This window comes from Stegostoma tigrinum, chromosome 36 (genome assembly GCF_030684315.1).
Source record: "Stegostoma tigrinum isolate sSteTig4 chromosome 36, sSteTig4.hap1, whole genome shotgun sequence".
In the NCBI taxonomy this organism is placed as follows: domain Eukaryota; kingdom Metazoa; phylum Chordata; class Chondrichthyes; order Orectolobiformes; family Stegostomatidae; genus Stegostoma; species Stegostoma tigrinum.
In genome coordinates this window covers 25,289,273-25,433,451 of record NC_081389.1, presented here as the reverse complement: position 1 = coordinate 25,433,451, position 144,179 = coordinate 25,289,273, and the positions used below count along the sequence as shown (strand labels likewise).

The 144,179-nt window shown below is 40.9% G+C and overlaps 2 protein-coding genes across 2 annotated transcripts in view; one reads left to right on the top strand and one right to left on the bottom strand.

Annotated features, from left to right (window-relative positions):
- Window positions 1–22,759, bottom strand: part of LOC125446916 (E3 ubiquitin-protein ligase ARIH1) — a 94,147-nt gene extending 71,388 nt beyond the window's left edge. The window contains exons 1-3 of the mRNA XM_048520922.2: window positions 22,335–22,759; window positions 10,494–10,561; window positions 1,351–1,495 (exon numbers count right to left, since the gene is read on the bottom strand). Coding sequence (XP_048376879.1) covers window positions 1,351–1,495; window positions 10,494–10,561; window positions 22,335–22,622 — 501 coding nt within the window. The 5' untranslated portion in view covers window positions 22,623–22,759. The remainder of the gene's footprint in view (window positions 1–1,350; window positions 1,496–10,493; window positions 10,562–22,334) is intronic.
- Window positions 22,760–47,990: 25,231 nt separating this feature from the next.
- LOC125446760 (chondroitin sulfate proteoglycan 4-like) lies at window positions 47,991–140,139 on the top strand. The gene is made up of 10 exons (XM_059640159.1): window positions 47,991–48,256; window positions 97,755–97,918; window positions 100,786–104,343; window positions 112,955–113,416; window positions 114,597–114,773; window positions 119,729–119,927; window positions 122,197–122,328; window positions 122,717–122,889; window positions 129,785–129,968; window positions 136,416–140,139. The coding sequence occupies exons 1-10, from the start codon at window positions 48,163–48,165 to the stop codon at window positions 138,338–138,340; spliced, it is 7,068 nt and encodes a 2,355-aa protein (XP_059496142.1). The 5' UTR covers window positions 47,991–48,162; the 3' UTR covers window positions 138,341–140,139.
- The last annotated feature ends 4,040 nt before the right edge of the window (window positions 140,140–144,179 follow it).

Here is a 144,179-nt window from a genome sequence, read left to right as displayed (position 1 = left end):
TCCCCATGTCTGCGTGGGTTACCTCCAGGTGCTCAAGTTTCCTCCCACAGTTCAAAAGGTGTGCAGATAAGATGGATTGGCCATGACTGCCCAGAGTGTCCAGGGATGCGTTGGTTAAGTGGATTAGCCATGGAAAATGCAGGGTTACAGGGATACAGAGGGTGGGTGAGTCTGGGTAGGATGCTCTTTGGAGAGTCAGCATGGAACAGCTGGACTGAGTGGCCTGTTTCCACACTGTCAGGATTCTATATGGCTTAGCAGTAACACCTTACACAATCCTCACATATACACACTCCAACTTAATCAAAAAGTTGTTTCTGGTGACCACAATAATCAAGAGATTCTCTGTTATACATTCTATCAAGTATTTATCAAGGCAGCCTGTAACATATTTTCAGGATCTGTAGAGTGACACAAACTTCTCAAAACAGTTCACTCACTGGTGTCTGGCAAAAAGAAATTGGCGCAAGCTAATCTTTGCTGTTTTGGACAAGCATTAGAATCAATTGCCAATCTCAAGCTTGTGAAAAACTGGGATTTTCTCAAACTAAAGACAACTCAACTCTGTTATTGAAAATATTCCTGCAACTCAGGCCCTTTTTATAATGAATATATCACTTGGCACAGCACTGTAGAGTTGGGAATATGACTAGCATGATTACTATACCACCTCTAAAAATGTCACAGTCTCCCCATGCATAAACAAAAGGTCTTTGATCCACCAAATAATTTCAATGACTGCCATGATTCACCAGAGCGCACAATCAGAACAAAACCTTCAACAAAAGCTAGTTCTTTAGTTTTTGCCAATACAAAGAGAACTCCATTCCAATTCTTCACATAGCATCTGTACCAGAACTTTAAGTTCAAAAGTGGCACAAGTTGTATTTCTACTTTTGCTGAGCTGTTGCCGACAAGCAAAACGAAAACATTACTAAACTTCTGTGGGATTGGTCTGATCAATGAAGTATCCAAAACAGTAGTGCTCAGTAGCTCACTTCTCATTTGCTACAGTGAGCAACAATTGAGTTACACATCTTGGGTCACCCCAAACGGTCAAGGACACTGAAGCATTGAGCAAGGAGCAAGATGACTTACTTTACAGGTGACTCACTACCTAACCGATCTGTTGAGCTCAAGTGCTGTTCAGGAATTTTCCCCGGGCTTTTATACACTTAAGATGTTCCAATCACAGGAATTAGAGTGATTATTTCTGTTCTAAAAAAAAATTTCAGAGCCCAACTGGCACAAATGAAAAATCTTATTAGTTATGAGACAAAGTTTGTGGCTCACTAAACTCTGGCTACTTGTGAAACTTGCACAGCGGGCTCTTTAGTCTGACAGACTCACCGAGTTAGGATAATTCAGGTAGCAGATCGCACAAACCATATCTTGTGAGGATGATCGTGTGTTCATCTGACGTGTTCGAGACTTTTTATAAGGGTTTACTACATGACATTCTGCAAAAAGTTTCTCCAAGTTTCCATCAAAGTATCTGTAAGAAGCAACGTAGCTATTACAAAAATGAATCAAAAGAATTTGTTCAGTTTTCATATACTTCATGTTGAATTTTTTTTAAAATCACAGATGTGTTAATATACAGAAGGATATCCAGGCAAACTCTTGTGCTTGTATGCACTTAATGAGTAATGCTTTTCATTATAATTTCCTCTGTCTATTTTTAGACTAGGAACTGCTTGTGAAAATCTGTCACACTGCAATCACACACACATTGGTGAGGCATCACAACTTCACCACTAAAAAGAGATGGAATCAAGTTTACATTAACAATTCCCATTATAAACATGGAGTATAGGAATTTATAATGAAAACAAAAATATAAAGTATAAACTATACAATTTGGTAAAACAGTGCTACATGACTTCTGTTTAACCTGCTCCAATTATACCCTTCCTTAATTCTACTTAACATGCTGGCTAAAACTGAACATAAGCCTGCAGAACTCCAAAGAAGATTATAAAAGCAGTCAATGTAATTTCCTGTTTTTTTCTAACATTTGCTTTTTAACAATGCAAATCTGGCAAAGACAAAATTTCTAGTTGTTCCATGTATGTTGGGATTATCCATGGTCATGTTCATCGTTAGCAGCAATTCCACAGAGGTGGAAGGGGAGAACACACCTAGAAAGCTGTGACCTTGAAATGGACAGCAATTTGGAAAAAGACGACAATTTAGAAGACTCTTGCTGCAGTCTCAGTTATGCTAGTGTAAGGTAGTGGCAAGAAAATTAATTTCAAAAGTTTAATTGAGGTAAAGAGACAACGATTTTGCTAAGGCCATTCTGAATAATTCCTCCAAATTGTATATCATTAATATTTTTGACATCCGTAATTCCCATTCCCAATATACTAATTTCAATTTCAAATGCAATTGATCTAATTTTCTTACAGAAAAAAATGAGATCAATAAACTATGGACAATTTTGATGATTTATTTTTCTTCACCTATGTGTATCTGGGAAGGTACAGAAATGCATGATACATGGCTAGACAACTCATTGTCCATTACCATTAATGGCTCAGGAAACACAAAGTTCCCATTATAATGATCCACAGATTTCAAAGGTCGTGTCTCTGCACTTGCATTTGGGACTATTGAAGAGTAGGACAGAAAACTTGATAAGTCTTGATTTCTGAGACTTGAATAGTCCTATGATTCAAGTAATACTCTCAGTTATCTGACAGTTATCAAATGAATCTGATAGCATACAATACTGTCTTACAACTTGCCCTGAAAATTATCAGGGCTCTCCCCGTGTTTCCCATTTCCAAGAATAAGTAAAAAGATATCTAAAAATAATGTCCTGGGAAGATAGCTAATAAAATAATTTCCAAAAGGGGCAGCGGCGGTGGTCCAAACTTTACACAACAGATATCATCAGTAATGAAACTCTTCCTGATCTTCTATGTCCAAATAAACACAATGGAGAGTTAATCAGTGCACTGCAGATTGCCTCTTGAATGGATGTAGCTTACGGGCAGGTAAATAGGCAACACCATCAAACCACAATCAAAAGCAGCAATCTTGAAACACAGGATAAAAATCATAATTTAAGATTACTCATTGTGGCAGAATTAAACTATTCTATCCAGGCAAATTTCAGGTAAATAACAAGGATAAAAAAAACAACAGATATGGCTCAAGATCCCATACCACTATAATTCCACAGAATCAAAGAGATTGTTAACATCTTTCACATAGTAGGAAAATTGAATTGGCACCACTGAGGCAGATGGAACCATGACGGTTCAAGTCTATCAACCAAGACACTTCCATCTGCTACTGCGTAATCTCATTACAAAGTTTGACACTCGTAGCAAAGCCAAAGCTGCGCACCTAATAACTGCCACCCACTGCTAGTGCAAGTAGGAGGGGCACATCATAGTGGCGCTCATTTTGCAGAAGCTCTGTGGTTTGTTTTTGCTTGGTTTCCAGTTTACCAAGTCTAAAATTCATCTTGCCAATGTGGGATGGACAACTATTGTTTAATGCAGCCAAAGACCTCAATGGTATTCTGGTGATGTCCATTAAGTATTTAGAACATTGAACCTGGAACTCTGCAGCATAAAAACAGGCCCTTCGACCCATAATGTTGCATCGAACATGATGCCAAATTAAACAAATCCCTTCTGTCTGCCCTTAGCCCGTATCCCCCCCATCCTTGCATATTCATGTGCTTATGTAAAACACCTATTTCCCTTATTGTACCTGCCTCCACTACCACCCCTTGGCAGTGTGTTCCACACTCCTACCACTCTGGGTTTTAAAAAGAAAGCCTTCACATCTCCTTTGAATCCCCCCCCACTTTAAATGCATACCCCCTAGTATTAGGCATTTAACTCTGGGAAAAAGATAGTGAATGTCATCTCTATGCATTTCATAATTTTATAGACTTCTATCAAGTCTCCCCACAGCCTCTGCCAGTCCAGAAACAACAACCCGAGTTATTGCAGTCTCTGCTTATAGCACATATTTTAATCCAGGCAGCATCCTGATAAACCTCTTCCGCATCTTCTCCAAAGCTATTTCTAGATTGAGACATCAATGTCTGGACTAAAACCTCACCAATAAAGCTCCATGGTCAAGAACAAATTAAAGTCAGAGTCAAAGAGCCATACAGCATGGAAACAAACACTTCAGCCCGACTCACCCATGCCAACGACGTTTCCTAAACTGAACTCGTCCCACCTGCATGCATCTGGCCCATTTCCCTCTTAAACCTTTCTTATCCATGCACCTACCCAAATGTCTTTTAAATATTGTAATTGTACCCATGTCTACCATGTCCTCTGGCAGCTTGTTCCATTACCACCACCCTGCAAGAAAAAACTGCCCCTCAGGTCCCTGTTAAACTTTTTCCCTGTCACCGTAAACCAATGTGCTCTAGTTTGCACCTACCTCTACATCCCTCTGTGGTAAGAAAATTCCACAAATTCATTACCATCAAAAATATTCCTCCTCATCTTTGCCTTGAATGGGTGTCACCCCTACTTCAAGATGACGTCCCCGCACCCACCATTCCTAGACTCTCCCACAGAAAGAAGTAACCGCTGTCTTGAACCTGCTATACCCGACAAGAATCCTGTATGCTTTAACAAGGTCTCTCATTCCTCCAAACTCTTATCAGCAGACACCCAAGCTACTCAACCTATCCTGATTAAAAAAAAAGTTGCTTCAATTAATCACTTTTACCAGTCATTTACAAAGAAAATGAGACTTATTCCTCTGTAATAAGAGAGCCTACAGTGCAACAGCTGCTGGATACAGTAAATTAGGACATTGAAGCATCTGTTATCCCCTCTCTCTCCAACTTAGAAAATTGAGTGTACATCCTTCTGGCAATTCATCATTACTGCCAGTTAGTCCATGGAATTGCAGATTCCTAGCCACTCCCCACTCTTTTCTCCCAGAGCACACCAAAACCTTACAGGAAGGTACTGCTGCTTCTTACTAGTGGTGAAGACCATCCTGGTTAAACAAAAAGCACTCAGCGCTTAAAATCCCACTGTACACTCCGCATCTTTTACTGTAAAATCCAGTATATGCTCAACATTGCTGAAAAAGTAGTAGGACAGACATTCAAGACTTTTACAAACAAAAAACTAGTTAAATAAAATTGATGCAAAGGATAAAATAGGAGTGAACTGGCCAGAAGTAGAAAAACACAATATGTCCTACAGGAGGGTAAAAAGGAACAAAATAAAACTGAACTTTAGTCCTATATAGTCTGAGACAGAAGTAATAAAACAGAAAATTAGTCACTTCAAAGGCTTGAAGTAAACGGTGTGCCTGCTTTAACAGTACATATGAACATACAAATTAGGAGAAAGGGTAGGCCATTTAGTCTCTTAAGCCTGCTCCTCCAGTCAATAAGATCAAGGCCTCAACTCCACCTTCTTACCTATGTCTGAAATCCAATGATGTTGTCGTTTGTTAAGCATCTATTACTGCCTTTACCTTAGCTTCCATGGCTCTCTGGGAAAACAGTTCTACAGATTCATAATCCTCAGTGGAAATTCTTTTCGAAGTGTCTTAGAGACCCCTTATTTTTAGCCTATCTTCACTAGTACTCATCCCTCCCTCAAGGGAGAATGTCCTTTCAGCAGCCATCCAGTCAATTTCTCTCAGAATCTCGTGACTCAATGAGACCACATCACATTCTTCCAAATTCCAATGAATATCAATCTTAACTTCTTTTTAATACAATAATCGCCTCCTCTCAGAAATCAGTAACCCATTCTTGGAGTTGCTTCTAATGCAATTTTGTCCTTTCTTAAATAAAGGAGACCAAAACTCTAGACAGTACTCCACATGGCCTTCATAACACTGTAGACCTACAGCAAAACATCCCTACTTTTCTATTACATTCCTCTTGCAACAAAGTTGTTTTCCATTTGTTTTTCTAATCACTTGCTGTACCTGCATACTCACCCTTTTGCAATCACATACCAGAACAGTAAGATGCCCTCTGGATAAGTTCACAATTTTCTGTATTACATCCAATATGTCATGTTTTCACCATTCATCTACATCTCTTCTGAAGAGAGAGAAAAAAAAAAGAAAGCTACAAACTAATTTTCCTACCTATCTGTGGATCATCAACAAATTTAGCAACTATACCCACGACTCTTCAGTCAAGTCATTGGTACAAATTATAAATAGTAGAGGTTCTGGCATTGATCCATGATAAACCATTTGTTACATCTTACCAACACAAAAATAACCATTTGTGCCTACACTCGGATTCCTGTTAGTTAAATGATCTTTTATCCATGTTTATATAGTTTAATGCAGTATCTTGACAAATGTCCTCTGGACATGTAAATGCACAACATTTACAGGTTTCCCTTTATCCATATTGCTTATTACTTGAACAAAGAACTCAAATTAGTCAAAGTTTCACTTTCATAAGAAAACCTTGATACTACCTGACTATATTGCGACTTTTGAACTGCTCTGCTATCATCTGCTAAATAAAAGATTCATTCATTTGATATAGGGAAAATGTTAATTGCCCTGTAGTTTTCTGCTTTCTGCCCCTTTCATTGCTTGAATAGGGTAGTGAAACTCAATACTTTCCAAAATGTTCTCATGGTACCTTTCTAGAACCTAGGTAACTGGAAAACTCAAACGAATATACCTATTTCAGCAATCTCTTCTTTTAAGACCCCATGATAGAGTTCTTCACAACCTGGGAATTTGCCAGATTTTATTTCTAATCATTTTTCACTACGTCTTCCCTGGTGACTCTAATTGATTCAAGATCCTCCCTCCTATTCACCTCCTGGCTTACAACTATCTCTGAGATAATAGCTGTATCTTCTACAGGGAAGACAAAGTGTCTGCTCATTCATGTGTCAGTTTGTTCCACCGACTGCCCAGACTTTCTCTAAATGACCAACACTTCATTTCTTTCTTTTTAAATATCTGTTGCAAGAGTTGTGTTTTTTCTTTCCAGTTAGCTTTCTCTCGTACTCAATTTCTTCCGCGTTAAAAGTCATCCATTGCATTTTATATTCTATCAACTCTTCTGTCCTGCTATTAATCTTTGCAAAATTGTTCACCGTTTCTTTCAATTTGATACTTGAAGATGATAAACTGTACCAGAAATAGAATGAAGGCACAAAACAGTGAAATAAGTAATCAGTACTACTGAGACAAAAATACTGGAGAAATTAATGGGATTAATAGCTGACAAAACCCCTAGAATTGAAGGCCTACATTTCAGGGTTTTGAGAGAGATAACTGCAGATACAGTGGATACACAGATGACAATATGTTAGAACTCCTAGATTCTGGAATAGTTCCAGTATGTTGAAAGCTGGCAAGTGCTATCATGTTATTGAAAAAGGCAGGGAGATAGGGAAAAAAAGGGAACTAAAGCCCAAATAGTCTCACATGTGGGAACACACTGGAATTTATCATTAAGGAACTTGTAACAAATCACCTATAAAAACAGTATGATAAAAGCAGAGTTATCAGTGTTTTATGAAAAAAAATGAAGTTTCATAAACTTTTAAAATTAAAATTTTTGAAAATAATTAGCAGGGTACATGAAAGGGAGTCCATACAACCGAGTATGCCTAGATTTTCAAAGTGCATGTGGCAAAATGGCACATGAAAAGGTTGTTGCTCAAGGTAGGGGCAACATATTAACAGATACAGGATTGGTTTAAGGACAGGAAAAAAAACAAATAGGAATGAACTGGCCATTTTCAGGTTGGCAGGTGATTAGCAGAATGCCACAAGGATCAGCGTGAGGCCTCATCTATTTTAAGCCTACATTAATTATCTGGAAGCAGAGATCAAGGGTAGTGTTTCCACATTTTCTGATACTATAAAGTTAAAAAGCTTGGGGAAGCAAGTTTACAAAGGCTTATAGTTGGATGAACTGACTGGATGAGACAGTGGCAAATAAGGGTGGGGATTGTGAAGAGACTATCCACTTTGACATATCTGGTATATTGTGTACAGTTTGTACCCTAGAAAGGAGACACATGCCTTAGCCAGTACAATGACAATTCACAGATCGATTCCCATGAAGAAATATTGACCATCATGGAGTTTTATTTCTGGAGTTTAAAGGAATGAGAGGTGATTGCATTGAATCTAATATTTGCAATTCCGCCAGGCAGATGATACAGAAGCCTGAACACACATGATAAAAGGTTTGAGAACAGCTTCAGCTTTTCTTCAACTTTTATTAGACTGATGAATGGACCCTCTAACTTCAAATAATGTTGATCTTGCTTTGCACATCTCCAGCAGGGTATAATCTGCATGCCTCACTGTCTAAGCACCATGATGAGTTCCATGTCCTTGCTTGCTATGATCTGCCTGTACTGCTCACAAACATAGCTTCTCACTGTCCTTAGGTACACGTGACCAGAATACAAAATCAAAAAGATTGCTCAATCATAGAATATGCATCATCATAGCACAGAAACAGACCCTTTGACCCATGGCATCCAAGCCAAACATAATGCTATTCTAAACTAACTCCATCTGCCTGCATATAATCTATAAATTTCTCTTCTCTACCTGCTCACGTACCTTGTCTGAATTCCTCTAAAACATTGTGATTGTAACTGTTTCTACCATCTCCCAAGTTGCACATTCCAGTCATCTATAACTGAAAAAAACTTGTCCCCCTCACCTTAAAACTATACCCCTTTAGTATTTGACATTTTCACCCGGAGGAAGACATGCCAACTTTGCACAGTCTCCATGTCTCTTGTATACACTTTCATCCGGTCACCCCTCAACCTCCAATGTTCTCGCAAAAATAATCCCAAATTATCCAACCTCCCCCTTATAGCTAATTCATTCCAATCCAGGTAACAGATGAACCTCTTCTGCACCCTCTACAAAGCCTCCACATCCTTCCTTTAGTGCAATGACCAGAACTTGACAGTACTCCAAATGTGGCCTGACGAAAAAACGTTACATTTACACCATGTCTTTCCAATTTTTATACTCAATGTCCTGACTGATGAAGGCAAGCATGCCACATGCCTTCTTGACCATCTTATCCACTTGCATTGACAGTTTCAGGAAGCCTTGAGCTTGAACCCCAAGATGCCTATTTATCAATGCTAAAGGTCTTGCCATTTACCATATCCTTTCCTTGGCCTCCCAAAATACATCACCTCAATCAGATTAAACTCTAATTGCCATCTCTCCACTTAACTTTCTAGATAATCTATATTCTGCTGCAACCTTTGATATCCTTTCTGACTATCCAGAGTTCCACCAGTTTTTGGTGTCATCTGCAAACTTTTTAAACAGACCACCAACATTTTCATCCAAATCACTTATACACAATGCAAACAGAGGTCCTAGAACAGATGTCTGCGGAACAACACTAGTCACAGGCCTCCAGTCAGGAAAACACCTCTCTAACTGTCTGTCTTTTGTGGCCAAGCCAATTTTGTATCCAACTTGCCAAATCAGTATGGATTCCATACAATTTGACCTTCTGGAACAGTGTACCATGAGGGACCTTGCAGACAACACAACAGTTGTGGAACACTGCCTCACTCTCAATCATCTTCGTCATTTCCTCAAAAAACTCAATCAAGTTTGAGACAAGACCTTTGTTGCTTAGAGCCAAACTGACTATCCCTAATAAGTTTATTCTCCAATACTGCTCTTATTTTTCTAATGCTTCTTAGTGGAGTACTTAAAACAATTGAATTCAGTGTTCTCAAAGCCAGTTTCAGATAGTAGACCATCTGCTTTCTTGGGTTTTTGAATTAATAACAGAAATTCACTTTCTAATCTCTTAATCGACCCTGAACAAAGAGGTACCTCAGATGGTTATGACAATATTACACTGAATGTGACTGTTCTTTCAAACTTAGAAAGCAGAGGTCTTCATGGCAGATCCCTGGATTCACATTTCTAAAAATGTCTCCCTGATATTGACACCATGTTTGTAGAATAGCTCTATTAGGATTCGGCATTATAAACACATGAAATTCATCTAGGAACCAATTGCTGACCAAGCAAACTATAGAAGAGCTACTAAAAAATGTCACTTTGATAATGCTATCAAGTCATTCCACTGAAAATGTTACATTGTCAAGCACTACGATTTTAGCTTCACCCTGGCTATCAAGAATTTCTCTTTCAATGAGCATGACAGCATCACAGATTGCACCAATTCATGCAGGTGTCGGTTAACAGGGAACAGGCAGCTGCAGCCAGAAAGGATTTCCATGACTTTGCAGACTGGATCTGTGGCCATCAGGGTCTAATTTAATTCTTTTCTTGTAGAAATGCATTGTGTTTATTGTTTTCCTTTTAAATTTCTCAACCTAGCCATCAAGCAGATGATGTTTCTAGACATGAAGACACACTTATTTCCAGCATGTGAAATAACATTGACATAGCCCTCTTCAGCTCTGGAAGTGACTCCCATCCAGCATGCACAGGTCGATTACTTTCCCCATAATAGAAAAATAAATTACCTTTCCATTAGTTTCTCCTTATCCCAGTTGAAGTGGCTGAGAAGTATCCTTGTGATTGTGGCTGGATTCTGGGGGTACAAGGTAAAATCAAATTACACAATTTAATAACTTTATTATACTTCCTGAGATTGAGATCCTTAAACACATATAGAAGTTTGTGCTAAGTGTTCTCTGGGTTGTCTCCACACTAATGTTTCTATACGGGCAGACAACTGAGATATGAATTACATACAGAATTGTCATATCGGTGCTACAGCCCTACAGTATATTCTCTTTCAAGTACTATTTACTTCTGTGAGTCAAAGGATTCAACCCACTATTAGTAAACATATAATCTAGACCAACAATAGGACAAGGCTGTTCTGCACTTGCAGAGCAGTTGTCAAGTTACAGCCCATTCTGCCTGTTTAAATTGGTACATGCAACTGAAGATTGAATCGCACTGACAGAGACAGGAGATTCCCACCTGTGTCCCGGTCAACATGACTCACTCGATAACCACAATATAGTTCAGGCACAAAATGGCTGCTGTAAACAACAGTGCAATTTAATGAGATTTACTTTATATAAAGTGCTGAGCCATTTCAGAGACATGACAATGTTGAGTGCCTGCATTTCTTATTCCCAATGCTGTGATCAGGAACAAATTTGGAGCCGCTCTAATTGGGCTTTACCTGCCTACTTAGCAATGAGGTAACAATCTCACCCCACCTAGCACCATAAGTATAGGAATCCTTCAAACACAATCGTGCATTATAAAGGTAGCTAATATTATGAGTTTCAGATTGCTGTGTAATAAGACACTAGTGTCTTATATCAAGACCAAATGACATGGAATTTTTTAAAAACACAATGGTCTTCAGGAAATCTCCCAACAATCTGGTTATCGACGTATGTTATGAAAATCCACACAAAGTTTTTTCTTCAATATTATTTATTCAGTTAATGTCATTACTATATCTACTACCTCACAGAAACTTAGGAACATTGTGTGTGACTCTTGAATCATACAATCTGGAGTTGCCAAAGCTGAGTGTGCATCATTAAATAAAAATACCCTAACGAAGTAATTCTTAGCATATATAACATATGGCTAATATACAGTTCATGCGATTGTGGACAATGCCAGTATTTTTTGCCCTCACCTGCCCTCAAGAAGTGGTGATCCACCTTCAAGAAACATTGCAGTATCTGCTGGAGGCATCCCTATTGATGAGAGAATACCACGATTTTGTCTAAATGATAATGAAGCAATGATGATTACGTTTCAGGTCAGGTTGGTGTTGGTTGGGGTGGGGTAGAGATCTTGTAGGTGGAGGACTGCCCTATGCTTCTGGTGTCCAAGGGTTTCTAGGTGGTGGAGATCATCGGAGTCTAGCGAGTTTTGAGAAGATTTGTAGCTCAGGTTGAGGCTCTGGATGTGAGTTTGCTCGCTGAGCTGGAAGGTTCGTTTTCAGACGTTTCGTCACCATTCTAGGTAACATCATCAGTGAGCCTCCGACGAAGCGCTGATGTTATGTCCCGCTTTCTATTTATCAGGTTAGGTTTCCTTGGGTTGGTGATGTCATTTCCTGTTCTTTTTCTCAGGGGGTGGTAGATTGATTTGGAGCCAATGCGTTTGTGGATGGAGTTCCGGTTGGAAAGCCATGCTTCTAGGAATTCTCGTGCGTGTCTCTGTTTGGCTTGTCCTAGGATGGATGTGTTGTCCCAGTCAAAGTGGTGTCCTTCCTCATCTGTATGTAAGGATACGAGTGATAGTGGGTCATGTCGTTTTGTGGCTAGTTGATGTTCATGTATCCTGGTGGCTACATTGGACAAACTGGCAGAAAGCTAGTGTGTGTCACAGTTCTTGCAAGGTATTTTGTAGATGACGTTCGTTTTATTTGTTGTCTGTATAGGGTCTTTTTAAGTTCATTAGCTGCTGTTTTAGTGTGTTGGTGGGTTTGTGGGCTACCCTGATGCCAAGGGGTCCGAGTAGTCTGGCAGTCATTTCAGAAATGTCTTTGATGTAGGGGAGAGTGGTTATGGTTTCTGAGCCCGTTTTGTCTGTTTGTTTGGGTTTATTGCTGAGAAATCGGCGGACTGTGTTCATAGGGTACCCATTCTTTTTGAATACGCTGTATAGGTGATTTTCCTCTGCTCTGCGTAGCTCCTTTGTGCTGCAGTGTGTGGTGGCTCGTTGGAATAATGTTCTATGCAGCTTCGTTTGTGGGTGTTGGGATGGTTGCTCCTGTAGTTCAGTATTTGGTCCGTATGTGTTGTTTTTCTGTAGACGCTGGTTTGAAGTTCCCCACTGGCTGTTCGCTCCACTGTGACAATTAGGAATGGCAGTTTGCTGTTGTTTTGCTCCTCTTTTGTGAATGTTAAGCCAAAGGACACCTTTGTCATCACTAAACAAAACAAACTAGAGGAAACCTTCAAGACCATCAATAATACCCTCACTGGCATAACATTCACAAAAGAGGAGGAAAACAACAGCAAACTGCCATTCCTAGATGTCACAGTAGAGCGAACAGCCAGCGGGGAACTTCAAACCAGCGTCTACAGAAAAACAGCACATACGGACCAAATACTGAACTACAGGAGCAACCATCCCAACACCCACAAACGAAGCTGCATAGAACATTATTCCAACGAGCCACCACACACTGCAGCACAAAGGAGCTACGCAGAGCAGAGGAAAATCACCTATACAGCGTATTCAAAAAGAATGGGTACCCTATGAACACAGTCCGCCAATTTCTCAGCAACAAACCCAAACAAACAGACAAAACGGGCTCAGAAACCATAACCGCTCTCCCCTACATCAAAGACATTTCCGAAATGACTGCCAGACTACTCGGACCTCTTGGCATCAGGGTAGCCCACAAACCCACCAACACACTAAAACAACAGCTAATGAACTTAAAAAGACCCTATACAGACAACAAATAAAACGAACGTCATCTACAAAATACCTTGCAAGAACTGTGACACACACTAGCTTTCTGCCAGTTTGTCCAATGTAGCCACCAGGATACATGAACATCAACTAGCCACAAAACGACATGCCCCACTATCACTCGTATCCTTACATACAGATAAGGAAGGACACCACTTTGACTGGGACAACACATCCATCCTAGGACAAGCCAAACAGAGACATGCACGAGAATTCCTAGAAGCATGGCATTCCAACCGGAACTCCATCCACAAACACATTGACTTGGAGCCAATCTACCACCCCCTGAGAAAAAGAACAGGAAATGACATCACTAATGCAGGAAATGACATCATCAACCCAAGGAAACGAAACCTAAACAGATAAACAGAAAGCGGGACATAACACCAGCGCTTCGTCGGAGGCTCACTGATGATGTTACCTACAATGGTGACAAAACGTCTGAAAACTAACCTTCCAGCTCAGTGAGCAAACTCACATCCATCATCAGAGTCTGAAAAGCCTTGGGGAGTTGTTGGAGTGCACCTTGTAGGTGGTACAAACTACTGCTATTGTCCTGGACTGTCTTGAGCTTTTGGAATGTTTTCACAGCTCCATTCATCAAGGACGTTCCATCAGACCCCTGATTTGTTCCTTAGAGACGGTGGAAAAGTTTTGGAACATTACCTGGTCCAGTGCTGTGGTTAGAATACTAATGCAGCCAGTCGAACCGAATTCCATTCTGGTGATGAGAAGACATGCTGTTTGTTCACGCTGCACATTTTGGATGACATTATGAAGGTAGTAGCAAGAACAAATAACAAGCCATACTGCAAAGGAACAGACCCCTCAGCCCACCAAGCCTGCTCTTACACAACAGCCTTCTAAATTTAGAAGGCTTCTGCATCTTCTCAGTCCTTATTTCTCTACTCCCTGCTTATTCAAAAATTTCCAAGTGAAGAAATGAAATGCCTCACATGCAGCATGCGCAAGAGAGAACTTGGGGCAAGGTTGGGATACAGTTTACATTATGTTTAAAAATAAAAAAAGAGTCGTCCAACGAAAACAGGTCCAATTATAGAGTCATACAGCACAGAAACAGACCCTTTAGACCAATTTGTCCATGTTGACCAGACATCCCAATCTGACATAGTCCCATTTGCCAACATTGAGCTCATATCCCTCTAAACCCTTCTTATTCCCATACCTAGCCTGATGCCTTTTAAAAGTCATCAGCACCATGACTTCTTCTGGCAGCTTGTTCTATACATGCACCACCCTGTGGGAAACTGTTACCTCTCAGGCGCTTTTTAAATCTTTCCTACCTCACCTTAAACCATTACCCTGTAGTTTTCGACACCACTATTCATACCCCTCATTATTCTATAATGATCTTATAAGATCACCCCTGTGCCTCCAACGCTTCAAGCAAAAAAAAAGTCCCACCCTATTCAGCCCCTTTCAATCCTTGTCAATCTCTCCTGCACTTTTTCAAGTTTAACAACATCTTTCCCATAGAAAGGCAACCGGAATTGTACGCAATATTCTAAAAGTTGCCTCACCAATGTACTGTAAAATCCCAACTTCTATACTGAATGTCCTGATCAACGAAGGCAAGCATGGCAGATGCCTTCTTCACCACCTTGTCTACTTGCAGCTCCACTTTAATGGAACATGAATGCACCTGCACCACTAGGTCTCTGTTTGGCAACACTCCCCAGGGCCCTACCATTAACAGTATAAATCCTGGCATGGTTTGCCCTACCAAAATGTGATAGCTCACTATTATCTAAATTAAACTCCCCCTGCCATTATGTGGCACACCACTGGTCACAGGTCTCCAATCCAAAAAGCGAACTTTTTCCACCACTCTGTCTCCTACCTTCAAGCCAATTTTGTATCCATTTAGCTAGTTCCTCCTGCGACTGACATGATCCAATCTTACTAATGAATCGACCATGCCGAACCCTGTTGAGCACTTTGCTGAAGTCTATATAGACAACAGCGACTGCCTTCACCTGTTTTCTTCTTCATCACCTCTTTTTCCCTTTGTATTACCAGGCATGCTTTGAAATGCTTAATTGAGAAAGGGTGTACTGGCACTGGAGGGGCTGCAGAGAAAGATCACTAGGTTGATTCCGAAGTAGAGGGGGTCGACTTATGAGGAGACACTGAGTAGATTGGGATTATATTCATTGGAATTCAGAAGATTGAGGGGGGAATCTTATAGAGACATAAAATTATGAAGGGAATAGAGAAGATAGAAGTAGAGAGGATGTTCCCACCGGCAGGTGAAGCTAGGACAAGAGGGCATAGCCTCAAGATTACAGGGAGCAGATTTAGGACTGAATGGAGAAGGAACTTCTTCACCTAGAGCATTGTTAATCTATGGAATTCCTTGCCCAGTGAAGTAGTTGATGCTACTCCAGTAAATGTTTTTGAAGCTAAGGTATATTTTTTTCGAACAATAAAGGAATGAAGGGATACAGTCAGAGCCCGGGTAAGTGGATCCGAGTCCACGAAAAGATCACGGATGATCTTATTGAATGGCGGAGCAGGCTCGAAGGGTCGGGCAACCTACTCCTGCTCCTAGTTCTTATGCTTTGTGTATTACAATGTAGCTGCACTTCACAAGTACTTCACTGCTTGTAACACACTTTGGGATATGCCAAGGTCATAAACACTCTATAGAAATAGAAGTGCCTTTCTTTGCAACCAACTTAATCAATGTCTGTGAAACAATGAACCAGCTTAACGAACCAACCAATTACAACAACTTAATCTTCTGACCCTGTAACGAATAGGGATGTAGGCGTGGGAGGTTATAGCACAAGAACCTTGAAAATGTCCTCATTTAGTGAGAAACAAATGACCATGAATAGAGAAATAAATGAAGAAAGCTTTCCCATAATCTTTTAATCATGAGGCTTTCAGTTAAAATGGCTGATTAAGCTGAATGCATTTTTTGTGAAGGTGTTCAGAATGTGCCACTTTTGTTTTTCACCAAGAAACAAGAAAGTGGCCCACTCTTCTCCAAACAGTGTTATTGAATTTTCCAGTTATCTCAAGAGCTCGGGAGGTACTTCCATTTGATACCTGAAAGATGGCACTTCCATCAGGGTCACCCAAGGTTATCTGTTCAAGTTCAGTAGTAGGATATGATTCAAAGGCAAGTGTGTTACCACTGAGTCAAGTGCCTGATATCTGATACAGAAACCAAAGCACACCAGTAAGCAGGTCACAAAGAAAAAATAATTTAGCATTTCAAAGCTGCTGGAAAATTCTCTAGGCACCCTCATGAGCTACAAAGCTTGGCTTATGTGGCAAGAAAACTCATGCAATGATGCAGATAAGCACCATCACCACCCTTTACTGCAGAGCAACCCCTATCCTACAATTAAATTTGGTCTTTGCAACTGCATTCTGCCTGAAAGTTTAGAAGTGAACTCAAGCACAAATGTTTTCTAACCCAGATAATATACATCACACAGGGAATAAATGAGTAGGTGGGAATCAAAAACATCACACCAGGAGGTTTAGAATATCTTGTAAGCTTTCACTACAAACCTGTAAGTAATTCCTAACAGAGGCTTTTCCTCTACTGTAGTGTGGTCCAATTCACCAGACAAGATAGAACATTAGAGTAACTGAGATAATGAAATGTGAGGCTGGATGAACACAGCAGGCCCAGCAGCATCTCAGGAGCACAAAAGCTGACGTTTCGGGCCTAGACCCTTCTAGCTTTTGTGCTCCCGAGATGCTGCTGGGCCTGCTGTGTTCATCCAGCCTCACATTTCATTATCTTGGATTCTCCAGCATCTGCAGTTCCCATTGTCACATTAGAGTAACTGATGTTTTCTAATGTGGAGTAGCATATGCATTCATAGACATATAACCAATCTTCAATTCAAATGTCCTGGCCTTTCCTGCATCTTTCTCTAATTATCCTTTTCAGTCGGCACCTCACCGGGCACAGCTGAAGTTTGGAAGGATAGAACGTGTACTTGATATCTACAGTTCGCCAGTGTAGGAAGAATCTCCATAGAGTACATAATGCAAAGTGAAGGGTCTAGGCCCGAAACGTCAGCTTTTGTGCTCCTGAGATGCTGCTTGGCCTGCTGTGTTCATCCAGCCTCACATTTTATTATCTTGGAATCTCCAGCATCTGCAGTTCCCATTATCTCTGATACTTTTTACAGCATAGTGTTTATGAATAGCAAGTGAAAAAGTGGTTTCTGAAGCCAGCAACTGTGGTTCTACTATATTCTTGTACATATATCCAATCTAGTCCCTGATGCACTAACTGCACCAGCAAATAAACAATTAAAAATCTGTTTAAACAGTGTACTTTGGCTAAATGAGATGAAAGCAAAGAGCAACATGTTACTCTATAGATTTAAATGTACACTTAAACAGGCACTTTCCACAATTTTAATGATTGTTTGATAGCAGTGGCAAAAATGTTGAACTCAATAAACCTTAAACATATTGTAGGAAGCTTGGCTGCTGCGAATAGTGGCTATTAACATGATTCAGATGCAAGCAGCCCCACCCGGCACACATTTCAGACCGTTGGGCAGAACAAGTTGCTGCCACTATGGCTACCCCTGGCACAGGGCAAGACAGGGAACTGTGAACAGTCAAGGATTGGGCCACAGCCAGCAATCTGGCTACACATGCACCATAGTTACAAGATGAAAAGTCATGATGGACAGGCTTAGCATCATCTCACCCAAACAAAGGAAAAATCATCCGTTCTGATCCCGGTCAGCACAACATTCAGCCTGGACAGAACGCAGCCATTCACCCTGCACAGAACCTATGTCGTACCTCCAATGTTGTTTAAGGTTGATCCCAATGTGCTCCAGCCAGAAAGGTTTATTTTGACTAACTGCTGATTTTGAAATGGAAAATCCAAGATTCCATCCCTCTAAAGTTCTGCATGACAAGTGAGAAGACTAAGCTTGAGCTTGTTATAGAAGGAGACTCAATCCTTTACAAAAGGGCACAAATTACTCAAGGAAATAAATACGTATGAAGCATTCAAATTCATAATGTTTAACTCCCTTATTCAAAATGCTCCTCAACCAATAGCCTAAAACCTAATGCTTTATATCAAAATCCTCCTTATGAATAAAAATCAAGTTTACAATTACAGAATCTGAAGATTAAAAGAGAATTCTCAACAGGCCGTGTGCAAACTCTGGTCCATCAAGCCAAGCTATTGCTGGCTGTGGCCTATAATATGGGGATGCCCAGCCACATGTGCACTAAAAGGAGTGGGTTAAATGAATTGGAAGTTTTTAAAGAGGGACTTGGGCCAAGTGCTGGCAAACAGGGCTGGATCAGATCAGGATATGGACAAGTTGTATCAAATGGTCTGATTCCCTGCTGAATGACTATGTGACTATGACAATGAGAAAGTACTGCCTTTTTCTAAAAGGAACAGTTCTCTAAACTCAGAGTTCCCAAAGAGTCACCAGGTTAGACTCAGGGGTCACAAACTCCAAAGCAATAATGGCTTTCTGAGAGCTCTGACTAAGTTCTAACAATCCCTGCCTTTAGTAAGCCCTGTGCTGCAACATTCAGTAAAAACAGAGGTGGTGTGGGGGTGAGAGGTGCAATAATTTTCAAGTTTCAAAATGGGATCACGATGGGAAGCACTGCTCTGAACTTTCCAGAGCCTGACAAATATTTAGAAATAAAGAACTTGATGAGTCAATTTTAATCCACAAGTTACCTGCCCCAGAAAACTTCTCAAAAATGCCATTACTTGATACAATAGCCACAGGTTGAGGCAGAATTAAGCCATAAGCGACTGAAATTAGATGAAAGCCATTCAGAAAGATCCCTTCGCCTACTAGTCATGTAAATCAATTTATAAATTTATCACAGTTAAATTGGCTAGTGCATAAAGTATCAGATCCAAAGAAAATTCCAGCTTTCTGGAAAAGCAGAGGCCAGTCAGAAATTTGATACTTTGACAGATTGCAGAGTAATGTAATCAGCTAAAGTTTCAATGCTTGATCAATGAAAAGTATTTCCACACAAATAATATGGCTCTTCTCCTTCCATGGCTAAATACTCCCTCTGCTGATGTTAAAGGGGTAAGAATGGCCAGTTGGATCCTGTATCGACATACAACCGATCCATGTGAAACTAACAAGTGCTGGCATTTCATAAATGAGAAGTAATTTGAAGTAAATTGGAAAATGAGAAATCAACCCACACTGAAGTGGAGACTGTGCACAAAATCCAGGGGTAGTCATTTATGCCTCGGCTCAAAATTGCAATTACATTTTTAAAGGATTTAAGGAATTTTATCACCCTAGAGGTTACTGGATTTACTTTGAATGGTATGGTATTGTCAACCAAAATTCTCACCGCTTCATTCCCCAGCCTCAACCATGTGCTGGGATCTTGCCTAAAGAAAGCAGCAAAATATAATTTTCCAATAGAACCCTGAATCTTTGATACTTCAAATATCACGTTCCAGTAACAACTAGATATTAGGTGAAAATACTTTGTGTATTCACTGGATTTCCAAAGGTTGTCATGGTCAGCACTGATAAAATCACAAACTTTTTAACAGCTGATTGAACAGTAAGCCCAATGTCCATGGGTCTCAGGTAAGAATTGGTTACGGCTCAACTTTTACATCTCAGTGAATAACACACCCACACTGGTTAATTTCAAAACCCTAAGCAGCTGGTTCTTCAAGACAGATCACTGGGCCAGAATATCTAATGCTGTCACTGTACACATTTAGCAAATCGATGTTTCACATTACCAAAACCTAATGATGACCTCAAACACAGATCTTCTAATAGAACAGTGAAACATAAGGTAATAATGTAATAAACATGGTAAATCCTTGAGTGTCGATAACCTTTCAATGCTGGCATTTAATCCAGATTCTGCTGCCGAACACAAATGAGTAACAACTAAAATGTGAAGTCTGTCCAGAATGAATGGTCTGATTATTGAAATCTGACTAGTTTTTATTAGGTCACCTGAATCTTTAAAGAAGAGGAATGTAGTACCTTACTCTGCTTTGCCTTGGAGAGTGCTGAGCTTCCTTTCTGTTGCTGGAATTGATTCACCTAGGCAAGTGAAAAGTATCCCATTTGTGCCTTGTACAAGGTTTACAGGCTTTGAGAAGGCAGGGGACTAAGCACTTAGTACAGAATATCCAGTCTCTAACCTGTTCACTTAGACTCAATATTTATGTGCTGCTTCAGCTAAGTCTTTTGTTGTTAATTCAAATGCCCCAAGATTCAAACATAGCTGCTATTACTAGCGTTTCACATACAGACAGATACTATAACTTTGCAGGAAATATATTTCCATCTTCTCTAAATACGTTGTGATGTGGATTTCCAGTGTTAAGAATCACAATGAGATCTTCATGAGGTCCAATCACTTTTCAAAAAAAACACCTGGATTCAAGAAACAGCAGCTTTTAATATACAGGACTAACTTCAGCCCTCTACCTATTAATTCCTACTATTACCCACTTTGATTTTCTCTCCCAGATTCTATTTTACTATGATGAACACAGGATTTTTTTTTGTTTTAAAGACAAAAATTGGTAGATTCCATAGAATATCCAAAGCTGGCCTAAATGAAACAGTAGAGACCAGGATTTTTCTCCACTTTACAAAATGTAAGCATCTTTTTAGACTGAGTATTTTACCAACTTCTAGACAATGATCGATTCAATGTGGGTGGAAGTCTATTGGAATGAACAATATTAAATAATAAAACCAAAAAATGCTGGATATAATTAATGCATCAGGGAGTATATGTGGAGAAAAAGTTAATGTTTCAGCTTGACAACCATTTATCAGATCCAGAATCCAAAATCATTGAGGCCTGAGGTTAGAGTAAACAGGTTTAAAATGCATCAAATAAAACCAGTTCAAAAGTGTGAAAATTAACAAACTTCACGTATTGCAGCAACTTTGCAAAAATAAAAATGTGCATTATTACCGTTATTTTGGGTAGTGTCTTATTTGAACCTCTTCCTAAATTTTACAGGCCAAATCCCATGTAAAAATGCCACCTTCCAGCTGAATATTTCATACTCTAATCCAATTCTAAATATTATACAGTAAGATCTATATGTTGGCTCGTGACAAGATTACATCTTTGCCAAGAGTTACATGTGACATTTAGAAATAACAAAAAACACACCCGTGTTTACTCGCACATTTTGATTTTCTTTTGTTGTGATGTCTGAATGAAAATGGCAATGATAACACCACCTCAAAAGGCAAACTGTTAGCATGACAAGATTACTGAGTAAGTAGGAGCCAACTTGGTTATTACTAGTTACTCAAGATAAATGATCCAAATATGAATTTTGATCTATACAGCAGAAATCAATGGGTAAAAATCCTTAATACCCTGGTGATAAATTCAAAACTACACTGTTCAGAGAATTTTCCCAACCAGAAATATTCAGCTTTAAAAAGGCAACTGATTCTGTCCAAAACACATTAAATAACGAATCACTCGTGAAGATTGTACCATATGTCCTCAATATCATAATGAACACACAGAAACTTATGGCAATATAGTAGACAAAAGGCGAGATTACAAACACAACAGGCCAGGAAAAGAAAACTGGTGCCCTGCTGGCACATGTTCACCCATCCAGTGCAACCTGGAATCCTGCTTAAAACTAGTCAGTCACACAGGTGGTGGTGGTAGGAGGAAGGGGGAGAGAAAAGAAAAAAAGAAAGACAATCACTTATTCACTTCCCTCGTTCTCACTTTGGTTTCATCTCCTTCCTCATTTTGCAGCTTACACCAACAGGGCCCTCACCACCCAGCAGGGGGGCTCTCCCGCCTCTAGGGCCTGCTTGTTCGGGCTTTCGGCGACTTTTCCTGCGGTAGGCCGGCCAGCACTGCCTTACCTCGATGACCTCGTTGACCTCGCGGATACACTCCACCATGTGCTGGACGATCTGCTCGGCGCTCAGCACCTCGTAGCGGTAATCCTCTTCCTCCTGCTCGGCGCCGAGGCCGCCCAGCCCGCCTAGGCCTCCAAGGCCGCCGCCTCCACCGCCGACCCCGTCGCCGTCCTGGCCGGGCTCCAGGCCAGGCTCCTGCATCTCCACCTCACCGATCTCGAAGTTATCCTCGGGCTCGCTCTCCTCGCTGTACTCATCCTCGTCGTACATGTAGCCCTCGTCCGAGTCCATGTTATTGTGGGTGCGGGCTGGGCTGATGTGACTGTTTGTGGGGGTGTCCCTGCCTCAGGCTGGGCTTGGCTCGCCTCAAGCTCAGGCTGGGCTCGGCTCCACTCTCCCCCCGCCCCCCCCCCCCCGGGCAGCGTTACCGCAACAAAGGGACTGGGCCGCGCTCTCTCTCCCGGCGGCACCCGCGCCGCAACCTGCACCCACCCGCCCTCCTACCGGCCGGCAGGGCCCTTCAGCGTCATTTCCGCCCCGCAACCGAGCCTCTTCCGCTGCACCACTGCTGCCCCTCTGTGATGTCACCCGTTCGCGAACTTCGCGCCGACGTCCCTATCACGGTCAACTCAGGGACCAGCCGCCCTACCTCCCGCTCCAAGCGGAGCAGATGCCCGTAAGACCCCATCCTAACCCCGCCTTTCCTTTAAGCCCCACCCTCTTCTTGGACGTCCCCGCCAAAATCCTGGCCGCTCCAGCGGGCGCGCGCAATCGCTGTCCCCACCACCCACCGTCCGGAGCGCGCGCTGTCGCTCCCTCCTTCTCCCCGCCCACCGCTGGGTGCGCGCTTGCAGAGTCCGTTGTTTCTGTTGTTCGCTCCGGAATTCAAGGCGTTAGCATCGCTCTACCTGAGGAGGTATATCCCGTCTACAAAAAAAATCAGGGTCAAAATAACCCGAACAACTGCTTCAAATCCACTGTCTCTCTTCAACACTGTGATGGAAAGCGCCGTTTTATAAAGCTATGAAGCAGCATTTTGCACAGCATTAACCTACCTGCCGATATGTACTTTGGGTGTCTGCTGGTGCACTCCTAGTCTGGTAGCGTATTTAAAATTTTCGTTCTTTTCAAAACCTTTCTTGGTATCATCCCTCATTTTGTCTAATTTCTCCAGCTTCATCCCCCAAGGTCCCTCGGCACCTCCGATTATGGTCTCTTGAGCATCCTCAATTGTTATCACAGGCACAAGAATAGGCCATTCACCCTGCCATATTATAAATAATAGCTGATCATCTACCTCAATGTTACTTCATCCACACTTTCCAAATCAAATCCTTTCATGTAATTAATGTTTGGAGATCTATGGATTTACCTCTTCAACACGGTGGGGAATTGCTGTACCACAGCCCTTAGAGTTAGAGAATCACTTCATTAGTGGCAGAGATAATAGGAACTGTAGATGCTGGAGAATCTGAGATAACAAGGTCTGGAGCTGGATGAACACAGCAGAAGGGCCTAGGCCCGAAACATCAGCTTTCCAGCTCCTCTGATGGGGCTTGGCCTGCAGTGTTCATCCAGCTCTACACCTTGTTATCTCTATTGGTGGCCACGTCTTCCCCTAACAGGGCCAAAACTTAGGAGTTCACTTTCCGAACCCCTCTGCCTCTCTACTTCCCTCCCCTCCCTTAAAATGCACCTTAAAATCTACTTCTTCAATTAATCTTCAATTAATCAAAATGCATAGATATGGGCAATGAAGAAAGAAAAAAGAACTAGAACCAGCATGGCAAAGGATACTGAGAAAGGAAGTGATATAACAGTAATAGAATTTTATAACACAGAAATAGCCTTTTGTGCAACATATTTGTTCTAGCTTTCAAAACAAGTTATATATGTTTTGCTTGTTCATTCACCCACCTTTTCTTCAACACCTTTGGAAATTTTATAGCATTACTAACCAACTTTCTTTTTTACTGTAGATACTGCTTGTAGAAAAATAAAAGTATGGCTCTATAGGTCAACCGTAGACTGATTTATAAAATTATCACCTTTGGGGTAGTGCACTGGAAATCGAACCCTGAGATTTCCCGAGTCATCACAAAAGTTAAAACTTGTATCAAAGTATGCAAATTTCTCAAGTTACCTGTCAGATAGCCCCAGGATAACAGAAAACACAGTCCAGGTTTCTGTACTTAACAAGAATGATTATTTATTATGAATAAATATATTCTAATGACAGGTAAACAACTATGAACTCTCAACATATAACTTTTCAAGTGAAAACTTTAAACTCTTTCTAAAATCCACTACACACATGTACAGACAGACAAAAACATTGGTGTTTTGGCTGGAAGGTAAAAGAAACACTATAGAAACTGCTCAAAAGGCTAGTCCACAGGATAATCTTTTTGCTCACTGGGGCTATCTATTCTTCAGTCTCAGGATTGGAGAGAATCAAGAAAAGGAAATTGTGCTTGATGAATCCACTAGAATTTTTCAAGGGTGGAACTAGCTGAGTTGAGGAAGAACAGTGCATGTGGTTTATTTAGATTTTCAGAAACCTTTTGACAAAGTCCCACATAAGAGATTACCGTGTAAAATTAAAGTAGTGGGATTGGGAATAGTATATTAAGTTGGATAGAAAATTTGTTAGCAAACAGGAAACAAAGAGGAGGAATAAATTAGTTTTTTTCTGAATGGCTATTAATGAGGTGGTGCAGGAATTAGTGCTACGACCCCAGCTATTCCCAATATTTATTAATGATTTGGATGAGGGACTAAATGTAGTGTCTTCAAATTTGCAGATGACACAAAGCTGGGTGGAAGGGTGAGGTGTGAGGAGGATGCAGCAATACTTCAGTGTGATTTGTACATACCAATTGAGATGATAAATGCATGGTTAAATGTTAGACTATCCACTTTGGAATCAAAAACAGGACAGCGAATAATTATCTAAATGGCCATAAATTGAAAGAAGGGAATGAACAATGAGACCCGGGGTCTCCTTTTACACTGGTCACTGAAGGTAAGCATGCTGGAGCAGCAACTATGGTAAAGAAGCCAAATGGTATACTGGCCTTCATTGCAAGTTCAAAAGCAGGGACATTTTGCTGCTCCTTATCTGAGGAAGCATATCCTTTCTATAAAGGAAGTGCTGCAAAGCTTAATTAGACAGATTCTTGGGGTGCCAAGATTTGTGAATGAGGAAAGGTTGAATTGGTTAGAATGATATTAGCTGAAATCCAAAAGAAAGAGGGGATATGTCATAGAAGCTTTTAAAATTCTAAACAGATAGGACAGAAGCGATAAAGGAAAGATGTTCCTGATAGCCGTGGTGTCCAGAACCATGGGTCACTGTCTAAGGATACAAGATAAACCATTTTGTACTGAAATGAAAAGAAATTTCATCCAGAGGGTGACAAACCTATGGATTTCACTAACACAGAAAACAGTCGAGGTCAAAACATTATATGATTTCAAAAAGGAGTTGTATATAGCATTTGGGGCTGAAGGAATTAAAGAATACAGCAGAAAAGCAGGAACAGGCTATTGAGTTGGATGATTAAATATGGTCATAATGAATGACTGAGCAGACTCAAAGGGCAAAATGTCCTACTCCTGCTCTTATTTCCTATGTTTCTGTCTTATTTCTTGCATTGCTTCGCAGGAGACCTTGCTGATTGGTACTTGAACTGCAGAGTCTGTTGCTGGTTAAAGGCCACAGCTTACTGCAACTAGTGAGGGAAAATAAACTGGTTTTCTGCAGGCTTTAGGTATTTTACTGGCGAGAAAGACATATGCCCTTTTGTCAGTCAATAGACAATAGGTGCGGGAGTAGGCCATTTGGTCCTTCAAGCCAGCACCACCATTCATTATGATCATGGCTGATCATCCACCATCTGTGTCCTGTTCCTGCCTTATCCCCATAACCCTTGATTCCACTATCTTTAAGAGCTCTATCCATCTCTTTCTTGAAAGTATCCAGAGAGTTGGCCTCCACTGCCTTCTGGGGCAAAGCATTCCATATATCCACCACTCTCTGGGTGAAGAAGTTTTTCCTCAACTCTGTTCTAAATGGCCTACTCTTTATTTTTAAACTGTGTCGTCTGGTTCTGGACTCACCCATCAGCGGAAACATGCTTCCTGCCTCTAGAGTGTCCAATCCCTTAATAATCTTATACATTCTGGATGTAAGTTTGCTCGCTGAGCTGGAAGGTTCGTTTTTCAGCTCAGCGAGCAAACTTACATCCAGAACCTCAACCTGAGCTACAAATCTTCTCAAAACCCGCTAATCTTATACATCTCAATCAGATCCCCTCTCATCCTTCTAAACTCCAGTGTATACAAGCCCAGTCGCTCCAATCTTTCAACATATGATAGTCCTGCTATTCTCGGAATTGACCTTGTGAACCTACGCTGCACTCCCTCAATAGTAAGAATGTCCTTCCTCAAATTTGAGACCAAAACTGCACACAATACTCCAGGTGCGGTCTCACCAGGGCCCTGTACAACTGCAGAAGAACCTCTTTGTTCCTATACTCAATTCCTCTTGTTATGAAGACCAGCATGCCGTTAGCTTTCTTCACTGCCTGCTGTACCTGCATGCTTGCTTTCATTGACGGTCCAAAGGCTTCTGCTAGTATCATTCACAACCACAAACTATTCATCTATCCAGAAACTAATCAGGTAGCTATCAGTCTGATGGCCTTTGGCATCCACAACTGGTCACAGTTCCATGAACCAATCAGCATCCTGTGATACAGTCACAGAGTCATTCAACATGGAAATAGACCCTTCTATGCCAACCAAGTTTCCAAAATTGAACTAGTCTCATCTACTTGCCTTTGGTCCATATCCCCCTAAACCTTTCCTGTCTAGATGCCTGTCAAAATGTCTTTTAAATGTTATAATTGTACCCACCTCTACCATTTTCTCTGGCAGCTGTTATATGCACCACCCTCTGTGAAAAAGTTGCCCCTCAGGTCCTGTTTAAAGCTTTCCCCTTTCACTTCAAACCTAAGCCTGGTAGTTTTGGACTCCCCTACCCTAGGGGACAAAAACCTTGGCTATTCACCTTACCAATGCCCGTCAGAATTTTAGGAACCTCTTTAAAGTCACCTTCAGCATCCTGCACTCCAGGGAAGAAAGCCCCAGCAGATCCAGCCACTCCTTACAACTCAAACCTTCCAGTCATTTTTGCACTCTTTCCAGTTTAATAACGTCCTTCCTATAGCAGGGCAACCAGAATTGTATGCAGTTCTCCGAATGTGACCTCACCAATATCTTGTTTGGCTGTCCTAACACATCGTCCTAACTTCTGTACTCATTGCTCTGAACGATGGAGGCAAGTGCACCACGTGTCTTCTTCACCACCCTATCTATCTGTGACACCACTTTCAAGAACTATATACCTATACCCCTATGTCTCTTTATTCAACAACACTCCCCAAGGCCCTACATGAACTGGGTAAGACCTGCCCTGGTCTGTCTTATCAACATGCAACACCTTGCATTATTCATAGAGATGTACAGCACAAAAACAGACCTTTCAGTCCAACTCATCCATACTGATCAGATATTCTAGATGAATCTGGACCTATTTGCCATAATTTGGCCCATACCCCTCTAAATCTACTAATATATCCATCCAGATGACTTTTAAGTGTTGTAGTTGTACCAGTCTCCACTATTTCCTCTGGCAGCTCATCCCGTGCGCACACCATCCTTTGTGTGAAAAAGTTGCCCTTTAGGCCCCTTTTAAATCTTTGCTTTCTCACCTTAGACCTATGCTGTCTAGTTTTTCACTCCCCCACCTGAAGGAAAAGACTTTGTCTGTTTACCCTATCCATGCCCCTCATGATTTTATAAACCTCTATAAAGTCACCCCTCAGCCTCTGTGTTCCGGAGAAAATAGTGTCAGCTTATTCAGTCTCTCCCTATCGTTAAACCCTCTAACCCTGGCAACATTCTTCTAAATCTTTTCTGAGCCCTTTCAATTTTCACAACATCCTTCCTATTACCAGGAGTCCAGAATTGCACACAGTATTCCAAAAGATCCACAGATTCATACATTGTAGGAAAGGCCTTTCAGCCCATTGAGTGCACTGACATAATACCACTAAAGGCGTGCCAATCCCAATTTCACGCATTTGTCCTATATCCTTTAACATTATGATATTTGATGTATTCATCCAAATGTGTTTTCTTAAAAGTTGCAATGTTTCCAGCCTCCATACCTTCCCAGGCAGTGCATTTCAGATTCCCACCATCAGTTGACTGAAATGTTTTTTTCCCCAAAAGCCCTGTAAACTCCTGCCCCTTACCCTAAAACTATGCCTTTCGTGACTAAACCCTCAACCAAAGGGATCAGCTGCCCTTTACCCTATCCGTAGACCTCAATCTTGTACACCTCAGTCATGTCCCCCCTTAGTCTTCTCTGCTCTGAAGAAAACAATCAAGCCTTTCTAGTCTGTCCTTTTAGATCAGTTTCTCCATGCCAGGCAACTTTGAACCAACCTTGTACCCCATCTAGCGCTATCACATTCTTCTTACAGTGACGTGACCAGGACTGCACACAGTACTCCAGCTGTGGCCTCACCAATGTTCTGTACAACTTCTCTTTGCTCTTATACTCTATGCCATGACTGATGAAAGCAAGTGCCCCATTTGCTTTCTTAACTATCTTAATCATGTTCTCTGCCGACTTCAGGCATCTATGAATAATTACCCCAAGACCCCTCTTCTCTAAGTGACCCAGTGTCCTGCCATTCATTAAATATTCCTTTATCTTGTTCCTTCTTCAAAAGTGCATTACCTCACACTTTCAGGGTTAAAAACCATCTGCCCCTGGTTTGCCCATCTGACCAACCCATTTATATCTTCCTGTAACCTACAAACATATACGCCATTAATCACTCTACCAATCTTGGGGTCATCTGAAAATTTGCTTAACATTCCATCCATATCGAGTTTTGAGAAGATTTGTAGCTCAGGTTGAGATTCTGGGTGTGAGTTTGCTCGCTGAGCTGGAAGGTTCGTTTTCAGACGTTTCGTCACCATTCTAGGTAACATCATCAGTGAGCCTCCAACGAAGCGCTGGTGTTATGTCCCGCTTTCTATTTATCTGGTTAGGTTTCCTTGGGTTGGTGATGTCATTTCCTGTGTTGGTGATGTCATTTCCTGTAAACCAAGCGGAGGCTTGGGGACCGCTTTGCAGAGCACCTCCGCTCGGTTCGCAACAAACAACTGCGCCTCCCAGTCGCAAACCATTTCAACTCCCCCTCCCATTCTTTAGATGACATGTCCATCATGGGCCTCCTGCAGTGCCACAATGATGCCACCCGAAGGTTGCAGGAACAGCAACTCATATTCCGCTTGGGAACCCTGCAGCCTAATGGTATCAATGCGGACTTCTCGAGCTTCAAAATCTTCCCTTCCCCCACCGCATCCCTAAACCAGCCTGGTTCATCCCCTCCCCCACTGCACCACACAACCAGCCCAGCTCTTCCCCTCCACCCACTGCATCCCCAAACCAGTCCAACCTGTCTCTGCCTCCCTAACCTGTTCTTCCTCCCACCCATCCCTTCCTCCCACCCCAAGCCGCACCCCCATCTCCTACCTACTAACCTCATCCCACCCCCTTGACCTGTCCGTCTTCCCTGGACTGACCTATCCCCTCCCTACCTCCCCACCTATACTCTCCTCTCCACCTATCTTCTTTTCTCTCCATCTTCGGTCCGCCTCCCCCTCTCTCCCTATTTATTCTAGAACCCTCACCCCATCCCCCTCTCTGATGAACGGTCTAGGCCTGAAACGTCAGCTTTTGTGCTCCTGAGATGCTGCTTGGCCTGCTGTGTTCATCCAGCCTCACATTCTATTACCTTGGATACTGTATCTGTTATTGGAAGGGTCAAATACCAGAGATTGCCAATTTAAGGTGATTGGCAAAAAATGTAACAGCAAAGTGAGGAAAAACATTTTATTAAACTGTGAGTGATAAGAACCTGGAACACTCTGCTTGAGAGTGTAGTGGATGGAGATTCAACTGTAGCTTTCTGAAGAACTTGAAGAGAAACAATTTTCCGTGCCACTGACACAGGGCTGGAATGGGATTGGTTGAGTTGCTCTTGAAGAAAGATTCATGGACACAATGTGCAAAAAGCCTCCTGTGCTATATCCTTTCTGTGACACTCTTGCGCTCGCTGTCCTTTACTGGCTTTCTCTTAAGCAGTGCTTTGATTTTAAAATTCTCATCCTTGTTTTCAAATTTTTCCAGAGCTTACCCCCAATCTCTGTAAACCCTTCCAACTTCACAATCTTCTGAGATACATACATGGAATAGTGTAGGTTAGATGGGCTTGAGATGGGTATGACAGGTCGGCACAACATTGAGGGCCGAAGGGCCTGTACTGTGCTGTAATGTTCTATGTTCTATATCTGACTCTAATTCAGGCCTCCTGAGCTTCCTTGATTTTCAATGCTCTACCATTGTTTACTGATCTCTCAGCAGCTCAAATCCTAATCTCCAGAATTAGTTTTCTAATCCTTTTTGTCCCTCTAACTCTGTCTATTAGTTACTACTGAAAATTAACCTGTTTAACCACAATGTTGTCATAATAACTGATGTGGATCAATGACAATTTCTGTTTGATAATATTCCCATTAGGTACCTGTAGTAGTTTAATTATCTTATAGGTGCCATTCAATAGAAATTAATTACGTATTGCTTAATCTGTAACTAATCCAGAAAGAAGTAGTTTTTGAAAATACAGCCCACAAATATTTTAGAATTAAAAATAGAGTCCTGGAAATATGCAGCACCGTGGAGAGAGAAAATCAGGGCTAATGTTTCACGTCAATGGTTTTTTTTCAGAACAGTCTGACAAGGTGTCACTAATCTAAATTGTTAACTCTATGTTCACTTCAGCACAGGTACTGCATGATTTGCTGCATGTTTCCAGCATTTTAAGGGTTTTATTTCAGATTTCTAGCATCCGCTGCTTAAACATTTGAATTTGAGATCTGTGTCTTAGTAATTTAGTTGAACTTGCTTAGGTATAAAGAAAGAAATGATAGTATTGCACACACGGGAAGTGAGGCCATCATTCTCTCAGCTTGAAACTAAAGCAGCATTAACTCAAAACAATAATATGCAAGTTCGTTCATAAATCGTGCACATGTTCCACTTAATTAAAATCCAAAAGTGGCCATTTTTATGAGGGGAAAAAAGGCCAGTTCATTATAGCGATTTTAAAAAAAAGTTGTGTAATCCAGGCATGCGTTACATAAGTTTTTTTAACAACTCATCGGCAATACCAGAACATACAGTGTCATCGAGCTGTACTATTTAAGTTGAGATGAGTCATGAGTGCTCGCTTACACAAAATAGGCAGGTCAAATATGTGTTTTACATCAGAGCACTATCTTCAGAAGCAGAGATAATGGGAACTGCAGATACTGGAGAATCCAAGATAACACAGTGTGGGGCTGGATGAACACAGCAGGCCAAGCAGCATTTTAGGAGCACAAAAGCTGACGTTTCAGACCTAGACCCTTCATCCAGCTCCACACTTTGTTACCTTCAGGAGCAAATCAGCTTTTGAAGACAGAACTGTGAGGTAGTGAGGCAACGTTTATGAATTCGAGAAGCAAGAAGCTTCAGTTTCCATAGGATCCTTGGAAGCAGTGTGGCATTTTTCACTTCCTACTTTCCACAATCTACTTTCCTGCCCTTTCCTGTAACCCTTGATTCCGGAAATGATCAAGAACTTATCAATCTCACTTTAATGATATGCAAGGATCCTGCCTCCTTAGCTCTCTGTGGCAAGGAGTTCCGAAGAAATTCCTCCTTATCTCAGTCTGAAATTGGCACCCCTTTATTCTGAGACTATACCCTGGTCCTAGACTCTACCTTGAAGTGAAACATCCTCTCAGCATTTACTTTGTCAAGCCCCTTAAGAATCCTAAGGATTTCCAAGGATTCTTAAGAATGTTTCAATGAAATTACTTCTCATTCTTCTGAATTCCAGTGAGTAGAGTCTCAACCTGTTTAGCCTTTGCCCATAAGACAAGCCCTCTATACCAGGCATCATTATAATGAACCTTCTCTGAACTGTCTCCAATGGCTTTCCTTAAATAAGAAGACCAAAACTGTGGTCTGACCAGTATCTTGTACAGTTGAGTAACAATTCCCTACTATGATATACTTAAACACGCTTGAAATGTCGGCCAACAATGCTTTAGCCTTCCTGATTACCTGCTGCATCTATGTGCAGGATTTCCATGTTTTATGACAAGTACCCCAGGTGTCTTCGTGTTGGAGCTTTCTGCAGATTTTCTCCATTTAAATTCTATTTTGATTTTTTGCCCTTCCTTCCAAAATGAACAACTTCACATTTTCCCACATTATGCTCCTTTTGCCAACTTTTTGCCCACTTATTGAATCTATCAATATCTCTCTGTAAACTGTTTCTTTCCTTCTTGCAAACAACCTAATTCTGTGTTGTCTGCAAATTTGGCTACAGCACATTTGCTTCCTCCCTCCACATCATTAATATATATTGTAAACAGTTGTGGTCCCTGTGGAACTCCACTGGTTAAAGTCCACCAACCTGAAAAAGAACCCCTTATCTCACTTGCTATTTCCTGCCTGTGAGCTAATTCCCTATCCATGCCAATATATTATCTCCAACATTGTTGACTTTTATCTTGTGACTTAACATTTTGTGAAGTACCTTGTCGAACACCTTCTCTAATTCCATATACACTCTAGTTGAAACTTCTTCGAAAGACTCTAATAAATTAGTCAGCCATGATTTCACTTTCATGAAACCAATCTATCTGCTTGATTATATTATGATTTTCCAAATGTTCTGCTCGTACTTCCTTATTAATTGAGGCCTATTGCCTAACTTACTCGGACTTTCGGTTTCTTTGGGATCAAACGAACACTGACACATGTAATTCTCAGGTGGGAATCCTGTTCTGTAAATGTTGTTGCTGATGTCCGTCCGTATCTCAATGAACATCATTTGCGACTTTCAGGCATCCTGCCAGTATCTCATTGATTCCAGGTGCTTTCCATATTTCATTTTTTTGATCCCAGCTCAGACTTCCACTTCTATAAGCTCTGATCCTTCTCTTTCCTTTGATAGTACCAATTCACTTATGTATCCATCATCATACAGCTCTCTGAAATACTCCACTCCTTGTTTTACTGTATTCTTTTTTCAAACGAAATACACCATCTTTGTTACGTACACAGCCATTCTTTGTAATTATTCTCTTTTTCCTGTTTGTCAGGGCTTTAACTTTCTCATGATGTGCTCTTGTGCCTTTTCTCTAGTTTTTCTGTGTTTCTGCAACAGTCTTTATATTGCTTCTTTTTCTCGCCACTTTACATGTTTTTTATGCTTCTTATCTTCATTTCTATTTCATCCTATTATTAATTGGATGATAGCCTTTCTTCCAAATTTGGGCTGCACTCATCGTTCACATGGCTATTCCTACTTCCTAGTAAGTCCCCTTTATCTCTTCCTATTTACAGTAGAGGTCTCCACAGGGGACCCAGCTCAGCCGACATCACTACTACTACTTTTTATTAAATTCCATAGCTGATTATGGATGATATTTGGTGAGTTTCCCTACACTTCTCAGGTGATTGGCCATAAGGGGGATGACTTTGCCCTGGTTGTGTCCCACATTTTGCTGAGATATCAACTCTGTATAGTGAGATGTTCTATTTCAACTACTGCTCCAGCCTTTATACAAGGTAATATCCCCTATTTTAGTGTCCTGTGATGTTGCTTTCCCCCTCATTTGGTCTATACACAAGCCAAGCTGAGGTCCCAGGGATTACACAGCATACTTCCAGCTCATTGGAGGTACAAGCAAGGGGAACATAGCAGTACAGACCAGATATCCTGGTCCACTGCTGTACTGACAGGGTGTAAAGGGATTGGTCCTCATACTACACACTAAAATTGGACATATACTGGAAGATGAATTTACAGGATAATTAGGAAAAATATAGACTAAATTCGACTGATCTATCAAAAGCCAGTGTGGCAGACAGTAGGAATGAGTTTCCATGTACTGTACAGTTTTAATTCCGAAGTTAGGTGAGAAAGAAAATAGTTCTTAGGGATTGTCACTAGGGGGCAATGTCAATCTGCAGGTCGTCACATATCTTTTTTTAATCTCCTTAAAAACGCTGGTGCAGAAGAAATATTTAAATGACTGGATACAGCTTCTGTTCCATCTTATGTGTCTTTCCAGTGGGAAAACCAGAGTGTTTGAATAAGATGAGTAACAGTGTGAGCAGAGGCAAGAAATATCGTTTTGAAGATTTGTAATAAACAAAGGTTTGTCATAAACAAAAGAATTGTAGTCATGCACACGAATCCAAATGAATTCCTCTGGAAACTCAGTGAAATGCAGACCCTCTTCAATCAAATGGAAGTGTTGCTGCGACCACCAAAGATCACTTTGATAAGCTACTGCCCTCTAGTGGATGGTGTGGAGCTGGAGGAACACAGCAGGCCCGGCAGCATGAGAGGAGCCGGAAAGCAGTTGTTTCGGCTCAGGACCTTTCGGTATTATCTAAGACTCCAGCATCAGCAGTTCTTACTATCTCTGACCCCCCAGTGGAATTGCTTGAGAATGTTTCAAACAAGGTCTGATTTCCACTCCACACAGACTAAATTAATACAAGAATTACAACTCCTTTGGAAAGAATAATCATTTGAATCTAAACCAAATTGAATAAGCAGCCAATACATGATACCCATTTACAAGATGCACTGCAAAAATTCACCAATGCTCCTTGGACAGCACCTTCCAAACCCATGAGCACTACCACTTAGAAGGACAAGGGCAGCTGATACATGGGAACACTTACAAGTCCCCCTCTAAGCCACTCATCATCCTGACTTGGAAACATATCACTGTTCCCTCAGCGTTGCCAGATCATAATCCAGGAACTCCCTCTGAAATAATTACACAGGGACCAGTGTCCGATCATCAAGTCACCCCTTACCTACACGTGGAGAGTCTTTGACACTGCTCCAGCTCCCTCAGCCAACTCTCAGAGAGTGAACAGGATGTTTGAGATAACAAAGTGTGGAGCTGGATGAACACAACAGGCCAAGCAGCATCTTAGGAGTACAAAAACTGACTGGTCACACTGGCTCTTGATAGATCAGATGAATTTAGTCTATATTTTTCCCAATTATCCTGCAAATTCATCTTCCAGTATATTGGTGTGTAGTATGAGGACCAATCCCCCAGCGATCCGAGTTCGAATCAGGTTCCAGGATGTTTGAGATGCCTATACTTATCTGTCAGCCAGGGCTCCCTGATTAGACAAGAAAAACAGACCCAATCAGGAAACTCATATTCTATAGGTCCACCTAGCTGATCTCATTACAGTCGCTTCTTGTCTCCCTCCCTGAGTACGAGGACATAGGCCTTTTCTTTTGTTGCAACTCCTCCTGAGGTGTTTTAACACTGGATCAGGTTCCTCAACTCTACCTCTGATATGGGCAGCAGAGCTTCTCAGAAGAAATTCATTCGGTTCTTCAGGTAGCAAAAGTGTCAAGGTAGCAATATCCACTGTGTCAATCTCAGATTCCAAGGCATCTTCAATGCTTGATGGAGAGGGAACACCCATGGGTTCTGGAACAATCAGAAAGGCTGATGCGGAGCTGGGCATGTTTTGTTCTTGCATCATTTGTGAATTTGCAGCTTTCATATGGTCCACATGCTTGTTCAGGACTGTCCCATCTACCTGAACTGTATATATCACTGGACCTGACCTTGTGTCGACCATGCTTCTTACTCATGCAGGGTCATTCCTGCAGTTTTCACACCGAAGTTCATCCCCTGCAGTAAACTGTCTCTCTCGCTTAGTGGAGTCTAGTGTATGGCATCAGCCTTCCTAATGCCGTTTCACATACACTCACCCCTCCACCCCAAACACACCCCGACCCCCACCCCCACCCAGGTTGGGGAAGATCAGGTTCAACCTTTTGTGGAGTCTTCTTCCCATTATCAGCTCTGCTGGAGGTTTCCCTATTGTTGCATGAGTGGTGGTCCTACAATGAAATAGGAACAGGGACCAAATCAGAAATTGCTGGAAAAGCTCAGCAACTCTGGGAAGAGAAATCAGTTTATGTTTTGGGTCAAGCAACACTTTTCAGTACCCAGTTCTTTCAGTTTTTAGACAGGAACCGGGACAGTTTGAGTGAAGTTGTAGTCTGTTTATTTAAGCCTACCTTCAAAGTTTGCACTGATCTTCCTGTCACGTCATTGGATGATGGACGGTATGGAACTGTTCTGAAATACTATTCAACTTTAGGATATACTCAAATTCCCCATTGGTAAACGATGGCCCATTATCTGTGACCAACACTTCTGGGAGTCATTGCAAGAGATGTGTGCAATTTTTCTATCACCATCCCCATGTTTGACAAATGAACTCCAGCATGACATGCATGTCCAGCCATCTTGAGTGGGTGTCCACAGTGATCAAGAACATTGAGTGCATGGAAGGCCTAGCATAGTCAATGTGTAACTGGGTCTAGGGTTTACACAGCCATGAATGTGCGGGAGTTGTTGGCAGTAACTGTTGTCTTTGTTGACACTCTGGGCACTGCTCCAATCTTGGTTACCAGACAAAGCTTATCACCGACTTCTTCATTTTGGAAACACTTCATGACCCTGGTGGAATTCGGTCAGTATCTGGTGGTGACCTTTGCTTGGGACAATCACTCTTGCTCCCCATAATATCACAGAATCCCTACAGTGTGGAAGCAGGCCATTCAGCCCAAGTCCGACTGACTCTCTGAAGATCATCCCACGCATACCCAGCCCCTCTATCCCTGTAACTCTGCATTCCCCATGGCTAATCCAATTAACCTACCCATCCCTGGACAATTTTGCATTGCTAATTCACCTAACCTGCACACTTTGGACTGTGGGAGGAAACCAGAACACCCAGAGGAAACACACAGACATAGGCAGAATGTGCAAACTCCACACAGATAGTCGACAAAGAGTGAAATTGAACCTGAGTCCCTGGTGCTGTGAGCCACCGTGTTGCTCTTGCTGTCCTGTACTGTGATCCGATCTCTCCGAATCCAAAACTGTTTCAATTCTGGTTGTGATGGTGCTTTGGTTTCCTCCAGCTGTTTCAGTTTTGTCAGGACCAGATCTTTCTGTGTCTAAAGTCTGGTGTTATCAGCTGTGACTGGAAATGTGTCCAGAAAATTTAAAACTATTACAACTCTTCCAGTGGTGGTGACACTGGCGGTGTATCTGCCAGCGGGAAGCAACTCAATGCATCCACATTTGCTACTTGGCCTCCCAGACAGTATTCCAACTTGTAATCATATGCACTTCATATTAGACCCCACCATTGAATTCAGGCTGAAGCTATGGACAGCACTGCTTCGACCTCTTTAAGTAGACTTAGCAGGGGTTTGTTGTCTATTATTATTACAAATTTATATCTGTAAAGATATTGGTTGAACTTCCTGACGCCAAATATGACTGCCAAACCTTCCTTCTCTATTTGTGTGTATTTACACTCTGCATTGGCCAAAATCCTGGAAGTTATTGGGCATTCCTCTCCATCCCCACAAAGGTTATCGACCCTTCGAACTTCACAATCAGTACAACCAGTGCTGTCCATTCTGCAAACCGGACTAGTTTGATGATTCCTTCACTTTCCAGCCACCTGATTCCTGCCTCTGCTTCTGTGGCAAATGACATTGGGCAGGCCTTCCAGATCTGGAATTGCTTCCTGGTCAATATGCAAGATGGCATCCTCTGATAGTCCCTAGACCTTCCTGAAAACCTTCCAGGTATTTAATTAGGACTTCACTCAAGCAGCCATGTTCTAATCAAAAATGTTGAGCCAATCTAAGTGAATCTTTCTCAGCCAATTTCACTTCAAAAACCTAGGGCCTGAGCCTTTTACTACACTCGGTGGTAACTGAACTAGCTGCTTTTCATAAGAGACCAAAACCAAAGTTGTTCCCTTAATCTGTAAAGGTTCCCCAGTATGGGTTCTTGGCCTAGCTGAGGTTTAGCACAAACCTCAGTGAACTTTATTGAAGATTAATGGTTGTGCCATCACTGAAATGGCAGCACCAGTATCAACCTCCATTAGAACCCCCTGACAATGTGACCAGGCATTTATTTTGATTGGCTCTGATTTGGATGTTGCTAAGGAATTTAACTGCTCCAAGCCAGATGCAGGTGGACTTTCTAGGGTGTACAGTCTCCTGGATACCCGCCTATGAATTCTCTTGCTCAGTTTAGGTCCAGTCAGACTGTTTTGCCGTCTCGGGTCTGCATACCAGCAGCAACTACAATGGCTTGCTGAGCCGGATCCTGAATAAAATTTTAACTGTTTGGCGGAGGCTTGGCTTTGTTTTGGGGTTTTGCTGTTGACTGACCTACAGTCTCTCCATTCAGGATTTGTCCCCCTTTCTACAATTGTTTTAGTCACTTTCTGATTCTGTTCTTTCTCAGTTGTGTCATGGAACACTCAAGTGGTGTTCCCCAAGCCCTGTCAGACTGGTAAGGGTGTCCGCTTCCGTCAGAATACACTGCAACTCATATGGTCAACTTGCTGCATTTTCCAATGATAAAACCAGCTGTGTTGCCTGTTTGAAGTCCAGTTGGGCTTCAGCTAGTAGGCACTTTTGCATGGTCACATCACTAATCCGCACACCAAACGGTGTCTCAGCATTTCACTTAAGGTCTCTGCCAGTCATCATAACCTAGTCAAAAATCCCAATATAGACTCCCCAAGTACTCAAATTGTCGAGTAAAACTGATAGTGTTTCAGAATTTGAGGAAGATTGAGGCCATAATATTCCTGAACTACATCCACCAACTATTGAAAGGTTTTAGTACTTGCTGCCTCAGGGAAAGTTAGGTTCCTAGTAACTGAAAAAGCTGCGGTCAGTAAGATGTTGGGAGAATTACTTATTGCTTTTCATCTGCCCAATGTTGGTTGCCCAGAAAAAATGAACGCATCCGTTCCACATAGTGGGCCTAGTTTTCAATGGCCAGATTGAATGAGTCAAGCTTCGCAAATGGCAGCATGATGCTAGAAGTACTTACTGCAACTCAAAGGCGACTGTTGCGAGTAAATATTGAGCTCTCTCAGAGCCAGCTGTCAGGGAGCGAGCAGGATGTCTGACACTGCTGCTCCTAAATGTCAACCAGGTCTCCTGGACTGGATCAGATTAAGAATCCAAATCAGGGAACTCAAATTCAACAGGGTCATCTGGCTGATGTTGTTACAATCGCTACACACTTCCTTACAGCATTTGTGAATCTATCTATGGCAAATGAATGGCAGCAGCTGAAGAAGATAGCTCATTATCAACTTCTTAGAGGCATCTAGGATAGGCAATAAATGCTTGTCTAGCTGATGGTGCCCACACTCTATGAATGAATATTTTTAAAACTGTTCCTTCAATGTATTAAGTTAATAAATTAGTGAATCACTTGTTGCAGTGTTAGTGAGAAAATGGCTGGATGGAGATGCAGATAATGAAGAGGCAGATAATCTCCCTGCATTCATATTCATAGTTGTATTCATATCCTTATTCAACTCACGTTCCATGACACAATTGAGAAAGAACAGAGTCAGAAAGTGACTAAAGTAACTGTAGAAAGGAGGAAAACATATTTAGCTAACAAGTAGAATGAATTCAATTTAGACAGATTCAATTCATTAGCCACAATGTGGACAGCAGTTGTAAATATATATGCACAGAAACATTATCATAAAATATTCACTTATTGTAACATTTGTATTATCTCAGTGCAACGAAAATAAGTGATCTTTTTCATACACCCAGTCCTAATGAAAGGTTATTAATCGGAAGTATTAACTTCGTTGTGTTTTCCACAGATGTTAGTAGAACAGTTACCATTCTGAGAATTTTCTGTTTTCATTTCAGTATCAATTATGTTTTGCTTTTGCGCACATATCCTGCAAGAAGAAATTAGAATGATCTGTTTGAATGGTGTACTCCTATTGTATTACTACCACAATGTTATTATACTGGGAGATAATCTAATGACAGTGAAGGAACAGAGTTAAGTATACAAGTCAGTTTGGTGAGTGAATTTGAGGCGATGATGCTCCATATTGTATTGATGCTCTTGCCTTTTTAAGTAATGAGGGTCATTTATGAATGGCGATGCTATCAAAGCAACCTTAATTACTGTGGGCAGAGAAACAGAGTTGATGCTTTTGAGACTCTTGAAGTTCTTAAGAAGTCATATTGGACTTGAATTGCTAACTCTGATTCTCTCTTCACAGATACTGCTAGATCTGCTGGGTTTCTCCAGCACTTTCTATTTTTATTTTTGATTTATTTCAGTACTTTGCTTTTATAACTTTAATGATTTATTGCATTGTGCCATAACCCACAGTGTGCAGCTGGTGGCGATGAACCAAGTGCAAACGTTCGTCAGGTAAGAAAGTGTCTAAATTTTTAATTTCTGCAGACCCAATTTAGCCTAACTTAGTTTGTAATTTGTAGTTGGTGAAATCTGCAGTTTAAAATTCTGTAATTGCGAGCTTTAAGCAGGTTTATTTTAAAATGCATTGACAGAACAGCCTAAGTATGAAATGGCTGAAATTGGATCGTTATTCATGAACCAGATAGGCCGTTTGAGCTGGGAGCATATACAACTAATCAACTTCGTGTTATTTGTCATTGGTGTGTGTGACTTTACGAGAGAATCTCAAGGAGTTCAACAGAGGAAGGCAAAGAGGTAATTTTTGAGTACAATTGGTGAATATCTCTAGTCTTTAAAGTAATAATAAGGTCTTCAGTTTCTGTTTGGGTCTTTAGTTTTTTTTTAAATCTTTTTTCTTAAAGATAGCTTGTTAGTTATAAAATGGTACAGTATGTAAAATCAAAAGAAAAATTCAATAAAATGGGAAGAGGGATGTACAAGAGTGATTTGATTAATGAACAAAATATGATAGAGATGGCAGGTCAGGTGATGTTTTACAGCTGTAGCATATGGGAGCTGCTTGACATTAAGGAGATTGACCGTGAATACAGCTGTTTGCAGCTCAAGCAATTCTGAGTCTGAGTTGAGCTGGACTCTGAGGTACAGATATTGAGCCACATCATGGAGAAGGAAAGTTACCTGGACACTGATCCAGGAGGCAGTCACACTCCTTAGCTTAAGTAATTCAAACTTGGTCTGTGATTAAGGACAGGAAGTATGATTATAAATAAAGTAGGTGTGGCGACTCATGGCAGCTCTCAAGGACTCTCAGTACCTTCAGTTGTCAATTGCTCAAGCTGTGTGAAAGTAATAGAAACTGCAGGAGGGATGAGGGAACTGACTGCAACATCATGTAAGAGGGAGCCATTCAATTGGGGAACATTGTCATGATAAGCGACATTATAATTAGGAGAATAGATACTGTTCAGTTGTGAGCTTGAGTCTCAAAGGCCATGTTGGCTGTCCAGTGTCAGGGTTAAAGCAGTCTCCTTGAGCCTGGAGAAAAGGGAGGGGAGGGATTCAGTTGCCGATGTCTATACTGGTACTAATGACAGGACTAGAAAGGAGGTTTCACTGACACATTTTGAATAGTTAGGAGCTAAATTATATAACAAATTATATCCATGCCATTAATCTCTGGATTATGACACAAGCCATGGGCAAATAGGCATGGAGTAAATAAAGACAAAGGAGTTAAATGCATGGCCTAAATTTTGGCATCGGAGGAACGGATTTCAGTTCACAGAGCACTGACTCTAGTAATGGGGTCAAAGAGAACTGTTCAAGTCAAGACATCACTTGAATCATGCTAGTACCAGTGTCCCAATGAATCGAATATTGAGTGCAATTGGAAAGTTTTCAAACTAATTAGGGGGAGACGGTGTAAGAGATGGTTTATGTAGCTTATATAGCAAAACGATACAGTGGTATTGCTATTTTTGTAATGATACCCAGAGAGGGAGAGATAGAGTATACAACCATATGAAATGCAACAAGGCTCAAAGGTAGAAGTCAGAGGCTGGTGAAAGGTTTGGGTTAGGGTTGAGGTTAGCCTTTTCAGACTGGAGGCCTAAGACCACGGATGTGCCACAGTGGTCGGTGCTGGGTCTACTGCTTTTTGTCATTTATATAAATGATTTGGATGTGAACACAGGTGGTGTCGTTAGTAAGTTTGCAGATTACACCAAAATTGGTAGTGAACTGGATAGCCAAGAAGGTTACCTCAAAATACAATGGGTCTTTGCTCAAATGTGCTGATGAGCTGAGTAGAGACAGATTGTACTAGCCTCAACTTTTTCCTCTGGCAGCTCCAATGAATTTAATATTGAGGGCTATTGGGAGGCTCTGAGACTAGTTTGGGGGAGAGGGTGTAAGAAAGGGTTTATGTAGACTTATAAAGCAAGAAGATATGGTGATACTGCAAAGCAACTATTTTCATAATGATACCCAGAGTGGAACAAGAAAAGGTAGAGTATACAGCCATACAAAATGCATCAAGGCTCAAAGGTGGAGTCAGAGGGTTGTGAGGGCTGCTTTTCAGGCTGGAGGCCTGAGACTAGCAGTGTGCCACAGGGATCAGTGCTGGGTCCACTGCTTTTTATCATTTATATAAATGATTTTCATGTGAACATAGGGAGTATGGTCAGTAAGTTTGCAAATTACACCAAAATTGGAGGTGTAGTGGACAGTGAATTAGGTTACCTCAGAGTACAATGAGATCTTGATCAAGTGGCATGAAGGGCTGAGTAGTGACAGATGAGGTTTAATTTAGATACACGTGTGGTGGTGCATTTTAGAGCCAAAGAGATATACAGCATGGAAGCAGACCCTTTGGTCCGCTCGTCCATGCTGACCAGATATCCTAAATTAATCGAGTCCCATTTACCAGCATTTGGCCTGTATCCCTCTAAACCCTTCCTATTCATATACATATCCAAATGCCTGTCAAATGTTGTAATTGTACTAATCTGAACCATTTCTTCTGCCAGCTTAATCCACACATGCACCATCCTCTGCATGAAAAAGTTGTCCTATAGGACCCTTATAAACCTTTCCCCTCTCTCCTTAAACCTATGCCCTCGAGTTTTAGACTCTGCTAGCCTGGGGAAAAGACCTTGTCTATTCTCCCTATCCCTGCCTCTCATGATTTTATAAACTTCTATCAGGTCACCCCTCAGCCTCCAAGGGTTCAGAAATAATTTAAAAGGACATTGTCAGTGTTGGAGGGTTTGAGCTACAGGGAGAGGCTGAATAGGCTGGGGCCATTTTCCCTGGATCATCAGAGGCTGCAAAGTGACCTTATAATGGTTTATAAAATCATGAGGGCATGGATAGGGTGAATGGCCAAGGTCTTTTCCTGGGGTACGGAAAAACTAGAGGGCCTAGGTTTACGGTAAGAGGAGAAAGATTTAAAAGGCACTTCAGGGGCAACTCTTTCACACTGTGTGATGCGTGTATGGAATGAGCTGCCAGAAGAGGTGATGGAGGCTGGTACAATTACAGCTTTTAAAAGGCATCTAAATGGATATATGAATAGGAAGGATTTAGAGGGATATAGGCCAAATGCTGGAAAATGGTACTAGATTAATTTAGGATATCTAGTCGACATGGACAAGTTAGTCCAAAGGGTCTACTTCCATGCTGTATAGCTATATGACTCTATAATAAGGTCAAAGGGATTTGAGATGGTAAAAAAGCAAAATTAATGGTGCTTTACTTAAATACGTGTTGCATTTGGAACAACATAAATGAACTAATAGCGCAAATAGAAGATAATGGATATGACCTTCTAGCCATTACAAAGACATGGTTACAAGGAGATTAAATCTGGGAACCAAATATTCAATGGTATGTGACATTTTCAAAAATAGATGCAGGTTTGGAAAGGCGGTTAAGTAGCTTTTGTTAGTATGAGATGGAATGAGAGTAATAGCAAGAAACAATCTTGGATCGAAAGATGTAAAATCCATCTGGGTGGAGTTAAGAAATAACAAGGAGAAGAAGACAGTGGTGGGAGTCATCAACAGACCCCCTAACTGTAGCTATTCTAGCAAGTTTTGCGAAGATTTGTAGCTCAGGTTGAGGTTCAGGATGTGAGTTTGCTCGCTGAGGTGGAAGGTTAGTTCTCAGACGTTTCGTCACCATTCTAGGTAACATCATCAGTGAGCCTCCAACGAAGCGCTGGTGTTATGTCCCGCTTTCTATTTATCTGTTTAGGTTTCCTTGGGTTGGTGATGTCATTTCCTGCATTGGTGATGTCATTTCCTGTTCTTTTTCTCAGGGGGTGGTAGATTGGCTCCAAACCAATGTGTTTGTTGATGGCGTTCCGGTTGGAATGCCATGCTTCTAGAAATTCTCGTGCATGTCTCTGTTTGGCTTGTCCTAGGATGGATGTGTTGTCCCAATCAAAGTGGTGTCCTTCCTCATCTGTATTTAAGGATATGAGTGATAGTGGGTCATGTTTCCCCCACCCCCCCCATACCTATTCTGTTGGACAGAGAATCAGTCAGGAGATAATGACTCTAAGTAAATTAAAAGTCATTGATATTGGGTGAATTTAATTTTCATGTAGGTTGGGTCAGCCAGATTAGCTGAGGGACCCATAAGGAATACTTTATACAGTATATTTGGGACAGTTTCCTGGAATAATATTTTGTGATCCAACAAGGGATCAGGTTATTTTGAATCTGGTAAGTGTAATAAGACAGGTTTAATAGACAATCTCAGTGAAATATCCCCTTGGGAACAATGACCAAAACATGGCTGAATTTAGCATTCAGTTTGAGAGTGAGAAACTTGGTTCAGAGACAGGTGTGCTAAATGTAAGTAAGCGTAATTACATAGGGATAGGGACAATATTGACTAGAGTAGATTGGGAAAAGAATTTAGCAGAATTGACAGTTGAGGAACATTGCTAGACATTTAAGAAGATAGTTCATGACTCACAACAAAGACAATTCCAGGAAGTGGTTAAATTGACCATGATTAACCAAGGAAATTAAAGGTAGTATAAAATTGAAAGATTAGTGTTACACCAGAACATTGGGACCTTTTAAAACACAACAATAGATGACCAAAATGAAAGGATAGAGAAAATAACCCATGAGTGCAAACTAGTAAGTATTGTAAAAATAGACAGTAAGAGCTTCTTTAAGTGTATAAAAAGGAAGAGAGAAGCCAAAGTGAACATGTCCCTTAGAGAATCAGGTCGGGATATAAAAATGGGGAACCAGGAACCAGCAGTGGAGTTGAGTTAAATACTTTGCAGTATTTGTTATGGTCGAGGATACTAATAGAACTTTTAAAATACTAAATGATCAGTGAGGATAATGGTGGGGATAATGGTATGCAGGTGGAGACAAAATAGACATAATACCTATCTCTCAAGAAAAACTACTTGGGAACATAATGGGGCTAAAAGCTGATGAGTTGCCTGGACTTGGAGAGTTGAAACCCATAATTTTAAAGGAAGTAGCAACAGAGATAGTAGATGGACTGGTGGTAATCCTGCAAGAATCTTACAATTGCAGAAAAGTCTTAGAGGATTGGAAAACTGCCAATGTAACATCCTTCTTCAAGAAGTAAACAAAAGGCCAATTAGCTTAACATCTGTCATTGGTAAAATGTTAAAGTCTGTTATAAAATGTGCAATAGTAGAGCATTTAGATGTACATAATACAATTAAGCACAGTCAGAATGGCCTCACAGAAGGGAAATCATGCCTGACAAATTTATTAGAGTTGTTTGAGGACGTAACAAGAAGATAAAGAGGAACAAGTCAATGTATATATTTGGATTTCCAAAGGCATTTAGTAAGTTACTACACATAACACTACTTAACAATATGAGGCCCAGGATGTTAAGGGAAATATATTGGCATAGATAAGATGGCAAATAATTAATAGAAGATGAAGACTTGGGATGATGGGACCATTTTCATTTGGCAACCTATGGGGAGCCACAGGCATTAGTGTCAGGATGACTTGGATAACGGAAATAAATTTAATATTGCCAAGTGTGCAGGCGACACAAAAACAGGTAGACAGTCAAGTAGTGATGCTAATGCAAAGAGTCTGCAGAGGGATACAGATAAGTTAAGCAAGTGAGTAAAATCTTGGAAGATGGAATATAGTCTGAGAATATCTAAGGTTATACACTTTGACAGGAAGAATAGAAGACCTAAGTATTATTTAAATAGGAAAGACTGCTGAAAAGCACAGCGCAGAAGAATTTGAGAGTCAACATACAGAATCACAAAAAGCTAACGTCCAAGTTCAGTGGGTCATATGAAAGGCAAATGAGCTTTAATATCAAAGAGAACGGAATCTAAAAATAGGGAGATCCTGCTAAAACTATACAAGGCATTGGCCAGACTGCACCTGGAATACTGTGAACAATTTTGGTCTCCTTATCTAAGAACAGATATACAGGCACCGGAGGCAATCCAGGTATAGGTGGACTGTCCTATGAGGAGGGGTTGTGTACGTTGTGCTTGTACTCATTGGAGTTGAGAAAAATAAGAGGATACCTTACTGACAGTCAAGATATTTAGGATGCTAGCAGGGACTTGTTTCCTCTTGGGAGAGAATCTCATTTAAGACAGAGATGAGGAGGAATTTCTTCTCTCAGAGGGTCCTGAATCTGTGGAATTTACCATACATGGCTATCACAGCTGTATCATTGAGTTTGTTTGAGGGAGAGTAGTGGAGAGTCATTAATCAGTAAGGAAATCAAGGTTTGTGAGGAAAAAGCGGAAATGTGGAGTTTAGCATTATCAGATCAATTGTGGTTTAATTGAACACAGAGCAGACTCAGTGGATCGAATGACCTACTTCTGCTCCTACTCTGTTATGATCCTAGGTGCAGAAATTGAGTACAATTGTCAGGGGAAATTAGCCAGTGAACGAGTGCTCCGTCCCGAAGGATGTGAAGCTCGACTGTTACGCTATATCCATCCAGGCGAGTATTGCTTTCAGTTAGATAGGAACTATATGACATGGTTACTGTACATACATAAAGATACATGTAAACCTGATCTCATTAAGCAGAGCAGTGAAGCCTGTACTTGCCCCAGCGCATTTCAACTGTTGAGCAGGAAACATGGTTCCCGCAGCTATTAAGATCCAATGAGCCCGCGTGTATTTTTGTGGACCGAATCCAGTAAGTAGCCTGTCACGCATTTCAGTGATAAAGCCTTCTCATATATGAGAAGGGTGGGCGAGGCAGTGACTGTGGAACCGTGTTCCAGAAATAAGGCAGCAATTTTAGGAAAGGAATGTTAAAACTTGGAGGGAAGATGTGGAAAATTGTCCTTCGGTTCAATTTAGTCAGATCTGCATCTTATTTCTTGTTTTAGTCATTCTACACCGTTTGGCAATTGCACCGACATTGATGCAAAGTGGAAAATGTGAATTTTAGGGGTAATCACATCAAAAGCGGGATTTCCACCAAAACAAACACTACGGGTAACCAAGGCAGTAACTCCACCCCAGGTTGTGGCTCGAGAGCTCGTTATCTCCACATACTTTGAATGTGGAATTCAACCACCCAGAGAACGGTTGGATTGACTCATCTCTAGATGAATGAAGCTGTGTTGAGCCCTCGTAGATGCAGCGCTTTTTTAAAAAAAATCCTGGGACTGTAATGTGAGAGAGCCTCTGTGTGAAAGGTTGGTCTCTGAAACAGCGAGTTAGTCACTCCCACTATATACATACAGACTGCCGAAGGGGGAAAAAACTTTTCTGACTGTGTTGGAAAGTGCATGAGTGCATAAGAGAGACAGATGGCTTCGAAGAGAGAATCCGTTTTGGTTGCTACATCTCCAATTCTGCATTTTTTAACTGTTCTACTTTCAGATATTGCATTAACTTCTGGAGGTGGGTGTTGAAATTCATAATTTTTGCAGCTCTTTGTGACGCTGGGGTTATTTTTAGAACAAATTTTAGAGATGAAATTGGTCACGTTGCAGTAGTGAAGCCTGAAGTTCGGTTGCTGACACTTAGTTGCAATGTATATTTCTCCTCTTGGGCCCTGGTGCCTGATTTTACTTGTTAAAATGGCTCGCATTTCCAATAAGATCAAGTCTGTCTGATATCTGAGACTTTACTTACAATTTGCACTAGCAGTTCCGGTTAAATGATAACAATTCAGAGTAACGGCGTTCGTCTGTCACTCGCCAGCAGTATTCGTTACTTATCTGAAAAGGATCATGCTTTTTTGGGATAGAGCACAACCTATTGAAGTTAAATATATTCGCAGGTCCTTTTAATATGTTGTAAACAAAGTTAATTTAGTTTAACTCCATAAAGATTTTGAGAAAGACGGTCATCTGGACTTAATTCATATAACGCTTCCAGAAACTGATGTACACTGGAGTTGCAATTGTATATGTACTGCCTGTATGTATTTAGTATTGTTCACTCAAGAGCTAAAAAACAAATAAAGCCCTGATGTTTGGAGAGTAGAAAGAAACCATTGCATCCAAAGAATTTGGCATTGTTGTTACAGAGGTTACTGGTACAAATTTAGTGGATATATTACAACATTGAAGGTCTTGAAATCATTTGAGCTAAGCTAGATACCCTGTTAGAAAGGCTAGATTCTCTGACGTGGTTTTGATAATGTGGTTTGAGTAGACGAGGAGGATGGTGCACTTTTACTTGAATTCACTTCATCTGCATAATTGGAATTTAAGCATTGTCATTGAGTGTAGACCTAGGTTACTGTAGCCTACACAGTACCACAGCAGTTATATTGCTGGACTAGTAATCCACAGGTAATATCAGAAAATGCTGGAAATGCTCAGCAGGTCAGCTAACATCTGTGGAGAGAGAAACAGAGTAAACATTTCCGATTAATTACCCTTTCTAGTCCAAATGGCTTGACTAGAGATCTGAGACATTCAAATTTCTCATTTCTCAGCTGTTGTGGAATTCATATTAAATTAGTGAAGTCAATCAGTTTGAAAAGTTAGTACCCCTGATGGTGACTGTGTGAGTACTGGATTTTCACAATAATCCTTCTGATTGATACATGTCCTTTAGTGAAGGAACTGTGCTGTCCTTACCTAGTCTGGCTTATAGTTTGACTCTTAGCTCACCTCTGAAATGGTGCATTAAGCCATAGGGCTGTGAAGAGAGATCTCCAATTGCACCATGAGCAATTGGGAACAGTGATTACTAATCTCGTCTGCCCCCATTCTATAGATGGATAAAAACAAAAATATTGTTGAGGAAATTTTCTTCACTACAGTGGTATAATTGATCACTATTACAAATCATAGCAAATGAGAACTTTATACTACTCAGAAAATCAACTAACCACGACTGGAATGAAGAAATCAGTTCATTAAGAATTGCAGATAGTAAGGATGAATCCAGGCATGGTAGCTTAGCGAGACATTGGAATTACTCATGTATGTTGGGTGTGCATGATCCACGGGTGGTGTGACTCACGAATGCTGCTGGTGTGATTCTGAGATACATTGATCCAACATGTGATTCAGAATCAGAGATCCATTAAGAATATGATGTGATGTTATTAAATTACTGAGAGAAAGCACTAACTTAATTTTACAAGTTACAGTTCAATATACTTAGGATACTAGGATATGAATTTCAAATCCAACCCCAGGATAAGATCTGAAATGAACTAGTCATCCAGTAAATAAACCACAGAGAGAAAGTATATTGAACTGTAACTTGTAAAATTAAGTTAGTGCTTTCTCTCAGTAATTTAATAACATCACATCATATTCTTAATGGATCTCTGATTCTGAATCACATGTTGGATCAATGTATCTCAGAATCACACCAGCAGCATTCGTGAGTCACACCACCCGTGGATCATGCACACCCAACATACATGAGTAATTCAAATGTCTCGCTAAGCTACCATGCCTGGATTCATCCTTACTATCTGCAATTCTTAATGAGCTGATTTCTTCATTCCAGTCGTGGTTAGTTTAATATACTTTCTCTCTGTGGTTTATTTACTGGATGACCGGTTCATTTCAGATCTTATCCTGGGGTTGGATTTGAAATTCATATCCTAGGTGTTTTGTCTAAAGTGGCATATTGTTGAGACTAAGCACAATTGCTCATTACTTTTGACTTTGAGTACTCCTGTTAACTGCCTTTCCATAAATAGCTGAATCTGTGAGCGTGCAAAAATCCAAACCACTCAGAGTTGTTGCTATTAACTGACATCAGAAATAATGTTTAATATAACTGAAGTAATTGCATGTAAATGGATGTACAATAACATGCCTAGATATTAAGCAGTGGAGCCACTAGGCAGTCTTCAAGCTCTTCACTTCTTCATTCTTTATGGCTTTCAAACCATATAAAGTAGAAAGTCAACTCAAATGTTGGCTCTAGCTTTAGCAATAATAACTTTAATGGAGGCAAACATTTAGAGAAATTGGCAGTTAACCAAGAGAAACACCAGTCTATTTACCATTCTAACTGAAATTACAAAATCTCTAAAAATACTGTACAAACTGTTAATAAGGACATGGACTTATTTGTGCTTTCTTTAAAAAAAAGACCAGGAATGTGTAGACTGGGTACACACCCAAAGGGTAGTCTGTAAAGATAGGAAATAAGTGTATATTCATGTGGAATACATCTGCAACAGAGGAATAAACAACAGGGACACCTGGGGAATCATAGCCTAAACATTAGATAGCATAGCACCTGTTTATGATACAATCAAGACAAGCACTGAAGGAACCAGTGTGGCAATCTCACATACATTGTAAGAGCTTCAAGTATTTCTTTTTGGAAATGCCAATTAGAAAGTAGAAGTTTTGATTATTAATTTTGTCTTACAACTCAAAGGTAAAACGGAACTGTGTAGTTAGTTATTGGTTAGTCAAGAGCATGTAACTGTTGGGAGAAGCGAGATTTAATACTTTAGTGAGTCACATTGACATCAGGTGTCTTTGGTTTGGAATAAAAGAAACTGCCCAGCATCAGCTTTTTAGATTTGTTTTAACTCCTAGTCACAGATCAGGGAGGAAAGAGATTAATTTAGCTATGAGACCTCCAGAAGTTTGCAACAAACCAGTTTGTTCTCCCTTTCCTCCTCTGAGTGGAAAAGAAGTAACATTCAAAGACTCTGCAAAGAAAGATAGCTTCTAACTCCAGCAAAGACCAAGGTTCAGCTGACTGGCTGCAGAATTGAGGATTGCTGTGGTTAGCAACAACATGATATCATTGCAAAAACCATGACATTTGAGACAAATTCACTGAATTCACTGAGTTTGGACTCTCAGCCCACAAACTTTGTTTCTTTTTGCCCATTTTTCTACCCATAATATTCCAGAAAATTTGTTTGTCATATTAGTCCTGTCTTGCCTGCCCTATATGTGAATGGATGTGAGCGTGTTTGGATTTAGTTCGCATTTCCATATTAGTCATTAATAATCCATTTGCCACATATTAGAGCATACATTTATTGTAATAAATGCTTTTGTTTGCTTGTTTATTAATAAAATATGATGTGAGACTTTATGTTCAATGGTGATCACCATCAGGCAATACATATCTTACTGTTTAAATTAGTCATTTAATACTGACTCATGGAGCAGAGGGGCTTGATTTCCAGTGCACTCTTCACATAATGGTAGTGACACACTTTGTGCCAATGGATGCAACATGCTATGTTGTTCAGGCTACCTTTAGTTGCCAGTTGTGTGTGCCTGAAATAGCTGTTGGGCTCAGTGACTATCTGGGGTAATGTATTCTTTGATGACATGTGGGAGTCACTGGTAAGGTGACCATCCCAAATTTCTCTTCAACTTGCTAGACCATTTCAGAAGGCAGTTAACAGTCAACCACATTGTTGTCACATGGAGGCGAGACTTGGTAAGACTTCTTGTTCCCTGAAAAACATCAGTAAAGCAGATGGGTTTTTATAACTATCAATGGTAACATTATGGTCATCATTATTGATTCCACTGTCATAATTTTAGGTTTACTAATTGAATTAAATTCCATCTGCCATGATAGAATTTAATTCCATCTGCCATGATAGAATTTAATCCTGTGTCCTCAGGACATTAATTTGGGTCTCTGAATTACTCCTCTATCACCATCTCCAACCATGTCCCTTCCTGCCCATTTTGAAGTTGTTTCACATGTGATCACAGAGTGGGCTTTTATGCTGTGCTCTGTTTTGTTAGATCCACAGCAAACAAGCCAAAGATTTTTAAAAATTGTTTGAGTTCTAAGTGAAACCAGAAGTCACAATGTTCCCTCTGGCTTCAGGTTAAGACTTCATATGGTCTTTGCTCATTCTGCTCTGCCACCACCTCCAACTCCCCTCTCCCACATCCATGCTTGCTGTAGTACAAGCATCCCTATCGGCTATCTTTCATTTTCTTTGTTATCACACCAGGGAATTCAACTGAGTCATTTAAGAGAAATAAATTTTTCTCCAATGGGTCTGCTTCCCTCATTGTTTCCCCACTCCTTCAGTCAACTTGATTCTGCCTTATAGAAATGCCTCCCAAACTTTAAATCCTCCTTCCTGCTTTCATTTTTTTTCAACATTCTTCTGTTATGTTTTTTTCAGGTCTAATCCCAATTCTATAATCTTCCTCCCTGCCTGGTAATTTACTATAAGCATTTTGTACAGTTGATGAGTTTTATTTTAGGCTTAGGGCCTTGGATCTCTATATACCCCAGGCAACTTTATGTAGATTGTACTGTCAGCTTTGTGCCCAGCTGTTAGTTTCTGAATCATTACTTTAGCAGACAGCTATGCACACAGTCAACAGAGGTTACAGCGACTGAGCTGAGAACAGGAAAACTTTATTTCACAAAATGTATTCTAACAGCTTGTTCAAAGTAAATACCATAAAAACATAAGTGATGGTTGATCTAGCCCATACTTCGATCCCTGATCTTTGAACAAAAAATAATTAATTTTTCATATCCCTTGACTTTAGGCCATAAAATACAAACTCTTTGTACTTACCACTTACTGCTCAAATCAATCTTGCCTTGCTGCAAATCTGTCTAATAGTATCATAGAATAGCACATCATTAAATGCAAGTGTTCAGCTCCTCATTTCTGCACCCATCATCGAGCAATGTCATGGCGACCACCTTGCTGGTGCATGCTTTGTTTCTCTCAATCCCACCCATTAATATGGCAACACGGTGTCAAGAAATGACATAGAGGCAGCCCTGTTCAAATTTAAAGTCATTAAGATTGCAACAGCTGCATACTCAAGATGTTAAAAAAGTATGTTTGAGATTGGAGGAAGCTGTTTATGCAGCTTAGACAAATGCCTAAGAATAGCTGCACATAAGGATAAATACATGAATAGGAAAGGTTTGGAGGGATATGGGACCAGTTTATTTGGGGACATGGTCTGTGTGGAATAGCTGGACTGAAATATCTGTTTCCATGCTGTATGAGTCTATAGAGAAGAAAGCTTAGCATGTGGTAAAAGTTGGAAAATGAATTTGTAAAGTAAATCATTGAAAATCACCAGAGTGCACTGTGTATTTCTGAAGCATCAATCCGAATCCTTGCCCTCAAACAAACCACTGCAGATTACACTGACATCCCTGGATGAAGTATAGAATTAATAAAGAGAAACAACTTATCATGCAATAAAAGACCAGGATTTCACAACATCTTTTATCTGTGATGAAATCAGAAAGAAGAGCGTTGTCAAATCATTGATGATATTCAAGATATCCAATGCACTTGACAAAAAAAATTACTTGTGCAGTTATATAGTCGATGATAAATGCTGATGAAGATGATGTTAAACCATTGAAGAGGCAGATTGGGATAAGTTAACTGGTTCTGAAGACAAGGAGGAGGATGATGTTTTAAAATCAAGTTGTCCCTCAGTAATCCGGTAGTTTTGGGGCCAGGCTTTTGTTGGACCAGAGGATTTGCTGAACCACAGAAAGTCATATGCCCAATATCAGACTCCTGGTCTGTACCACGCCCTCAAGCTAAGACCAAAACCCAGCATGTGGGCTGCTCTCTTTGCTGCCTTCACCACCAACTTCGCCAAGGCACTTTAGGTGTTGGTGTTGGAAGAAAGACAACTTTGAGGAGATGCTTCAGAATGCCAAGGCCACCTGGTAGAGCTCTGTAAGTGACGGGGACAGGAGATCTAACCAGGACATAAACTAGCAAACCCAACTAAAGCATGGAGTAAACTAGTCTGTAACTAGGAACTGTTTCCTCTATAACTAGTAATAAACCATATTTTACTAAGTGCTGACTTTTCAGAATGAACTTCAAAGTTGTATAGGAAATGAGATGAGAAGGGGTGGCTCTGGGTGGTGAAGGGAGGGTGGCTGGTGTCTTCTAGCACAAGTACCGTAGATGCTGCACTACAGAGTTTGCTGGACTGGAGAGTGCAGGATAATGGAGGTACAACTTCTGTAAGCTCAGTGCATGCACTGCTTTTGAGTAATATTCCTTCCTGTGCCATGAAAAACTGAATACAATTTTTTATATATCTAAGTTTTACATATGTCATTTTTTATGAATTTGGTAATTTTAACATGCAGAAATTATGGCCTACCTCCTTGGAGATTATTATTTATTTGTGAATAAAAAAAAAGTCATAAAGATACTTTTGGCTCCATTTGCAGTACTTTTGAGTGTGGGGCTTGCTACAACAGTTTCTGATATAATATCTATTACAGGGAAGCAGTGGGAGGGGAGGATTTTAACACTCCAGAAATATCATTTGAATAAAAGTTGACCCCAATTTTTGACTAAAAGTTTCATCTTAGAAACTCAACCTTGTCAAGACAGGACAGGATGAACTTGGAAAATAATAAATGTGAAAAACCTAAAATGAATTTCATATCATTGAAGACTAATTTTTAATTAAAATTCCATATATACATGAATATTTTCCAAATTCCTCCTATCCTGTTGCAACAATGTTCATATAATCCTAGGTTGAATATATCAGGAAACAGAGGTAATGGTACCCCACTTGCTGTTCTTTTTATATATGATCGCAGTCCACAGCCTCCATAGAAATAATTGAATCAGTAATTATTTTTGTTGAAATTAATCTGTTATGCAAGGATTTCCAGAGATTGCTTGTGTTAAAATGTATTTTTGAAAAATCTTTGTGTGTTTTATGAAGAACAGATTGAAAACATGAGGTACTTTTTATAAGATCCATTTATTGGATTTGGTCCCACTCAGTGTGCTATTAGCCACAATATACTTCAAGTTCAACTCAATTCCCATAACTAGATTGATTCAAGTCTGTCAAAAACTGCACAAATTTTTATGATCTTCCTCTCATCTGCAATAGTCAAATATATGTGAGATTGGTAGGATTAGCATTGCATTAGTGACAATATATAACTAATGAAATTGATACATGAGTTTGGCATCATTGTTTTGGCAATGTGTCTAGCACAACATGTTCTAAGCTTCGATAGTTTCTCCAACTCACTTCTTAAAATTCTGAAGAAAAACTCTTGTGAAGGGCCTTCACTTGACAGGATGAGAATTTCAAATGATGGTTTATTTTGAATCATTGGCTATTGTAGGTGAAAGAAGAGGAAATTAACTTAAGTTTGAAAGCAAAAGGGTCCAATGTTTAAATTCTCCAAGTATAATGGTTTAATTTAATATGGTCAATATTTGATTGACAATCTGAACTGAGTAGAACAGGATGATTTCTAAGCTACTGAATCCATGATGCTGCCAAGTTGAGAATGAATAATATAGGATTTCTGAGTTTAACTGTATTTGACCCCCAAAGAGAGAGAGCAGCAATGAGGAATTTTGCCAATTTTTTCTTTGGTAGATTGATGGTTTATGCTCTGTGTAGGAAGTGTAAGAAATCTGATTATAAAAGATCTGTTGAAGAAAGAGGTTTAATTGAAAAGCAGATTGACACTCCATGCCATCTTATATCCTTGGAGCACCAAGACCATGAAAACACATCCTGTTACAAAAAATTAAGGTTTTCTTAAATGTTGAATGATAGAATTTTGACCATCATACTCTTAGGACTGGAGATTGGATTATTTTCTGTTTCTGATTTCTCCAGATGAAAACAGTTGTCTTGTTATGTATAAAATGGCATGCAGTGGCAATTTCTTTTCAACTTGAGTCAAATATCAACATTTCTGCATTTGGAATTCTGCCTTCAATTTGAATCCTGCTCTGCCAGATTGGCTGTGTATTCTTAATACACATTTTGGCTTCAGCTGTACCCAATTATGTCAAATGTTAACTCCTTGTGATCATTGTTCCAGCCCTCCATCTTCATAGTGCAGCTTTATTTAGATTCTAAAACACCTCATTTCTTTAGTCTCATACGTACTCCTTCATTCTATTTTAAATTGAATGAGTCAAATGTAGGCTCATCTCCATTTTTTTGTGGTTTTCCTGACAGCAGGACAGAAATGTTTAGACTGGGTGAAGAGTTCAGCTCTAAATTGAACCTTTTGCTGTGCTTTACTGTCAGTAATTATTGAACATTGGGTTTTACTGATGAATGCTACTGTTTCTGTTCTTCACTACTTGCAGAACATGAATAGATAAGGAAAGAAAAGGTAGTCATTTCTCTCCCTCTTTACACAAATGTTCATGAGATGTAGGTGTCGCTAGCTAATAAATGCACATGCCCAGCAAGCAGTTGAGGGTCAACCACATTGCTATAGGTCTGGAGTCACATGTAGGCCAGATTAGGTAAGGATGGCATGTTTACTTTTCTACAGATCATTTGTGAACTTAATGGATTTTTACAATAATCAGTCGTTGTTACATGGTTGCCATTAGACCAGCTTTTAATTTCAGAATTTTATTGAATTCAAATTTCACCATTTGTCATAGTGCCATGGTGGGATTTAGGTTTGCCTGGTGATACTCTCAGCATGCCTTCCTACACTCTTCATTCAGTAGGGTTGATCTCCCATTAGCCTGGTGTTCTGGATTACTAATCTAATGACATTACCATAATCCCCCTCATGTCCTTTTGTTTTATACAATCAAATTTGCAAAGTTCTCATGATTTTTGCCAAAATTGGAGAGTTATCCCACAGACTGGTCAAATAACAGCCCTACATAATGCTGATTATCTGCCCCTCCTTGACTGCTAAATTAGTATTTCTCCATGTTGAGCGGCATGTAGAGGAAGAACCAAAGATGACAAAGACACAGATGTACTCTGGGTGGGGTCTTCAAAATACATCATCAAGAGGTGCTCAGTAGTGCAACTACTGACCCAACTGCTGAATTTCTAAAGGATCGAGCTGCTAGACTGTGTGTGTGGCAGATAGCTAGTGAACCGACAAGAAGGAAATATCTATTTGATCTCATGCTCGTCAGCCTACACATTGCAGATGCATTTGTATGTGACAGTATCAGTAGGACTAATTTATGGACATTCTTGTGGAGACAAAGCCCTGTCTTTGCATTGAGGATACCATTCATCATGTTGTGTCACATTACCTCCACCTTAAATGGAATTGACTTCAAATAGATCAAGCAACTCAAAACTATCCATGAAAGTGTGGGCCATCAGCAGCTGTAATATTGTATTCAACCACAATGCGTAACCTCATGACCTGGCATATGCAATGCTACATTAATATTATCATCATGTTGGGAGATCAACCCTATTGAATGAAGAGTGTAGGAAGGCATGCTGAGAGTGTCACCAGGCAAACCTAAAAATGAGTGTCAACCTGGTGAAGCTACGATACAGAACTCCTTGCATTCTAAACAGCTGAAGCAGAATGCAATTGGCAGAGCTATATAATCTTACACTAGTTCAAGTATAAGGTCTACCGTCCTAACACATCCAGTTGTGAAAGACGAATACTGAAGTCACACGGCACCAGGCTATGGTCCAACAGTTTATTTGAAATCTCAAGCTTTCAGAGCACTGCTCCTTCTTCAGGTGAAGTGACTTCAATTAAACAACTCCAAAAAATAGGGTCTACAAATATCCCCATCCTCATTAATGGTTAAGCCCAGCACATAAGCAAAAGACAAGGCTGGAATATTTGCATCCATCTTCAGCCAGAAGTGTCAAGATGATCCATCTCGGCATCTTCCTGAGGTCCCCAGTTTCACAGATTCTAGTCTTTAAGAAGCCACTAACGGCACTGGATACTGCGAAGGCTATGGGCCCTGACAACATTCTGACAATAGTACTGAAGACCTGAGCTCCATAACTAGCCACATCAATTTGTCAAGCAGTCTCAGTATTGTTACAACACTGGCATCTAAGTGGAAAATTGCCAAGGTATGTACTGTACACAAAAGGCAACGCAAATCAAACCTGGACAATTACTGCCCCATAGTTCTACTCTTCATAATCAACATGACAATGGAAAAGATGACCAACAATGCTATCAAGTGGCAATTGCAAATTAATAACCTGCTCACTTATACTCAGTTTGGGTTCTGCCAAGGTCATTCAGCCCCTGGCTCCATTACAGTCTTGATCCAAACATAGAAAAAAAGGGCTAAATTCCACAAGAATGGTGAAAGTGACTGCCTTTGATATCAAAGGCGTATTTGACAAAATGTGTCATTAAGCATCCCTTAAAAATAGTTGGAGGCAATGTGAATCATGGGGAAAACTGCATTCCGGTTGGAATTGTACCTGAAACAAAGGAATAGTTTTAATTTTTGGATGTCAGTCATTTCAGTCCCAGGACATCACTGCAGGAATTCATTAAGATTATGTCCTAGGCCAACTCATCTTCAGGTTCTTCAAAGATCTTCCCTTCATCATAAGGTGAGAAGTTGAAATGTTTGTTCAGGATTGCACAATGTTCAGCAACACTTATGACTTCTCGGATGCTGAAGCAGCCTGTGGCCATATGCAGCAAGACCTATACAACATCCAGATTTGGGTTCAGAAGTAGCAAGTAACATTCTTACCACACGTGTCAGGCAGTCACTATCTGCAACAAGAATGAGTTTAATCATCACCCCTTGATATCCAATGGTCCTACTATGAATCCCTGCTAGCAACATCCTGAGGGTTACCGTTGACCAGAAGTTGAACTGGACCAGCCATGTAAATATTATGACTACAAGAACAGGTCAGAGGCTAGACATTCTAGAACGAAGAGCATAGAACAGTACAGCACAGTACAGGCCCTTCAGCCCATGATGTTGTGCTGACCTATTATCCTACTGAGATCAATCTATCCTGCGTACCCTACATTTTACAATCCTCCATGTGCCTATCCAAGAGTTGCTTAAAAGTGTCTAAAATATCTGACCCCACTACCACAGCCGGCAGCGCATTCCACACGCCCACCACTCTCTGTGTGAAGAACCTACCTCTGAATCTCCCCTATACTTTCCAATCACCTTAAAATTATGCCCCCTTGTAATAGTAATTTCCACTCTGGGAAAAAGTCCCTGACTATCAACTCTATCGATGACTGTCATCATCTTGTACACCAGTATCAAGTCACCTCTCATGCTTCTTCACTCCAATGAAAAAAGACCTAGCTCCCTCAACCTTTCCTCATAAGACCTGCCCTCCAATCAGGGAATGTATCTTGGTAAATCTCTTCTGCACCTCTCCAAAGCTTCCACATCTTTCCTGTAATGAGGTGACCAGAACTGAACACAATATTCCAAGTGTGGTCTAACCAGAGTTTTATACAGCTGCAGCATAATCTCACAGCTCTTAAATTCAATTCCCTTGCCAATGAAAGCGAACACACTATACGCCTTCTTTACAACCCTATCAACTTGGGTAGCAACTTTGAGGAATCTATGTACATGGACCCCAAGATCCCTCTGTTCCTCCGCACTGCCAATAACCCTGCTATTAACCCTGTGTATTCTGCATTCAAATTCAACCTTCCAAAATGAATCACTTCACACTTTTATGGGTTGAATTCCATCTGCTACTTCTTTGCCCAGCTCTGCATCCTGTCAATGTGCCTTTACAATCTACAACAGCCCTCCACGCTGACTACAACTCCACCAGCCTTCGTGTCATCGGCAAACTTACTAACTTGCCCTTCCACTTCCTCATCCAAGTCATTTAAAAAAATCACAAAGAGCAGAAGTCCCAGAACAGGTCCCTATGGAACACCACTTGTCACCGAGCTCCAGGCTGAATACTTTCCATCTACTACCACCCTCTGTCTTCTATTGGACAGCCAGCTCAGTATCCAGACAGCCAAATTCCCCTGAATCCCATGCCACCTTACTATCTGAGTGAGACTACCGTTTGGGACCTTATCAAATGTCTTGCTAAAATCCACATATACCTCATCTACTGCTCTACCTTCATCAATGTGTATTATCATATCCTCATAATTAGGCTTGTGAGGAATGACCTGCCCCTCACAAAGCCATGCTAACTATTTCTAATCAAACTGTGCCTTTCCAACTAATCATAAATACTATCTCTCAGAATCCTCTCCAATAATTTGCCCACCACAAAAGTAAGACTAACAGGTCTGTAATTCCCAAGATTATCCCTATTCCCTTTCTTGAACAAGGGAATGACATGTTCCACCCTCCAATCATCTGGTACTACTCCAGTGGAAAGCGAGGATGCAAAGATCCTTGCAAAAGGGGCAGTGATCTCTTCCCTTGCTTCCCGTAGTACCCGTGAGTATGTCCCGTCTGGCCCAGGGGACTTATCTATCCTCATGTTTTTTCAAAATTTCTAGCACATCCTCCTTCTTAACATCAACCTATTTAAGCATATCTGCCTGTTTCATGCTGTCCTCATAAACACCAAGGTGTCTCTCACTGGTGAATACTGAAGCAAAGTATTCATTAAAGACGTCCCCTACCTTCTCTGACTCCGTGAATAAGTGCCATCCACTATCCCTGATCGGCCCTACCATCACTCTAGCCACTCTCTTGTTCCTCACATAAGAGTAGACTGCCATGGGGTTTTCCTTGATCCTACCCACCAAGGTTTTCTCATACCCCCTTCTAGCTCTCCTAAGTCCATTCTTCAGTTCCTTTCTGGCTACCTTGCAGACCTCTACAGCCCTGTTTGATTCTTGGTTCCTCAACCTTAAGTAAATTTCCTTCTTCCTCTTGACTAGGTGTCCCACATGTCTTGTCATCCAAGATTCCTTCACCTTACTACCCCTTCCTTGCCTTAGTGGGACAAACCTATCCAGCACTCTCAGCAAAGGCTCCCTCAACAATGTCCACATTTCTGTCATGCATTTTCCTGTGAACATCTGATCCCAATTTATGTTCCATTCTTCTTGCCTAATAGCATTGTAATTCCCCCTCCCACAATTAAATACTTTCAACTTAAATACTACACCATCTGCTCCTATCCCTCTCCATGACTATAGTAAAGGTCAGGGAGTTGTGATCACTATCACCGAAATGCTGTCCCACTGAGAGTTCTGACACCTGGTCTGGTTCGTTGCCAAGCACCAAATCCAACATGGTGTCCCCTCTTGTCAGCCTACCTACATACTGAGTCAGAAATCCTTCCTGGATACACCTGACAAAATCTGCTCCATCCAAACTATTTGCACTTAGGAGGTTCTATCTATATTAGGGAACTTGAAGTCACTCATAACAACAACCATATTACTTCTGCATCTTACCAAAATTTGTCTCCCAATCTGTTCCTCATTGGGGGGGTCTACAGACAACTCCCAATAAAGTGACTGCTCCTTTCCTGTTTCTGACTTCCACCCATTCTGACTCAGTGGACATACCCTCCTCCACGGCCTCCCTTTCTGCAGCTGTTAATACCAGATTCTATGGTGTTCATCTCATCTCATGTCCACCATTTACAAATCAGTAGTGCAATGCAATACTCTCTACTATCCTGGATAACTGCGGCTCCAGCAACAGTGTAGAAGCTCAATACCATCCAGGACAAAATTACCTGTTTGATTATCATGCCATCTATACTTCAACATTCATTTCTTCACTGTTGATGCGCTATGGCGACAGTGTGTAATGTCTACAAGATGCACTGCAACACCTTTCAAACCCTTGTCTCTGCCACTGAGAAGGACAAGTGCAGCAGAACTACCACCTACAAGTTCCCTTCTAAGTCACAGATCATCCTGACTTGGGAATATATCACCATTTCTTTAGTGTTGCTGGTTTAAATTGCTGGAACTCGCTCCTTAACAGCATTGTGGTTATTCCTACAAGCCAAAGAAGGCAGTTGACCACCACTTCCTCCAATGCATTTAGGATGGGCAAAAAATGCCAGCAATGCCCACATTTTCTTGAGTGAATAAGAAATGAAGTTGCAACCTGTTGACGTCTCTCCTGATTTTATTGACTTCAAAATGGGGTGTTGACGAATTGCACAGACAACACCCGTCTCTTATTTCTTTCCAAATAAGATTTCATAAAATGAACTTTGTGTATCCCCTGCAGAAGAATGACCACAATATAACTAAATTCATAATTGTGGAAAGCTTCACTCCATTTCTAGGGTAATTATTTCTGTTCATTGATGCTGAAATATGAGTCATGTTGCAGTAAAAGTGTATCTTTTTTTCTGTTTTTCTCCCATCTGTTCTGAAAATGATATATTTAGCTTGAGCACAGTTTCACAGCATTCAGTGCCTGTCCAGTAAGCATTATTCACATCTGAAAATACATTGACCATCTTTGGTTAGTCTGTTTGCCAAACCAGAAGTGGTGTGAATTGTTTCAAAGGAAAAAATTAATACCAGTATTTAGGATTGGGAATTTAATATGAATAAAGTTACAGAATTAATAACCTGCTAACGTGAATCATGACAAGGCTAGCAATTGGTACTTGTGAACTCTTCACCCACCATTTATCCACTCTTGCCAACAAAAAGACGGAAGTGATAAACAATAGCAAGTAATATTAAGCTTGTGTACATGAAAGGAATACACAAACTGCAGATTTTTCCAAGTCAAAGTACATGTTAATATTGATGAATAGTTTACATTCGTCTTGGATGTTAATTCAATCCCTTGTTTTCTAGTGCACTTTAATCTATGGTAAATGCGCAGCATCTATAAAATAAAGAAAGGGTAATTTATGTCCTTGAAACATCGCAAAGTACTTCACAATCAGTTTACAGAATTACTACAGGCAGTAAGTGGAATGAATGACCAACTATCCAATGTTTTGGTGATGTTAGTTGAACAGGAGAATGCTCTGCTCCTCTTTCAGTATTGTAATATGATGGAACTTATGTTCACTTGAACCACCTGAACACCTTGCCTCATCCAAAAGCTATAACCACTTATACCTTCCTCAATGGACATTTATCATCAAACCAATAACGTCAAAGAAATAATTTATTTGTTTATTATCAGATTTATGTCTTTTGGAGCTTACTACGCACAGCAGTGACTGCACTTTCAAAACTATTTTATCATCGTAAAGCACTCTGGGGATGATCTGAGGATGTGAAATATACTTTTCAAATACCTTAAAACTATGCCTTCTAGTTTTGGACTCTCCCACCCCAGGAAAAGACCTTGTCTATTCACCCTATCCATGCCCCTCATGATTTTATAAACCTATATAACGTCATCCCTTCCCCTCCAGGGAAGATAGCCCCAGCCTATTCAGCCTCTCTCTTTAGCTTAACCCTCCAACCCTGGCAAAATCCTTGTAAATCTTTTCTGAAACCTTCCAAGTTTCACAGCATCCTTCCTATTGCAGGGAGACCAGAATTGCATGCAGTATTCCAAAAATGGCCCAACCAATGTTCTGTATAGCCACAATGTGACCTCCCAATTTCTATACTCAATACACTGACCAATAAAGGCAAGCATTCCAAACGCCTTCTTCACTATCCTATCTACTTGCAAATGCACTTTCAAAGAACTATGAACCTGCACTCCGAGGTTTCTTTGTTCAACAACACTCCCCAGGACCTTACCATTAAGTATTTAAGTCCTGCCCTGATTTGCCTTTCTAACACTTGACTTTAGTTTTAACTCCAAACACAAAGCTGAAATATCAGATAATTACTTGAAATGAAATATCTTTACAATAATGTAAATTATAAATCTACCCGCAGAGAAATCAATTTGATTCTTAAGGGAAGCAACTGAATGTCTTTCAGTATGAATTGAAGATGGTCTTTTAATAGCAGGGGGTGGTGGTGAAGAGAGAGAGAGAGGAGCTCCATGATCTGTTAAGACTATGGTAACTTCATTAAAAAATACTCACTGTATTGAGAGGGCTATATCATGATGTGGCTAAGTTCATCCATAGACAAGCTTTCCATTCCATTAGTGTGCTCACCAGTGCTGCTACTTTGAGGTTGTGCCCAATACCCTGGGATGGCTTCATGTTTGAGACTTCTCATGTTCCTGTTGTGTTTGAGGGGCCAGATATGTTATGAAGATGGTTACTCAGGGTTGAAGGCTACCCAGGGACCATGGCTGATGACTTGGTTATGCAAACCCCTTACTGAGGCCAAGCATAAGTACAGTGCAGCCCATTCTTCAACCTAAGCCATGGGGGAGCAGATGGAGCATCCAATGAAGTTGAGGTTCTGCAGCTTGAATGGGGTTGTGAGTGTTGTCTCGTCTTGCAGTCTGACCAGAATGTACAATATGATCCTTGTATTATGTGCTTTGTCAAACTGGAGCAGGCAATAAGGCGATGTGATGGAGACAATGAACTGGGAGAGAGGTAGCAATCTTATAGGGAGATGAGGACATTGAGCAAGAGTGATAGATGTTTTCTAGTCAACCTGTTCAGCCATGTCATGGCACACCTCTGTAGCAGATAGCTTGAACCGAAATATCCTGGCTGAGAGGTATGGACTCTACTATTGTGTCAAAAAGCCCCAGCAGGAGGAATATCATCTTGTCCATGATTGTGTGCAACTGCAATGGGTTCTACAAGCCAAACAGAATTTAGTTGTCAGCTGGTTACAGTAGATGAAAGCTGAGTGCAATGATCAGTCATTGACTATAAATTTATTGGTGCTTGATATGTGGACTGCAGCAGTTTAAGAAGGTAGCTCTCCATCACCTTCACAACAACAACTAAGGATGGGCAATAAATGCTGAGCAGCCAGTGATGCCCATGTTCCACGAGCGAATATAAAAAACAACAGTCCATTTTCATTCTGAGAGGCAAATGGAGCTTCTGCTTATAGAGATAACAAGGTGTAGAGCTGGATGAACACAGCAGGCCAAGCAGCAACATAGGAGCATGAAAGCTGACATTTCGGGCCTCGACCCTTCTTCACAAATTGGATTTCTGAAGAAGGGTCTCGGCCCGAAATCAGCTTTCCTGCTCCTATGATACTGCTTGGCCTGCTGTGTTCATCCAGCTCTACACCTTGTTATCTCGGATTCTCCAGCATCTGCAGTTCCTACTATCTCTGGAGCTTCTGCTTGTTTGTTTTCTGTTCACAGTAAATGTTTTGAAGTGATTGAAGTTTTCCCTATATAGGACAGTTGCACATTGAACAACGAGATGATGCTGGGGGATTACATGGGACATGGGAGAAAGAGTGGCAATGACTTACAGATGTTGTAAGAATGGGATGCGGCTATGGACAGGAACATATTGTGGCCTGGTGCTCAAACAGTGAATTTTATGTGTAAAGAAGGGGCAGAAATGCCACCAACGTGCTCTGAGCAGCTTTGACTCCTATGCCACCACATTGACCATGAAAGGCAACTTTGGATTGACAACTGTGGACTACTAATGACTGACTGGGTGCACAGCTTGTGGTTAGGGATAGTGCTGGTGCTAGGGATACCCTTGCTGTATGGATACCCTGTAGGGATCCCCTGCGATGAGAGGGAGAATTGGGTTAGCATCGGATAAGGGGTGTAGTACCTAGTTAATAGGGTGAGTTTTGAATGGTAGTGTGAGGAAACTTGCTAGGCCTCGACAGAGAGAACCCCTTATTTTAACTTGATGAAAATAACACCTGTCTGGGAAAATTCAACATATGGATAATAAATTGGTTGAGTGACAGGAAATAAAGAGCAGTAGGAAAAAGTTTCTTTTTTCAGTTTGGTGTTAGATGTGCAGTTCAATTCCTCAGAATTTGAACACAGTATTCCTTGATCAATAATAGTGACCTAGGCTTAAGTGTTAGGAACAAAGTTCAAAATTTGCAAGTGACAAAAAGCTACAATCTGAGAAGATAGTGATAGTCCTCAAGAGAATATAGACAGGTTGAAGGTACACGTGGACTCAGGGCAGATGGAATTTAATGTAGAGAAATGGAAACAGGTGAGAAGGGTGAGAAAAAAACAATGTAAAATAAAGGATTTAATTCTTCAAAAGGTTGCAGGAGCAGACACCAGAGGTATATGGCTCAAATCATTGAAGGTGGCAGGGCAGATTTAGAAAGCGGCAGAGGGAATCCTGGGATTAACAAATAAATTCCAAAAGCAAAGAAATGCCTAAGATGGGGATTGGATACTGTTCTGGCTACTATACCTTTAGCTATATGTGAAGGCACAAGAGAGGATGCAGGAAATATTTATGAGAATGGTTCAAGGGATGAAGAGCTTCAGATCTATGCAGAAAGTGGGGCTCTTTTCCTTAGGAACATTTGAGAGGAAGTTTGATAGAGCTGTTTAAATTCATGAGAGGTTCTGGACAAAATAGATAGAAATTGGTTCCAGTAGCAGAAGGGTGGCAAACCAGTTTACAGAAATTTAAGGTGAATTTGAAAAAATTGAATGTGACATGATGTAAAGCTTTTTAAAGCAGTAACTTGTTAGCATCTGGAAGGTGCTGCCTGAGTGTAGTGGGAGCAGATTCAATTGCAGCTTTCAAAGGTAATTAAATTAGAATCTAAAGAGAAAATATTTGGAAGGCTTCAGGGAAACGGGACAATCTGAGTAGTCAGATTGGAGCACAAGGACTCAATAGACTGAATGATCTCCTTCCTTGTTTGAATAACCTATGATATCTTGGAGCTAACAAAAATCAGTGAGACTGTGGAAAGTGGGCAACCTGTAGCAATGAGAGATAATGGGAACTGCAGATTCTGGAGAATCTGAGATAACAAGGTGCAGAGCTGGATGAACACAGCAGGCCGAGGAGCATCTTAGGAGCACAAAAGCTGACGTTTCGGGCCTAGACCCTTCATCAGAAAAGTGGGATGGGGACAGGATGCTGAAATAGAGAGGGGGAGGCAGACCAAAGATGGATAGAGGAGAAGATATGTGGAGAGGAGAGTATAGGTGGGGAGGTAGGGAGGGGATAGGTCAGTCCAGGGAGGATGGACAGGTCAAGGGGGTGGGATGAGGTTAGTAGGTAGGAAATGGAGGTGTGGCTTGAGGTGGGAGGAGGGGATAGGTGAGAGGACGAACAGGTTAGGGAGACGGGCACAAGCTGGGCCGGTCTTGGGATGAAGTGGGGGTGAGGGGAGATTTTGAAGCTTGTGAAATCCAAATTGATACCACTGGGCTGCAGGGTTCCCAAGCGGAGAGACCACTCTCTCCGGGACTCCCTTGGCCACTCCACACTCCCCTCCAACCCCACCACACCCGGCACCTCCCCTGCAACCACAGGAAGTGCTACACTTGCCCCCAAACCTCCTCCCTCACCCCAATCCCAGGCCCCATGATGACTTTCCACATCCAGCAGATGTTCACCTGCACATCTGCCAATGTGGTATACTGCATCCGCTGAACCCGTTGTGGCTTCCTCTACTTTGGGGAAACCAAGCGGAGGCTTGGGGGTTGCTTTGCAGAACACCTACGCGCGGCTTGCAGTAAACAACTGCACCTCCCAGTTGCGAACCATTTCAACTCACGCTCCCATTCCTCAGACAACATGTCCATTCTGGGCCTCCTGCAGTGCCACAATGATGCCACCTGAAGGTTGCAGGAACAGCAACTCATATTCCGCTTGGGAACCCTGCAGCCCAATGGTATCAATGTGGATTTCACTAGCTTCAAAATCTCCCCTCTCCCCACAGCATCCCAAAACCAGCCCAGCTCGTCCCCACCTCCCTAACCTGTTCTTCCACTCACCTATCCCCTCCTCCCATCTCAAGCCGCACCTCCATTTCCTATCTACTAACCTCATCTCGCCCCCTTGACCTGTCCGTTCTCCCGGACTGACCTATCCCCTCCCTATCTCCCCACCTATACTCTCCTCTCCACCTATCTTCTCCTCTATCCATCTTCGGTCTGCCTTCCCCTCTCTCCCTATTTATTTCAGAACCGTCTCCCCATCCCCAATTTCTGAAGAAGGGTCTAGGCCTAAAACGTCAGCTTTTGTGCTCCTAAGATGCTGCTTGGCCTGCTGTGTTCATCCAGCTCCACACTTTGTTAACCTGTAGCAATGATGTCTTTTAATATCTATGTTCTGTTAGCTTAGTAGCCATCCTAGTCATGAACTTAGCATCCCAGATGACAGCAGTTGGACTATCAGTAAAATTTCTATTGCCCAAATTATTTGAGAAGGAATCATGTCGATGTGTAGGGTGTGAGCAAATGGGGTTTGGTAATGGAGGGGCAAAGCCTGCTGGCTTTAACAAGGTCAACCTTTGGAGATTTTGCTAACCAGCCCTTACTCACATGCTGTGGAGCTGCTGTCTACCTGAAGCCTACAGAACTGAAAGAGTGGTGCCAGCTATTAAGGTTAAGCTACAGGGAGGTGAGGTTCAGAAGCACTTCGTGATTGAGAAAGAGGAAGAAACTAAACTTTTCTTGTGGCACAAGGAGAAGCACTCCTGGTTGCTCTGGCCGAGCAGGAATGTTAAAAACATTAACAAAACTTTTTGGATATTTCGGTGTACAAGTCATCCAGTCAATTTTAAATGTCTGCCCACTCATTATCTGCCTTGGAATGAGTCACAATTGAAGATGTTCTAAGAGCTTTAGTCAGGAGATGACATTTAGTCTAACCAATTCACCCATCCATAGTATTCTCTTGATAAACTTCTAGGAAACTAATTTTGACAAGATCCCCTGAATCTTGACAGAATCCTATCTAATTTCTTGAAAACCATTAAAGATTTCTGTCATCCATCTCAGGGGACAATCTCTTCCATGCACCTATCATTGATTCAATTAAAAGAAAGTTGGGTGGCAGGGCACCAAATTGCAGCAGGACATTTTTTTACAAGGTGATCTATGGAGCCAAACTCCTGGAAATAAAGAAAAAAGAAGCAGGAGTAGGCCATTCAGCCCTTTGAGCCTGCTCTGCCATCCAATATGATCATGGCCTAGTTCTGAGGAAGAGTTACTCGACTGGAAATGGTAACTCTGATTTCCGTCTACAGATGCTGTCAGACCTGCTGAGCTTTTCCAGAAATTTCTATTTTTGTCACTGATCATGGCCTATGTGGTCCAAATTCAATATTCTATTTGATCTGTGTCATCTTGGGAGAGTAAAGGTTTCTTGTGTACGCCAGGGACATCACCCACTCCCAATCTTTCTCTGGGAGCACTTCTCATCTCGTGATGCAGTGCAAGCTGCAGAGGAGGCAACTGGTGGTGGATACTCACAAAAGGTGGTATGACCCTCTGTGGTGCTCCACAATGGAATTCTTAACCCATTGTCCTTTCAGCCAGATATACATAGTACTTTATCCTTGACAATGATCTTGAATTGACACCACTTGGAAAAAAAATGGAGTGGGATTCTGCATTCATTGATTCTTGCCCAATTTTCAGCATTGTCAAAGCTAAAATCAATCTGAAAGAAGCTACAGTTCCTGGATTTCGGGCTGCATAACAAGCAGAAATATGAGCAGGTTGGGGCTCTGAGGAATGCACACAAAGGGAGGCACAAAATTCAAAAGTAGAAGAGTGACATTAAATTTATATTGGAATGTTATTACCCCACAAGTGGATCACACACTGCATGAGTGTCAGAATTTTGAAGCATAGAAGCATATTTTGTAGGAAGCGCGGAGAAGAGGGGCACAGTGGCTCAGTGATTAGCACTGCTGCCTCACAGTGCCAGGAACCTGGTTCAGTTCTACCCTCAGGCGACTCTGTGGAGTTTGCTGATTCTTGCTGTGTCTGCTTGGGCTGCGTCTAGGTGCTAAAGTTTCCTCCCACAGTGCAAGGATGTGCAGGCCATGTGGATTGATCATGCTAAATTGCCCATAGTGTTCAGGGTTGTGTAGATTATGTGGGTTATAGGGGAATGGGTCTGGGTGGGATGCTCTGAGAGTCGGTGTGGACTTTTTGGGCAGAAGGGCCTATTTCCACACTGCAGGGATGTGAAACAAGAAACTAGCTCGGCGAGCCAACCAACTTCAACAACCTAATCACACTGTAGGGATTCTGTGATCTATTTTAATTTACTGGCCTGACCTTTAGGAATCTGTGCACCACAGTGGCCAACCCCAGTTCACTTGGAATTTTCTCTCTTTGTATCTTTTGACAGAAATGTATTTTCAGCATACATTATAAAACCAAATCCTGTTTGAGTAAACTCATGGAAACCAAATGATCTGTTAGTCATTGTTTCCAATTTTCAATGAAAGGCCAAAGTTGTTTCAGGCTATGTCATAAGCACCCAGCCAGAATATTCCTGAGCTCACTCTCCATAATTAGCTAAAAATATATGGGAAAGAATAAACTTTCCACAAAGATCTTGAGAGCTCACATTATACTAAATACACTGGGATTGCTAGTCTGTGTAATTGAATGGAATACATTAGCATTGTCTCGCAGTGAAATTCTATGAGAAAGACAGGGATTGTCTCACTGTGGTTACAGTGCGACAATTTTTTTAGTATCAAATAGTTAGCATGTGTCAATGCCACTAATTAACAGGCTATATTAGGGCAGAAACTTGGTGCCTGCCTTTGATTGTGATTAAGAATAAATTCATCTGTGAATCTGAGTATGTTACCGATATACTTGTGCAAATATGAGACTATGACTGTGCTTAATTGGAACTGAGATGGAATAGATGCATAAATTGATTAGGATATGTATGAGTGAGGTGTCAATGATTATGGGTGCATTCATCAGTGAATGTGAGAATGAGTATCTGCATCATTGCTTGTGAGATCCTGAGGGAGTTTTAACTTCCAAGGATGGGTGGAAATTGTCTGATTCATTAACCAAACCCCAGTCTATTGTCAACCTGCCCAAAAACAATTTTAACCGAGGAAGGTCAATCGTGGGCAAACACATCGCTTCCGAAAGTAAAGTTGCTCCCTAAAGTCTTTTAAGGAATGTAACAAAAAAAAATTATGACTAGAAACCACAGCCTTTGGAATCTGGGCAGGTGAAAGGAGGTGCCAAACGCTCAACCCACATGGACAAATGTTTTCCAGTATTGCTATTTACACATTAATTCTGCAAATTTTAAATTTTAAAATTCATTCATGAGATGTTGATGTCACTGGCTAGGCCAGAATTTATTTCCCTTCCCTGACTGCTGTTGAGATGGTGGAGGGGATGTGCCTTCTTGAACTGCTGCAGTCCATGAAATATAGATACACCTACAATGCTGTTAGAAAGAGAGTTCCAGGATTCTAACCTAGTGACAATGAAGGAATGGCAATATAGTTTCAACCTAGAATGGTGAGGGAGCTTGCAGATATTGATGTTCCCATTCATCTGCTGCTCTTGTCCTTCTAGGTGATAGAGGTTGCAGTTCTGACCCTTGGTAAATAGTGACAGTGCTGCATTTAGTCAACAATACACATTGCTGCCATTTGTAGGTGGTAGAGAAAATGTGTATTAATGACGTTTGATGGGGTATCAGTCATGCAGGCTGCTTTGTCCTGGATGGTGTCAAGCTTTTTGAATGGTGTTGAAACTGTACACATTCAGGCAAGTGTAGAATCATCCATCACAATCCTGACCTGTGCCTTTTATTGGGAAGACATCGTCATGAACATTGACTAAAATTGGCTCATTTTGGCACCAAATCTTTAGCAAATCTGCAGTCGCTGCATGTGATGTTTCAGCAACAATTTTCATTTATCCAGTGCTTCACAATAAACAGAGCAAGGTTATGAGGGGCTGTGTTTGGCAAAGTTAGTTGAAAATTGCTTGACAATTGTACTTTCTTCTAAGCTTCCTGCTTTTCCTTTATCGTATCCATCTGTGGTCAAGATGCTGTATGTTTAGGGACTCCAGTCCCCAAGCTCCTGTAAAGTCACTGCGAGAATGTGGCATGATGCACATTTTCCTGTGTTTGGGACTAATTAGTCCAGCTTTCCAGTAGTGATGGTTAATAGCCTAACTAGTGGGAGGAAAGATTTCCTTGTGTTTTATCTGATAAAATTGGAAATGTATTACAAAGACCCAGTTTATAATTTAGTTGAATATATCATGGAAAATAAATCTACCCATAAGAAGGGTCTGAAGCATTTTTCCCGTTATGTTCTTCCTGGGCTAATTTTCAGTTTTATGCTTGAAATAAATATGCATAATTTATTTTATAGATTTGTTTTCTAAGTAATGTTAGAAGTAATAACATACGAGGACAGATTAATCTGCCAATTCACAGAATTGTTACAAGTGGCAGCTATAATGGTGCATCGTGATTGCATTGGTTCTCCAACTGAGCATTTCACTTAATGCCATTCTCATGCTTTTCGTCATAATCTTGTAATTGTCCCTTCTCAGAAAGCAGTCTAGTTCCCTTTTTGAACTCTGAATTGAATTTGCCTCCATACTCTTGTGGGCAGGAAATTGCAGACCTTACTCGCTGTGTGATAAAAGTTTCTCATATCATTTTTACTGCTTTTACCAATTGCTTTGAAAATCTGCCACCCTGGATCCCTCATGATTTTGAATTCCTATGTTAGATTTACAAAATAGGAACAGTTGGCCCCTCGACTCTTTCTGCCATTCAACGTGATCATAGATGATCATTGAAACTTACGAGATAATGTATGGTTTAGAAGGGGTGGATGCTAGGAAGTTCTTTCCGTTAGGCGGGGAGACTAGGACCCGTGGGCACAGCCTTAAAATTAGAGGGGGTAAATTTAAAACTGAAATGAGACGACATTTCTTCAGCCAGAGAGTGGTGGGCTTGTGGAATTCATTGCCATGGAGTGCAGTGGAGGCTGGGACGTTGGATGCCTTCAAGGCAGAGATCGACAAATTCTTGATCTCAGAAGGAATCAAGGGCTACGGGGAGAGTGCAGGGAAGTGGCCCATCAGCCATGATTTAAATGGCGGAGTGGACTTGATGGGCCGAATGGCCTTACTTCCACTCCTATGTCTTATGGTCTTATGGTCTTATGATCTGTTTCAAATTTGAATTCCACTTTCCTAATTACCCCTGATAACCTTTCATTCCCTTGTACAATAAGAATCTATTTTTCTTTGACTTAAGAGTATTTAATGACCCCATTTCCATAACCACCAGAGGCTATTATATTTAAAATCATACAACCCTCTGAGAGAAAATATTCCTCCTCATCTCTGTGCTAAAGTGCTGAGTCCCAAGACCTCCTAATCTGAACTAACCCATGAGAAGAAATATCCTTTCCGTGTCCAAGGCGGCCCAGGATATTATATAAAAACTGAAAGAACAGTAAATGCTGTAAATCAGGAACAAAAACAAAGTTGCTGGAAAAGCTGTGAAGGAGAAAACAGAGATAACAAAGTGTGAAGCTGGATGAACACAGCAGGCCAAGCAGCATCTCAGGAGCACAAAGGCTGACGTTTCGGGCCTAGACCCTTCATCAGAGGGTCTAGGCCCGAAATGTCAGCCTTTGTGGTCCTGAGATGCTGCTTGGCCTGCTGTGTTCATCCAGCTTCACACTTTGTTATCTTGGATTCTCCAGCATCTGCAGTTCCCATTATCTCTGAAGGAGAAAACAGAGTTAACATTTCGGGTCTGGTGATCCTTCCTCAGAATCTGAGGAGAGGTTACCATTTTGTTCTGAGGCAGGGTCACAGGATATTATATACTTCAGTCAAGTCAAATCTTACTCTAAATTCAAGTGAAAACAAACCCAGTCTGTCCAATCTCTCCTCATGTAGACAATCAACTCATTCCAGGTATCAATCTAGTAAAACTCCTCCGAACCATCACCAATGTATTTACATCCTCCTTTAATTAAAGAGACCTAAACTGCACACAGTATTCAAGATGTGTGCTCAGAAATAGTGTGTATAATTGAAGCAGAACATTCTTACTTTTACGTTCATTTCATCTCCTAATAAAGGATAGGATGTCATTAGCCTTCTTGATTATTTGCTGCACCCACTTAACTTGCTGCAACTCATGCACAGAATAGTTACATCTTTCAGCACTTCAGAATTCTGTAACAGCTCTCTATTTTCGAAACACCCTGCATTTTCATTCCTGTTTCTAAAGTGAATTTCACACAATCTCCCACTTTATGCTCCATCTGCGAGTTTTGCAACTCACTCCACCTGCCTATATTTGTCCATCACCTCCTAGATCCTCTCATTTACCTATGTGCCATCTGAAAATCTAGCTACCAAAATGTTTCTCCCCTCATATAAGCCGTTGATACGAATTGTAAATAGCTGAGGGCCCAAAAAACTACTACCTTTTATAAGTTCCCTTCCAAGGCCTCTCTTTTTGAGGGACAACAATCCAAGTTTCTTCAATCTTTCCTCATAACTGAAGTTCCTCATCTCTTGAATCTTTCTTGTAACCCACCTCTGCACTTCCTCCGATGCATTCACATCTTTCCTAACGTGGCACCGAGAACTGTGCACAGTACTCCAGCTGAGGTCTAGAAAGTATCTTATACAAGTTCAGCATCACTTTCTTGCTCTCGTACTCGATGCCCTTACTAATAAAGTGTCGTAATAAGTACTGTGTGCTTTACTTACTGTTCTCTCTACCTGTCCTGCCACTTTCAATGATCTGTGCACATGTACACCCAGGTCCTTCTGCTCCTGCCTCCCTTAGAATTGTACCTCCTCTTTTATGTTGTCTGTCAGTGTTCGTCCTACCAAAATGCATCGACTCACTTCTCTGCATTGAAGGTCATCTGCCACCTATTTGCCCACTCCACCAGTGTCCTTCTGGAGTTTTACACTGTCCTCTTCACATTCTTCCAAGTTTTGTATCATCTGCAAACTTTGAAAACATGCCAATATCCTGATTATTAATATGCATCAGGAAAGGCAAAAGCACTGACGCCTGGGGAACTCCATTACAAACTTCCACCAGCCTGAAAAATATCCATTGACAGGAAGGGAAAGAGTGTACAAACATAGCAAAACAGCATTAATTAGAACCAAGGTTAGGAGTTGGGGTGGGGTGCGTGAGCAATGCTAAAAAGGCCAAATAAATTAATTCCTTGACTAGAATGAGTGTAACATTCAAAACAAAATAAATAAATTAACAGCACAAGTACATGGAATAGTAATTTGACTCTACTAGCCATTGCAGAGAAATGGTTGCAAGGAGATCAAAACTGGGAACTTCTCAAATGGACAGACAGGATGGAAAAGGTGGTGGGGAGCATTGTTCGCACATTGTTTGGGTGTGGGGTAGCATCGATACGAATGGAGTAAATTACCTTGGATCAGAAGAGGTAGAAGCCATGTAGATGGAGATAAGAAATAAGGGAAGGAGGACACCGATATGAATTGTCTGTAAGCCCCCTAACAGTAGCAATTTGATGGGACTAAGAAGAAATCAGGAGACAATGAGTCCAAGTAAAAAAGGCAGTGCATTAATTACATGTGACTTTTTAATCTTCATGTAAATTAGGATAGCCAGATTTCTAAAGTAGCCATGACTAAGAATTCACAGACTATATTCAGGACAGTTTCCTAGAACAAAAACAAAGTTGTTGGAAATGCTCAGCAGGTCTGGCAGCATCTGTGAAAGAAAGAACAGAGTTAATGTTTCGGGTCAGGGACCCTTCCTCAGAACTGTTCTAAGGAAGGGTCACTGGACCCAAAATGTTAACTCTGTTTTTTCCTTCACAGATGCTGCCAGACCTGTTGAGCTTTTCCAAGATAACAAAGTGTGAAGCTGGATGAACACAGCAGGCCCAGCAGCATCTCAGGAGCACAAAAGCTGACGTTTCGGGCCTAGACCCTTCAGCAGAGAGTTGTTTTTGTTCCTGATTTACAGCATCCACAGTTCTTTCAGTTTTTACTTAGTTTCCTAGAATAATACGTTGTGGATTCAAACAGGGATCTCACTGTTTTGGATTTGGTAATGCAAAATGAGGCAGGTTTAATAAATTATTCCAGAGGAAACAGCGACCATAATGCAGTAGAATTTAATATTCAGTTTGAAAAGGAGGAACTTGGTTCGGAAACCACTGTGTTGAGCTTAAATAAGAGTAATTACAAAGGAATGAGAGCAGAGCTGGCATGAGTGGACTGGGAAAAGAGTTTAGCAATAAAGATGGTTGAGGAGAAATGGCAGACTTTTAAGAAAATAGGTTATGTCTCACAGCAATAATGTATCCCAGTGAGAAAAAAAAATGACTTTAGAAAGGGGACAAGCCAACCATTGTTAACCAGGAATTTCAAGGCTGGTATCAGATTGAAAGTAAAAAACATATAATGTGGCAAATATGAGCAGTAAGCCAGAAAATTGGGAAAGTTATAAAAAACAACAGAAGACAACCCAAAAAAAAGGGGAAGATAATCTTTAAGTGAAAACTTGCAAGTAACATCACGGTGGGCAGCAAAAGTTTTAAACATGTAAAAAGGAAGAGAGAGACCAAAGTTAAATGACCTCCTTAGAGAATGAAGCTGGGGAAATAATAAAGAGGAATTAAGAAATGGTAGAGGAGTTGAAAAACTACTGGGCATCAGTCTTCACAGTAGAAGACTGTAATAGCAGCCCAGAATTACCAAATATTCAAGGCACAAAAAGAGGAGAGAAAAGAAATGCAATAACTATCACTGCAGAAAAAGTGCTAGGGCAAGTAATTGTGCTAAAGACTGACAAGTCCCCTGATTCTGATGGGATTCAGAGATGGTGGATGCATTGGTAATAATCTTCCAAGAATCCTTAGATTCTGGAAAAGTCCGAGAATATTGTAAAACTGCCAATGTAACACCGTTATTCAAAAAGGGAGAGAGACAAAAAAAAAGCCAAAAAGAAGTTTGTTATAACATCTGTCTTTGGGAAAATGCTAGAATCTATGATAAAAGATGTAATACTAGACCATTAAAAATACATAAAACAATCAAGCATAGTTTCACAAAAGGGAACTAATGCCTGAAAAATTTATTAGAGTTCTTTGAGGAGGTAACATGAAGACAAATGGGAACCAGTAGATGTAATATATTTGGATTTCTGAAAGGCATTCCATAAGGCACCACATGTAAAGCTACTTAATAAGATAAGAATCCATGGTGTTGGGAGTAGTATATTAGCATGGATAGAGAATTTAAGGTAGAGTTGGGATAAGCATTTTCAGAATGGCAACCTGTAACTAGTGGTTTGATACAGGGACCAGTGCTGAGGCCACTATTATTTACAATATACACTAATGACTGATGACAGAAGTGAATATACTGTACCAAGTCTGCAGATAATACAAAAATAAGTGGAAAGGCAAGCTGTGGAGATGACACAAAGTGACTACAGAAGGATATAGAAAGGTTAAGCGAGTGGCAAAAACTTGGTATATGGAATATAATGTGGGAATATGTGAAGTTATGCACTTTGGCAGGAGGAGTAGAAGGACTGAATATTATTTAAATGGAGAAAGTCTGCCGAAAAATATAACAGAGGGATCTGGGAGTTCTCCTGCGTAAATCCCAAAAAGCTGGCATCCAAGTTCAGCAGGTAATAGGAAAGGTGAATGGAATGTAAGCCTGTGTTTCATTGGAGTATAAAAGTGAGGAGGTCTTGCTAAAACTATACTAGGTACTAGTCAGATCATAGCAGGAATACTGTGAACAGTTTAGGCCGCTTATCCAAAAACTATGTACTGACATCGGAAGTAATCCAGAGAAGATTTGCTGAATGCTCCTGTGTATGGAGGGGCTATCATATGAGAAGAGATTGAGTAGGTTACCTTGTAATCATTGAAGCTTAGGAGGATGAGAAGCAACCTAATTGAAACATACAAGGGTATTAAGGAACTTGACAGGTTAGAAACAGAACGGTTGTTTTGACATTTGGGAGTATCTAGGACCAGAGAGCCCAATCTCAGAATAAGGCATCACCCTTTTAAAGCAGATGAAAAGAAATTCCTTCTCGCAGAGAGTAGTGAATTTGTGTAACTTTTTTCCAGAGAGGGCTATAATGGCTGGGTCATTAAGTATATTCAAGGCTAAGATAGATTTTTAATCAGTAAGAGAATCAAGTGTTATGAGGGAAAGGCAGGAAAATGGAGTTGATGGTGGCGGCACGGTGGCTCAGTGGTAACACTGCTGCCTCACAGTGTCAGGGACCAGGTTCCATTCCACCCTGGAGTGACTATCTGTGTGGAGTTTGCACATTTTCCTCATGCCTGCGGGGCTTTACTTCCACTGCTGTGATATCCTCTCACCGTCCAAAGATGTGCCAATTAGGTGGATTGGCCAGGGAATGCAGGGTTAGAAGGTTAGGGAAAGGGGGTGGTTCTAAGTTGAATGGAAAGTCAGTGTGAACTCGATGGACTGAATGATCTGCTTCCACACTGTAGGAAATCTATGATTTTATGGTTACCAGATTAGCTAAATCTCATTGAATGGTGGAGCAGACTGAATGGGCTAACACGGTGTGAAGGTGGACGAACACAGCAGGCTAAGTAGCATCAGAGCAGCAGGAAAGTTTGACGTTTCGGGGTGAGATGGTCTGAATGATTTACTTATGGTCATCTGACATTCAGATGAGTGAGCATAACAGATGGTGATTACGGCCAGAGCAAAGAACAAAGGGAGTGCTAATGGCAGGAGAGGAGACATAGTGATACAAATAGTGTGTTATTGATAGCTGTGGAGTGTCAAAAATAGGAAACCTACATGAAGTAGACAGCAGCAGGAGAAGGGGTATGATAAAAATGAGGACATTGTTTGTGGTCTGAAGCTATTGAGACCTCATGACTGTAAAGTGCCCAGGTGGAAAATTGGGTGCTGCTCCTCCAGCTTGATTGCAGAGAAGACCACACCGTGTGCAGCAAATATGCTAAATTATATGGAAAGAAGTACAAGTAAATCACCTTCACCTGGAGTGTGTGCGTGTAGCCCTGGTTAATGAGGAGGGAACAGGTAAAAGACATGTGTTACACCTTCTGTAATCACATTTTATACTGAAAAATCAGAGGTGAAGTCTTTGTTGCCAATATAAAAAGTCTGTTCACTGCTGGCATCACCAGAGACCTTTTAAAGTGGATGATTTGCAAACAGGATGTTTAAGTTGCATATTTGCTTTTTTTTCTTGTAAATCTAATTTGGGTCGGCAACTTTCTATCCAACAGATGGCTTTAAAAGGCAGCTTCATCAGTCTGGGAACAGAAGAGGGGAATGCATTTGGCTGTTCAGAAATATAAAGTGTTCCCATGGGTGAATGAGAAACCAGCTTCCCACATTCAGAATTAAGCAGGCAGCCATTAAAGCAAAGATGATAATGATTGAAGACCATATTGGAAGGGCCTTGTGCACACTTGGTGAATTAACTCCACAGAGGCAGGTATCCCATCACCAAGTGACCCTTTATTTACACGTGCATAGTACATGATACTGATCCACCTCCCTTAGAGCCAGCTCTGAGTGAGCAGAACCACTGACACTCCTGTTTATATCTGTTGGCTAGACACCCTGACTGGACCAAGTTAACAGCCCCAATCAGGGAACTCGTATGCTATAAGGTTCACCTGCCTGTTACAATCAATATATCCCTCTCCCCACAACTCCAGGGACTTAGGCCTATTCTTTTACTTGTGGCTTCTCTTGGGTGTTTTTGCACTGGTTGCAGCCGTGCGTATATCAGACTGTAGCCCATCTCTTGTGCCCAGACCATCTCTGAGGAAGTTAATCCTCTTCTTCAGGTGGTAAAGGCGTCAAGGCTGCAATACCTGCCATGTTCATGTCAAACTCTGACACTAAACACTCAACACTAAATGGAGGGCGAGAGCTCATGGGATCTGACTGCCATTCCAGCAGTTCTGAGAGGTCGGGTATGATTTACTTCTGCCTGATGTGTGAGTTTGCTTTTTGCAGCGGAGAGTGGCACGAGCCGGGCGGACGTGAGGTCAGGGCAGAGAGGCAGTTGGGAAGGTAAGTGAGTGCTATTTAAGTAGGTGTGTTCAGTAGGAGAAACACCTATTGTAAACAGGCTGACTGTCTTTGAAACTGTCGAGACAGATGACACTGCCAGTCCGAGAGGTGGACAGGTCTGCAAGTCAAAAATTGGTGTAGAGGCAGAGCCGAGAAGTCAGACATCACGCAGAGCTGTGGTAATAGGGGACTCCATAGTGAGAGGGACTGACAGGGGTTTCTGCAGCAACAGGCGAGATTTGAGGATGGCGTGTTGCCTTCCTGGTGCCAGGATCCAGGACGTCACTGATAGAGTGCAGGGAATCCTCAAGGGTGAAGGTGAAGAGCCAGAGGTGGTGGTGCATGTCGACACTAATGACATCGGGAAGAGAAGGAGAGGCATTCTACAGCGGGACTTCAGAGAACTCGGAAGAAGGCTGAAAAGCAGGACTTCCAGGGTGGTTATCTCCAGTTTGCTTCCAGTTCCTCGGGCTGGAGAGGGCAGGAACAGAGAGATAATGGACTTGAACGTGTGGCTGAGGGACTGGTGCCGGGAGCAAGGATGTAAATTCTTGAATCACTGGGGTATGTTTTGGGGTAAGAATAAATTGTACAAGAGGGACTGTTTGCATCTTAATAGGTGGGGGACCAGCATTCTGGCAGGCAGGTTTGCCACTGCAACACAGGTGTGTTGAAACTAAGTAATGGGGGGGAGGGGCCAAACTGGAAATTTAAGAATCAAGATAAAGGGAAAGTCAGAATAAGAGAAGTTAAGAAGGACGACAGAATCAACAGAGCATAAAACTCAAGAAGGGATCGTACAGTATGGCCAAGTGAAATAGGGATTGATAGGAAGGGTGAGGGGAGAAACAAATTAAAAATATTATATATGAATGCACGAAGCATAAGAAATAAGGTGGATGAGCTTGAGGCTGAGTTAGAAGTTGGCAAGTATAATGTTGTGGGGATAACTGAGAATTGGCTTCAAGTGGACAGGGCCTGGGAAATGAATATTCAAGGCTATACGTGCTATCGAAAGGACAGACTGGTGGGCAGAGGGGGTGGGGTGGCCCTGTTGGTGAGGAATGATATTCAGTCCCTTGCGAGGGGGGACATAGAATCAGGAGATGTAGAGTCAGTATGGATAGAGCTGAGAAATTCTAAGGGTAGAAAGACCCTAATGGGAGTTATCTACAGGCCCCAAACAGTAGTCAGGATGTAGGGTGCAAGTTGAATCAAGAGTTGAAATTGGCCTGTCACAAAGGTCTCACTACAGTTGTTATGGGAGATTTCAACATGCGGGTAGACTGGGAGAATCAGGATGGTACTGGACCCCAAGAAAGGGAGTTTGTAGAGTGCCTCCGAGATGGATTCTTAGAACAGCTCGTACTGGAGCCTACCAGGGAGGAGGCAATTCTGGATCTGGTGTTGTGCAATGAACTGGATTTGACCAGGGACCTCAAAGTAAAGGAGCCGTTAGGAGGTAGTGACCATAATATGATAAGTTTTAATCTGCAGTTTGAGAGGGAGAAGGGAGAAGGGAGAATCGGAAGTGTCAGTATTGCAGTTAAATAAAGGGAACTATGGAGCTATGAGGGAAGAGCTGGCCAAAGTTCAATGGTACAATACCCTCGCAGGGATGGCAGTGGAACAACAATGGCAGGTATTTCTGGATATAATGCAGAAGGTGCAGGATCAGTTCATTCCAAAGAGGAAGAAAGATCCTAAGGGGAGGCAGGGACGGCCGTGGCTGACGAGGGAAGTTAAGGACTGTATAAAGATAAAAGAGAAGAAGTATAACACAGCAAAGATGAGTGGGAAGCCGGAGGACTGGGAAGCTTCTAAAGAGCAACAGCGGATAACTAAAAAGGCAATACACACAGAGAAAAAATGAGCTATGAAGGAAAACTGGCCAAAAATATAAAGGAGGATAGTAAAAGCTTTTTTAGGTATATGAAAAGAAAAAAATGGTTGAGACTAAAATTGGGCCATTGAAGTCAGAAACGGGTGAATTTATTTATGGGGAACAAGGAAATGGCAGAAGAGTTGAATAGGTACTTTGGATCTGTCTTCACTGGAGAAGACACAAGCAATCTCCCAGATGCAATAGTGGCTGAAGGACCGAGGGTAATGGATGAACTGAAGGGTATTTATATTAGGCAGGAAGTGGTGTTGGATAGACTGTTAGGTCTGAAGGCCGATAAGTCCCCGGGACCTGATGGTCTGCATCCCAGGGTACTTAAAGAGGTGGCTCTAGAAATTGTGGATGCATTGGTAATTACTTTCCAAGGTTCTATAGATTCAGGATCAGTTCCTGCGGATTGGAGGGTGGCAAATGTTGTCCCACCTTTCAAGAAAGGAGGGAGAGAGAAAACAGGAAATTATAGACCGGTTAGCCTGATGTCAGTGGTGGGAAAGATGCTGGAGTCAATTATAAAAGATGAAATTATGACTCATTTGGATAGCAGTAACAGAATAGGTCAGAGTCAGCATGGATTCACGAAGGGGAAATTGTGCTTGACTAATCTTCTGGAATTTTTTGAGGATGTATCTATGAAGATGGATAATGGAGAACCAGTGGATGTAGTGTACCTGGACTTTCAGAAAGCCTTTGATAAAGTCCCGTACAGGAGATTGGTGAACAAAATTAGGGCATGTGGTATTGGGGGCAAAATACTGAATTGGATTGAGAATTGGCTGGCTGACAGGAAGCAAAGAGTAGTGATAAACGGGTCCCTTTTGGAATGGCAGGCAGTGACCAGTGGGGTACCACAATGTTCGGTGCTGCGACCGCAGCTATTTACGATGTATATTAATGATATAGACAAAGGCATTAAAAGTAATATTAGCAAATTTGCTGATGACATAAAGTTAGGTGGCACTGTGAAATGTGAGGAGGACGTTATGAGAATACAGGGTGACTTGGACAGGCTAGGTGAGTGGACGGACGCATGGCAGCTGCAGTTTAATGTGGATAAATGTGCGGTCATACACTTTGGTGGCAAGAACAGGAAGACAGATTACTATTTCAATGGAGTCAAGTTAGGTAGAGGGGAACTTCAACGAGATCTAGCTGTTCTTGTACATCAGTCAATGAAAGCAAGCATGCAGGTACAGCAGGCAGTGAAGAAAGCTCATAGCATGTTGGCCTTCATAACAAGAGGAATTGAGTATAGGAGCAAAGAGGTCCTTCTGCAGCTGTACAGGGCGCTGGTGAGACTGCACCTGGAATATTGTGTGCAGTTTTGGTCTCCAAATTTGAGGAAGGACATTCTGGCTATTGAGGGAGTGCAGCATAGGTTCACGAGGTCAATTCCCGGAATGGCGAGACTATCATATGTTGAAAGATTGGAGCGACTGGGCTTGTATACACTTGAGTTTAGAAGGATGAGAGGGGATCTGATTGAGGCGTATAAGATTATTAAGGATTGGACACTCTGGAGGCAGGAAGCATGTTTCCGCTGATGGGTGAGTCCAGAACCAGACGACACAGTTTAAAAATAAGGAGTAGGCCATTTAGAACAGAGTTGAGAAAAAACTTCTTCACCCAGAGAGTGGTGGATATATGGAATGCTCTGCCCCAGAAGTCAGTGGAGGCCAACTCTCTGGATACTTTCAAGAAAGAGATGGACAGAGTTCTTAAAGATAGTGGAATCAAGGGTTATGGGGATAAGGCAAGAACAGGATACTGATTGTGGATGATCAGCCATGATCATAATGAATGGTGGTGCTGGCTCGAAGGGTCAAATGGCCTACTCCTGCACCTATTGTCTATGGTCTATTGCAACTTTCATGTGCTCCACATGCTTGTTCAGGACTGCCTCACTTACCCGAACTTTGTATGTCACGGGACCTGGCCTCACGCCAACCATTCCCCATACACATGCAGGGCTATTTCCATGGTTTCAGCACCAAACTCCATCCCCTGAGGTAAACTGTTTCTCACTTAGAGGAGCCTTGTGTCCAGCATTGTTATTCCTGATGACATCTCACCTTCTGACCACCACTTCCCATTCCCCCATCACCCAACCTACCTGCCCCCTCCACTAACATCTGGGAAGATCAGTTTTAAGCTGGTGCAGAGTCTGATCCCTATTAACAACTCTTCTGGAGATATCCCTGAAGCTGAATGAGGCTAGTTCGATAATTAAATAGGAACCAGGGTGCTTTGCTATCAGGTGAAGTGTAGGCTGTTTCTTTAAGCCTGCCTTCAAAGTTTGCATCGGTCTTTCTGCCAGACCATTCAACTTTAGGAAACTCTGAAATTCCTTGCTGGTAAATGACAGCCTGTTGTCTGTGACTAATACTTGTGGTAGCCAATGTGTTGCAAAAGATACTTGCAGCTTTTCTATCATCATGCCCCTGTTTGATAAATGAACTCTATTCACACCCAAACACTTTGAGTTGGTATCCACAATGACTAAGAATGTTATCTCATGAAAGGGCCACACCGTTGATGTGTAACAGAAGTTGCTGCAGACGTTTAGCAGGTCTGGCAGCATCTGTGGAGACAAAAAATCAGAGTTAACATTTTGGGTCCGGTGACCCTTCCTCAGAACTGAGTTACTGGACCCGAAACGTTAACTCTGATTTTTTTTTCCACAGATGCTGCCAGACTTGCTGAGCTTTTCCAGCAACTTCTGTTTTCATTAGTGGGAGGTGATGGTCTATTGGTGTTATTGCTGGACTGTTAATCCAGAGATCCAGATGATATTCTGTGGACTCAGGTTGGTATCCCGCCAAGGCAGATGGTAGAATTTGAATTCAATTTTAAAAAATGTGAAATTAAGATTCTAATGTTGACCATGAATCCATTGTCAATTGTCAGAAGAACGCATCTGGGTCACTAATGTCCTTTAGGGAAGAATCTGCCACCCTCATCTGGTCTGGCCTAAATGTGACTCCAGACCCTCAGCAATGTGGTTGACTCTTAACTGCCCTCTGGGCAATAAGGGATGGACAATAAATACTGGCCTTGCCATTCATATCCTGTGAATGTGTGGGGACTGCTGAGAGTAGCTTTTGCCCTGTTGGTACTCTGGGCATTGGTCCACCAACACAGCTATTTCTGCGTCCAATCCTGGCAACCAGACATAACCTCTTACCAACATCTTCTTTTTGGACACCCCTAGATGGCCGTCCTGGATTTTATCCAGTTTTTGGCAGCAGCCTTTGCTCAGAACAATTACTCTTGCTCCCCATAATAAAATGCCATCCTGTATGATGATGTGATCTTACCAGGTCCAGAAGAGGTTTCATTTCTGGTTGTGGTGGCCCTTTTATTTCTCTATCACCGCCATCTGCTTTAGTTTTACCAGGACCAGAATGTTTTGTGTCTGCAGCCTGATATTGTCAGCAGTGACTGAGAGTGGGGTCCAGAAAGTTTAAAACCAGAACGGACTCTTTAAGTGACAGCACTACCAGTGATGTATCTGCCAGCTATTTGGCCTCCCAGATAGTGTTCCAACTTGTAATTGTATGCACTTAGAATAAGAACCCACCGCTGAATTCGACCTGAAGCCATAGGCAGCACAGCCTTGTCCTCTTTGAGTAGCCTTAAAGGGGTTTGTGGTCTGTTACTATTACAAATTTACATCCAAAAATGTATTGGTGGAATTTTCTTACACCAAAGACAACCACCAAACCTTTCTTGTCTGTCTGGGTGTATTGTGCTCTTCAACGGCCAAAGTCCGAGAAGCAAACACTACAGGGTATTCCTCTCCATTGGGCCATCTCTGAGCCAACACTGGTCTGATACTATACAGAGATGCCTTGCATGTCAGCAGCAGATCTCGCTTGGAATGATAGTGAGCTATCACCTTATTGAGTGATTTTGTTGTCACATGTACTGAGATACAGTGAAAAGTGTTGTTTTCTGTGCCTTGCAGGCAGATTATAACATACAAAATGTAGCTGGGTGGCAGAACGAAGTGCAGAATACAGTTTTCTGACCACAGAAAGGGTACAGAGAGAGAGAGGTCATAATTAACATTTGAGATATTCTTCAAAAGTCTTGAATGTTCTTGAATTGATGATACCTGCTTTTTCACCTCCCCAAAGACTACGTCTTGGTTATAAGACCATTTCCAAGGCTGACCCTTTTTCAATAGCAGATGTAAGTGTGCTAGGCTGGAGGCCAGGTTACATACGAACTTTCTATAATAATTTACCAAACCAAGAAAGGACCTGAGCTCCAGGTATGGGAGCCGGGACACCTTTGATTGCCTTCACTTTATCTTTCAACGGGTGTAGCCCAGTCTTGTGGATTCTGTAACCCAAGTGGGTTACATTATGTTCCCTTCCAAGGCATACACCCACCTTGGAGAAATATCGAAGGAGCATGTCCAAGTTCTCTCAGTGCTCTTTATTGGCCTTTCCTGTTATTCGCGTGCCATCTAGATAAATGGCAAGTTGGGGTAGACATTGTAAAATATTATCTTTCACCTACTGAAAAATGGCACAGGATGATGATACCCCAAATGACAGTCTGATATATTGGTACAAACCCTTTTGAGTTACTTGTAGCATACTTTCGGAAATCCTCTTTTAACCACAGTTGCAGGTATGTATGGCTCATGTCCAGCTGCATGAAGGACAGCACTCCCTCCCATCTTCTCTCTCTGGGTGTACTTTTGCTGTGCATTACTCAAAATCCTGGATGCATATGCTATTGGGCACTCCTCTCCATCCCCACATAGGTGAACCAACCCGTGCTGCCCATTCAGTAAACTGTACTGGTTTGATGATTCCTTCACTTTCCAGCCTCCTGATTTCTGCCTCTACTTTTGTCCATAAAGCAAATGGCACTGGGTGGGCCTTGCAGAATCATGGAATTGCTTCCTGGTCAACATGCTGTTTGGCCTTGGCTCCTTTGATAGTCCCTAGCCCTTCCTGAAAAACTTGCAGGTATTTAATTAGAACTACAGTGGCTTGCCGGCTTGATCCCGAAGAAAATGTTAATTGTTGACCAAGGCTTGGCTTTGTTTTCTGGTCTTGCTGTGGGCTGACCCAGAGTCCCTCAGTTCAGGATATGGTCTGAGTGAGGCTATGCAATTGCCTTCACTCAGGTGGTGTCCCCCAAACTCATTTGGACTGGTGAGAGTGTCCACTTTCTTTGGCACACCCTGTAAATCTAATGTTCTGCTTCCTGCATTTACAATGATAAAGCCAGTTGTGATGAGGCTTCAGTTACAAGGCAATTTTGTGTGGTTACATCATTAATCCCACATACCCAACAGTCTCTCAGCATCTCATTAAGGGTTAACCCAAAGTCACATGCCTCTGCCAGTCATCCCAACCTCGTCAAAAACCCCAACACAGATTCCCCTGGTTCTCGAATTGCCAAGTAAAACCAATAGCGTCTCAGAATTAGAAGAGGATTGATGTTGTAATATTCCTTAACTAAATCTGTCAACACTTGAAAGGTTTTGGTATCTGGTACCTCAGAAAATGTTAGGCTCCTAATAACCAAAAAAGCTGAGGGTATGCACCGTTAGGAGAATTACTCATTGCTTTTCATCTGTCCCAATGGCATTTGCCTGGAAAAAAAAATGCATTCTTTTCACATACTGGGCCAGGTTTGTATGGTAGGATTGAATGAGTCAAATTTCCCAAATAATGGCATGATGCCAGAAATGCTTACCCCACCTCAAAGATGACTGGTCTGAGTGAATTTCTTCAGGACCGTATTTCTTTTCTCTTGTGTCCCTGAAATAACTCGATAGAGGCCGGTGTCCCATCACCAAGTCACCCTTTATTTACTCATGCATGCTACTCAACACTGGTCCTGCTTCCTCAGAGCCAGCTCTGAACAGAACCCCTGACATGCCTATTTAGATCTGTCAGCCAGGGCTCCCTCATTGGACCAGATTAACAGCTTTAGTAAGGGAACTTATATTCTGTGAGATTCAGCTGACTGACCTTGTTACAATTACTATACCTTGCACCTATCCTTAAAGGAAATGACTGGCTTAGGCAAACTAATATGATTATTTTTTAGGATGAATTTTCTGATTACTCAGAAACAGGGTATTTATTGGCAACATTTCTCATAGTAAATAATTTACTGATTTGCTGTTCACTATCTGTCTAAAATTATATTAATAGAACGTGAATTTATAGAACTCATTTCCTTGAAGTGATTTTTTAGATAGGTATCTTAATCCTGATGAATGCTGCTATTTAGTAGGGTAATTGTCAGCAGGAAGCATGAAAAATCAAGACCAGATTTTCACTGGTTATCTGCCAATTTTCAAAGTGATTCAGAGTCATGGAGTCATACGGCACCAAAACAGACCCTTCCATCCAACTCATCCATACTTACCAGTTTCCAAAGCTAAACTAGTCCCACTTGTCTGTGTTTGGCCTATATCCCTCGAAACCTTTCCTATTCATGTACGTATCCAAATGTCTTTTAAGTGTTGTAACTATAACCACATTTACAACTTCCCCTGGCAGCTCATTCTGCGCACGAACCACCTTCTGGTTGAAAATGTTGCCCCTCAGGACCTTTTTAAATCTTACTCCTCTCACCTTGGCTTTGAATCACCCATTCTAGGGAGAAAACCTTTACTATTCACTTCGTCTATGCCCATCATGATTTTATAAGCCTCTGAAAGGTCATCCACTAACATCCTGTGCTCCATTGGAAAAACATCCCAGATTATCATGCCTATCCTCATATCTAAAACCCTCCAGTCCCAGTAACATCTGGTAAATCTTTTCTGAACCCTTTCCAATTTAATAATGTCCTTCCTGTAGCAGAATGACCAGAACTGTACACAGTGCTCCAAAAGTGGCCTCACCAACATTCCGTCCAACCTCAACATGAAGTCCTAACTCTTATGCTCTATGGTCTGAGCAATGAAGGCAAACGTGCTAAAAGCCTTCTTAACAACCCTGTCTACCTGTGATGGAACTTTGAAAGAACAGTATACTTGAACCCCTAAGCCTCTCTGAGAAGACTACCCAGGGCTTTACAATTAACTGTATAAGTCCTGCCCTTGTTTGTTTTCCCAAAATGCAGTCCCTCACATTTATCTCAATTAAACTCCAGTGAGTGTGAACATATTCCATGAGGTACAGTTGCTGGGTTTAATGTAAGATAGAATTAGATTAAAAGTCTGGGTTTGTATGATATCTTTTGTGTTTTTTCAATATACTTAGCTTTATGCCTGTTCCAGCTGCATTTTCCCAACAGGTCCAATAATTTCTGGATTGTAACCAAGACTGCTTGCCACATTGAGTGCTTACTCTAACCCCTTGTAAGCTGAATCCATCATTTGAATCTAAATATGCTGACATAAAAACAAAATTGATAGTTATGAAATGTTTACATATAACATGCAAAATTTTACTTCCAGACTAGTAAAAATGTTCAATATTACAAGAATCCATAACAAAGTTCCTTATTCAATTATGTATCTCTGTTGCTGGCATTGTTTCTTTATGGATAAATAAATATTTATTTGCATCCTTAAGTAATGCAATTGACAACTTTGATGAAAGGAGAATACAACTGATTTTTGTTTGATTGTTGACATTCGAGTGATTAGGGGTTCAGGTTTGTACAAATCACTGAAATATGTGGCATTATAGCTTTGTGATTTTATAGAAACAACAATTTGTTTCAGTCCATTTTTGATAGATAGGATCTGAGTGCAGTAATCTATCTCATCTTTTATTCTTGTGATGTAATTTCTGGTTAGTCAATCTTGACACTCAGTTTGTAAACAGAATCTTCCTGTTGTCTGATCTTGAGCTTCAGAAGCTTCCAAAGGCAGCTCAGTTGAAAGCGTGAAGCTGGTACACAGCTCCAGTCTCCTTCATGTAGACCAGATTGACCAGGTTTGTTACTCAAAAGACTTAATAGTTTGATATAGAGACTTACTCCCCCTCATTTCTAGACTAATGTTCATAATCTGTCAAAGGCTACACTTACTTTGCCACTCTTGCATGAATCTCATCATCAGTACGTCAGATCAACAAAAATGTTGCAGAGGTCCATGTCCATTCATGGCATTTCTGCTGGAGTTTTCTAATGGCAGACACCATATCAGTGATTCCTAAACCTTTTCCGAAAACAAATTAGCTCTCTGGCAGCAGATCTTGTTTAAGATGTTGCACTAAGCTGTTAAGGAGATTGGGTAAAGATTTTAAAAGTAATGGAAAAGAATGAGATTCCTATTCAGAGATAACAAGGTGTAGAGCTGGATGAACACAACAGACCAAGCAGCATCATAGGAGCAGGAAAGCTGACGTTTCGGACCTAGACCCTTCCTACTATCTTAGATTCCTTTTCAGTTTTAGCAAGGTCAACAAGTTTCTTTCAGCATGTACAGATGGAAAATAGAGGCATGTTTGAATCTTACAGGATGGTCCTTTGTTGAAAGTATTTGGTGATCTTCACAACCAGGTGTAAGAGCAACTTCCTCTGAGGCAGTAACAACTTGGAAGGTGGAGGTGTTTGTTTAAGTGAACCGAGCACTTTATTACAGGCAGTTACCGGTAAATGCAGGGAGAGGAGTTCTAAGTGGACATGCGTAAACACCAAACTCACTCTGATTCATGAGCATGAGTTACAGCTTTTTGTACACAAAAATAAACAACTTGACTAGCAATCATCAGCAGTTATCTCCACCCCACTTTCTAGAGTGGTCATTCCCTAGGGCACATTTAATGTGTTTTCATTTTAGTTTGATAATTTAATCAGAGTTTGATCATTTAATCAGCTATTGTTGGCTATTCCTGTCATGTTGTCCAGCCTAATCTCACCAACCAACTATTTAAAGTTCAGGTGCATGGTCCTTTGGTCTAACTGAGATGTCACAGAGGTGTCAGCCATTTCATCATAGTCAGTAGACCATATTGTTCCACTCAAATAAGTTTTGCTTAAACATTTTCAGTCAAGTATTTCATGTCAATTCTACTATACTTATGTGTATATGTACGGGAGAGTCTTCCCTTTTCACCAGGCATTGACCTCTAACCTTATAGCTTGTAGCTGAGACAGTAGCAATTCCTGGAATTTTGCTCTAGACGGGAGTTTGATTGCATTTGTCTTTTGTTAGTATTTTGGGAGTGTCAACAAGACAGCAATTGATTGAAACCTATGCTTCCCCACCAATGATTGGTTCTTCATTTATCAGTGAAGGTCACTTGGGAATATCATTAAAATGCTGTACTTTTTCAGGATTTGGACTTTTCTATGAGCAGTGTTGATCCATCAGCTCCAAAGATCTATGCTGGACCTGTAACCTGGGGCCTGTAGGCAGATTTCAGAACATGGTAAAATGTCTGTGTTTTTGTGATCTGTTGTGTATAAGTCAGCAAGCCACACAGACCAAGTCTGCATGGCATGATCCACTTCTGAGGTATGTATACCAAAGCTGCTTGGCATTGTCTGATGCTAAGATATATAGACCAGGAAGATCTTCAATTTCCCATCTTTCTTGAACAAAATAATTTCAGCATGTTAATTGGTTGTCACAGGTTTGTACCTTCTCCTTACCTCTAACTGACCTTGTTCTCTTGAAATTCCTCTTGCTTTAAAAGCCCTTAACATCACTGTGTCTTATCAGCTATAGATGTTAAACATTGCCATTTGTGCTTTCAGTTTTGGATTCCTGTTGTTCTACGTTGTTCGTGGCATTGAGGGCAGAAGTCAGATTTTAAGCTATGACTTGTGGCTTCTAGAATTGTCTTACACTTGCCCTTGTTCATTTATCCTTGACCGCAAAGGCCTCGGAATCATGGAATCCCTATAGTGTAGGTGGAGGCCATTTGGCCCATCGAGTCTGCACTGACCCTCAAAGGAACATTCCTCACTGACCTGCACCCCTTTGCCCCCATCCTTGTTACCCTGCATATACCATGACTAAACCACCTAGCCTGCATATCCCTCGACATTACTGGACAGTTTTAGCATGGCCAATCCACTAACTTACACATCTTTGGACAGTGGACTGAAACCCGGTGGAAACCCACACAGACACAAGAAAAGCACACAAACTCAAACAGACAGTTATAGAATCATAGAGCCATACAGTCGTACAGCACAAAAACAGACCTTTCGGTCCAACTCGTCCATCCTGACCAGATATCCTATATTAATCTAGTCCCATTTGCCAGCATTTGGCCAATTTCCTCTAAGCTCTTCCTATTAACGTATTTATTCACATGTCTTCGAAATGTTGTAATTGTTCCAGCCTCCACCATTTTGTCTGGCAGCTCATTTCTGACATGCACCACCCTCCACGTGAAGAAAGTTGCCCCTTAGGTCCCTTTTAAATCTTTCCCCTCTCATCTTAAACCTATACCCTCTAGTTTTGGACTCCCCTACCCTGGGGAAAAGACCTTGGCTATTCACCCTATCCATGCCCCTCATGATTTTATAAACATTTATAAGGTCACCCCTCAGCCTCCGACACTCGAAATAAAGTAGCCCCAACCTGTTCCGCCTCACCCTATAACTTAAAACCCTCCAACGTCCTTGTATATCTTTTCTGAACCCTTTCAAGTTTGGCTTCATTGAATCTGATTGAGGCGTATAAGATTATTAAGGGATTGGACACTCTGGAGGCAGGAAGCATGTTTCCACTGATGGGTGAGTCCAGAACCAGGGGACACAGTTTAAGAATAAGGGGTAGGCCATTTAGAACAGAGTTGAGAAAAAAGTCTTCACCCAGAGAGCGGTGGATATATGGAATGCTCTGCCCCAGAAGGCAGTGGAGGCCAACTGTCTGGATACTTTTAAGAAAGAGATAGATAGAGCTCTTAAAGATAGAGGAATCAAGGGTTATGGGGATAAGGCAGGAACAGGATACTGATTGTGGATGATCAGCCATGATCATAACGAATGGTGGTGCTGGCTCGAAGGGCCGAATGGCCTACTCCAGCACCTATTGTCTATTAATCAAAGAACCCCTACAGTGTGGAAGCAGGCCATTCGACTCATCACTTCCACACTGACATTCCAAAGAGTATCCCACCTGGACCCACTACCTACTGTATCTCTGCATTTCCCACCCTACACACTATGGGCAATTTAACATAGCTAATCCGCTTAACCTGCACATCTGGAAAACCAGAGCACCCAGAGAAAACCAACACAGACACAGGGAGAATGTGCAAACTCCACACAGACTGTCACCTAAGGCTGGAATCAAATCTGGGCCCCTGGCGCTGTGAACAGTGCTAACCACTGAGCCACTGTGCCATCCTGTCTGTCCTATAGCAGGGAGACTAGAATTGCACACAGTATTCCAAAAGTGGCCTCACCAATGTCCTGTACACCCGCAACATGACGTCCCAACTCCTATACCACTAACCACTGTGCCACCATGCCATCTTCTCCCAAGTTGATCTCCCTAAATTCTTTAATTTATAGCCAGTGCTTCTACTTGTCAAGCAATGTGAGATGTTCTTTTAAATAAAAATATATGACTTAAGCTGTAAAGTTCATAGAACCTTACAGTACAGAAGAGGCCTTTGGCCCATTTAGATGTATCAAGACATTTGGACAATAATCTCCAAACTAACCACAAATCAGTACCATAAGCAAGACAATTATAAAGTAATAAGTTCTCACAAGCATTCCACAGATGGTGATGGCAGAATAATCAATTAAATGTACATTAAAATTACTATTTGAAAGATTATACTACATATAAAATAACAGAGTTTGCAGCTTCATATTGAAGACAGACAGATATTATGAAAAAACTAGTGGATAAATAGAAAGTGGGACATAACACCAGCGCTTCACCAGAGGCTCACTGATGATGTTACCTAGAATGGTCTGAATACGAACCTTCCAGCTCAGCGAGCAAACTCACATCCAAAGACTAGTGGAGTTGCAAATGGTACAAAGATTAGCGGAGTTGTGAATAACATAGAAGGTTGTTAAAGGAAACAGCCAGAAATAGGCAGAGAAATGGCGGATGGAATTTAAGTGTGAGGTGCTGCACTTTGGGAGATAAAATGTTTGGGGAAAGTATACAACTGATGGCAGGACCCTGAACACCATTGATGTACAGAGGGATTTTGGATTTCAAGTCCGTACCTCCGTGAAAGTGATCATGCAAGTAGATAGGGTGGTAAAGAAGGCAAAGGGCAGGAAGAGGGTGCAGAAGAGGTTTACCAGGACATGGTTCGAATTAGGAGGTATGAACAATAAGGAGAGGCTAGAAAAACTCAGGTTGTTTACTCTGGAATGGCAGAAACTGAGGGGAGACTTAATAGGGGTCTATAAGATTACGAGATGCATAGATAGAGTTGATGGTCAGAATCTTCTTCCCAGAGTTGATGTGTCTAATACTGGGGGGGATGCATTTAAGGTGGGAGGAGGAAGGTTTAAAGGAGACGTGAGGGGCAGTTTGTTTACTCAGAGTGGAACGCACTGCCAGGGTAATGGTGGAGGCAGATACATTTAGGGGCTTTTAAAGGACTTTTAGATAAGCGCATGAATGTGCAATGAATAGTGGGATATGGGCCAAGGATAGTCAGAAGGGATTAGTTTAATTTGGTGTCATGTTCAGCACAACATCCTGGGCCAAAGAGCTCATTCTTGTACTGTATAGTTCCATGCTGTATCTAAAATATTGATATTGGCAACAGGTTACAGAGATTTTGAGTGGTTGGGTTAATTTGAGGTTTGTGAGAGGAGTGGGAGAATAATTAGCATAATGTGTTTGTTACATGTTTTTCTCACTTTTGCATTCTAATCTGATTCTGATCAATGTCTGAAGATCCTTCATTCATTGGGTTTGTGCAGTCTCAGTTTACTCCTCTTTGGTATGGGCCAGTTGTCAACTTCTGTCTTATAAAATTTTAACCAACATTGAAGTGACAGGATCTTTTCAAGAGAGCGTTCCACGGCACTAACAAACACTGGTCAGCCCTGAACAATTTATTGACTTTATAACTTAATATAAATTAATCTGGCTTATTCTAGAAGCTTTCAAATATTCTTCTTTACATCAACATAGAGCTTTAATTATGAAAGAAAGAGTTTAAAAAGAAAAGATGTTAGAACACCTACTATCTCAGGTGTTAGAATTCATCCACTTTATATGGCCATATCAAGGTCTCATTGCTTAAGAACAAAGGGGAAATTAACAGGATTAACATTTTGAGTCCAGTGACCCTTCTTCAGAACTGGAGAAAGGTCACTGGGCTTGAAACATTAACTCTGTTTTGTCTCCACTGATGCTATCAGATCTGCTGAGTTTATCCAGCAATTTCTTTTTTATTTCAGATCTTCAGTATCCACAGTTTTTTGTTTTATTTTGTGAAATTACGCAGGGTTTCTTCTCCATTATTGCCCAGTGACCCCTGCTACCAAGTGTGCACACTTAGACATCTTGTAGGCTTGGATTGGATTAGACTTCATGGTGAAATAGTTGGCCAAATCTAATTGCAAGGGTGATGTAAGAAAAAGCAAGTAATTAAGGTATAAAGTACTGCCTGGAATGTAGTGGAAACAGATTTAATTGAAAGCATTGGATGAAATTTTTTTGAAGAGTAATCATGAGCAGGGATACGGAGAAAAGGCACTGATTAATAGTGCTGGTGCAAGCATGATGGATTGAATGGCCTCCTTCAGCACTGTAACAGTTCTGTGATTCTATAGTCATTTAAGTTGATAATGTCTGCAGAATGCTAATCCCATGGATATTGTTGACTTCGTGGCACTACTTCTAAGGGAAAATGGAAGCACATGGAGGAAGAGGAGCCAGAATAGCATCGGTACCAAGCAAAATGGCAATATAATAAAAAGTGATAATGTTATGATGCTATTTATGATGTCCATTTCATTGTTTAAACTTTAAGGTCAAAATACATTGAAAATTGCAGATTCTATTTAAGGAGCTGAAATGTCAAATACTCACCCTAGAACTAAATGTACATCTGAAAAAAAATACCCTTGTGCTTTTAAAGAGTGCTGTTTGTGGTTATCCTTTGATGTACATTTGCTTTGAAAGCATGCATGCTCTGTGAATTCTCGCAGTAGCTTGGTGCTGCAGCTGCAAGCAGAGCTCCTTTGAGTAAATTACAATCGCTTGTTATAAAGTACAGAACTGTTAGGCTAGTCAGAGTTGGAGTGCCTGCTATCCTCAAGTAAGGCTTTGTGATGTTGTTGGATCATATTTTAATGGCACGACTGCCCAACAACCTATTTCAGTCTTTTAGACATTCGTCAGAGAAACAAATATTCTGGGGGGAAACTAGTAACTCAGGAAATAGTGAGTCATTCTGATGGGCCCATCATAAAACAGCACTTGTACTCACTCACTACTTTTACTCTGTACAAACTCATGAATAGCAAACTGTAGCCAAATCACCAAGATCTTTTTCCATGCAAAAGAATGGAGCCTTTTAAGCAATGTAGATGATAGATTTTCTGGAAAAAGAGGGCACACACCATCTTTCTTCTTTTCTCCAGCCACCTACAGTGTACCTTTACTCATACACATTCACCTTGTCACCGAACCGTTAGTATTCTCTTAGACTTTCTTTCTCAGACTTGCCAACTATGTCATGAAAAATTTCTTTCCACCTCAGGCATGATTGCTAACCTCAGAACAGAAATTTCTGGAAAAACTCAGCAAGTCTGGCAGTTTCTGTGGAGGGAAATCAGAGTTAACATTTCTGGTCCAGTCAGTGACCCTTTTTCAGAACTGGTTGCTGGCTTTTTATTTTCCTTGCAGGAAAGAGACAAAGTTTGTGTTTCTGTCTGACCTTTCACAACCACAGGATATCCTAAAGTGCTTGGTTTGCGGTCAATGAAGTACTTATATTTTTGATGTATAGCAACTTGTATGGTGTTCTTCTACTGTATTTCTGAAAAACTATTGTATGGAAATTCCCATACAATTCACTGATCAGCATTACACTAGGGATGGTACATTTGAACTTGGCAGTTTTAAATTAAGGAGTCAAAATTCATCCACAAATCTTTGCTGGAAGGGGGATTGGGTGGCTAGCAATCAAGGCTGATGAAGGGTCACTGGACTCACTAAATTTACTCCTTTTTCTCTCAACTGATACTGCTAGGTCTGCTGAACTTCTCCAGCACTGACTGTTTTTGATCAGAATGGGGTTTGGTTTAGTTGTGATATCTCCAGTGGTGGAATGGCTTTCAAAACATAAAAATTAAGAGTGATTATTTAGACAGAAAACAACCAGTGCTTGCTAAACTGGACCTCAGTAACGAGTCAATTTATTGAGACATAGGAGGGGTTTGGCAAGAAAAAATGGTTTATCTTGAACTTCATTCTTTGAGTTCATGAGACTGATATTTTACATTCTTGTTTGTTGCAGTGTCTTTCTTTGGAGACAGTTACATGGAGGTGAGGGAACTTGGGGCTTTTACCTCCAGCAGACTCTCCATGACGTTTCTGACCAGTAAACAAAATGGACTTCTCTTCCTAGCTTCAGGTCAAAGTGACTACCTGCTGATGGAGTTGTATGCTGGAGTATTGCAGGTACAACATTCTCTGGGATAATATGTATTCAAACCAATTGTGACATACAGCCATAATAACCATATTTGTATACATACGGATGGGTAACAACCAGAGTGAATAATTTTCACGCTGGGGAAAATGTCTCTCCAAACAATTAACATCATTGGGTGAATAGAGAAGTCTTTGTGAGTACTTTTAGCAAACAGAGTATTGTGCTTTCCTGCATGTAAATAAGCTATATGACCACCAATTATATTCTGCAATGTAAGCATTTTGCAAATTTTGTTCATGTACTTTCGGAGTAGACCTGTGCACTGTGAAGTTCAGATTGGTGTAAAGGAGTGTAGGCTGAAGAACACAGCCAATACCATTCAGCTGTAAATGACTTTCCTAACATGACCATTTCTGGATTTGGCAGCTTGAAGTGCTGATTATTGTACAAGTGTATAGCGCTAGTGACAGTTTCCTTGAGCCTTCTCTGGTACCTTGGTGAATTCAGCAGAATCCCCATACGCATGGAGTTTTCACCAAAGCTACAGTGACAGAACAGGAGAAACCACAAAGAAATACTGGGTATAGGATTTGTAAGGATTGCCTGTATAACATAACAAGCCAAATGATCTTTCTTATTTTCAAAAATATGTTCATAGCCATGTATGTTATGATCCATCATGCATCCTATTAATGTAATCTCCTGAAAAGGATTCTTCCTATCCCCAAAAACAAATTGATTAAATGTCTACTCAGCTGCACATCCTGATCGTCTGCTGCTTCTTAGTACATTGAGTTGATTAGTCCAGATTTCTATTGCTGGAATACAATAAATATTACATCAGATGATGGATTGAAATGTATAATACAACATTAACAATGCCATACTTCTCATTGCAGTGAAGCCCATGCACTTCCTAGTGCAAAGCTTCAGTATGCAGCTACCTTGTTCTTTCTCTGTCAGGCGCACTCAACACAATGCTGTTGATTATAAGATCCCCTTCACATGGCAGTCACTGTTACAGCAAACCCGTACTGAGGAAGGGTCATTAGACCCAAAATGTTAACTTTGATTTCTCTCCACAGATGCTGCCAGACCCACTGAGCTTTTCCAACAATTTCTGTTTTTGCTGAGGGACATGGATCAGCAGAGAGAATTTTTAATTTTGACAACTGCTAAAAGGCTGTTGGTTTCCTTTAATGGGGAACTGGTCATACCAATCTCTGGGATATGGTGTTAAGCTATGTATAAGAAGAATTTGTGCAAAACTGATGATCAAGAACAAAGATGCACCAAAATGTCTACAAATAATCAGAGCAGCTACTGATAGGTTATCCCATGTAGGCAGAAGAACAAGAGCATAGGAAAGAGCTTCCCATACAGCATGGTTCCATTCAGGCACTGTATCTGGATGATTGTGCCAATACCCAAATATGTTAATAGGTGACTTCCCCAGTAATATGAAAATGATTCTAAAATGAGCCTGCTGATAACATACTTAGAAGCTGAAGAAAATGAATTATTTTATTGACACTGATAACTGATTTTGCCTTTCAGGAGTTATCTCCAGAAACATTTTTTATTTAGTGCTTTAGGATTAGCTATTTACTAGGGGAGATTAAATGTGATTAGGATGTGTCCCCACTGAACTAGAAACTTGGATCTGGGTGGCTGTATCTAAGCTCATTTTCCTGGTGCTTAGAGTGTAGGGAGACAGTTTGTAGCTTCAACAGCAATATGTATATAAAAAGCAATATTGCCACATGAGTAATTATTTATACCTTAAGTCTAGCTAGAGTTAATGCAAACAATACATTTCCAAAGCCGAATGCATAATCCAGGTATCACTAAGAAAACTGTCACTGATAGAAGTTTTAAGCTGAAGTATTGCCCATTTCTTGTGTAATCAGGATTTTCAAACAGAGATTGGAGAGAGATGACTGGTGGTGGTTTAACTTGAGGGTCACCATGCCTCAGGCAAGGGAAGAGGTTGAGAAGTAGAGTCCTTCATGGTAACCTCAGCAGTGTGGGAATTGAACCTATGCTGTTGACCTCACTCAACCGACCAGCCAACTGAGCTAACTGACCCCTGAGGTAATGGGGCTGATGTTAAAGTATCAATCAGTAGGGTCAATTTCTTGGGACATCTTACTGCAGGTTTTGTTTCTCCATGCCATCTAATACATGCAGGAAAAGAAACATTCAGTTGGAAATGTTCTGTTTATTGAGTCCCTTGTGTCACCAATTCAACTTCAAAGTGTCTATTCTCTTTATTTCTGCAGTATTCTGTTTCTAGCTAGGCCTTGAATCTTTTTATTGAAGCTTCTTCAAATTTTTGGGGTAACAGGTGTGTGGTGCTAGTGTAAATGGACTAGTAATCCAGAACCCCAGGTTAAAGTTTTGAGGATGAGTGTTCAATCTGACAATGTGAGATGATAAAATTTGAATTCAATAAAAAACTTATCTAATGGTGACCATGTAACTATTGTCAATAGTTGTTCTTAAGAGAAGGGAATCTGCTGTCCTTATCTGATCAGGCTTTCATGCAATGTGGTTGACTGTTAACTGCCCTCAAAGTAATTAGCGATGGGCAGTAAATGTTGGCCTGGTTAGTGATGGTCACATCCCTTGAACATTTTTTTTTACAAAGATCCAAGTCCTTCCATTGAACAGACATTTGTTCTGTTAAATTCTACAGAACATGAGGCTCCTCTTGTGTGCCTTCCAGTCAATAAGCTGCTTTCCTTGGCTTCAGACCACTCTGTCCTTTATAATCATATTCTGTGCAAGACTAAACAACAGAACAGGGTAATAACAGTTATGTGAATCTAGTTGTTTCCAACCTCTGTGATTCCAATTAAAATTGTATTTTATGTGTGCTTTTATCTTTCAGGTGAAATTAGAACTTGGATCTGGAGAGGTTATATTGCATTCTCAGACTGGCCTGAAACTTAACAATCTTGTCTGGCATGATGTTTATCTTGTGCACGAGAACAAGACCCTAAGTTTGACTGTAGATGAACTCTTCACAACTTCGGTGCAAGTGCTTGGCCATCTCAATAAGTTGAATGTCAACAATGGGCTGTATGTGGGTGGACCTGGGGACGCAGAGATCCCTTACCTCTCGAGGGAATCCACTCATTTCAGAGGCTGTATTTCCAAGGCTGTGTTCAATGATTATGACATCTTATTCTCACTTGCAACACATCCCAGATATAGAACTGTTTACGAAATAGAGGATGGATGTAGCAATGTAATTATAGCAGGGGATGATTATCCCAGCAACTTTCTTGGACCAAAATCTTACATTTCCTTTTCGAGTTGGAGTTCAAGAGAGGAGGGAACATTTGAGTGCTTTCTGAAAACAACAATTCTACAAGCTCCATTGCTGTATCATGCAGGATGGCAGACAGATTTTATTGTCTTAGAAATTACTGATGGTCATCTCCGTGTTTTACTTGACAACAGAGGTGGAATTGTTGTATTTGATAATACTCGTTTTGTTAGTGATGGGAGATGGCACAATGTTAAAATGTTATTTAATGTGAACTTTATAGAGGTTACAGTAGATGATGAATTATCTCAAAAACAACTGATTGACACTAAGAAGATACATTTGGATCTCCAAGGACACTTGTTCATTGGTGGAATAGACAACAAAACCACTTTTGAATTAATTAAACGTGGACTGTCAAATGGGTTGATGGAAGGAACAATATCTGGCTCCTTCATTGGTTGCATTCGAAATATGCGGGTCAACTTAGAAAAGAAAGGTTTGGTAGATGCGCTAGTCACCAAGGGTATTAGTACTGTATGTGAGGATGAAGAGAGTGAAGGGCTGGAGAAAAGTAAGAATAAACTGGAGGATAAAGTTTCAGCCACACCAACTCCAAGTTTTCATGAGCTCCTAACCACCAATGCACCTTGTATGCTCAATAAGAACATGTCTAAAATCTTCAGTAATTTTACTAGCTTACTGAATCTGACACCTTTAATTGTAAAAGAAGCAGGAAGGTCCACCTTGGAGCTCATCCATATTCATCCCACTATTGATTTGAGCAGAATTGGGGTGAGAAATTCTCAAGTAGTTTTCAAAATAATTCAAGAAGCAAGATATGGTTCCTTGGAACTGAATATTCCAGGTGCAAAGAGTAGGAAAGCCTTCACCCTTTTAGATGTAATCCACCATCATATAACATATAAACATGATGGATCTGAAGGGTCACTTGACCAGTTAAAATTTGAAGTATCTGTTCATAGTAAAAAAGAGATCCCCAACTGTTTAAAACAGGGTCAACGTTACACGTTTAGTATAAAGATAATCTCTGTCAATGACCCACCAGAATTAACCTTGCCAAATGGAAATGTTATGACAATTCTTAAAAATACTTGGAAAACCCTTGGTCCAGATGTCATTCATATTGTAGATGTTGACAATGTTTGTTCTGAGTTAAGAATTATAATAGTTAATAGAAAAGATCCAGGTTTTGTGGAAGATGTAAGAAGCCCTGGCCAGAGACTTAGAGAATTTTCATGTCAAGATTTGAAACTGGGAAATATTCGTTATGTTAATACTGGGGCCAAAGTTTCTGAATTATTCCTTCAGGTCACTGATGGGGAACAAATAAGTGACCCAACTCCTTTGAGAATAGTGGCCTTAAAACCTGATGTGCAAGTGGGAAATAATACAGGTTTAATTCTTTCACAAGGAGGTGTCAATCTAATCACCATCAGCAATCTGTCTGTAGAGACAAATGCAGTCAAGCAGAAGGTGGATATTTTATATAACATTACTGAGCCATTATATTATGGGGAGGTACAGAAATTTGATGACAATGGGAAATGGAAACCAGTGAAGACTTTCCATCAGGATGATATAGAGCAGGGATATCTTCGCTACTTCAGCACAGATCCTGAGTTTCGCAGACATGATATAACTGAAAAACTTAAGTTTTCAGTGACAGTTGGACAGCAAATCTTTGAAAATAATGTTTTTTTAATTAAAATAAAGAGAGCTAAAATAACACTGGTGAAGATATCTCCAAATGAGTTAAATAATGTTAGACGAGGAAAGATTACACAAAATGAACTGGAAGCTGCAATAGAAGGCCACACGATCCCTTCTGATCTATTCAGGTATGTCATTTTAAAGTCTCCAGATAAAGGAAAGCTGCAAGTTCTGGACAAGGAGCTACAAGTTGGATCGACCTTCACTCAAGAGGATTTGAAGCAAATAGGTCTCACTTATGAAGCAACAGTTAGAAATTCTGAGGAAACCCAAGACAGCTTCCAGTTTCAGGTTTTTGTTGGAGACCAGCACTCACCTGTATATACTTATCCAATATTGATTGGCATTGATCCAGAGGTACCAATTTTGATGAGTAAGCCACTGGTTGTGACAGAAGGAGGCACACAAACAATCACCAAAGATCAACTTTTCACCATAGGTCACAGCACTACTGCTTTTGTGTACAATGTCAGCCAGGGTCCTCAGCATGGGAAACTGATCATGCAGCCGGACCATGAAAAATCCATCACAATCTTTACCAATGATGACATTCTCCAAGAGCAGTTGATGTATAAGCATGATGACTCTGAAACTTTAGAAGACAAAATTGTTTTTGTTGTTTCGGAACAGTCTGAAGATGATGACCCTGAGGTAGTTGTGGTTCTTGGAACATTGAGTATTTATATAAGACCAGTAAATGATCAGCCACCAATTCGAGTGGTGAACAAGACATTTAACGTGACATTAAATGGGCAACACTTGCTAACCACAGCTGAACTTCGTTTTCATGATGCAGACTCGGATTTTGATGATTCCCAATTGATTTATACCAAATGGGGTATCTCCAATGGTAACATTGTTTCTGCAGATGACACTGCTCATGAACTTTCCCGTTTCAGTCAGGAAGATATGGAGAAGAAACAAGTGTTGTTTAAACATTACGGAGCTCAACGAGGAACTTTCCAGTTACAAGTGTCTGATGGTGTGCATCAAACTAGGACAATCCTGGAAGTTCATGCATTAGATCCATATCTGAGAATAGTCAATAATTCCATATTCTTGGTTCACCAAGGAGAAGAGTTGCCTATCCTTGGCCATTTCCTTGGTGTGGAGTCCAACATGGACATTTGGCGTGAAGAAGAAATAGTATACCAGATAACATTTCCACCGAGTCACGGAGAAATTCTAGTAAATGGTAAACTGGATCATTCTTTCTCGCAGAAAGATATAAATGATGGCCGAGTGGTGTATCGCCATGACAACAGCCAGCGTTCAAGAGACTTTTTTAAATTTATGGTTGAAGTGAAAGAGATCAAGACAAAGGGAGCTTTTCCCATTTTGATCTTCTTGGAGCATCATCAATACCCACCAATTGTAGTACACAATAAAAAGATCTTTGTAAACCAAGGGGGAGCAAAGAAAATTTGGCGAGATCAACTTCTTGTAAGTGTAAACTGTTTAATTTATAATTCCCTTAAACTTGTACCCTTCTGAATGCACCAACTCATGCTATCTTGAGGAAGATTAAAGTGAGATTCACTAAAAAAAGTGCTTTGCCTCTTTTGAGTAGCACACTGATTTATTTAGAAAGCAACTAAATTGGCAGCATTCAAATCATGCAGCCATTTTGCTACCCAGGTCCTTAAATTAAGCTCACTCAGCTTGATGTTTACGTCAAGTGGTATTACATTTCTAAAGTGCATAAAGATTGGTTACTTCTGCAAAGAAATTCATGTTTCTTTCAATAGTTCTACTTGAAGAGATTGCTTTTGCACAAAGATGTGTCTGTTGGAGTGATGAATCATTTGTCTCCTCCTAAGGACTGCACAATCTATCCTGAAAGAAATTCTTGAGGTTGTTAGTTACGAACAGAGAAACCAAATTATTTGCCTAGATTTTTTTGAAGTTGAATAGCTGCCACCAGATGGATCTGATTGGCTACATCTGCTTTGGATCAATGGTTAGTTTAAGAACAGTTCATTATTAGAACTCCAAACCTCTGGTTATTTTAAGAGTCTATGAGAAATAGCTTAAATTGCATCTAGTTTAGATGACAGGAAGCTCTTAAGGTGTTAATAAATGAGATTAGTCACTAGGAATAAATTGACAAGCTCTCTTCAGACAGACCCCTGCAGTTGCCAAGTGTTTTAATATTATTTAATTAAGGTTGTTCAGTTGAAGTTGTAATGTGCATCTAAAATTTATTTCTTAGTCACAGAAATATTGAATTTGTCCAAGGTAAACTGTATTTATACATTTACTTTGTTGAGTTATTTGACTTATATAGCTGATTTTTTTTCTTGCAAGCACTGCCTTGTGTAAGTATAAGATATGTCAAGTTTGCTTGGTTAGTTCAAGCCGTATAACACACCTAAGCACACAATTTGTACTGACAATTCAGTGCAATCCTGAGGGAGTGTTGCATTGAAGTGCCATTTCGTTGAGATATTACAACCAGGTTGTTTGTTTATTCATTCAGATGTGAAACGTTCCTCTGAACTATTCAAAAAGAACTCAGGCATTCTCCCAGGCTTGATCAATATTCAGTTGATACCCAAAACATATTAATTGATCAGTCATTAATTTTCTGTTTATGATAGTTTGCGGTGCACAACTGACTGCCACATTTACCATCATTAGTAACTTCAGTGACTATAGTAATGTGCTGGTTAAGAAAATGCTTTGGGATGACTCATTGGTATGATAAAGTATATAAGTTCAAATTAATTTGTTTGTATTTGTTACCACTGACCCAGTGTGTGGGTGCAAACCTCAGAATATATCCAGTCTGGAGAATGATGGAATGCTGTGAAACTGCTGGTGTTTTAATGGTTACTACATTTTTCCTTATTTCCAGGTCTTAATAAGAAATATAAAAATTAAATTAACTGTTCCTTGCTGGCTCCTCCACTTCACTTTTAACTTCCCTCCTCTGGCAGTGTCTGTGTCCCTGCCAATCAAATAAATAATCTACATACTTGCCACTTCAGCTCTGAATTTTATTAATAATAATTAATTACACTCAATCTGTTGGTTCAGTCTAATTAATTAACAAACTTAATTGAATTCTGTTATTCTTTGCTTTTCTAATTAAATGATAAATGTTTACAATCTTCCCTTGTCATTATCTGCCTACTCATTCTGCCAGCTTTATACTTAGGTACTAGAGACAAGGTAAAGATGCTTTGCTAAAAATTTGCAACTATTTCACCCCCCGCCACGCATTCATTGTTTTTCAATCATTTTCAAGCATCATCCATCTATATATTTTATGATCCACTTTGACAATGAATATCAGCAATCATTTAGTTAGCGAAATCATCACATTAAGCTTAATCCCATTCTCTCTGAAGATTTACTTTGTGATAGGGAACTCTGGCCTCTTATTTCTTTCTTATATCTTGGGTTGCCAGGAATAATTATGACACCCAATATCTGCCCTAGTTGACATCAGCTGATGTGGTGCAGATCAGGCAGTGAACTTTGACTAAAGCTTTGAACAATGTGGTTTTGTTGTTTTATTTATTAATTGAGTTATCAAGGGAATTTTACTGTTAACCTGTTACTAAACCCTGAAATAAATGTATATTCAGGTAAATCAGTGTGCTCTCCTATGACGTATTATGCCCCTCTATCACCTATTGGTTTTAGGTGATACAAAATCATGATTACCTAATATAGTTAATGATTTATAGCAATTTTCTGTTGGACTTCTCAATAAACTTAGTTTAGATACAGGACTTTGGTTAACAAGGTAAAGAAAAGAAATGTGTAACCCGTGACACATTAGAATGATTCGCTGGTCCTGAATCCTATAAAATGGACAAGTAGAGGCACTGCTCTTCCACATCCCAGGTGTCCTTCATGGTAGCCATTGGTGGCAGTTATGTATGTTCTTAACTCAGGCTGATGTAGGGGAATTCCTCATTTTTCTTCAAGAAGATAGCAGCTCAAGTCTTTGCTCTTGCTCATATTCCCCCTCTCCCAAACTATCCCTGTTGAATTAGATTATTTTGGAGGCTGGCCATCTCTGCCTGATCAATCACCCATCTGTAACCTCTTGGCAATTGGGCATAGGCAGGTGACAGGTTGATTGTCCGCTTGCCTGCCTCTGTTTGAAAGATAATTTTCATTCCTTTGAAGAACAGAACCTATTTTCCAAAAAAATGCAGTGATAAATCTTTTGTTCATGCTTGTGAAAGCAAGTTACTAATATTACATAATTAAAAGAAGTATCAAACAGCATAGGAAATATAAAATTTGGAAAGCTCAGTGGAGAGGTTTAAAGAGGGCCCCAATTTACATTAAGCCCTTTGAGTGAAATAGTTTCCTCAACTTTGTTTCATGTCTCTCAGTGGAATTTGAAGTTTGTGTCACATATAAACAGGCTGGGCTAAAAAGATGTTTGGCATGCTTAACCTCATTGCTAAGTCCTTTGATTATGTTGGGATGCCATGTTGAGATTGTACAGGAAATTGGTGACGCCTCTTCTGGTATTCTGTGCCCAGTTCTGGGGCGATAGGAGTGAAATTGTTAAGTTGGAGACGGTTCAAAAGAGACCTAGCCAGATGTTACCGTATATAGAAGAGTTGAGTTGTAAAGAAAAGCTGAATAGGCTGGAACTTTCACTGAAGTGTAGGAGGTTGTGATGTGACCTTATAGAAGCTTATAGCATCAAGAAGGATATAGATAGGGTTAATGGTAGTTATATTTTCCCAAGGATGGGACATTTCAAGACTAGGGGGCACATTTTTAAGGTGAGAGGAGAGAGACTCAGGCAATTTTTTTTTACACAGAGGATGGTTTGCCTGTGGAATGAACTTCTTGAGGAAGTGGTGGATGCTGGTACAATTAGAATGTTTAAAAGATATTTGGATAAATACATGAATAAGAAAGGTTTGGAGGGATATGAGTCAGGTGCAGGCAGGTGGGACTAGTTTAGTTTGGGAGTATGTTCAACATGGACTGTTTGGACTGAGGGGTCTGTTTCCATGCTGTATAACTCTTGTGGGTGGGAGTCAGAGATCCATGGGTTTTAATCCTGCAGGACTTTTCTGACTTCCCATCTTTCTAAGATGGGCGATCCATAGGACGTAGGGCTAGATAGCATATCTATCCACATTGTTTGCTGTGAAAGTGGAAATCTGCACTGTCTCATACTACCATCTGGTGGTGATGTGACATGTTTTTTTGCTCTTACACTTTACAGCTGTGATATCTGGCCTTTTTGTGCCTAGGAAATCTGTCTGACTACTTCCAAAATTCTTTTGTGGGATTGGCTCTGTCTCTCAATAATTGATTCCATTTGCTTGGCCAACCGCACCACTGTGAATATGTACGCATTACTTTTGCCTGAGGTTTCAAACTTGACCTTTTCCTTTATGTTCAGCCCATATTAATGAAGTGAAACAGTTACATGTCTTTCTTAATGCTCACTACAGAATCTGGAATTACTTCTTTAACTTTATTGCATCACATTTAAATATCTTGCTTATGGTTGTCTGTGTGAATGCCACTTAGGTTCTGCAGGTAAATTTATTTTAGAGCAGCTTTGTAGTCAATCCCTGTGATGCTGGCAGTATAGTGGCTCAGTGGTTAGCACTGCTGCTCACAGCACCAGGACCCATGTTTAATTCTATCCTTAGGCGACTGTCTTTGTGGAGTTTGCATGTTCTCTCCATGTCTGCGTGGTTTTCCTCCAGTTTCCTTCCACAGTCCAAAGATGTGCAGGTTAGGTGGATTGGCCATGCTAAATTGCCCATAGTATTCAGGGATGTGTAGCTTAGGTTAGTTATAGGGGGAATGGGTCTGGGTGGGATGCTTCAAGGGTTGATGTGGACTTGTTGGGCTGAAGGGCCTGTTCCTGCACTGTAGGGAATAATGATTCATAGTCCGTAGCTTGGGTCCTCGACATTAAACCCAGCTGAATAGGTTCACAAAGGTAAATTTAACACTTGGATAAATTCTTTAGGTATTACTATACTCTTATTTAACTCCTCCCTGTTATCTTTCACATTTAGTTAATCCTTCTGATTGTCCTTAATGGTCCATGTTGTGTGATTTTTTTTTTCTCCATCTAATTTCTCAGTTATTAAAATGTTTCCCTTTTTCAAACTTTATTTATGTTTATTTCCTTTGATCATTATTCTGTAGAAAAGCCAGAAAGATCCAAACCTGGGGCACTAAACACAATACAACCAACAGTCATAACAACCTGTAACTATATCAAAAATTTTAATATAAAAATGCACCCAACTCACACTACAGTGGCCATATTTGAATTCATAAAATTTATTTTATCCATGCTGGAGTTTTTGCTCCTAATAGAACCCTACCAACATATCCTTCTATCCCTTTCTCTTCATATACTTGTATAGTTTTCCCATGTACATATTTGCAGTATTCACCTTAACCATTTCCACATAATAGTAGGTTCCACATTCTTAATGCTGTCAGAATTACACACATACACACACGTGCGCGCGTGCACACACACACAAACACCTTTTCTACGTCTACCCTATTCAGCTCTTTCACAATCTTTAAAGACCTTGATTGATTTCCCGTCAGTAATCTGTTTCATTGATTTTTTTTTCAAAAAAAGACAGCCTACCCAATCTTTCCAACTAGTATCAAAAGGGAAATGTTTCTTTTGCATCTCCTCCTGTCACTATATAGGCTCCAAACTAATGGAAATGGTAGACTGCAAAGCTGAACAGAAACAGCAACAGGAGAAGTTGACTATACTGGGAGGACAGGTAGCAAATATAATTCCATTGAAAGAAATTCAAAATGCTTCACAAAGGGGACAACATATTCAGGAACTGGTTATTACTTAATTGGAAGAAAATAATGTGTATGGAAAGTGACAGGGAACTAAGTGATCTTGATAGACAATAAATGAGTCTACTAACAATCCTTGGCAGTGGATTAAAACAAAACATATTTTAGGATGTATTGAAAGGTCAAAATTGAGCTGAACCAGTGAAATAACTCTGTCACAATATAAATCAGTGGCGTGACCTTGGTTGAAATATCTTGTACAGTTCTGGTCACAATTTATATTTATATCACTGTGTTTCGGACAGGATAATGCAGTAATGAAAGGATACATAAGAGAGCAGCCAGAATAATGAGGGGAATGGAGAAGCTGAATTTTGAACAAGAATTATTTAGATTAGAATAGTTAGGTGCTTTTTTTATTTGCTTAGCACAAACTGTGTGGGCGAAGGGGACTTTTTTTCTGCACTTTAGACATCTATCACTCTAGTTTAAGTATGTTTTTGCTTGGGAAGACAGGGTGTATCTTGATTACTGTTTTTAGGGTTCTAAAGGACTGGATAGTGTTGACTATAATCTGCGGTTGCACCTTGATAGATAGATTCTTGATTGGTAAAGGGATTAAGTGTTATAGGGAGAAGGCAGGATAATGGAGTTGAGAAACATTTCCGCCATGATTGAATGGCGGAGCACAGTCAATAGATCAACTGGCTTAATTCTGCTCCTATGTTTTATGGTCCAGCATAGAAGATGCAACAGAAGATTTCAAAGAGTTGGGTAGGGGCATGGGAGGTAAATTCAAAATTAATTGGTGGAAACAATTTTTCAGTGAGGGGGTAGTCTGCCTATGAAAGAGACCGCTAAAAAAACAGTGAAAATGGTTACTATTGATTCATTCAAACTCAGATTAGATATAGTTCCTTTGGAACATAGGATTTTGGCATCTGGTAGATGAGTAATTTGACACATGAGGTCCTATTTAGAAAAACAGGTGACTTGCAGATCTAACGATCCCAAAGCTGTCTGCTGCTGGGAGTTTATTTACCGCATGTCCAGGTCTAATTGATGTCTAGAAACTAGTTGAAGATCAATCACTGTTTGGTCAGTAACTCAATTAATGTTGTACACTGTGACCAGTAGAATACCACAAGGTCATTTATATGGACCCCGGATTGTTTTCATCTAACAACTACTGTGATCCTATTTACCCAGTTAAAAATATCTGAGCTATGAAGTCTGGTTGAAGAATCTGAGATTGTTTACCCTGGTGAAGTAGAATCAGGAGAGATATTATTCAAGAATGAAGATTCGGAAAGGATTGTATGAACTGAATTCCAATAATCTGTTTGAGATAGTGAGAAATTCCAAAGGTGGGAATTTGTGCTGAAGCTTATACAAGAGAAGATGTGTAGACAGCTTAGATTTAATTTGTTTGCACAAAGAGCAGTGAACATCTGGAATGGCCACTCTGGGGAGTGGAAGACCGAGGATGTGGGATATTTGAAATAAAAACTTTCTGGATGTTTGAGGAAGTGGGCAATTGAGATTTTGGGACCGGATGGATGGAACAAAATTTTGGAAATTCAATTAAAGAGATCACGACGTGTAAGATTAGCATTAAATGTTTAACAGAACTAAATGAATTTCTGCTTTGTGACATTTCACCAGTGGTGTTACCTGGGGCTGCAGCTATTCTTGATACCATATATAGAAGAAATTTTCTGAAAAATGTGCTTTTGGTGACGGGGTGAGTTTGATATCGTGCTAAGATTGTTAAAAATGCTGATTGACTCCTAGTGTACATTTCTCACCTATAATAGTAGACCAAGATTAAATTTGCTTCGTTCACTGAGTATTCACAAAGTATAGACTTCCTGCTGAACCTATAAAATCTCAGTAGAAAGGCAAAAATGACGTAAACAACTTGAAAGGATGGATCAGAATACTTAAAGCTTAAACTTTTGAAAACTACAAAGAGTCAAGTTTCAATGAGACTTGGTTGGTGGGGCAGGGGGTCCAGGTACGGAGGATCATTACAATGTAATTGTTTACAGACTAATGTTTAAAAGAAAAGCCAATGGAAAGCTTGCCTCACAGGGGTTAGAGATTTCATTTCACTTTTACAAATCTCTGGTTAAAGCACAGCAGAACACTGTCAGAAATCCTAAATAGTTGGAAGGGTCTAGGCCCGAAACATCAGCTTTTGTGCTCCTGAGATGCTGCTTGGCCTGCTGTGTTCATCCAGCTTCACACTTTGTTAGTTGGAAAAGATATACTGGTCTTGGAGGGAGTGCAGTTTAGGTTGACCAGAATAGTATTTAGACTCCAAGGGTTAAGTCATTAAATCACAAGGAGATATTCCACAAAAATGTATTGTATTTTCTGGGACTTCGGATGTTAAGATGAGAGCTAATCAACGTTATGGGGAAATAATAAGGTATTTAGTAACAAACTGTTTCTATCAAATTTTCAGAAGGGTTATTTCCCTTGAATCATAGAATCCCTGCAGTCCAAAAATAGCCTATTCCAAGGAGAATCCCACCCAGTCCCACATTTACCATGGCTAATCCACCTGGCGTGCCCAACTTTAGACTGGAGGACTTGGTGGAAACACATGAAGACACAGGGATAACATGCAATACAATTACCCAAGGCTAGAATCGAACCCAGGTTCCTGTCACTGTGAGGCAGCAATGTTAACCACTGTGCCACCATATGATTGCTTAAAATTTCTCTGTTCTTTGGAAGTCATCCTTCCCTAGTATGACACCTCAGTGTTTTTTGGACATTGTCCTCAGTATGTAGTTACACAGTCTGATACTCATCAGACAGTCAGAGAAACTTCTGATCATTCTAAACATCTTTCAAGTTGACACAAGAATATATGATAAGAACTGTAAGACAATATACTAACAAAATCCCAGAGTTAATATGTAGAATCATAGAGTCACAGAGTTTTACAGCATGGAAACAGACCTTTCAGTCCAATTTGTCCATTCTGACTAGATATCCTAAATTAGTCTAGTCCCATTTGCCAGCATTTGGCCCATATCCCTGTAAACTGTTCATATTCATGTAGCTGTCCAGATGCCTTTTAAATGGTGTAATGTACTAGCCTCCACCACTTCTTCTGGCAGCTCATTCCATTTGTTTGCCTTGGCCTGTAAAACCATTTTGGCTGCAATGTTTAAACTAATTGTTTGTTGTTAATTGAATCATTAAGCTATTATTTGTGTTTTAATTAAGTGTATTTGTATGTGCTTTTCTTGGACAGGTTTCTCACAATGATAGTGTTCCTTCAGATTTAATCTACTCTGTGAAAACTGCTCCTGTGCATGGCCAGCTGGTCATGGTTACTGAGAGCCAACCGACTGGCCAACAGAAACCCCTCAAGTCATTTTCCCAAGATGATATAAATAAAGGCAGAGTTCAATACCTTAATTCCAGATTCAGCCCTCAGGGCGATGCATTTGTTCTTGATGTGACCAATGGATTTAAGACGGTGGATGGATTAACAGTGCTGGTGGAACTCATCCCTGATGTAATTTTCTTGGTGACACAGAATATCTCTTTGAAAGAAGGTGATGCACAAGCCCTCACTGGAGATATTCTAAATGTTTCCAATTATCTTACTTCTTCAAATTTCGAATTTTACATTACTAAAACTCCTAAACATGGTAGAATTGGACGACAAAGACTTGCTGAAGAAAGTATTTCGTCTTTTACTATGCAAGAGGTGTGTTGAACGGTATCTACTTTAGCTGGTCAGATTTCTTTTGTCTTAATTGTCCTAATGCTCATGGATATTGTCCTCAGTATGTAATATGCCGCCAACACTTGCCATCGATTTAGAGAAACCTTTATACGTACCGCCAACTACATGTGCTGAAAATCATTGTGTGACCTCATCATGCTGCCCTGGTAAAGTCTACAGCTGTTTAGTTTTGCCTTAAAAATAATACCAGAGATCTACAACACAGAAAAATGCCTATAAGGTCTGTGCCAGTCAAAAACAAGCTCCCAACTTTTCTAATCCCACTTTCCAGCACTTGGCCTTGTATACCTTGGCATTGCGTGTTTTCTTTATTCACTCACGGGATGAGGGCATCACTAATCAGGCAGCATTTATTGCCCATCCCTGATTGCCCAGAGGGCAGCTAAGAATCAACCACATTGCTGTGGGTCTGGAGTCACATGTAGGCCAGACCAGGTAAGGATGGCAGTTTCCTTCCCTAAAGGACATTAATGAACCAGACGGTTTTTCTACCAATCAACAATGGATTCATGGTCATCATTAGATTCTTAATTCCAGATTTTTTTTTTATTGAATTCAAAATCCACCATCTGCCATGGCAGAATTTAAACCCAGGTCCTCAGAACATTATCTGAGTTTCTGGATTAACAGTCCCACAATAATACCACTAGGCCATTGCCTTTCCAAAGGTACATCTAAGTACTTCTTAAATGAAGTATAATGTTATGATGATTTCGGCCTCTCCTGCCCTTAAAGGCAGTGAGTTCTAGATTCTCACCACCTTGTTGGTGAAAATGCTTTTCCTTTCATCTCCTCTATAAACCTTTTGCCCATTATCTTAAATCCATGCCCTTGGTCACTGATCCCTCCATCAATCAGAAATGGTCTTTCCCGTCTACACAACATCTCTCTCTGTTTTTACTTGTCTTTGGGATCTCAGCTGTTCCAACAACCTCCCCTACTTGTCGCACATATTCGTTCATTTATAAACAGTGGACTGATCAGTAAAACAAAAGAGCCAATGAGATGCACAAAATACCCACTGATGTGCAGTAACTGGGTCTGTGATATATATGGTGTACTACTGATTTAAACCATTAGTTTAATGTTTGATGTGCAGTTGCTACGTTCTTTCCTAATGTTCCTTCTCTGCACATTTTAGGTCAAAGAAGAAGCAGTGTTTTATTTTCATGATAACAGTGAAACATTAGTGGACAGCTTTACTGTGATTGCCAATATTTCTGAGATTGGCAGACAGAGTGAGCCAATGTCAGTTATTGTTACTGTAATTCCCATTAACGATGAGGCTCCTGTTGTTACCATTAACACTGAGCTGAAGGTAAGTGTAGATTATATTCACTCCTCGTCCCTGGAATGAAGTTACTGAGTAATAAGAATTAACCATTTAACCACTTGTACACCAAATACATTAAGGAAAGGAACTCTTTGCTAACGACTCCAAACTCTCCATATTTTGGATGGTTAATTAAGCAATTTCTGACACTGCTACCACGTACAGACTTTTTTTTACTTTATTAGAAGTTCCTTAAATATTAGCAGAGGGATGATTTAACTTAAAAAGGTATCAAAATCACTTCTAACTTTGCCCAATTCAAAAGTTGTAAAAAATCTGCCTGAATGAACATCGATTTATTTTCAGGTCTAGTTCAAAAACAATTAGATTTTTCAATTTTTTTTAAACTTTGTATTCATCGATATCAAGAGTGAGCACTGTGTAGGATAATTTAAATTGTCCATAACGCTGTTTTCAGGAATGGAACCTGGGTGCCAACAATGCTGAGGACGGCATTTGGATTGTAGTCTTTCTGTGCATGTGCAGTGGGTAGAATGTTGCCAGGAACAGCTCAGAGTATACTAGCACTTTGGAGGCCTTTAGATGACAGTGATCCACCAAGGGCTAACAAGTATCATAAACTCTAGAGTTGACATTCCAAGTTAATTTTGATATAGTTCTATTGACTGCTTCATTTTTGTTCTTGTTGCAGTCTGCCACTAGGGATGTCCAACATCTTTCTGATTTATTTGAAATCATAGATTCTAGACCTCAGCACTGGGTGGCAATGTGTCTGGGGGATGTACAGTCGGTTCTGCTAAAATGTGAATTGGCTGTAATGTGACTGATGAATCGGGGAACGCTATTTCTAAAATGCAAACTTGTGTTGGCTATAACCAATTCTGCCAGTGCGTGGAGAAGTATGTGTCAATATCATGTGATTGTTTCATAGGCTTTGTCCAGAATATGCATAATGTTAGCACTGAAAGAGTCCCTGGCACTGGCATCATGTGGTCATGAAGTGGTTTCTGTGAGAGGTACAGTGCTCAATGATTTTTGGGTATTTTGCAAATTCTGCCTTGTTACCCACAAAAATGAGAGGACAAAGTGACAAGAATGTTAGCAAGAAGCATGCTGGTGAGAAAATTGTAGGTGGTGAATGTAAAAGAAGGGCTATAACACTGGAAGAGAAGCTAGATGTTCTAAAACATTTTGAGCATAATGAGAGAACATGTGATACAGTTTGCATAACAGGAATAAAGGAGTCTACCTTGCACGCCATTAGAAACAATGCAGCAAAGATTAAAGCAAGCTGTATTGCTGGAACAAGTCTGAGTGCTAATAAATCTGTGAGGTCACGGACAAAGGAACTTGAGGAGATTGAGTGGCTTCTAAGTGTGTGCATAGAAGATTAAACAAAACAAAGTGACCTGGGACCACCTTTCTCACCATTAGAGAAAGCCTTATCAATTAATGAGGACCTAACAAAAAAAGCTGAAAATCCTGCAGATGCGCCTGCCTTCAGTGCTAGTAGCAGCTGGTTTGCTGGTTTTAAGAACCACCCTGCTTTTCATAACATAAAGTTATGTGGCGGAGCCACCCGTGCTGACGAGGAATATGTTATGATGTTTCCTCCCATATTTTAAGAAAAAAAATTAATTGACAAAGAAGGCTACAACTTAAATCAAATTTTCAATTTGGATGAGGCAGGTTTATACTGGAAGCAAATGGCATCGAGAACCTACGTTTCTATGAATGAAGCTCATGCTCCAGGTTTAAGGAGGCAAGGGATCGTATGACTCTGCTGCTGGGTGCCAATGCCAGTGGAAATTTAAAGCTTCAGCCTGTGGTAGCGTACCACTCTGCCAGCCCACAAGCCTTGAAAGGTTACCTTAAGACTACTATAGGTGTCTACTTTAGGTCAAGCAAAAGAGGTTGGATGACAGGATAATTTTTTTTCTGATCCTATTGTTGATGTTTTGTAAGATGTTTTTAGAAAGTATTGCAGGAAAAATATTTGGATTTTAAGATTCTCCTCATCCTGGATAATGCACCAAACCAAGCCATTCTCCCACCATTAGTGAGCTCTTGGAAACAAAGTGTTATTTCTACTCCCAAACACAAACTCTCTCCTTCAACCCATGGACTGCAGTAGCAGCTCCTAAAGCTGCTTATTTCAGGCACACATTTAAGAGGTTTATTGCAGCCACTCAGGGATAAGTACAGTGCTCTTCAATTTTGGAAGAGCTTGAACATCAAGCAGGCAGTTGACATTATCATGGGGTGATGTCAACAACAACTGCTCGCATGCAGTTTGACGGAAGTGCCTCCCAGGCTTTTATCAAGATTTTAAAAGCTTTGATCCATCGGAGGACCTCCCAAGAATCAAAGAACATTGGAAAGCAAATTGGATTTGAAGAGTGGAGAGTGAAAAATGTTGAAGAACTGTTCAAGTTCCACTGTGAAGACCTCTACAGCTGATCTATAACATCATGTCGTTGAAGGGGAAGTGGAAGCTGGAGATAAAGATGTTGTCCAGAATGCAGCACCATGACAGCTTTCCACTTCGTGTTTTGCCTTCCACCCTGAAGGAAACTGAGAAGCAGTTGCAGTCCTTAGAGGACAACAGTTATACTGAATAATGTAGCAGGGTAGCAGATCCTGGAATAAGATCTTATTTGTCACCTTATGAACAGCTTCTTCATGAAAGATGAAAAAGGGCAAAACAGCGAAAACTGGAATAACAAGGTGTAGAGTTGGATGAACACAACAGTCCAAGCTGCAGCATCGCAGCAGGAAAGCTGACATTTTGGGCCTAGACTCTTCTTCAGAAAATCTGAAGGGTCTAAGCCCAAAACATCAGCTTTCCTGCTGCTATGATGCTGCTTGGCCTGTTGTGTTCATGCAACTCTACACCTTGTTATCTCAGATTCTCCAGCATCTGTAGTTCCTACAATCTCTGCAGCAAAAACTGGATGTCTTTTTTAAGTCAACGCCAAAAAACAGGCAGAAGACAATGAACCGCATCCATCCGCCTCTGGAATAACTATTCTCCCTAACCCTGCAACCATAAACTGCACCTGAAGGTGGCAATGATGGTCACCCTCAGCCCCTGCATTAACAACAGAGCAACCTCAAAACCTCCTCCCCCATCAAGTCATCTTGACATTTTTCAAGATAAGGTGTTAAATGTACTCTTTTTTTATTTCATTATTAGATATGATTTAAACATTTATTCAAACAGTGCTATTCTTTGTATTAGGCTTTTGAATGATTTTTGAGCAACTCTGAATGACCGTTTTGGTGGTCTGCCCCTAATCCCGCTTTTTCCATAGGTCCCATTATTTCTATAGCACCATTTTCTAGGATGCAATATTGCATAGGAACATAACTATTGCGTTACAGTAGAACCGACTGTATTCTGGTGGCAGTGTTACTAGGTTTGCACGCTGGGTGGCAGTGTTTCTGGGGATTGACACTAGATGGCAGTTTTGAGCCAGATTTTAGTATATACCGCCAGCTCACCGAATTTCTTAAATTCGGAAACAGGGTGTGCTGAAAATACATGGCTCAAAATCGAAACAAACGGGAAGCAAAACCTCAGCTCTCCACAGATCATGTCAAATCTGCTGAGTATTTCCAGCATTGTGTGCTTTTTATTTCAGCTTTTCGGTATCATAGTATTTTGGATATGGGGCCCAATTTTGTTTTGAATTGTTTGGAATTCCTGCCTTGATACAGCTGCTTGGGTCCTAAGCTCTGAAATTCCTTGCGTTTATTTCTTTGTCTGACCATCTGACTTTAATTCCCTCAGTCACTCATTAAAATCTAAAACTTTAACCTGTCCTGTACCTTTATCATGTGGTTCACTATCACACTTTGTTTTATAATACTCAAATGAAGCCTAAAAGATAGGGGCAAATCTATTAAGAATATGTACTTCAATATATTTTACTGGAATGAGAAGTCATGGAGAAGAGTTGGAGAGCTATAATCACTGTGTACTACGTATTTTTTTTTGAAGATGTATTCTACTGCACTGTTTGCTTAGACTTTCTTCAGATTCTTGTGTCAGTTAATATATAGGGCAGCCCTTTGGGACTTGCTATGAGTTGATAGGGGCATAATTAATTTTCTGATTTGGCATCTTGTCAACTAACATAACGCATTCTATCCTTTTAATGACCTATACTCAAGTAGCATTTAACTCTGGACCGGACATTATTCCTGGTAACAGATTATTAATTGTACAGCCTTCTATATTACTGCTCAGTGTACTGCCTAGTAATATTCTTGCATTTGTACTTCAACCAATAAAATGGGTTTCTAATATGTTATCTCAGTCTATTATCTACAAGGCAAACTCAAGAATATTCCCCACTTGCCTGAATGAGTGTAGCTCTGGCAACACCCGAGAAACATGCCACCATCCAGGATGAAGTAGTCCACTGGATTGTCCACTCAATGCAATATGCTGGACTTGATTACCCATTAACTCTGATCACCCATGTTCCTCTTTCACGTTGCAAGCGCCCTGCTCAAGACCTTCTTTCTTATGTAGACAGATATTTTCCTGTATCGGAGGCTGTTTTCTCCATTCTAAACTGTACGTAATGAAGGAGAATGAGGTGTTTCTACCTGACACAGCCTAGACAGGCTAAAGGATACATCTTAACAAAGGTCATTTCGGGGGAATTAGCTCTGTGGATGTGGGAGGCAGAGCCACTTTGATGAACCCAATAACTATGTAAGAATCACTGTAATTGAGATAGCCTTCTGTATAGGGTAGCTTTACAAACCAAAGACTACTTCAAAATCTGTACAAATTACTGAGCAAAGGGCTGAATGGCCTATTCCTGATCCTAAATCAGTTATGTTAACATTTGATGATCATTATGGGTCCAAAGAACAACAAGAATAATATTTGAGAATTGATAACGAGTGAAATATGCACCTTTTTAAGTATTTATAATGGCAGAGAAACATTTTCTTATTCTTAGATGTGGGAATATGGCATTGCTGAGATCTCACAGGATTTACTGAACAGTGAGGATCCAGATACCCCTGCAGAAGAATTGATATATTCTATCAAGCCTCCATCCAATGGCCATGTGGCTGTGAAATCATCTTTGGATGACAGCATTCTGGAATTTTCCCAGGAACAGATTAACAATGGTCAAATCATCTTTGTGCATCACGGTAAGATAAGAGTCATGATTAGTTATTGAGCTGGTTTATTTACATTGAGGTTATTCGGGGGAGTCACTGAACTAATCTGTTGGTGGAACTCCATTATCATTGTTCTATTTTGTACCAAACACAGTGAACAGGGCAGTAAAATGTTCACTGGCAGTGAGAGATAAAAGTGGGTCCAGAGTTGGTGCAGGGCCATGCAAGGCCAGGAAAATTAGGTATTAGAATGATGAGTTGGTACGGGCTGAAAGAAGTTTTTTTGAGTTTGACCTCTCCTAGGTTAATCATCAATGCAGATCCAGAAACAGCCAGTTCAACAAACCGGAACTGCTTTCTGGAACACCTATGCTCGATTTGCAACAAACAACTGCATGTCCCAGTTGCGAACCATTTCAACTTCCCGTCCCACTCCTTGTGTATATATGTCCATCCTGGGCCTCCTGCAGTGCCACAACGATGTTGCCTGAAGGTTGCAGAAACAGCAACTCATATTCTGCTTGGGAACCCTGCAGCCCAATGGTATCAAGAGATAATGGGAACTGCAGATGCTGGAGAATCCAAGATAACAAAGTGAAGCTGGAAGAACACAGAAGGCCAAGCAGCATCTTAGGAGCACAAAAGCTGACGTTTCGGGCCTAGACCCTTCATCAGAAAAGATGATCAGAAAAGACCCAAGATGTCAACTTTTGTGCTCCTAAGATGCTGCTTGGCCTTCTGTGTTCTTCCAGCCCCACACTTTGTTACAATGGTATCAATGTGGATTTCACAAGCTTTAAAATCTCCCGTCCCCCAACTGCATCCCAAAACCAGCTCAGCTCATCCCTGCCTCCCTAACCTGTTCTTCCTCCCACCTCAAGCCCCATCCCCATTTCCAGCCTACCCGCCTCATCCCGCCTCCTTGACCTGTCCATCCTCCCTGGACTGACCTATCCTCTCCCTAACTCCCCGCCTGCACTCACCTTTACTGGCTCCACCCCCACCTCTTTGCCCTGTCTGTCTTCTCTCCATCTATCTTCTCCTTTACCCATCTTCTATCTGCCTCCCCCTCTCTCCTTATTTATTTCAGAATCCCCTTTCCCTCCCCCATTTCTGAATAAGTGTCTAGGCCCAAAATGTCAGCCTTCCTGCTCCTCTGATGCTGCTTGGCCTGCTGTGTTCATCCAGCTCCACACCTTGTTGTCTCCCATTCTCAGAGGTGGTGCTTGTAAATCTAGCTCGTGTACAAACCCAGGTTATGTAGCAGTTAGTACCTATGCAGTTGAACACATAGTCCGTAGTATCACCAGGAGGGCGCATTAATCATTATGTTTCGTAGGGCTAAAAGGAAAGGCCTGATCTGCCTTTAAATATAAGGGATATTTATATGCTTTTGCCAAAGCCCAGTATTGCATTTGTAAAGAAAGGTTCCATTGATTTTATCCAGTTTATCTCTGTGCTCTAGGCAAGTCTAGCACTGAAACCAAGTATATCTTGCAGAGATCCCTGAGTAATTAACCCTGGGCAGACCTGTAAAATCTTCCTCTTCCTAATTTGAAATAATATATTTGGAAGTGTCCTTCTCTCATTCTTCCTAAGCCTGAATCTTACTGTTCCTGAATCAAAATATAAACTCTTTGCAGGGCCATCAGGCATGAACTCATTCTTCCCAGGCCTTCACATTGTGGGGAAACCCACCCCACAACACTGCTTCACTCCATTATCATCATTTCCCCCCCCACCCCAACCACTGCTGCTCCCCAACCCCTCCACAATCTTCTGAGAAATCGCCAAACACATGACAGCAATAAGCTAACCACCATCTTCTGAAACAGTCCTGTTCGGTGGTAATTTGATACAATTCAGGAGCCACTTCGAAGGCAGTTAAGAGTCAACCACATGGCTGTGAGACTGGAGTCATGTGTAGGCAGATTTATTTCTCTAAAGGACTTTAGTGAATCATGTGGGTTTTTATGAGAATCTGACCTATCATCATCATTTGTAATGATATTTGCTTTTTATTCCATATTTATTTATTAATTGCATTTAAATCTCACCAGCTATCATAGTGGAATCTTTTTTTCAGTTCAAGCCTCGGTGCTACTCATTTATTATCAATACCCCTCTGCCATGATCCCACAGATGGCAATTTACGAAGTAGAAAACTGAATGGTTACTATAGTGCATCAAAAGGTCATTAATTTCTATACTGAGTCTATAAAAGTCAGGAAGGAAACCTTGTGTGTAAATATTAATTTTGAGATAATCTGTTTTTCCCTGGTGTCCCTCCCATTTGCAGGAGCATTGTCTGGAGGATTCAGATTTAATGTGTCTGATGGAGTGAATAGTGCAGCTGCACAGCTATTTACAGTCAGTGCGAGACATTTGAACATCCTAATTGAAACAAAGGAACCTCTCATCGTTTATCCAGGTATGGACATGGGTTACAACAATTGGTGTAGGTTATATCAGGCACAGAGCGCATTCGACAATCCCTCATTGTAGCCTACCTTATGTTAGCCAGTTCAGAACCAAGGAGGGAAGGAAAATGAGATTTTCCCACTGTTTGTGACTAGCTGGTATCAGGAGCATTCAACTCAGTCCAGCATTAAGAAACCTTCCTCGAGTCTGTTTAACAGTCTTTTCAAGAACAGCAGCAATGAGGAGATGCCTGGCTATGTGCTTGGAAGGGAGCTGCAGTATGATGTGAGTGGAAGGAGGGAGTCCAGCAATTGAAATCACTCTTGGTTTTATAGATGAGAAGCTGGGAGTGTCCAAATCAAACAAGTAAAATATACTTTTCTTTCCATGCCTTCCAGGAACACGTCAGCCAATCACAAGTCAGCACCTGAAAGCAAGAACCAGTGATGACAGCAAAGCAAATGATTGGCCGTTGACGTACTCAATAGTGACTGCTCCAGCCCTGGGACAGCTCATCAGGTTCGAGGAAGGCAATGAAATTGGGAAAGTTTCCAACTTCACTCAGAGAGATGTGAGTTCAATTACTTGGACACTATAATCAAGTTCCCGTGATGGTTCAGTCAATAAAAGATCCAGTATAAGTCTGGAACATATGCCTGATGATCTTCGGTGAGGACAGGTACCAGTGTGGCTGTGATGTGTCGTCCCTTCCACCCACATCACCCCCAGTAATCAAAAAGTCTGGCAAGTAGTTCAGAAATAGCTCTGCTGCTGAAGGTGGGAAGAAATAAAGTTTTCAATTAGATTGCTTACAATGGGAAGAATCTTCCTAGGCCCTGAGCAACAACAGATAATCAAGGAAATTAGAAAATTTTGGTAAGATACCCTGTAAGGCCCTTACTATAAGTTGCGTTATCTAACTAAATCCTGGATGTCAAGATCAGATTTTCCAAGCAGGAGTAGGAAATTCAGTCCCCTGAGCCTGCTTTGACATTTAATATGATTGTGGCTGATCTTATATCAGCCTCAGCTCCACATTTTCCTTCCTTCTTTATAACCTGTTACTAATTAAAAAGCTATCTTATCCTTAAATTTACTCAGTGTCCCAACAACCACTACACTCTGATGTAGTGAATTTCACAGATTTGCAATCCTTTGAGAAAAATAATTTCTCCTCATTTCCATTTTAAATCTGCTACCCTTTATCCTAAAACAATGACCTCTTGTTCTAGATTTTCCCACATGAGGAAACGTCCTCGCGCTCTTTCTCTCTCTCTCTCTCTCTATCTCTCTGTCTACTTTGTCAATCTCCTTTATCATCTTATAGACTTCAATTAGATCTCCTCTCATTTTTTCTAAGTTCCGGACAGTTTAGGTCTAAACTGCTCCATCTCTCTTCTTGTGACAACCCCTCATCTCTGGAATCAATCTAGTGAACATCCTCTGAACTGCCTCCCCAAGTAAGGGGACAAAAATTGTGCACTAATGCCTTTTAAAGTGCAGCAACATTTTCTGACTGTTATACTCTACTCCTTTAGTAATAAATGGCAAAGTTCCATTTTCCTTCTTCTTTACTTGCTGTGTGTACATTCTAATTTTCTGAGATTCATGCATAAGGATGTCCATATTCTTCTGCACTGAATGTGGAGGTGCCAGTGTTTTGACTGGGACTGATGAGGTCAGAAATCGCACAACACCGGGTTAGAGTCCAACAGGTTTATTTACAGTCACAAGCTTTTGGAGCACTGCTGCTTTATCAGATGAAGGCGGAAGTGTGCGAGGTCCTCAATGAATGTTTTACATCGATATTCGCAAAGGAGAGGATATAGTGAGTGATGAGTCTTGGGAGGGGTATGTTGATATTCTAGGGCATGTCAATATCAAAATGTGGAGGTGTTGGATGTTTTGAAAAGCATTAGGGTAGACAAGTTCACATGACCTGATAGGAGCTATTCCAGAATGCTGAGGGGGGCAAGTGAGGAAAATGCTGGAGCCTTTTACGAAATCTTTTTCATCATCTATTCTCACAGAAGATGTCCCCAGAGGACTGGACAATAGCCAATGTGGTTTCTTTACTAAAGGGCAACAGGGATAATTCAGGAAATTCCAGGCCCGTGGGCCTTACATCAATGGTAGGAAATATTGGAGAAGATTCTTAGGGCTAGGATTTACTCACATTTGGAAAAATATTGACTTAATAGAATAGGTAACGTGGTTTTGTGTGGGGAAGGACGTACCTCACAAACTTGATTGTTACTTCCTCAAAAGACTAAGATGTTTGGTGAGGGCAGTAGAGGTTGTCTACCTTTGACAAGGTCCCTCATGGCAGGCTGATACAAAAGGTGAGGTCATATTGGATCTGCAGTAAGCTAGTAAGGTGGATACAGAACTGACTGAAAAGATATTTTTCTGACTGGAGATCTGTGACCAGTGGTGTTTCACAGGGATCAGTACTTGGTCTCCTAGATAACAAGGTATGGAGCTGGATGAACACAGCAGGCCACGCAGCATCAGAGGAGCACAAAAGCTGACGTTTCGGGCCTAGACCCTTCATCTGAAAAGAAGGGTCTAGGCCCGAAACATCAGCTATTGTGCTCCTCTGATGCTGCTTGGCCTGCTGTGTTCATCTAGCTCTACACTTTGTTATCTTAGGAACTACAGATGCTGGAGAATCCATTATCTCAGATACAATTTTAACTTCAATGCGAAGCATCTTCCAAGGATGCCTAACCTGAAGAAGTTACCCTCCTCTCTCTAGGCAAGTACTGGGACTCCTGTTGGCTTGTCATGTACATAACTGGTTTAGAGGAGAATATAGGTGGCCTGGCTAGTAAACTTTTGGATGACACAAAGATTTGGGAAGCTGGAGATGATAAGGAGGATTTCCAGATGATCCAGCAAGATTTAATAGACTGGAAACTTGGGCAGAGAAATGGCAGATGGACTTTTATCTAGACAAATGTAAGGTGATGCATTTTGGGAGATTTAATGCAGAGGAAAGTATACAGTAAATGGCAGAACCTTTAGTAGCATCAACACACAGAAGCACTTAGGTGTATCGATCTTCAGTTCCCTGAAAGTGGCAACACAAGTGGATAAGGCGGCCAAGAAGACACATGCATGCTCGCCTTCATTGGTCATCAAGTATAAAAATTGGCAAATCATATTACAGGTATGTAGAACTTACGTTCAGTCACATTTGGAATATTGTGCTCAGTTCTGGTTGCTGCACTACCAGAAGGACGTGGAGGCTTTGGAGAGGCTACAGAAATAGTTTACTAGGATGTTGCCTGGTTTGGAGGATATTAACTCTTAGGAGAGATTGGACAACCCCAGTTTGTTCTCAGTTTAACATTGAGGATGAGGGGTGACCTGTTAGAAGTTTACAAAATTGAGAGGGATGGATAGAGTGGATGGTCAGAGTCTTTTTCCTGGGATAGAAATGTCAATTACTAGGGGGCATACCTTTAAGGTAAAAAGGGGTAAATTTAACCGAGATGAGAGAGAGAGAGAGAGAGAGGCTTTTTTACACAGAGGGTGGTCAGTGCCTGCCGGAGGAGGTGGTGGAGGCGGATACTATAGCAATGTTTAAGATGCACATGGACAGATATGTGAATAAGCAGGGAATAGAGGGAAACGGACCATGTAGAGGTAAAAGATTTTCAGTTTAGAAAAGCATCATGTGTTGGTGGGGCTGAAGGGTCCATTCCTATTCTGTATTGTTCTTTGTTTGTTATTGATGGGGCGTGGTATAAGGAGGAATTGATGAGTTCATTGGTGTATATCCAGTTTCTGGACTTTTCAGAAGGACCCATTAAAATTGAGAGATTGGACAAATTTAACCACCACTCAATATTCTACAAATAATATAATTTAAACTTTACTGCTTGTTTTAGAATGGTGAAGACTGTCACAGCTATCATAATGTCAGCAGAATTTTCAGAACAGTTTGTTAATGGAGCAAAAACATAAAAGATGGAGCAAAATGCTCCTGATGTTGAGAGAGATCTCATCAGACTTTTTTTTAGCACAATTCTTTTCATAATCCAAATCGCTCAGATCCCTGTAAAATTCTGCCCAAATAGTGCAAAAACAAGGATGTTACCCAAAATGTTGATTTTAAAATACTGGTTTAGCCCCTTTTGGAGCATTGTGTTCAATTCGGGCACTACACCTGAGGAAGGATGTCAAGGGTGCAGACGAGATTGTTATATTGATACCAGGTTTGTGGGACTTCAATTATGTGGAGAAGCTAGGGTTATTCCTCCAAGCAGGGAAAATCAAAGGGAGAAGTAAGGAGGCATTCATTGAAGAACTTTAGTGGAAGAGGTAAGAAGGAGAATGACAAAGAGAAACTGTTTTCACTGACAGTTAGTAACCAGAAACCACACATTTTAAGATAATTCACAAAAGAACCAGACAGAGAGAAAGAAGGGACACACTGCCTGAAAGGGCAGTGGAATCAGATTCAGTGGTAACCTTCTAAAACTTGAATTGAAAATAACAATACTACTGTAGAAACAAGTGAATGTGCCAAATGGTTTGTACAGCAAACCAGCACAGGGAGAATGGGCTAAATGGCCTCTTGTGTGCTATATAATTCAAAAACTCACGAATGAGGAATAGCTACCTGGACAACATTGTGAAGGATCTGCCAATACCTTCAGCAGAAAATTAGAAGACAAAAAAAGATATCACATAAATTATGCTGGAAAAAGGCTGTATAATATAATCTGAGTACTGGCTCTTTGGTTTAATGGGTTGCTGCTGAAGCGTAACTTTGCAACTTGTGGTATCTGTTAGTGTCAGGGGAGATAAACGACTCCCTGAAATCGCATAACACATACTCCGTGCTGGAGGAAAATAATTAACATCCATGCTGCAAACAAAGTCAAATTATAGACTGCACCGACCAATCTAAAACGAGTTCAAAATGAATGGGCATCATTACTTTATCTGTCACATCACTACCGACCTCCTTCACACGGTGCTTGCTTAATAAGTGCAGGGAATTATTTCACAGCTCCTTTTAACTCTTCAGGTCCTGGAGGTCTTTGAAGGGATCCTACTACGTACAAAGCCATTCACTTCCACTTGGATTAGGCTGGAACAGAAACTCTCTAACTGTGACATTCTGTACTTGGCTTCATTTAGCCTTAGAAGGGGTACATCGACTAGTGTAAATGGTCAACTCTTCAGGAGGCCTTTCCCACTGATCATCTACACAATAGGTCAGGAGGAAAATATTCTCCCTTTGTACTGTAAACACATAAGAGTTGACACTCACCCACACGCCTGCTGTCCATTATCTGATCTGTTCTCCTTCGGTATAGGTTTGTTGTTTATCTGATTTTGTGATTTCCAATTAGTCTCATTCCTGAGGTGCAGTTAGTAGAAATTTAAACAGAAATTCTGCAAAACCTTTTCCTCCCATTTGGTCATGAGTCTTTAGAACTCTCTTCCTGAAAAGGTGGTGGTAACGAATTCTTTGAATATTTTTAAGGCAGAGTTGGATAGGATATTGTTAAGTAAAAGTAATGAAAGGTCATCAGGGTAGGTAGGAATGAAGATATAAGGTTACAACCAGATCAACTATATCGTATTGATCTTACTGCACCATACAACAATTGCCAGACAGGAATGTGCTTTCCCAGTCGGGGAACACTTCAGTGGTCAAAGACATTCGGCCTCGGATCTTTGGGTACATGCACTCCTACACACACAGACACACACACACACACACACACAAACACACGCGCTCCTTCACACACACAGTCTCTCTGTCTTTCACTCACACTCGCACACACGTATAAATCTATGGGATGAATTTGTATTTGCAGATACATTCTATTTTGTTCAAAAAGGACATACAATTTGATTAAAGGAGCAACACTTTGAAAGCTTGTGTTTTCAATTAAACCTTTTGGACTATAACCTGGTATTGTGAGTTTTTTTTTACCTTGTCCAGCCCAGTCCAACACCAGCACCTCCACATTATTGATGGTGGAGCAGTCTTCAGGGGCTTAATGGCCTAATCCTGTTCAGGTTGTTAATCAGGAGTAGCAGAGCTATGCTCGCTTCTCCACTCACTTCAAATCCACAATTTTTTTTAGTTCTTTTATAGAATATGAGCATCACTGGTGAGGCCATTACTTGTTGTGCTTGAATTTGGCTATTTCAGAGGGTAGTTAAGAGTGAAATCATTGTTGGGGGCCTGGAATCACATGTACAGGTCTGAATGGATAAGATGGCAGAATTAATTCCTTAAACAACATCAGTAACAGCAAAATGAGTTTTTACAACAATTAATAATTCATGATACCATTATTGACACTAGTCTTCAATTCCAGTTTTTTTTAATTGACTTTAAATTCAATCAAGAGACATGGTAAATTTTGAAATTATATCCCAAAGAATATTAGTTTAGAACATTGGATTACTAGTCCAGTGATGTTACCACTACACCATCACCTCCCTGTAACTCAGACTTTCAAGCAGGAGGCAAAATGGTCCAATGCAATCTCATCACCAGCTCTGACAGCCCACACTTGGAGACTAACAGGTTCTAGAAGAATTTCCATAAGCAGAGACTCATACTATCTCTTGCAAAAGTCTTCACATGGACTTTTAGAGTAGAATTCATCCCTGTGCCAAATACAGACACAGTAGTTAATCTCTGAAACCCAATTAGTGATAATAACTAAGCTTCAGGGTCCCAGTTAGTGATAGCAACTGCAGGTCCCAGGCCCTAAGTTAATAATAGTAACTACACTCCAGGGCCTAGGTTATTAATAGTAAACGTAGTATTCAGGGTCTGGGCTAGTGATAATAACAAGCTCCAAGGCCTGCGTTAGTGATATTGATCATTCTCCAGGGCCTGGGTTAGCAATAATAACTAGACAATAGCATCTGGGCCTGGGTTGGTATTAGTAAGCAGGCATCAGTGCCGAAGCTAGTGATAGTAACAAGGTTCTGGAGCCTGGGCAAGAGATGGTAAAAGGACCTAGAACTAAGGCTAGGATACTAACCATGCTATGGAGCCCAAGTTAGTGATAGTAACCGGGTTGCAGATAATAATCAGGCTTTGGTGCCCAGGGTTGTAAGTTTGAGCCAGGATTTATTTAATCTAAGGTTTGATGAACATTTCTAGGCTCTGGTTTGGAGAATGTGAGACGTGGGAACTCCAGAGAGGTGGAAAGCTGCCCCATGGTGTGGTTGAGGGGAACCAAAGGGGAAGTTAAATAAACACATGACAGAGGAGGGGAATAGAGGGATGTGTTCATAAAGTAAGGATTAAAAATAATGAGAAGAAGCTTGGAGCACAAACACCATGTGAAGGTGCTCCAACATGGACTCTTTCCACGCTGCAAATGTTTTATGATCATCTAATAGAGTATGGGTTCCTAATACTTAGGATAATGTCAGTGAACAGCATTCATAACATATTCTCTCTTCTTCTCTAACAGCTGGAATCTGAAAATATTTTCTACCAACATAATTGGCCAAAGGAACCCTTTTGGAAATGTCAGGATTCATTCGAGTTCACAGTTTCCTCTCCCCCAGTGGTGACAGAAAGGAAGACCCTTACATTATGGATTTCCTTTGAAAAGCATAGTCTTCAACAAGGCACTCAGCTGTGGCACAATAAAGGTAAAGTACAGTTTATACTTTAGCAATGATGCCAACTTAATAGTAGCAGTGACTGAGCATACAGTTCAACAGGAACTAAACCACCCTCAGCTGCTTTTGTCCTGTAGCCAATGTGTGGGACAAGGTATTCTAGTTGCCTGGTACTTTGTGTCTCTGCCTGTATCTCTGTCACTGTTTAATTAAATTTTTCCAGGATAAACAGGGGCCCCCTGACCCAATGCAATTCCTCCTGGTCCTTGCAGCTCCTTACCTCCACCCGTCTTTGACATCTGCAATACCAGCTGCTTCAGAATCCATTATTTAATTACATTATTGGTAGCTGTGCCTTTAGCTGACTGGGCCATAAGTTCTGGAATTCTCTCCCTAAACCTGTCAGCTTCTCTCTCCACCAATGTCTTTGACCAAGTTCTTGGTCTCCCATCCTAATATTTTATTATGTTGATCAGCATCAAATTTTGTCAGGTTGCACAAGTGCAGTTTATTGTCGTCTTGACAGCATTGAGTTGCTGTCGTTCAGCTGGTTATATAGTTTAGTAGAAAAGATGCACTATTTAAACAAAGGTCTGGGTCAAAACCAGGTCGTAACCATTTCACGACAGTGAAGGCCATTCTGTCTTGTAAATACAAGTAGATTAGGCTGTGTGTCAGATCCACTTCTACCGTGAATAGCATGTCTGCATTATTTTACTGCACAACACAAAGACACAGTTGTTTGAAGAGAATAAAAGGTTGCATGTATGTGCAAAATGGAAGCAATAACAACAACTCATGTTGATGTAGTACCTCTAAATTAAATACATTCCAACGGGGTTTACAGTTACACCATTAAACAAAGTATGACACAGCCACACAGGAGGTATTAAGTAAATGACCAAAGGCTTGGTCAAAGAACTCAGTTTTAAGATGAGTCCCAAAGTAAGAGAGAGAGAGGCAGAAAGAGGTTTAGGAAGAGAATTCTGAACTGAGGCTCCAAACTGGAGGCGGGACCACAAAAAAGGCCAAAATTAGAGGAGCACAGATATGTCTGCGGATTGTAGGGATTGGGAACACAGAATTCCTTAGACTCATGAGACAGGGCTCACAGACATGACATACAGGGGTATCAGATGCACACGTTGACTAATTGGCCAGTTCCACAGTTGTGTGCAAACAAATTCAAACAGGACCAACATCCTGGTGAGAAGATTTGCTAGAGCATCTTGAGAGAGTGTAAACTAGTCTGGCAGGGATGGTGGGATCCAAAGCAGCAGGTAGATGAAAGGGAAACTTGAGGACAGTACAGAGGTTAGTGAGAGCAAGTTAAATTGTAAAGGCAATCTGGGTAATCCCAGCATGAGACAGGGCAGGCAAGAACATGGCAGGAAGTCTGGGTTAAATTGCATTTTTTTCAATGCAAGAGGCCAGACAGATAAGGCAAATGAATTTTGGGCATCGATAGGTACATGGGGCTGCGATATTATAACTATTACAGAAACATGGCTGAGGAAGGTACAGGGCTGGCAGCTCAATGTTCTGGGGTACAGATGCTATAGGAAGGATAGAAAGGGAGGTAAGAGAGGAGAGGGAGTCGTGTTTTTGATGAGGGATAACATCAAGGCAGTATTGAGAGAAGACATTCTTGAAGATTTGCCCATTGAGTCTGTATGGATAGAACTAAGAAATAAAAAGGGGGAGATTACGTTGATAGCATTGTTACTATAGGGCCCCCAGTAGTATGTGGGAGCGGGAGATTGAGAAGCAAATATGTAAGTTGCAAAAATAATAGAGTTGTAATAGTAGGTAATTTTAACATCAATTTCCTTACATCAACTGGGACTGCCACAGTGTTAAGGGCTTGGATGGAGGGAAATCTATGAAGTGTGTTCAGGAAGGATTTCTTATGCAGTATGTAAATGGCCATCCTAGAAAAAGGGCAGAACCTGACCTTTTCCTGGGAAATAAGGCAGGGCAAGTGATGAAGGTGTTAGCGGGGAAGCACTTTGGGACCAGGGACCACAATTCCATTAGTTTTAAAATAGCTATGGAAAAAGATCAGCCTGGTCCACAAATTAAAGTTCTAAATTGGAACAAGGCCAATTTTGACGGTCTTAGACAGCAACTTTCAAAGTTGACAGGGGAAGCTGTTTGGCATAGTGATGCCTGGTAAAGGTGGGGAATGGGAGGTTTCAAAAATTGAGTTAATGAGGATCAGAACCAGCGTATTCCTGTTAGAGTGTAGGGTAATGCTGGCAGGAGTACCGAACCCTGAATGATGGAGTTATTTGAAGTCTTGGTCAAGAAAAACAAGGAGGCAAATGACAAGCATAGATCAAGTGAATTCGTTGAGGAGTATAGAAGGTGTCAGAGTACACTTTAAGAGAGAAATCAGGAGGGCTAAAGGGTACACAAGGTGGCTTTGACAGATAAGGTAAAGGAGAATCTGAAGAGATTCTACAAAGTACATGAAGGGCAAAAACTAATTAGGGACAGAATAGGGTCTTTTAAAGATCAACAAAATTGTTTATCTGCAGAGCCACAAGAGATGGGTGAGATCCTAAATGAGTATTTCTCATCATTATTTGCCACTGAGAAAGATATGGGTGCTAGGGAACTTCAGGAAACAAACATTGATGTCTTGAAGAGTGCTTTGAGAGGCTGGTCATGGCCCACATCAACTCCAGTCTCCCAACCTGCCTCAATCCCGTACAATTTGCCTACCAACATAACAGGTCCACAGAGGATGCCATATCCCTAGACCTGCGCTTATCCCTGGAACATCTTGACAACAAAGCCACCAACATCAGGCTCTTGCTCATTGACTACAGCTGTTTTCAACACCATTATCCCCTCCAGACTAATCTCAAAACTCCCAGACCTTGAGGTTGGCTTCACCTTCTGCAACTGGATCCTCAGCTTTCTGAGCCACAGACCGCGATCAGTGAGGATAGGTAACTGCACCTCCTCCACAATTACCCTCAACACAGGAGCCAAACAAAGATGTGTATTCAGCCCCTACTGTACTCCCTGTACACCTACAACTGTGTTGCCAAATGAATGCCCTCTACAAGTTCACTGATGACAGCACCATAGTGGGATGGATATCTAACAATGATGAGTCAAAATACAGAAGGGAGATAGAGGGCTTGGTGACATGCTGCAATGAAAACAACCTTTTTCTCATCATCAGTAAAACTAAAGAACTGATTGTTGACTTCAGAAAAAAAGGAGAACACACCCCCATCTACATCAATGGAGCTGAGGGTGAGAGGGTAAACAGCATCAGGTTCCTAGGCGTGATGATAACTAACAACCTGTCCTGGACTTCCCACGTAGATGCAACAGTTGAGAAGGCACAACACCTCAAGTAGCTCAGGAAATTTGGCATGTTCAGAAGGTCCCCCACCAATGTCTACAGATGCCCATTGAAAGCATTCTGTCCAGATACATATGGCCTGGTACAACTGTCCAGGACCATAAGAAACTACAGAAAGTTGTATGCACAGCCCCCACCTTCACGAAAGCCGACGTTCCATCCATGGACTCCATTGACATGGTTTACTGCGTGGAAAGGCTGTCAACATCGTCAAAGACCCATCACACCCTGGTAATGATCTCTTGTAATGTCTTCCATCAGACAGAAGATATAGTAACCTGAACACGCAGCAGCAGGTTCAGGAACAGCTTCTTCCCTGCCCTTATTAGAATGATGATTGGACTCTCCAGCTTCAAATAATGCTGATCTTGTTAATGTTGATCTCACCTCTGGCATGTCCTGTGCAATGTAACTTGGATGCTTTTATCCAAGTCTTTTTGATCTATACATCCCTGCTTACTATGATCTACCTGTACTGCTTGTAAACAGAGCTTTTCACTGTATTTCTGTACATTTGACAATCTATCAATCAAGAGAGCCTACATTACAGAGGAGGTGGTGCTGGAAGTATGAAAACTCATGAAGGAAGATAAATGCCCAGGACCTGATGAAGTGTATTTGGGACTTTGTGGGAGGCTAGGTAGGAAATATGGAGCCCCTAGCTGGAGATATTTGTATTATTGATAGCCAGGGATGAAGCACCTAAAGATTTCAGGGTGGCTAATATTGTGCCATTATTTAAGAAAGGCTGCAGGGAAATGCCTGGGTACTACAGCACAGTGAGTTTAACGTCTGAGGTGGGTAAATTGTTAGAGGGGATTCTGAGAGACGGGATCTACATGCATTTGGGGAAGCGAGCACTCATTTGGAATTGTCAGCAATGGCTTTATGTGTGGGAAATTGTGTCTTAATTTGATTGAGTTTTTTGAAGGGGTGACCAAGAGAATAGATGAGGGCAGTTTATGCGGTAAATGTTGTCCAAATGAACTTTAGCAAGGCCTTTGACAAGATACCAAATGGTGGGTTGTTGAGTAAAGTTAAATCTCACAGGATCCAGGGAGTACTAGCCAATTTGATACAAAATTGGCTTGACAGTGGAAGACAGTGTAGTGGCAGAGGGTTGATTTTTCAGACTGGAGCCTGTGACCAGTGCTGTATCACAAGGGTTGGTGCTGGGTCCAGTTATTTGTCACTTATATTATTGATTTGGATGAGAGCTCAGGAGATATGATTATTAAGTTTGGGGATGACGCCAGGATTGGAGTTCGGTTGTCAGTAGAAAAGGTTATTTGGGAATGAATGAGATCTTGATCAACTGGGCCAGCAGGCTGAGGAGTGGTAGATGGAGTTTAATTTGGATAAATGCAAGGTGTTGGACTTTGGGTCAAACCAGGGCAGGACTTATACAGTCAATGGTAGAGCCCTGGGGAGTGTTATTGAACAAAGAAATATAGCGGTTTCATAGCTCCTTGAAAGTGAAATGACGTGTAACAGGGCGGTGAACAAGGCTCTCGGGATTCCAGCTTTCTTCAGTTGGAGCATAAAGTATAGGAGATGGGTTTGGGGGGAGTGGTGGGCCTTGCTGCAGCTGTACAGGATGTTGGTGTACTCACATTTGGAATGCTGCCTGTAGTTCTGGTTGCCCTCCTATAGAAAGGGATATTCTTAAACTAGAAAGAGTGCGGAAATGATTTACTGGGATGCTACCTGGGCTGGAAATTCTGAGTGTAGGAAGGGATTGCCTTTTGTGTACAGAGTGAGAGTCACAAGTACTCTCAGGTTTTAATTTGCTGAGTTTGAAATATCTGCATTTTTCCAATTCAGGTCAATGGTTATGACAGACAGAGGCCACCTGGCTCCATCTATCTTAAAGAGAGCTGACTAATTAATTTCACTTCCTCCTCTTTCTTTACAATCCAGATGCTGATTTGTAGACAATATTTAATATTTATAGCTGAATTAGAATTATGTGGGTAGCAAACATTGCTATGCACACTATATTTGAAAATTAATTTCAATCATTCTGAAACATGCACCACATCAATTCACACCGACCTGTGGCAGAATAGACTTCCATTCTGTCAGCTTCTATAATTCTTTCAATAGAAAATGAAAATGGACAAAGGAAAATATTTCAGTGCAGGAAAGAGTTCTAGTAACTGAGATACAGGAGAAAGCTTCAGACTCTTGCCAATGACAAGTTTGTACAATGAATGCACTGGCAGGGTTAGGAATGTGGCTCTCTGTGTTGAGACCAATCCTGTGGTCTGTTCAAACCACATAGAAAAGGCATGACTCATTCTATAGTGAAGTAGAGATAAGTATTTGAAGATTGCATTTCCTCTTTCACACTTTCTCAGTTTCCCTGGTGCCCTGTAGTTATCAGCAATTCCAGTTGAATACATTCATAATGTAGAGGCTGAAGGTTATAGTTTGCAGCAAACTAGAACTCAGATTAATTTATTTGAGTTATTAAATGCCAATATGCAAATTGTTGAGTTCTTGTAAATATGGCAGTTTAGAAAGGGCAAGCACTTCACTTTGGAATTGAATTAAAAACAATTGTTTAAAAAAACTGCCTTTAGGCAGACTCTGAGAAAGCTGTTCACTTTTTGCACAGCAGTCTGTTGCAGGTAAATTGTGAAAGTAGGAATGAGTGCTCTCCTGTAAACTGAACCAATACTGGTTGACTTTTCTCTTTGTATTTTCCTTTGAGGGTTAACCCTGTGTTGACAATCTGAAAAATCATAGTGCACCCAGCCCCTTTAAAATGTTAGTAATGTTGAAATGCTCCTAGTTATTTGAGGATTCTGGATGCAGAGGTCAGTGATATAAGATTAAAATATTGTAGATTTAGGACAGGGGGCATGATGCACTTTTTTTACACAGAGCTTGTAGATTATCCCTCAATATTAGAAAGAGGTGATACAGTAGTTACAAATAAAAAGAAAAAAGATATGACAAAATGAAATTTGAAGATTTGGCTACAGCTCATGCAGAGAATAAATGCTGACACTTAAAAGCTTGGACCAAGGGAATGGTTACTGGCAATAATTTTTATGAAATGAGTAAAAAAATCTTTCTTTTTGCTCCAGGTCTTGTACTGCCTGAAGGTCAAAGTGCAGCAATCAATCAGTCACTGTTAGATGCTTCAAATCTTCTGGCTCGTGTCCCAAAATCTCAGCAGCCTGCCTATGATGTGACATTTGAGGTGACCACACAACCAGTCCATGGGTTTCTCTCATTAGCTGATGTGGGCAAGGTGAAGCATTTTACACAGTCTGATTTGCGAGACTCTGCTCTAAAGTATACACACAGCAAACCAGGGCCTTTAACAGATAGCTTCACATTTCAAGTGTGGTTGAATCCAAGGAGAAAGTCACTTTCACATTCTGTGGATGATGGATCTCTCATTGTCCTTTCTGAGTTATTCAATATAACTGTCGTACCAGTGAAGGATCACTCCCCACAGATTATGACTACAGGAATGACCCTGCATGTCCTGCAAGGCTCCAGCTTTGTGCTGACTCCAGATCACATGAACACAGTTGACTTTGATAATTCACCAGAAGAAATTCTGTACAGTATTGTCACAGGGCCAAACAATGGCTTCTTTGTGAATCAGGTTAACAACACTACGGCCATCAAACAGTTCACACAGGCGGATATCAACGCTGGCAGAGTGTTATTCAAAGCAGATGGGCAGTCAGCTTCTAGCATATTCCAGTTCAGTGTCTCCGATGGGAAACATTCACCAGTTAGTGGGTCTGTCACTGTTGAAGTTACACCAGCGACTCTTCATTTAGTCCATAACAAAGAAATTGTTTTACTGCAGGGCAATGTGTCTGTGCTGATAACCAGAGAGGAACTCTTAATAGACACCCAACAAAATGATATTGTACTCTATAAAATAACCCAACAGCCAAGGCATGGAAAAATAATTATTAACCAGTCTGTTGTGACTGAGTTCTTCCAGAAACATATTGATAATGGAGATCTAAAATACCACATGAGAGATTTCTCTGTTTATCAAGACAGCTTCCATTTCTCCGCAGTGACCCATGAGGGCAATCTATCAGGTATTGTGAATGTTAAAGTGCAGCCTCTTGTAAGAGTGGCATGGGATTTGTACTGGCCCAGAGGAACCACTATTCTGATTGACACAGATGTTTTGGATGCTAGTGAACTGGCCAACAAAACCCACAGCATTCCTTCTTTCAACATTATTCAACAACCCAAAACTGGAAAACTTGTCAAACTGCATAGGCAGAATGGAAGTCAAAGTGATCTGAGGAATCAGTTTACACAGTCTGACCTAGAAGATGGTCATGTGGCAATGGAAGTTTGGGATTATGCTGAGGCTAGCCCTTACCCTGAAATTGATAGCTTCCAATTTCTCCTGAAAGCAGATGGAGTACCACCTGGCATAGGCACTTTTGAATTTAGGGCTGTCCCATATATACCTACTCACCATTACAATGCCACAGTGCTTAAAGTTTCCTCCTTGAGTGGGACCACATTACCAGATTTCAGCAGCAGCCCCACAAGTCAGAAAGGTGATAAAATTGATAAATATTCATCGACTGTAACCTGGGATCCCTATGGAGTTGCCAGAAGAGGCATTATACCAACGTCAGACAACGTAATAACAGAATCCAGACCAACAGCAAGTAATGAGAAGGTTCTCACATCAGCAGGGAATAATCTTACAGCGATTATCATTGCTGTCATTCTAATCATTTTGCTGTTTCTGATTGCTGTTGTAATCACAATCTATCTGACAAAACGCAACAAAACAGGCAAGCATAATGTGCAGATGCCTCCAACAAAAACTAAAAATGGCGCTGTGGAGAAGGAGACCTTTAGGAAGACCGATCATGTTCAATCTGTTCCTTTAGTGAATGTCAGGCCACTCAATGGTGTTGAAACACAATCCAATAGTGGGCATGTTAATCCTGATGCCAAACAGTTCTGCAGGACAAGCAATCCTACTCTGAAAACTAATCAATACTGGGTGTGATCTTTCCAATGGCTCACCCACTCATTCCAATCTAGGAAAGTGCTTCAAGTGAGGTCAAGATGTAATCAGACCATTATCAGCACGTTATGTACTGGAGAAAATAACATTCCACCGCCTCTCTGTTCTTGCTTCACTACAAGAAAAATCACAAACCCCTTGGGTTGGAAACCAGTCCCCCACAGGATGGAACCCTGCCTTAGCTCTCTGATCATGAGGAGGGTGGCCAGTGCCTTATTGGCTCCCAGAGATGAGTCATTCCACACCTCCTATAATATTAAAAAAGACTGGTTTAAAAAAAATGCATTAGGACAAAATTTATTCTGTCTTCACCTGTCCTTAGCTGCAGCCATGTTGTGGTACTATCATTACTGACTCTTGTTGGTAGAGAAAGTCACAAGAATTTGGAATTACTGTGGTGAACTGGGGTTGTGTTTGCACCAGACTGCAATATTATTGCAGCTTTTCTTAACAGGCCGAAGGTTATGTAATGGGATGTTGCTGCAGTTCGACATTGTAATTAGAAACACATACATTTTCTCACAGCCTCACAGTCCCTACAGAATGTCTGTGCAATTAACACCATCTTTTTGACTCAAAACTATCAAAGCCTGAACAGCTTCTCAGTCATATCAGTTCAGAATACTTTAAGACCATAAGACCATAACACATAGGAGTGGAGGTAAGGCCATTCAGCCCATCAAGTCCACTCTGCCATTTAAGTCATGGCTGATGGGCATTTCAACACCACTTCCCTGCACTCTCCCTGTAGCCCTCGATTCCTTCTGAGATCAAGAATTTGTCGATCTCTGCCTTGAAGGCATCCAATGTCCCGGCCTCCACTGCACTCCGTGGCAATGAATTCCACAAACCCACCACTCTCTGGCTGAAGAAATGTCGTCTCATTTCAGTTTTAAATTTACCCCCTCTAATTTTAAGGCTGTGCCCACGGATCCTAGTCTCCCCGCCTAACGTAAAGAACTTCCTAGCATCCACCCCTTCTAAACCATACATTTGCAGTGTTAATCAGGAATTGGCACTTTTGGAGTCGATTTTTAATTGAACTGATGATTATTTAATTATTGCGTCTTGTAAAGCACTTAACACACTTCACCCACCCTTCTTTCAATTGGCTTCCTGAATTAGACTGCCATTCAAATGAAACTATTGACTACTTTTGCTGACCTCTGTGCCAGACTACATTATATGTGGTCTCTTTTCTTTAAACACTGTCCCTTCCCTTTTCAAAACTATCTTTTCTCAAAAAGAACAACCATGTTATTGAAAGCCAATGGTACCAGTTCCAATCATCCTTTCCTCTTCAAAGTCTTTGAATCTCTTATTATCTGTTTGAAATTTTCCAACTGACACAGACCGTGCACCTAACAATACTCTGAGCCCACGTTCAATACAGTTTTCACCATACTGAATATGTTAAAATTAACCTGCATTAAAAAGGATGCCGCCAATAATTCTAATTCTTTGTAACAAGAGTCTAGAAAACAGCCACAGACATCAACCAGAAAACCAAATAAAACGAACATAACTCTGTAAGAAGGGATTCTTGATCTTCCAAGACATAAAATTAAGTAGGTGGATCTCATCATTCAGAATTCCTACTTTGGGTGAAAATTAAATCCCATATTCCAATGAATCCAGTGAGCTAAGCATCCTGGAAGTTCATCAACTCTTCTGGAAGCAGACTGGGACCAACAAAGGAATTTTTGTGTAAATTCACACCATTAGTGAACATGCAAGCCCAAGATTATGTATAAAATTGGCAAACACAATGTAAATTTCTCTTGCTGGATATAATAAAGAAATTGTTCTTGTAGCAGCATGGAGCTTTTGTTCATTTACATTGACCTAATTGAATCAAGAAGAAATTAAGTTCCTTCCACTGTCAAATAGTTTTGAACCTCTTTGATTTGGGATGGTGCCTACTCTAGATTGCTATTATAGTGAAAAATATATTGTGGAGAAAGGAAATGACAGGATGAAGTTGTGATGCCTGTTTTTGTTGAAAAGATGTCTACTCACATGCCAAATGGTTACCTGGATGAGGTATTGGAGGATAGGCACTCAGTGAAATTTCAGAACAGGACAGATTAAAATGAGGAAAAAAAATTCAAACAATCCTACAATCTTTGCAAAGGTTTCTATGGGATAAACTGAATCAATTTGTAACAATACTCAGTCTGGGCAGTATAGCTGCAATAACTGTTTTATTGTGACAATTGACCTTAGAGTGAACACACTGAATTTAGTCTCTTCTAGAAGAACACAATCTGTCATTAAAGGGATACAGTGCCACCAGGTCCCTAAATTAGTATGAATGTCACAGAAAATGGGAGATGTTTTAAGTCATTTAAATGACTTTAAAAAAAAGGCTTGGAAAACCTGGACAACACTAAATCTTCTAAGATAACAAAGTGTGGAGCTGGATGAACACAGCAGGCCAAGCAGCATCTCAGGAGCACAAAAGCTGACGTTTCGGGCCTAGACCCTTCATCAGAGAGGGGGATGGGGTGAGGGTTCTGAAATAAATAGGGAGAGAGGGCGAGGCGGACCAAAGATGGATAGAGGAGAAGATAGGTGGAGAAGAGAGTATAGGTGGGGAGGGGATAGGTCAGTCCAGGGAGGACAGACAGGTCAAGGAGGCGGGATGAGGTTAGTAGGTAGGAGATGGAGGTGCGGCTTGAGGTGGGAGGAGGGGACAGGTGAGAGGAAGAACAGGTTAAGGAGGTGGGGATGAGCTGGGCTGGTTTTGTGATGCAGTGGGAGGCGGGGATGAGCTGGGCTGGTTTTGTGATGCAGTGGGAGGTGGGGATGAGCTGGGCTGGTTTTGTGATGCAGTGGGGGAGGGGCAGATTTTGAAGCTTGTGAAATCCACATTGATACCATTACTAGACTTGTTGATGTAAAGTTAACCATTAAATTGTGCTGCACTGCTAATCCAACAACAGCAATAGGTGAGTGTGAGACAGTTACAGATGTGAACTTCTTGTGAGACTGTCATTTCAGCTGTGGGTTACCACATTTAAAAAACCAGCCATAAACAAGTATGGTACAATAATGGTACTGTTAATGTTAACTGTCCTCTGAAATGGCCTAAGAGTAAACTACTCTTATCAAGAACAGGGCTGTCTGCCGGCTGATCAAGCAGTTCAAGATGGGCAATAATAAATTAATCCAAAAAAAGACCAGTATCAAATTGACACTTCAGTACATCTCAAACAGCCACTTTAATTTGATAAGAGTGGGTGTATGCATGTCAGAAAGGCTCAGCAACTCAAGGGGGCAGCTCACCACCACCTTCTCAGGGCAAAATAAAAACCAAAAGAACTGCAGATGCTGTAAATCAGGAGCAAAAACAGAAGGTGCTGGGAAAGCTCAGCAGGTCTGGCAGCATCTGTGAAGAAAAGATCAGAGTTAACGTTTCAGGTCCAGTGACCCTTCCTCAGAACCCTTCTCAGGGCAACCATTTTTCCCAAGTTCTCTGTCTGAAGGTAGGTCTCACCTATGGAATTGTTCCCTCCCCTGTACATAGAACAAAATCGAAGCCAGTACTATTTGCTTCAATCTGAGTCCCATCAGGAATCCAGCCAATTAAGCTAACTGGCCTACATAGGCTAACAGAGTCTCTGTGGCAACAAACACTTTGACATTCATATTGTAGCTTGGAGCTATCAATAGTGATGGTAGAGGATCCACTTTCATTTCATCACTTGGCTAACCAGGAATCTCTTCCACTACTGCCGCCTGTCACTACTGTGTGTTGGAAGTGTCGACAATTTGATGCTCATTGTGATTGCTCACAGTTCAAACATGCCTTTTATCACTGTAAGACCTGGGATGGGACTTGAACCTGGAGCTTCTGGCTCAGAGGCAAAGTCACTGTGCAGAAGACCACCTCACAGAACAATTCAGGATGGGCACTGAATTTCTGGCTTAGCCAGTGACACCCTCAGATTTGAAAAGAACAGTACAGAATATAGATGAACGTGTTGGATTCACAGTCAATTGGGCAGCAAAAGGGCAGGGCTAACTGATAAGTCCTGGAGGAGTTCACTGTCTATACTCTCTTTGACCACCAGATGGGGAGTGTGATGCAGACTGGGGCAATGAGATTTACTGCCAAGTCAAACGGAGATTGGACATACAGCTGAAGCATTCTAATTAATATTATGACTTGGTTATTATCTTACACAATGACAGGAGTTGCTGGAGGAGAATCAACAATCAACGAATACACAGGAAACCGGCGTAATGACATCACTCACAGCCAATGACAAGGCCTGGTATTGATCCAATCAGAAACTAAGAAGCTGGCAGTGCTGGGAGAGGAGTTAGGCAGCATCTGCAGTAATCTTCTACATTAAAAAAATGAAATGATTTCACTGGGGAGGGGAATGCTTTCATTATATCATCCAATAGTAAAACACAACTTCACCATGATTATGATTAGGGCAAGAATGGGCAAAATCATGTCTTGATGTTGTAGTGAATAACACGGATTGGTCCCTAGGAACCAAGGTAACAGGAATCAAGATAACAAGGTGTAGAGCTGGATGAACACAGCAGGTGAAGCAGCATCAGACATGAACATGTCTTCATAGACAGCCCCTTAGGACTGACGCTGAATTAGAGTCAAAACAACTGCCTGCCCCATCACACACCCAAAAGTGTGCTCTTCAAATAACGCTGCTTTCATCCAAATTGCCACAGCGTAGCAATAAATGTGGCTGCTTATCTCATAAATATCCCCACGCCTCATGCACCTCACAGATGTACCCAGGCCCCTAACTTTAACTCTCTAATATACCCATACCCCTCACTTTAACTCTCCAATATACCCACACCCCTAACTTTAACTCTCTAATATACCCACACCCCTAACTTTAACTCTCTAATATACCCATACCCCTAACTTTAACTCTCTAATATACCCACACCCCTAACTTTAACTCTCTAATATACCCACACCCCTCACTTTAACTCTCCAATATACCCATACCCCTCACTTTAACTCTCCAATATACCCACACCCCTAACTTTAACTCTCTAATATACCCATACCCCTCACTTTAACTCTCCAATATACCCACACCCCTAACTTTAACTCTCTAATATACCCATACCCCTCACTTTAACTCTCTAATATACCCATACCCCTCACTTTAACTCTCTAATATACCCACACCCCTCACTTTAACTCTCCAATATACCCACACCCCTCACTTTAACTCTCTAATATACCCACACCCCTCACTTTAACTCTCCAATATACCCATACCCCTCACTTTAACTCTCCAATATACCCATACCCCTCACTTTAACTCTCCAATATACCCATACCCCTCACTTTAACTCTCTAATATACCCACACCCCTCACTTTAACTCTCTAATATACCCACACCCCTCACTTTAACTCTCCAATATACCCACACCCCTCACTTTAACTCTCCAATATACCCATACCCCTCACTTTAACTCTCCAATATACCCATACCGCTCACTTTAACTCTCTAATATACCCACACCCCTCACTTTAACTCTCTAATATACCCACACCCCTCACTTTAACTCTCCAATATACCCATACCCCTCACTTTAACTCTCTAATATACCCACACCATTCACTGTCACAGTCCAATTCATTAAACACCCCTCACTATAACACTGACAAATCCCTCATGTCTCACTGTAAATTCTGATATACCCCACAGCTCTCACTATAATACTCATATATTCAACACCCCTCACTGTAGCTCTCTGATTTACCCCACATTCTTTACTGTGACACTGATATACCCCACATCCCTCATTGTAACAATCTGA

Coding starts and splice junctions, on each gene's coding strand:
- LOC125446760 (XM_059640159.1), top strand. CDS start 48,163: ATGGCTTCGAAGAGAGAATCCGTTTTGGTTGCTACATCTCCAATTCTG. Junction 122,329..122,716: donor ACCTCTCATCGTTTATCCAG/GTATGGACATGG, acceptor CATGCCTTCCAG/GAACACGTCAGCCAATCACA. Junction 129,969..136,415: donor TCAGCTGTGGCACAATAAAG/GTAAAGTACAGT, acceptor TTTTTGCTCCAG/GTCTTGTACTGCCTGAAGGT.